At 43.7% G+C, this 144,179-nt stretch overlaps 1 protein-coding gene across 1 annotated transcript; it reads right to left on the reverse strand.

Moving 5' to 3' along the window:
• Positions 1-16,453: 16,453 nt before the first annotated feature.
• LOC126419695 (WAS/WASL-interacting protein family member 3-like) lies at positions 16,454-93,564 on the reverse strand. Its single transcript, XM_050086879.1, has 3 exons — positions 93,456-93,564; positions 34,939-35,286; positions 16,454-16,656 (listed from the first exon to the last, which is right to left on the reverse strand). The coding sequence occupies exons 1-3, from the start codon at positions 93,562-93,564 to the stop codon at positions 16,454-16,456; spliced, it is 660 nt and encodes a 219-aa protein (XP_049942836.1).
• Between the last annotated feature and the right edge of the window lie 50,615 nt (positions 93,565-144,179).

A 144,179-nucleotide genomic window follows, 5' to 3' on the forward strand; every position in this document is an offset into this window, starting at 1 on the left:
ATGTCGCGATACGATACGCAAACGTGATAGCCTATAATCCGACCTTTATCGAAGTCGGAAACGTGATGGTACGCATTTCTCCTCCTTACACGAGGCATCACAACAACGTTTCACCAGGCAACGCCTGTCGACTGCTGTTTGTGTATGAGAAATCGGTTGGAAACTTTCCGCATGTCAGCACGTTGTAGGTGTCGCCACCGGCGCCAACCTTGTGTGAATGCTCTGAAAAGCTAATCATTTGCATATCAGAGCATCTTCTTCCTGTCGGTTAAATTTAGCGTCTGTAGAACGTCATCTTCATGGTGTAGCAATTTTAATGGCCGGTAGTGTATGTCGTGTGACGACCGCATGCATCGTACCAGCGCGTTAACCAACACCGAACGCTCACCACTACGACTGGTGTCGGCGTCCATTGCACTAGACAGCTTGTGATGTGTGCTACAGTGTACAGTGCATGAACCGTAGTCAAAGATCGAACGATACTCTTCACGAAGGTCGGCAGTCATGCACTTAATCTGCGGTGCAGCGGGATACAGTGACCGTAAAGTAGCACCAATGTATAGAGAACATTTTCCCAACAGGCGTCATCCCAACTGGAAGAAGTTTATCTCCGTGGGTAGCAGCTTACGAGAGACGGGGTCGCTCACGCCACAGAGAGCCGGCTGAGGTTGCCACCAAAGACATGTCCAGACGTCAGGTTTTAAGGAAACGGTGTTGTATCGTGTGGCCGACCTCCCAGGAATAAACACCCGTCAAATCGCCCCTGAAACGCCCACTTCGAAGGATGCAGTGTGGAGAGTACTGATGGAACAGCTATTACATCCCTACTATAAGGAACGTGTTCAAAAACTGTGAGCATCGGATTTCGAGCCCTGCGTTCACTCCTTTCAATCGATTATCCACCGCAGTGCTTTGGTGCCGGACTACACACAGTTTGTATTGTTAACGAACGACGCCTAATTTACCTGTGATGGTGTTTTCAACAGCAGCAACAGCCACGTCTGGATTGAGGACTATCCCTGTGCCAAGCACACTGGGGGGCCGCCAGCAACGATTCTGTCAGCATATGGGCGGGTATTCTTCAAGACCACCTGACAGGACATCCCTGTTTGGCTGATCCACGTTACCTGGGGTTCCTACGCGACGTGCTCCCACAGCTCTTGGAGACTTTACCATTTGTTGTCCGTGAAATGATGTGGTTTCAGCACGGCGGTGTCCGTCCCCGGTACCTAAGTGGTCGGCGCGACAGAATGTAAATCCTAAGGCCCCGGGTTCGATTCCCGGCTGGGTCGGAGATTTTCTCCGCTGAGGGACGGGGTGTTGTGTTGTCGTAATCATCATCATTTCATCCCCATCGACGCACGTCGCCGAAGTGGCGTCAAATCGAAAGACTTGCACCCAGCGAACGGTCTACCTGACGGGAACCCCTAGTCATACGACATTTACATTTAGCACCATGGTGCACCAGGCCACTTCGATGTTTATGTCAGCGAGCACCTGAACAACACGTACCCCCCCCCCCCTCCCCCCCACCCCCCAGTTGGATTGGAAGAGCAATCCTGTTCCACGGCCAGCACTATCGACGTATCTCACACCTCTGGAGTCTTTCCTCTGGGGTTCCGTCGAGACGTTGCTGTATGAAATCCCCGTATGGGTACAACAGACACCAGGGATCTTTGAGAGAGTACGGCAGAACTTTATGCGCCGTCGTGATGCACGAATTGAGAGTCGCGGTCGCCACTTTGAACAGTTACTGTAAGCTACTAATTTGCTATGCAGTGTACGCCGTGTATGTCCAGAACACAATAAATATAAGTTTCCGACAATTGGTTCCCTGTCTCAGTATAATCGGTAGTGTCTCCACTATTACCTGTTTCAATCTGACCCACCAGGTTTGAGACACCTTGTATTTACCACGCGTAAAATTGCAACCTTGCTGTTTTGTCATCTGCGTTGAATATTACTTCGTCTGTCTCTCTGTCTCTGTCTCTCTCTCAATGTGTGTGTCTGTGTGTGTGTGTGTGTGTGTGTGTGTGTGTGTGTGTGTGTGTGCGTATATAAAATTTACCAACATTATTGTAGGAAAGATAACGCAGAGTTTGTGGCTGGCTTTGTTGGTGCAGTGCGTGGTAACAGTGTCGTTAATGACAGTAATTGCCGTTTGTAGCCGGCCGCTGTGGCCGAGCGGTTGTAGGAGCTTCAGTCCGGAACCGCACTGCTGCTACGGTTGCAGGTTCGAATCATGCCTCAGGTTAGTTAGGTTTAAGTAGTTCTAAGTCTAGGGGACTGATGACCTCAGATGTTAAACCCCATAGTGCTTAGAGCCATTTGAACTATTTTTTTTGTTGCAGTTTGTCAATAATAGTTTAGCACCTATCTATACAGAAAATTCATTCTTAAATCGTGGCTCTTGAAATCTGACATTAATTACAAGCAGTTGGTTATTTGTGCTACTGATGAAAATATGTTCATGAACTCACCAAATCAGTTAGGCCTACTCAGTTTCAGATTACTAAAAAAAAAAAAAAAAAATTGTAGCCAGAGTGATACGTATATTACTGTGACGCTCGATTCAATGATAGACTATATTTAATACGCTTGGAGTAATACATGTTAATTAATTTAGTAATACACAAACGGAATTTTAAACACTCTATTTTTTATTTATTACACGGTCGGTATTTACCATTTTTAAATAGAGAGCAATTAATAAAGTTGCGCATTTGAGAGTTTGTTTTCCAAAAGAGTCCGTCACGAAAGTCTCTGTGTACGTAGCGTTTTACTTGGTCGCTGGATTCCAATGTTGATAACGACAATGGGGTAACGACGATTTGGAATCTGAAGATGACTCTGGATTGTTTACCCGTCCATTGTATGTGATGTTGCGACTGTTGTTTTCTTTTTCTATCGCCTAAACCTTAATATCGTAGGATTTCAGTCTTCAACCGTGTACAGCGTGGGAACGCACCACGTAGCTAATTGCAGAGCAAAACTGCGCGACACTGATCCACTTCGTAACAGTCACGACACCGTCACTGTCTCTTTCATTATGTAACAGAGTTTACAAGTTTAATTGCAGTCCAAATGCTGCTCGTATTAATGCCGTTCACACGATGCTTTGACTGCCGGTGTGCGGCTGTTGTACATAGTTCTCACGAAACCGCGTTTGTGTATTCAACTGAACGTCACACTTCGGCAATTATTTATCGTTTCCCATTTTCCTCCTACAGTCCGTACTGACCCAGTTCACACCGGAGTCGAAGTGCACGAAGAAACACGAGCAGACACGCAGTACCGTCAGAAATTCCGCCAGAGACACCAATATCGATAATTCATTTTCGACTCACCTACAACCTCTCTGATCAAAGTTTACTTGTACATACACCCCAACTCGTTGGTTTGAGCCACACAATAGAAATATCTTTGGAGTTAGCACTCAGTTGCGCAGAACAGGATTTTTGTCGCCGAGAAACATTGTCTTCAAAAGTCACATGAGTATAGTGCGCAGAAGTATTTGCTCGTCAGGGATCAGCAGATTCCGAACGTAATTTCATCACTAGTACAGGCTGGTCGCTTTCAGAAGTATCGCGGTTTTTTTACTCATTTCTTAAAGCATTTCAAAAAATTTTCATTCTATACCTGGAATAAACTCGGTTTTTAGCTTGGAGGAGAGCTTTTCGCTTGTTTGCGACAAGTGTCATAGCTCAGATATGGCTTTGTTTTGTTATATAAAAATAAAAGTAGGTGCCTTCATTTTTTAGCTTCTGTGCTGCAGTTGACCGTATAGCCGATTCTCCGTTTTTGTAAATAATGCAGCAGTTGCACTTCGATACAGATTTGTAGTACGCGAAAGTGGAAGTCAACCGCGCGACCGCTACGGTCGCAGGTTGGAATCCTGCCTCGGGCATGGATGTGTGTGACGTCCTTAGGTTAGTTAGGTTTAAGCAGTTCTAAGTTATAGGCGACTGATGACCTCAGAAGTTACGTCCCACAGAGCTCAGAGCCACTTGGAAGTCAACCGAAGAGCTTAAATATTGAACTATGACGTATAGTAAATACAAGATTAAACGCTGGAATATTTTTGGGGATGAAATTGCTTTCTAGTACAATCTTTTAATTTATCTCTTATCCTTACGGAAAATTTTGAAATTTGTGGTAAGTTCTATGGAACCAAACTGCTGACGTCATCGGTCCCTAGGCTTACACGGTACTTAATCTAACTCAAACTAACTTACGCTATGGACAACACACATACTCATGCCCAAAGGAGGACTCGAACCTCCTACGGGGTGAGCCGCGCGAACCGTGGCAAGGCGCCCTAGCCCGCACGGCTACCCCGCGCGGCCATCCTTACGGAAACTAAAATATTAATCGTAAATAATGATTCACTACGTCACAGAAACTTCAAGACTAATTTAAAGAAACTACAATAGTTTAAAACACTGATTAATTCGAAGATAACGGCTCATAGTGTCATATATAAATCTTATCTGGAAATGGGAATTACTTGAAATATGTATACATATTCAACCGATTGGTCGACAGCACACTATTATGCTACGGAATTTATTCAGCGCCTGTCTCATAAACATATAATAATATAGTCACATAAATTAGCCCTTCGAGCTTATGTGTTCTGAACACTGTGTCTCAATATTAATCAACACATAAAGCGGAACTCACGAGCTGCCCTGCCCTCTCCTGTTTTCATCACAATAACAGAGTAACTTGAGTACGAAAGTAAGTTTCACTTGATATGTCACTGCCAAGTAACATATCTCGATGAACCTTTCACTATACGTAGAAAGAGCCGCTGCAGTATAGTGCACAACGTAACTGAAAGAAATGTGCAATGAGAAGAACAGAAATGATACTTTTATTCAAAGACAATAACTGCACTCAAGTCACTGCGATTTACGATGGTCCCTTGGACATTACAAACGGCAGGATGTGGATCTCAACAGGGTGTGTGATCACCGTGGACGGCAGGACGCCAATGCATGCTGGTATAACGTACCACCAGGCTGGCTGCAAGGTCGGTAATGAGTTCGTCTGATAGGCGTTCTATTCCTTCACCAGCACTGTTCTTTCTTTCTTTCACTGGTGCCATGTCCCGCGCTGTCGCAGGGTCGGCATTGCTAGGAACGGATTTGGCAAGGTTAGTGGAAATGGGGTGCCGGATGGCCATCCTGCCCACACTCCGTACCCCCGGGACGGAATTAGTGTACCCCTGCTGTCTGCGTCTAGTGAAATTCATGGAATAGTGCGAACGTGTTCAGATGTTTGCGAGTCGTGGAACTGAGGCGGAACGTGGGGACCAGCCCGTTATTCACCTAGCAGAAAGTGGAAAACCGCCTAAAAACCACATCCAGGCTGGCCGGCACATTGGCCCTCGTCGTTAATTCGCCGGGCGGATTCGATCTGTGGCCTGCGCGCCTACCCGAGTGCAGGAAGCAGCGCGTTAGCGCTCTCGGCTGCCCTGGCGGTAGAGAGCTGCTAAGTGGTCGGTGGTACATGTGGACGTGCTGCAGTACGTCTTCCCCAGTCATTCCACAAGTACTCGATGGGATTTAAGTCCTGCCAACTGCCAGGTCTCTTCGCTGTCCTCGTGTTCCAAGAGCTCTTCCACCTGCACTGTTCGAAGCGGCCGTGCATTGTCCCGTAATGAAGTGCCGATTAGATGCACATGTGGAAGGAATACAGTGTCACAGTAACGTTGACCAGTGTGTGCGTACCGTGTTCATAGATTTGGACGTCAGTACATGCATGAAGTTTATGCCTCCGCACACCATAACATATCGACCACCAAGAGAATCATGTTCGACAATGTTCTTAGCTGCATCACTTGTTCCCACCCCTCCTCATATGAGGACACGGCCAGAATCACTACTCAGACTGAAACTGCTCTCATTCGAGACGAGCATGCGAACCCACTCCTCATCGATACAACCCCTATGCACTGCGCACCATCACATAAGACGTCGCCGATGTGCGGTGTCACCGGAACTTAACGTACTGGACTTTGGGCAAAGAGAACACAGCCACACTGCGGCCGTGGCGCTGTGAAGCGTGAGTTCGCGTGCCTTGCAGTCCTATTAAGTGTGGCTACAATTGCTCCGACTGTTTGCGCGGGTCGCTTCTTACCTGTTGCACAATGCAACGGCCATCTGTCTTGTAGTTGACCGTTGTCTACCACCTCGTTTCCTTCACACAGCGCTGCCTGTGGTTCTGAACGCTCGCCACGCGCGTGAAACAATGCTGCAAGCAGTACCAAACTGCTAGACTACACTCGTCACACTTCGTCCTTTTAACGGTTGTGAGCCGTGGTAAAAATTGCAGTTTTGAAGAGCGCGACGCAGCGCGTAGTGTGAAGCAGTCGCCCTCCGTTTCTGGCGATGGCGCCGCTGTGGCAATCGCAGCTTTGATGTCTCCCTCTGGTGGGAAAGGGGAAAGGTCGCCTATTCACGTGCATTTACAGGGCGCTATGAACTCGCCAGTCGGCCAGTCTTGGTCAGTCTCTCGTCCCCAGCTTGCTAGTCTGTCTCTCATCCTCATTTGTTAGGCAGTTAGTGTCTGTCTGTAGTTCGGAGTGCTAGTATGTCTGTCGTTCGGATCAACCTTTAAAGCCGGCAAAATGGGAGTCTTTCCACTCCGCCAGTTAGAGAACTCAGCGAGTGGTCGCCCGGTCGGGGCTTAGTTCCTGCATCTGAGTCTGCGTGTGAGGCCGCCAGTCTGCTCGAGTTTGCTCAGGCAATGGTCACTGGCGGTTGGATAGATCGGTTGGACGGTCGCGCACTGAGACACAAGTTGACTTGTCCATCTTGAGCGTCGGCGCATGTGAGGTCGCCACGTGAGTCCAGTGGGCCGCGCCGTATAGCGAGGGGTAATGACTTCACGGTCGACACGAGAGCAATAGGAGTCAACCCACGACATCAGTCTGGCCGATGCGAGCTGCGACGCCGTGAGACGGGAGATCGGCGCGCCTTCCTGCGTCCGTTGAAGCTGCTGGCAGCGGACGGTTTAGGAGAGTGATTTGGGGGTGCTGCGCCACGTCTTCTCGAGAAATCGACGTTTATTAGAAGTTAAGTGATTGGTGATATGTTGTTTGATTTACTCTTGTTAAATTCTACTTGTTTTCTTGGTGAGGTCACCAGCAGTTTTGCTTTGGGGTCGTCCCACCATTCTTCTCTGTTTGCCCACCCGCGGGAAGGTGGTTGTTTATAAATTGGGTCGTCCGTTTTTCCCTTGTGGAGTCATGATGGCTGGGTGTTGTGTGATGTCCTTAGGTTAGTTATGTTTAAGTAGTTCTAAGTTCTAGGGGACTGATGACCATAGATGTTAAGTCCCATAGTGCTTAGAGCCATTTTTTTGAACCTTGTGGAGTAGGGGCGGGTTAGAGCAACCTGCGGTTCGGGTTGTTCGGTAATCTCCCACCGTACATTAGCAGCTGCCCCTGTCATGTTTGTCGGATTTGGTGTGTTAACGAATTTATTGCTTGGAGTGTAACGGCCTAGTACCTGAAATATGTTTTGATGTTTGGAAACTTTGATATTATTGCCTATTATATTGAGAGTCGGTATCTGTGTACTGTAGAGCATCTTAACTATTGTTTGGTCAACTTTGTAGAATTTTGAATAAGATTGCATTTCATGGGCTTTTATTTAAATGATCATTTTAGTATATAATGTTGCCACCCTTTCACTGAAAGACCTTTCTTAGAAGTTAAAATCAAGTTTCACCTTTGGTGGCAAGGTTACTATTTTAATTGTTAGTTTTGTACTATTACCATCCCTGCTACGGGGGGTGCATAGTTTGTGTGCTTGTGTAAATTGTTAAAAGTCTTAGTTTTAAGTTATCTGGTGTGTTGCAGATTTGCACCAGTGTAGTCTTTCAGAGGCTGTTGTGAGCGGTCGTAACTACGGCCGTGCCAAAAGGGAGCGCCAAGGTTCTCTGTCCGAAAGCTTATACAGCCAAACTTGTTTCTTTCTACCTCTGAATAAATTGTAACTTTGATATTTAGAGGGTGCTTTCTGATTATAATTTTAAATCCGTTTCTTTTAAAAAATGCTTTTAGGCACTATTAACGTGAATAAAATTCCCATTTGTTGAAAGGAATTTTGTTATGATTTCATCACTTACTCCCTGGCAACTACTTCCATGCTTACATAGTGTGTTTAAATGTGTTAATGTTCTTGATGAATCGCTAGTAAATAAAATAAATTCTTAGGAATATTCTTTTGAAAATAAATCACGGTTCAGGTTGCCGTATGATTGCTCTCCGTAGGTAGTCGTCCAGATCTTGTCTTCGAGCCATACTGTAATGAACGACACCCCCACAGTGTACAGTAACAGCCCGCTCACTGACACACACTCTTTTTCCCTTTCGTCCAGCTGCCTCGTGCTGCGGGGACAGCCCCATTTGGTGCTGTAGTCACGCTGTCTCACGTCGTATTACGTCCAACATCCTGAGCACGATTGGAGACCTCTGGCAACGTACCTCTGCACTTTCCTCTATTTCCTCGTCGTTTTCTGCATAGCAGTGTAGGTTTGAAGTTCGGCGTCCGGACATAGCTTACCTGCATCTGTACGCCGCAGTTCTCAAAAATAGCCAGAAAAATCGACTTTGAAGTGTAGGAAATTTCCGAGCGCTTTTACGTACATGACATCGCGATTATTAAGTAATCAGTAGGCAGCTCAGAAAATTTTTGCTACTAACGCGATTGCTATTAGCAAGTTTGTCACTATCAGACTTTCACCGTACGCGCTCAGCCACATACGATTATGTTTATGAATTTAATAGAAAGGAAAAGCGTAGGGTAGTCGGACTGTGATTATGAAGGCACTGGTTCGAATCTTGCTTCTAAAGTAGTTTTTTTTTTACTTTTGTTATTTCTTTATTTATTAACAAATGGAAATGTTAATTAAGAAATATTGAATCATAATTCGTCGTACGAAAATAAATTAAAATCTAATCCAGACATGCCAAATGTATGTTTTGGAATTAAAAAAATTATATGCGTCAATAGACTGTTCAATCTCTGAAAATAAGAAAGTATTGATTTTCTAATTTAATGTTTCATATTTTTGAGTCAAATTTTATGACGAATACTGGCGTTTAGAAGGGAATAGTAATTAAAAACTATAAAATTTCGATTGAAAAATATGGATCCATAGTTGTTAATTAACATTTCCAACTATTAACAAAATACGGTATTCATACAAGGTAGAATAGTACGCTATTCGTAAGTTTCGAACCTGCGACTTTATGAACATAATCCATTTACGCTACGTGACAATCTATGGAAGAATTCATTTACAGCCTGCAAATGTTTTCTGTGAATGGCACTCTTCTAATACTGAAAGTCGATTTTTCAATTCTTTTCAGTATTGTAGTGCTTTACGAAATTATTGCTCCGGCACTGTCTTTCAAATCCTGTTAATGTGAAAGAAACTGGAGAGAGCAGGGCCGTCCAAAGTGCAAGGTAGTGAGGTTCCTGAGATACATTAAACGCACTGGATAGTTTTAAAAATTATAATCTGCGGAACAGAGTATTTTTAAAGTGGAAGATCAACGATAATACAGAAAGATGTCACACCTCTACAGAACGCAAGAGGGAAAAATACCGAACAAGATTAACTGTATACGTGATGCTGATGGGCCAAAGAAACATTGGCAAAAACTTTTTTGTCCAGAATAGCTATACAGCCTACACCTGGAAAGAAGGGAAGAGCTCAGGCGTTGAATAGTCCATTAGTATGATCGGACGAAGGTTTGCGTGAAGTTGTGAATTTGAGTTTGAGCATTCTCTAGCAAAGATTCCCCCTTCTTACGTAACACTTTTACCAGTGGGCTTCTTTTTGTTGATGATTTTCAATTTTCAGTCATAATCTTCGTCCATTTTCTACAAGACATGCAGATATCGTTTGAGAACATAAAAGAAGTTATATTTTAAGGTTAACTGTTTTACTTTAGAAGCTATTTTATGAGATACAGGGAAGTGGAAATTAAATAGGATTTGTTTTGTTTTATTTTTAACCTGCCGAAAAAACAGACGTTGTACGCTGATGAGACCCGTGGTCCATGATAACCACACGAGCGCCACCTGGCCGTGAACAGTGGAAACTCATTATGCAGAGAAGGGAATCAGTGACAATTTAATTTTGCGGCATCGGAATGTTATGAAAATGTGTCATTTTATCTACATCGAAGAATATGCTGACTGCATTAATTGATCATTCCATTGATTTTTGGTAGAATATTTTATGCATTATGAATGATAAAACACACGACATTCGTGCAATATTCTACAATACTTATTATTTTACAAAACAGTTACGCCATCATCATGTACAAAGATAAATAAACGTGACAGTGAAATTTTTGTGGGATCAAGAATTCACTAGTTCAGAATCTCTGATCGCACAAAAATTTCATCGCCACACATATTTGTCTTTGTGCTCGACGATGGTGTAACAGCTGAAAATCTGTCTGCAAAGTAATAAGTATTGTAGAATATTGTACTAGCCTCGTGTGTTTCTTCATTCATTACATGGCCGTTGAATTTAAAATATACAATACTTCAGTAAAGGGGCTGTGAGAATTGATAAAACACTGTTTCCGTCGGAATTGCTAGAGGTAAAAACAAAGCGTAATTCACGTGCTCTGTAGTCAAATATCCATTACGTAATTTCAGAGCTTGCAAATTTATAATTTGTTCTGTACTCCAATATAGTGTACATTATTGAAAATGTCTATATTTATTTTGCAGAGTGCTGCCTGCTATTTTAAAATTTGCGGTTACAGCTTGTAATGATAATGTTTCCTGTAGTTGAGAAGTCAGTGTAGTATTTTATGTGTAGTGCAATTGGAACATATTCATTTGAGAACCAAAGGAAATTTTCTCGTAGAATAGTTCTGAAAATGCCGTTGTATGAGAGAAGTCTGTTTCATCGAGTGACTGTAAAATTGGATGCAATTAATTTCGAATCGGGGTGCAGCAATGACATTAATTGGGGCCATCTATGCTTTTACCAGATAGCAGCGTAGCTTGTCCTTATCTTTTCCGAACACAAGGAAAGAGATTCGATTCGAACTATAGTCCATGTTGTGGCATTGTTCTTCCTATAACCTGAATATTTCTAGAAGTAGGTGCCTCCTAGTGTGTGACGCTCGAGGTACAACCAGATTTAAACTTGAATGTTTTAGGAACCTTGCGAGCAGATTTCTTCTCTTTTCAGTCTGCAATTAGATGCTAAGGGAAAGAAATATTTCTCGTGAAACACGCATCAGTATATGTATTTACTTATGTTGAGTAAGTCGCAGCATCAACGATCATTTCAGGTTGGATGTTATACTTTCTAACACCAAACTCTGTTTATCTCGAACAAGTCTATCGGCCTTTGATATCTCGGCGGGCGAATATTTGATACAATATTCCGTTTATTTAAAACAGTAGATTGTTCACTTCACGTAGGAAGTCAGATTTACGCGGTTATAACTGACGTAGTAGCTTTACAGTGTGTTCTGGCAGATAAATTACCTCAGCATGCGAAATCTTCTTAGCGACAGTTCTCTCGTTCAGCTGTGACGGTTTGACCCACTACGCCGCATACCTCTATTTATCGGCTTGTAGTGGCTTTTCCATGAAGTAATCTACTTTACAGCGGTACAGGAACGATGTTAGGCAGCTGCATGGAGGCTTTGTGGCGCTGCCTGGTGTCCAGGGCGCGGATGTGTCAGTTCTGTGACGTCCTGTACTATGACATACAAATATCTAGAACACTCCTACCTCTTTGTAAATCATCGATCGGTATTATATAGGGTAGTAAGTGGGCGTGGAGTCACCCTTCTAAAACAGAAACAGAGTGATAAGCAGAAACTTAATGTCAAGTAGTATGAAATGAGGAGGGGGAAAATCTGTGAGGCTACGTTACCTATAAGGCGGCTATTTTGTATCTTGGACGCAAATCGTGATCTTCATATCAAAATGGGTTTCGATGGGAATTCCACTGTGAAATGCAGAGGAGAGAGCAGAGAGATGGAGAGAGTACACTGAGAGCCTGTTTGAGGCGGAAGACATGTCTAACTACGTGACAGGAGAAGAAGCAGGAGTCGATGTAGAAGAGACGGTGGATCCAGTGCCACAGTCATATTTTAGAAGAACTTAAGGCAGATGAGATGCATAAAATTTTATCAGAGTTTCTAAAATCATTGGGGTAAGTGGCAACAGAGCGACAATTCACGTTAGTGTGTAGAATGTATGAGTCTGACCACATATCATCTGACATCCACACAATTCCGAAGATTGCAAGCGACGACAAATGCGAGAATTGTTGCACAACCAGCTTAACGGGTCAAGTAGCTGACAAGAATAATATACAGAAGAATGGAAAAGAAAGTTGAGGATGGGTGAGGATCAGTTTGGCTTTGGGCAAGATAAAGGCACCAGAGAGGCAATTCTGACGTTGCGGTTAATAATGGAAGCGAGACTGAAGAAAAATCAAGGCACGTTATCGGATCTGCTGACCTGGAAAAGCGTTCGACAATCTAAAATGGTGTAAGACGTTCGAATTTCTGAGGAAAATAGTGGTAAGCTGCAGGGAATATACAACATGTACAACAAAGAATAATAAGAGTCGAAAACCGAGAACGAAATACTGGGATTAAATAGGCTGTAAGACAGGTATGAAGTTTTTCGGCCGTACTGCCCAGTCTAATAACCGAAGAAAAAATGATGAAAATAAAAGAAAGGTTCAACAGTGGAAATAAAATTCAAGGTGAAAGATATTAGTGATAAGATTGGACGATAACATTGCTATCCTCGTCGAAAGTGAAGGAGAATTACAGGATCTGCTGAATGGAATGAACGTTCTAATGAGTACAGAATATGGACTGATAGTGAATCTAAGAACGACGAAAGTAACGAGAAGTGGCGGAAATGGGAACAGCGAGAAACTTAACACCATAGTTTGATGATCACGAAGTAGATGAAGTTATGGAATACTGCTACTCAGGCAGCAAAATAACCCACGACGAACAAAGTAAGGAGGACAAGAAAAGCAGACTACCAAACTGGCAAAAAAGGCATTCCTGGTCAAGAGAAGTCTAATGGTTTCAAACATGGGCCTTAATTTGAAGAAATTTCTAAGAGTGTACATTTGGAACACAGAATTGTGTGGCTGCGTCACATGGACTGTGGCAAAACCGGAACAGAAGAGAATAGAAGCATTCGAGATGTGATTAGGTTAACTGATAAGGTAAGAAATGAGGAGGTTCTCTGCAGGATCAGCGAAGAATATATGAAAATCACTGACAAGAGGGGACAGGATAATAGCACATCTGTTAGGACATCAGGAAATAGCTTCCAAGGTATCAAAGGGAGCTCTAGAGGGTAAAAACAGTAGTAGAACAATGTGTTTAGGTTTAAGTTTTAGGAAGTCCTTTGTGAAAGTATTTTGATGGAGTGTAGCCATGTGTGATAGTGAAACGTGGACGACAATCAGTTTAGATCAGAAGAGAGGAGAAGCTTTTGAAGTGTGTTGCTGCAGAAGAATTCTCAAGATTAGATGGGAAGTTCATGTATCTTATGAGGAGGTACTGAAAAGAATTGGGAAGAACAGAAATTTATGGCACAACCTGACTAGAAGAACGGATCGGTTGGTAGGACACATTCTGAGACATCTGAGACACCAATACATCGAGCAAATAATTGAGGACGTGGTTGTAAAGTGCTATTCTGAGATGAAGAGGTTAGCACAGGTAAGGGATACGTGCATTAAACCTGTCAGAAGACTGGTGACTCAAAAAAAAAAAATAAATAAATAAATAAATAAATAAATAAAATAAGAAGACTCCAAACTCGACTGTTGGTGATGTGATTGTGAAGTGTATACACGGCAGAACAGACATGGCTAAAACAAGGGCAGGTGTAGCTCATGTAGAGATGGACAAGAGCCGTCCAACATTGTGGAAGGTGGTTGTAGCTAATCGCATGAAATCCGTGGGAGGAATCACTCTTAAGCTCCAGAGTGTTACCAGGAGTCCAGCTAGCACACTGACTGCTCGTAGGAAGTTAAAAATAATGGGGTAGAACCGTGTAAGGCACACATTTCTATAGTCAGTACTAAGCTATGTTCAGCTTATGTGAAGAGCGACGTCAGTGCACAGTGGATGACTGGAAACGACTGGTTTGGAGTGATGTATCAATCCGATGGAAAGGTCTGGCTTTGACAAATGCCTGGAGAACGTTACATTCCAGCACGTGTAGTGCAAACAGAGAAGTATGGATGAGGTATTTTTACGGTGGTTAAGGTACATTGAGCATAAAGAAAACCAAAGAAATATTGGAAGAAGGAATTAAAGTTGGTGGAGAAGAATTAAAAGCTTTTAAGGTTTGCCGATGACATCATAATTCTGACAGACAGCAAATGACTTGGAAGGTTAGTGCAAAGAAATGGACAATGTCTTGAAAGGCGTGTATTCGAATTAAATCAGCTGATACGGAGGAAGTTAGATTAGGAAACAAGACAGCGTAGTAGATCCATTTTGGTATTTGAGCAAGTAAAATAACTGATGATGGCCAAAGTGGAAAGGGTACAAAACGTAGATTGACAATGACAAGAGGAGCGCTCCTGAAGAAGTGAAATTTATTAATATCGTGTATAGGTATTAGTGTTAGGAAGTCCTTTCTGAAAGTATTTTGATGGAGTGTAGCCATGTATAAAAGTGAAACATGGACGACAAACAGTTTAGATCAGAAGAGAGTAGAAGCTTTTGAAAGGTGTTGCTGCAGAAGAATTCTCAAGATTAGATGGCTAGATCATGTAATAATGAGGAGGTACTGGAAAGAATTGGGTAGAAAAGAACACAACCTGACTAGAAGAACGGGTCGGTTGGTAGGACACATTCTGAGACATCAAGGGATCACCAATTTAGTATGCGAGGCAGTGTCGGTGTAAAAATCTTTGAAGGAGACCAAGAGATGTATACAGTAAGCAGATTCTGGAGGCCGGCCGCTGTGACCGAGTGGTTCTAGGCGCTTCAGTCCGGAACCGCGCTGCTGCTACGGACGCAGTTTTGAATCCTAACTCTGGCATGGATGTGTGTGATGGCCTTAGTTAGGTTTAAGTAGTTCTAAGTTCTAGGGGACTGATGACCTCAGATGTTAAGTCCCATAGTTCGTAGAGCCATTTGAACCATTGGCCGGCCGGGTGGTTCTAGGTTCTAGGCGCTACAGTCTGGAACCGCGCGACCACTACGGTCTCAGGTTCGAATCCTGCCTCGGGCAGGATGTGTGTGATGTCCTTAGGTTAGTTAGGTTTAAGTAGTTCTAAGTTCTAGGGGACTGATGACCTCAGATGTTAAGTCCCATAGTGCTCAGAGCCATTTTACCCAATTTTTGAACCATTGTTAGATTCTGGAGGCTGTAAGCTGCAGTAGGTACTCGGGGATGGAGAGACTTCCTCAGGATAATGTAGCATGGAGAGCTGCAAACCAGTCTTCAGACAGAAGACCACAACAACAAGAAGGTGTGGTACACTTATTAAGCTTATGCAAATGCTAAATACGGAAGGATATGAACACGGTTTACAGTTTTGTGTGTTGCGTGCAGTGGAGGAACAATTTATAGACGATGACTGTATTTATCAATATGACAATGCAGCCTGTCGTGATCCAGTATCTGAGAGGCAGTGGTTTGTGAACACTGAAGTTCGTGTAGTACAATGGTCTGCCCGTAATCGCGACCTTCGTCCAATGTCGCACCTTTGGGATTAGCAGGGATTTTCTTTGCCTCGTGATGACTGGGTGTTGTGTGATGTCCTTCGGTTAGTTAGGTTTAAGTAGTTCTAAGGTCTAGGGGACTGATGACCACAGATGTTAAGTCCCATAGTGCTCACAGCCATTTTTTTGAACATTCCCAGCACAGTGTTCATTGAGACTGTCTTCTCTGGTTTCCACTACTGATGCAGAATAGGCTGCCATTCCTTCTCAGACACCGAGACCGCTCACTGGAACATTCTCCAGTAGATGTGAAACGGTCATAAGGAGGAAGGGCGCACACGCCATACTAACGTCAACTAATAGGCGTGTGGATGCTTTACATCATATAGTATACTTCCGCTGATACCATCTTTTGCCGGTCTGTTGATTGTGACATCATTTTGAGTCATAACACTAAAAAAACAAAAATTGGCCACTTTCACGGAGAAAGTTCTTTCGTCTTTGGTGCGTGTAGTCATTCCGTCCGGCGTGTGGAATACGATTTTCGTAACGCAGATCCAGGGAAGTCCGTTCAGCTGGTCGCTGTCAGTTCGGCCTGTGGAGGCAGCTGCGGCGCGCCGGAAGACAGGCAGCAGTGTCGGCGGCTGCGAGACCGGAAATTTGGTGGCGAGCGGCCGCTTCCGGCGCCCGGGTGCCGCCCGCCGGCCACAAAGCGCGCACATCGACGGGCCGTCACGCGCCGCCGCTGCTACGAGGGGCGGCAGCAGTCGCCGCCTGGGAACGCTCAGGCTCACCTGCCGTGTCCGCCCGGCGGTCGAAGCAACCACATAGCATCTGCGTGTGATGTGCCTCAGTGCAGCCGTTTAACACTGGTGGCCCACGAAGGGCGACCGTGCTCCCAGGCAGCGGCTGCCGTACGGGCAACGTTCGCAGCGCTGTTACCAGTCAGACATCAAGCGTCAGTTAAGTCTCTGTCTCGGGTATCCATAATGATGGCTTACTGAGCCGTAGCGGGCTCTCTCTTTGAACTGCCGCCCCTCGCACCCGGCGTATGTCGCTCCTCGCGGCTCGGAGCTCGTGAGCCAGGGCGCGTGATGGAGAGAAGCGGCAGCAGGTGTACGGGCTGTCGGTGTTTCGGAGCCGGACCGCAGGACGGGTCGCGGAGGGCCCTTGGACAGTATGTACCGTTCGGGCGAACTTGACGCGCTATAGAGTGATTGGTAGCCTTGTAAACGTTAAGGCTATTTAATAGTTGTGCTGTCGGATGTCATCAAAAGACGGAACAGTGGTGTTTGTCACATATACATTTGTCTTCACCTACCGAGCCGAGCGCGGCTCGTGTTCATGCCGTTTATTGCTTGTCATCTTGTCTTTACGGTACTGTCGCCTCGTTTCTTATCTGACTGGATTTGAGATTTCCTGTCACAGAGGTCACAGTTCGTAGTAATTGACGGAAAGTCATCGAGTAAAACAGAAGTGATTTCAGGCGTTCCCCAAGGTAGTGTTATAGGCCCTTTGCTGTGCCTTATCTATATAAACGATTTGGGAGACTATCTGAGCAGCCGTCTTCGGTTGTTTGCAGATGACGCTGTCGTTTATCGATTAATAAAGTCATCAGAAGATCAAAACAAACTGCAAAACGACTTAGAAAAAAATATATGAATGGTGCAAAAGGTGAAAGTTGACCCTAAATAAAGAAAAGTGTGAGGTCATCCACATGAGTGCTAGAAGGAACTCGTTAAACTTCGGTTACACGATAAATAATTCTAATCTAAAAGCCGTAAATTCAACTAAATACCTAGGTATTACCATTACGAACAACTTAAATTGGAAAGAACACGCAGCAAATGTTGTGAGGAAGGCTAACCAAAGGCTGCGTTTTATTGGAAGGACACTTAGAAAATGTAACAGACCTACTAAAGAGACTGCCTACGCTACGCTTGTCCGTCCTCTTTTAGAGTACTGCTGCGCGGTGTGGCATCCTTGCCAGATAGGACTGACGGAGTACATCGAAAAAGTTCAAAGAAGGAGAGCACGTTTTGTATTATCACGAAATAAGGGAGAGTGTCACAGACATGATACAGAGTTTGGGCTGGACATTATTATAAGAAAGACATTTTTCGTTGCGACAGAATCTTCTCACGAAATTCCAGTCACCTACTTTCTCCTCCGAATGCGAAAATATTTTGTTGACACCGACCCACATAGGGAGAAACGATCACCACGATACAATAAGGGATATCAGAACTCGTACGGGAAGATATAGGTGTTCCTTCTTTCCGCGCGCTATACCAGTTTGGAATAATACAGAAATGTGAAGGTGGTTCGATGAACCCTCTGCCAGGCACTTAAATGTGATTTGCAGAGTATCCATGTAGATGTAGATGTAGCTGTAGATCTAGATGTAGATTTACTGGCGTCATTAAGTTGCTGGTTTGCTTGCCCGTGAGTGGCAGCAGCGGCGCTTGTCGATAATTGCACTGTCGTACTATCTCTGCAACGACCGCTAGTATTTCCGTGTGTCGGGGGTTCAGTCGGGACGCAGCGCCAGTGAGGTCCGGACAGCCACGACTCGCCGACCGCTGGCCACACACACATGGACTGTCCCACGGAAGGAGACTGGAGCGGGAAGGACCGTTGGTTGGTCGTTCGGTCGGTCGTCCCCGACCGCTTATGGAAACTCTGTGTGTGTGCCGACTTGTGATTTCTCCTTGTTGTTCAACAGTGATTGGTTTTAGGACGGTCGGAGTTCCTGTGTGTAGCTTCTGTGATTTTCTCTGAGCAGTTATGAATACTGTCTGCGTAGGCAGTCGGTCGGTTCGGACAGAGCAGCAAGTGTGTGTTTCCTCGTGGTGGTGACAATGTCCAGCACGGCGTGTGGTTCGACACCCTTTGGTGTTTGTTTATGTCTTTGAGTGGTTATTGTCCATTGGCTGTATGTAGACGCCAATTTTGAAGACGTGGTGCTGCTGGTATCTTCGACTTCTGCTGATATTTTCCGTTGTCGTGCCGTTGGTCGGCGAAAGGGAATTGATTTGGTTGTTGGTCCGTCCTTCAGCCGTCCGTCGGTCGGGTTGCTAACCGATTATTTAGTGTTACGCTTGGCTGCCTGTCTCACCTAAACGTATCTTAGAGTTACCTCCTCAGGCCGACCCTTGGAGCATCTTTCGTCACCACTGTTCTGTTGTTTTGGATTTGACTTTCTTTTAGTCTCAAGTACTCTGCGAGGCCTTTAGCCGTGTATTAATTTAGTTTGTGTTCATGTTCAGTAAGTGGCCTCCAGCCGAGTATTTATGTATTTTCTTTTAACTAAGGTCTTCAGCCGTGTGTATTCCTTAAAGCCATTTAACAACTTGTGTTCAGGCTTTCAGCCGTATTGTTTTTGAATCCTTTTAAGGGCATGTGTGATTAAATTTTTTAGGAAAATGAAGTTTGTGTGTTTTGTGCCACTGACAGTAACTGTCTTTGGCCCCTTTCCACAACCATAACCTCATTCGCTCTGTCCTGCGAAACCACCTATAATTTTGCTGTCTAAGAATCTTAATATGAATGTACTTTTTCAACCTTACTGTAACGTGCTGATTTGTTTGGCTGAGGCATACAATATGTCACCTTCATGTGAGCTGAGGGTCGACGAATCAAATGGTTCAAATGGCTCTGAGCGCTATGGGACTTAACATCTGAGTCCCCTAGAACTTAGAAATACTTAAACCTAACTAACCTAAGGACATCACACACATCCATGCTCGAGGAAGCATTCGAACCTGCGACCGTAGCGGTCGCGCGGTTTCAGACTGAAGCGCCTAGAACCGCTCGGTCACAACGGCCGGCGTCGACGAGTCTCTGGGGTCGTTGGAAAATAATCAGTTAGGCAAATTTGCGTTAACCTTGAATTGCTTTACAATGATAATTGGATATTGAGCGTGCATATAAGTGGACTGCGTTCTCTGTATCTGTATCAGCTCCTATTACGAAGGGTAATGGATTCACGTCGCGATAAAAGCGGTACAAAGTTTAAAAGGTATACTGCATGTGGAGAAGAAAAACAATCAGCGTGGGTAGCAATAAGAGAAATTAATAGAAAACGTAAGGAAGCTAGAGAATAACTAAAACGCAAGACAGATAGTTTAGACGAGAGTTTAAAACTATCTGCCGGTGAGCGAGAGTTTTTTTGACGCTTGGGAAGATCGTGATCTGAATGATTTATTTAACGAGAATCCATCAGACACGAAGTGTCCTCGTCAAGACAACGAACCTATACCAGATCCATCCTCAATATCCGACAACCAACCGAATTTAATAGGCAACGAATTACAAGATCAAGGATTACACATTCCCAGTACTCCTGCGTCTGCTGACATGAAAACTGAGGAACAACGATCTGTTCAACAAATACGTCAAGGTAGTAATAATGTTGTATCAGCAACTACTTTTACGCTTACTTGGGACAATGAAAGGTCCACAAAAACCATGTATAGGATTACCAAGTCATCGAATCCAGTGCCGAACGTAGGAAATTGAATTGCAATAACAAGTGTCTCCATTTGCAACACTTTACCCTAACCCCTTCCAATGCAACATCACAACATTATAACAAGTGGCGCAAAGCAGACCATTTATCGGATCAGAAAGCTCCTTGCATAACGTGACGTCCACCAAGAGCAACCAACAGTAAATTGAAATAGCCAAGACCACACCAATGTTTTAATCTCTGTTGGTCCATCATGGATAGGGGACATCGGCTGGTTAAGTAATTGTTAACGTCAATTAAATTCACCAACAGCCGTGTAACTGAAGATGTTATTTTATTTTATTTTCAATGCTACCAGTTTCACGAATTCACTCTGTCATCTTCATGCTCCTGCATAATAAAAAAGTACACATGTAGTGTATACAAGGCTGTACAAAGCAAACTCACAGAAAGTGACGGGTAATCATAACAGAACTTAAAGTTTAAAAATGAAAGTAATGACGTTAAACCAAATCCCTGTGTACATCCAGTACAATAGACTTGTGAGGTGTCAGGCAAATCCAACACCTTCCATGAAAACCCTGACATGATAAGCAAATCCAGTAGTATGTCACATAGCTCCGAATAAATAGTGACATTAAATTAACCAAAGTAATACGAGCAACGAGTGAGCAAATGAAATACCACAGACTAACACAAGAATGCCTAAATGCATGTCATACCTTCCCACCGTGAGACAGACGCAGTTCCGAGGGTAGAAACGAGAACAGAAGCCGAGAGCAGAACCGTGTTAAGCTAGAAGGCCCTACGATAAGGGACGGACACCTACGTCGCCAGCTAACCACCAGGACCACCCCCCAGCCCATGTTAAAAGCTAGAGCCCACCAGAAGAACAGTATAGATCTTACGATAACACTAAAAGGGCCACACCAGCCGCAAGTTTTATCGTGAGACTTTTTCGCGTCTCTGTTACGTTGCAAACGTTAAAAACATTGCCCCACCACGAAAAGTAACCGCCAGGACCACCCCCCAGCCCATGTTAAAAGATAGAGCCCTCCAGAAGAACAGTATAGATCTTACGATAACACTAAAAGGGCCACACCAGCTGCAAGTTTTAGTGTGAGACTTTTTCGCGTCTCTATTACGTTGCAAACTTTAAAAACATTGCCCCACCACGAAAAGTATAACGTTTCTCATTGGATGGACAGAATTTTTGTAGGCGGAGCTTAAGGTTAACATTGAGACCCTGATTTGTCAGATGAAAACACAGCCAGATAGTTTTTTTTAAACCAACTTCGGTCAATTGTAGTAAGGAGAAGTTAAGGAAGGAGTTGCTTCCGAGACGGCGAGCTGTATGGAGCTGCGTCGCCCGCCGCCCTCTGACGCTGCATAACCAACGACAAGGTAATGAACGCACGTGATGCCGAATCTTTGAGCGCATAAGGCTTCACTCAGAACTGCAGAAGTCTCATCTGTTACATCCCCGTTTTGCGTAATACTAGTGTCGATCGTCAATTAAAGCTCATGGTATTCACATTTGCTACGTAAGTTATAATCTGAAACGCAATGATTTTTCTGTTATATAATTATTTGAAAAGCCACATCAGCCACTGTAATTTGCGACAAGTTAGATAAGTAATTAAAGATAATTGAGGGTCACTGTAGACCATTTTGATAGTTTTCTCTTTTGTGAAACTTAATTTAAACCTAGATTATAGATGTGATATGGCATAGGTCATCCTTCGATCCATTGTAGAACTTGAAAACCCACGCAGGGAATATTCGTTCACATTTTTGTTGAATGCAGTTGGTTTTTATCATCCTGTATTAAAATATTTCCTTTTATCAATAGTGAAATTTACAAACAATGTTTTGTGAGTAGAATAAAATTTCCAATGGTAAACTTAACTGCTTTTTCGACGTTATTTTACCAACTAACTGAACATAGGGAAGCCTTGAACCCCTTCCACTAAATTTAGTTAGTATTAAGATTCTTTTACAGGGAGTGCAGTGGAGCTGACGCTGAAATCATTAAGTATTTGGTTCTATCATCGCTAGTCTCACTGAACTCTTCTGAACTCTACATGTCATGTGTGGTCTGGCGTCTCCTTCCCAGCAACAGGTCCCAGGGTCAAACTAGTCAATTCCCTAAAAAAACACGCTCAGTGCGTCGTTGCGCGGAAGTGGTAGGGAGACACGACATAGAACAACAGACACCACGCAGAATGTTAGAGACTAAAACATATGTACATATTTGTCCGTCATAAAACTGTTTAATACCACAGATTTACAAGAGAACATTTAAAAACCTTCAAAAGATGAGAACTAGAAGTTATACAATCACAAGCTCCGTTGAAACGGTGCTTATATATCGGCCTAGATACTATCACAACGGGTGATATTATTAGTTGTCATAGCATCAAAAAACAACTTCACGCAAAACCTAACGGCAGTCGAGATACTAAGAGAAAAACGGAATGCAAAGAGCACCCCAAGAATATTCACAAATACCTTAGCCTACGTTATACAGCAAATCTAAATTTAAAAAAAAATATGACTTGGTTTCCTTTAACCGCTTAACAGGTCGGCATTAGCATAGTGAAACAAATGTGTTGAATCCTGCCTACTCGTCGAACATGGGGTGTCTAGGAAACCTGCTTTCTCGGATTGCTAGGCAAACAATTCAAACAAGTGGTATTAATGGATTTTATTACGAAATGAACAATGACAATACTTAATTTTCACAATAACACAGAAGTGTTATTGTGAGAGGCAAAGAGCGACATGTAAATAAGAAATCTTTTCAGCATATACAATTCCTAAGTCTCTGGCCTTGAAGTGCGTAATCTTGATGCTGTTGTGGAAGTGGAGCCGGGAGCGGCGCTTATGTCCTCTTCGCGGAGTCGTCGCTGCCGTCGCGTTGTCGTCCTGGAGAGCGGCCGGTCAGCGTGCTATTGGCTGACGTCTCCTTGGAAGCCGTCTTTGCTCTCTCGTTTCCGACTGGCATGCCGGCGCTTGACCCTCCTTATCCGATGGGAGTCGTCCAATTTCTCAGCCGACAATGTCATACTATTTCCTAACGACCTATCCACAGATGACGAACCCGTCTAAATAATGAGACACAGCAAGCTGTGTCGCGATAGGCAACGTGGGTATGGAAAAAGATGAAATGTATGTGAGTGTGTGAAGACCGCCATATTATGAAAGTCGAAGCCCACAAAGTGAGTAACATCATCAAACTCCATGAACAGCAAAATACGTCTCTAGTAAGAACATCATACCATTTCCCTTTAAACTGTATAGAGAAGTAAGCACAGCACTGACACGCTGATAAACTATCCGGGTCCTAATCATAAGATGCACTCGCGATGTATCGAATTCCCACAAGTGACTGGAGAATGTGTCAGATTGGGTCTAGAACTGCAACTGTCTAAAAGGCGGTAGCTGACAATAGATAACACCAATTCCCACCATGGGGAAGCAGGATTTTAGCCTTACACCAAGTTTTTGAGGAGGATCATCTGAAGTGTTCGTTGATCTGCCCCCCGGGTTATATTAAGTAAGAATGGCAGTGGAACTGAGGCGCTGCCGTAGCCTGTTTCAGTTTTCTAATATTGTGGCACGCTTTGACAGTCTTGGAACTGGACTCAGTGCATGTTCATCGTATTGTGGCTGGCAGCGCCACCTCTGCGCATCGGCTCCACGGAATGCACCGCCGCCGGTTACGCTTTGGCTGCCTTGTTTGAAATTTGTGTTAAAATTGTGTGCATTTTGATGTCTGGGGCTCTGCTGGATCGAGTGCTATTATTGGACATATTGTCGAGCCGCGTTAGGATGGCCACACATTGGTGAGTTACTCTGTCTTCCGGTATACCTATTAAGTTTTAAACTTTTGTGATTTATGCTTCTATTTGCCTTAAAGAGTCATCGGCTTCCAAACATTAATTGTTTGTTCATTTGTTGAAGCATTTTCTGCGTTGTGATTCGTAAAGGTGGAAATTTTGAGTCTGAAATTTAAGAACTGTTGTCAGACACAACTTTTGTCTTTAACTATTGCCTTATTTAAATTGTCACTAAACTAAGGTGTGTAATTTCTTAAACTTGAAAGGTTCAGAGTGTTGTTTGTAATCATGTTAATCTATCTGATTTCACTTAAAGAAATTTGTTTTAATAAACAGTGATGAATGATGTGAACCCGAATCCGTCCTGTCCTTCTACTAAACTTCCTGTTTACCTGTTGGGGGTATTTATTTATGATACATTACTAGGCAAAGAAAACGATGAACAGTGAAGGATTGTTTTGTATGTGATGAACATCGGCAGACGTGACGGACATGTAAAAAAAAAAAAAAGGATTGCAATTTCAGAAAAGTGGATGATTTACTCGAGAGAAAGAGTTTCACAAACTGAGCAAGACGGTATGCGTTGGTCCACGTCTGGCCCGTATGCAAGTAGTTGTTCGGCTTAGCACTGACTGACACAGTTGTTGGATATCATCTTGAAAGGTATTGTGCCAAATTATATCCAATTGTCGCATTAGATCATCAAAATCCCGCGGTTTTTGGAAGGTGCTGCCCATAATGCTCCAAATGTTCTCCATTTGGGAGAAGGTTTCCAGGGACCTTCCGGCGAAGGTAGGGTTTAGCAAGCTCGAAGACAAGCACTGAAAACACTAGCCGTGTGCAGGCAGGCATCATCCTGCTGAAATGTATGCCCAGGATGGCATACCATGAAAAGAAACAAGATGGGGCATAGAATATCGTCGACGTACGGCTGGCTGTAAGGGTGGAGCGGATGACAACCAAAGGGGTCCTGCTGCGAAAAGAAATGGCACCCTGGACCATCACTTCTGGTCGTCAAGCTGTAAGGTGTGTCACAATCAGGTTGGTATTCCACTGATGTCTTCAACGTCTCCAAACGCATCATCGCTAGTCATTGGGTTTAATTCGAAGCGAGACTCATCACTGAAGGCAATTGCAGTCCAGTTAATGAGATCCCAGGCCAAAGAACTGCCTGGAGACGCCCTGCACAGCAGTGCGGTACCAACCTGACTGTCACCCTCCATACAGCCCGACAACCATGGGTAATTGTCTGGGGTGGCACTTTATTTCGTTGCCGGATCCCTTTGGTTGTCATCCGCGGAACCCCTACCTCACAATGGTACATCGACGATATTCCCCGCTTTGTTGCCTTTGGTGGCAAGCCGTTCTGGTTTTACATTTCAGCTGGATAATTCCCGCCCACACATGGCGACAGTTACTACTGCTTTCTTCATGCTTGTCAAGTGAGGTTAGCGGATCTCTCCCCGAGTGAGAACGTTTGGGGCATTATGGACAGGGTTCTCCAACCTGCCTGGTATTCTGACGATCTAACGAGCCAATTGGACAGAATTTGGCACGATATCCCTCAGGATGACATCCAACAATGCTACCAGTCAACGCCAAGTTCAATAACTGCTTTCAATTTGTAAAGCTCTTTCTCTTGAATAAATCATCCACTTTTTCCTGAAACTGTAATCATTTCTTTTTCTGTAGATGGACGTCACACGTACATATTTCCGTACCTTTTGAATAATTCCTCTTTTTCCTCTTACTGTGTTTTTGTGAGTGAATGTATAAACAGCAGTGAGCTGAGCAATCCTTCTTGAGTGAAATATCTGACACACTAAGTAAATTTTTGCTACTTAAATGTAAGACTACTCTTGAACCTTCAACTTTTTTGAATATTTTCGAAAAAGATGTCAGCAAGGAAATTGGACGATACCTTTCTTATAAACACGTTTAACAATTACGTATTTTAAACTGTGCAGAAAAAATCCATGTGCCGGTGATGCATATAAATATCAGTAAGAGCATTACTTATGAAGTTAGAACAACTTTTCAAACAGGATTGAGTTCTGCATAGGATTAATCAGGATAGAAGACTCCAAATTTTTGTTGTAAATATTGACGAAAATTTAAGCTGGAAGAAGCATATTACTGAGCTGCTCAAACAGTTAATTTCGGCTATTTTTACTCGTCATATAATTTTTATTCTTAGAAACAATGAATCAATTCCCTTGTTTATTTAGCATGTTTTCACTCAGTAACGTGATATGGAATAATTTTCTGGGGTAACTCATCACTTAGAAAGAAAGTATTTATGTAGAAAATCGAGCAGTAAGAGGTCAATGAGGTGTTCTCATGCGGTCATCATGTGGCACCTATTCAAGTATTTAGAAATATTAACTAAACCATCGAAATACATACATTCCGTAGTGAGATCCATCATAAATAATCCAGGAAAATTTGAGAATAACAGAGATACCCATACATGCAATATTAGAATAAAAATGACCTGTATCACCCATCATTAAGGCTATCGCTTCCTCAGGATGGAATTCAAATTCAGCAACAAAAATTTTTGATCATTTGCTTAGTAGTGAAAACTTGATTGAGCTGATTAGCATGCCCGTAACGTGCTACAAGTCTGGTCCCCAATGACCTCCAGGGAAGGGAAGCTTCCCATAGGATCGAAAAAAATATGAGAAACAATGTCGTACAATGGATAACGTCTTGTTCAATGACAATTACTAGGGGTGTCCAATTAAGCATGAAAACATGAGTACCACACTTCACAGTGATGTTTTAATGAACGGACACATCTAATAACAAAAGTAAAGAGGTGATCATTACAATAATTTGGTTTATTACCATAAAACATCTAACAAAATGGTTTTCTCACTGAATCACATATATAAACATTTAATAATAAATGGACAAAAGGTTGTAATTCTCAATTACAGCCTTGGTGTGGGTGAGTGTGACATATTGAAGGAAAAACACCAATACATTCACCAACGTGCATGATGGGTGGAACTGTCTGGGTATTAATGTTAAAAGTGCACAATTACATTCTGATGTAAATTAGCTAGCTTCACGTCCCTCTTGGACCATGCGTACCACCATTAATTGGTGCGAGTATGGAAGACAGCAGCAGAAGTTTCTGGAAAGTCTGAGCCTAGCTCGACCAATGTATTTTTTTCAAGTCAGAGACACCCGTCTCCGCAGTTCTCTGTAACGACCTGTACCAACCGTTCTCTTTGTCCGCTCTACCATCAGTATGTTCTGACTTAACTCTGTAAAACCTGGCTGGTTCTGGCGGTGTAGGAATCTTGCTGGCCAATTGCAGCACACCTGAGAGTTCCAAGCAATAATAATTTTATAAACAAGTTTAATAAATCCCTACTCTTGCCGATTTTGTCATGATTAGCCAACAGTGGTGTGATGTGGGAGGAAGGTGCAGAATCTCTCCCGCTACATGACAGATTTCCAACCCTGACCAACCAAAAGTCTTGCATGTAGACACGCACGGGAAAATACGTATTACACCGAAAAAATTACTGTAAACCATACACCGATTGTCTTACTCAGATATGTACAAACATTCGTGAATGGCACAGCTGCGACCGATAGCGAGTCCCACAGACTCAAGCTCTGTTTTCGCCTGCCTTTCAGATCTTATCCCACTAAAGATTCCTTCTAGTGTCTCACACAATGTAGGTTTTTATGGAATACAGGCTGCACTCCTACGCGCCTGCTGTGCAGACACAGGATGCTGTGATTTCATCATTCCACACCTGCTCGGTGGTGACTTTCAGTACCGAACAATTTTATGACACTCCGGTCCTTCTAAGTTAACTTCCCTGCTGTGAGCCAGCTAAAGAAGTCCCCCAAAAACGAAAGGAGAAGAAGAAATAATTAGCAGTGCAGTCATTGACAGTAGTGAATACTGTCTGCAGCTTTCACGAAGTATTAAAGGACTGTCTACATTGACTACTGGGATCAGCATATTGCAGTATAAAATAGGTTGCTTGACAGTTTGGGCATAAACTGCCAAGTAACAACAGGTTGCAAAGCAAGTATTAAATCTAACAAAAACTCATGTCTCCTGCACAACTCGTTCTATTCCATGGATGACCTCTTATTTAAAAAGTGGTAGCCTGAAAAAAATCATCTGTCTTAAGCATAGTTGCGTGAGTAGGACTGAAAAATAACGTAATACTTAATTTTAACACTAATTGCGTAATCATATCCTAAAAATTCACTCATTCCACGTTATTTTTGACAAAACATTCGTTCAAATGATCTATAGAACATACAGCTAAGTAACTAATTGTTTTAATTTTTCTCGTCAACAGTATGAAACGTCTTGATACCTATTAAGCCGTGCAACATTATTCCAACAATGGAGGTGGCTAAAGAAGTCATATGGATTTGCTTGCTACAGCTGCAACAGCCTGCACTCAGCTGGCGGAGGCTTTAGCTGAAGCAGTTTAGATTTTATCCACACAGAAAATGCCACACCTTGGAAACATACACACTGTCATTCGAAAAATCGTGCCACACAATAACTTATTTGTACGAGAAAACATGAGGAAGTAACTGAGTGCTGTGACAGGTGGATATGGGAGGTGGGGTAAACTGGGTGCTGTAACCTCATCGAGAGACGTCAGTACTGTACTACTGTTTGTGACAGTTTGTTCAGTTACGCGGACATTCTGTTAGCACCACATAATGACAGTCCCAAAAACAGTCGTCATCACCTAACCTAATGATGGTTCGAACTTCACCTTCCTCGGTTGTGGTGAAGGTACCCATTTTCACTGCTGCTTTTTCTCCTTTGACTCGAGATCATAGTGATACATCTAACACTAGTCTATAGTGATAGACAGCTGAAGAAGTAATGTGGATGGCCTGACACGGCTACAACATTCCCAGTGTTGCCTCAGTTTGGTGTGAGCAGTCATGTTCAGAATAAGGTACAAGACGTTGAAAACCGATTAATGGCTGATTTACAGTTTTTTCATTTTCAGCTCGACTGCCTTTTAACACCAGGGAACTCATTTCTTTTGCGATTCCTGGTTCCTCAGAGAGAGACGAGCTGTCACTTAATTGCACATAATTCAGGTTTGTTTGACTGCACTCAAAGCGTGGGCGCCGCAGAACAATCAATGCAGAGGAATTATCTACACCAAGCTGACTGGAGGAATACCACTTTCCTGCACGCATATACATGTATTTCGTGCGTAATATGTGCAAAGACAGCCCATCTTGGTTTAAGCGTACGACATAATTCTGTTAGTTTCAGAGAAATACTGGGGCTAACAACTGATCATGTAAGAGGCGCCAGTTCGCTGATGCAGCTATCGATGTGTTTCAAGAAATGTCTGACATTTTTGCAACTTCATAATAAAGTTTTTAACTTGGTGAAAGAAGTACACATAATACAAATACAGAAAAACATGTAGCTGCGCCGAAAATCGTGTCTTCGTGAGGTCCTCGTGATGATACTGGCAGATCACTTTTTTTCCTAGTTCGCAATAAAATATATTTTGTTTAAAATGACATTATTTAGATGTCACGACAGCTTTCATTTCCATGAAAAAAAGAAAGAATACATCACAACGAGCGATACGAACCCAAGGGCACAGGAAACTGTCGTTGATTTGAATGGAGCCCTTACATCACTTTTTCCGATCCTTATAGCCCAAACTTTTCTCTTTCTACAATATCCATACATATTATAAAAAGCGATGTCTGCATGTGTGTATGTTCCATATGTCCTCCTACAGCACTGGGTCGATTTCTACCAAACTTTATACCCACATCCCTTATTGTCAGGTAACGATTGCTTTAAGGTTGAGAATCACCTGCCTATCATAGTTCGGGAAACATGATGTCATAAAAACTGAGAAGCGTGAAAAAGTGGAGCATTATGAAACCTGGTTGGTAGGTACTCAGAGAGCGCACAGGATAAGGTTACGATTGTGGATGGGGACGTAAACAGTTACTGTGAGTTGCACAATCAAACACACAATTTTGTTTTTCTAAGAACCACTTATTTACACCTTGCTTTAAAAGATCACAATTAGACAACATGGCTGAAGCCCTAGTCAAAGAAAACTTGCTTTCTGGACTGAAGGTCCAAAACGACACCAGAAACAAGGACGGCTGAAGGCCTGGCTTAGTAATCAAAAGCAATTAAAAACAGAAGGCAAAATTTTTTTTAATAAAATACGCGGGGGCAAATAATTAGCGGCTGAAGAACTACACTACACGTCTGAAGGACAACTATAATTCAAACACATTAATAAACAATTTTTTCTAATCAAGAAATTTCCTTTTAGAATTATACCAGAACAGCCGAAAACAGCAAAAAGGCAGTCTCGACGCAGGTATCTGGTCATATCTAGAAATACTCAAATAACGACTCAGCATTGAACTTATAACTCTGCTTCTTTGAGCCCTTGAGTCCACTCACATCTCTTCCTCCTGAACTGGATTCTCCTACACGCAGAGGGGCCAGATAAGTGGCAGCTGTGCTTCAGTGGAACAGGAACGGGTACAGAACATTTGCGGTGGAACTGAAAGTGTCCGCCCAGGGGAGACCCTTCTCTCTGTGTCTGCAGGAAACGCATTTAAAACGTAGTGATGGCCATGTGTTCAGGGGATACAACCCTCATCGTAAATATGATCTCAATGGAGACAGGGCTGAAGGTGGAGCGGTTATCTTTGTGAATGACATGTACCACTCAACTTCTGTCTCCCTCAAAACAGCTACTCAGGCAGTTGCTGTCACGGTGCTGTTACCATCGGTAATGTGTATCTGCCGACGAACGAAACTTTGGATACAGCAGGCCTTTTTGACCTGTTTTCACAACTCCCTCCACCCTTCCCACTTGTAGGAGATTTTAATGCACGCAATGTGCTATGGGGGTCTCCACAAACGTGCCCCAGGTGTCTGGTTGTAGAATGTTTTATTGCGTCAGGGGGGTTATGCCTTCTTAACCGCTGGGGACAGCACTTACTTTAGCACTGCCATGGAGTCATCGTCAGCCATAGATCTTGCTTTTTGTTCTCCTGCCCTTGTGGGTGCTGCTCAGTGGGAAGTGATTCCTAACTTCCAGGCCAGTGATCACATCCGTATCTGGATTCACCTCTTAGATACGTCAGTCTCTGAACGAAAACCGCCGTGGTGGATGCTTAGCAGAGCGAACTTGCAACTGCACAGTAAATTAGCTGTTTTTGAACGTTCAGTGAAGTTTCTGTATCTCAGTTTCAATGACCGCCTCACTTGATTACCACGTCTGAAGGCTATTAAGGCTAAACATTTAAAGGCACTGAATGTTTTAAAATGCCACTGTCACAGATTTCAGGGAGCAGACCGAAAGCGTCTGCTTCAGTTTTACAAGGCGTTTGTGCGATGCCGCTTTGACTACGGTTAGATAGTTGATGCTGCTCATCATAAGGGGATTCCGTTGGCTACAGGAGTGTAAATGCGTCCAATTCCTGGCGTCTGTATTGAGGCTGGCGAACCACGTCACCTGTCGGCAGGTCCCCATGATGCACCATTTGTGCAGCCTGCACTCCATGCCACAGTCACGGGCATCAGATACTCTTGCACGTCCTCCACTGGACGGACTATTTAGAAATAGGCCACGAGCAGTGAAGCCATTCAGCGTTCGCGTGCAGCAGGACTTAGTGGCTCTTAATGCAGACGGTATTTCTGTGCTTCATTGCAGCTCGAGTTGTTCGCCGCCCCGGTTAATACGGAGACCCAAAATTGTCTTAGATCTATCAGTGTGCAAGAAGATTTTTACTCCGGTTTCTGCTTTTAAATCGATGTTTTAGAAACTTTTAGTCGAGCAATGTGACTGTGTGGTCGTTGACACTGCTGGGTCCAAGCAGGACGGTTCCGCTGGCCGTGCTGTGTTATTTCCAGACTGTGTCATCAAGATTCGCTTACCTGGTACATTATATGCTGTCTTGAGGGCACTAGTGAAGATGCAGTGCCTTCCTGCTAACAAATTCCTCATCTACACCGAATCCCTCAGTACCCTTCAGGCTATCGATCACATACATCCAGCCAAAAGTATCTTCAGTTGATTCATGACACCTTTTTCCATTTACAGAGGCTGGGACAGGATGTGTCATTCTGCTGGGTACCAGGGCACATGGGCATTCAGGGTAATGAAGCAGCAGATGTAGCAGCTACGGACGCCTGTTTGGAAATCACAATTTCTGCGTGCACTCCCCCTGTCCACGTAGTTACATTGCTATTGAGACTCAGCATCATGCATCTGTGGAAGGAGGGTTGTTTAGGGTTGGAGAACAACAAGCTGAGGCCCTTGAAACCAACGACACAACCGTGGTCAGTGCGACCGGAGCAAGTACTATTAAGGCGCACCCAGATAGGACACTGTCCTCTGGTGCATGGATTCCTCCTTCAGCAGCAATAGCCACTGGTATGTAGTGCTTGTGGTGTACAAGTTTCTGAACGACTCTATGACATACTTTAAATGGATGCGATTTATATACAGCCATGAGGGGTGCAATCCACTTACCAGTTCATCTGCCCTTCGTTTCACGTGATGATGAATCGAATGTTGTTTGTGTCTTAAGATTCTGTATGATGTCTGGTCTTCTCAATAGTGTCTTAGGTAGAAGGTTTCAATATGTTTCTAGGATGGCTGCTTCATCGTTTATTTTACAACCGTGCAAGCACAGTTCATCGTTCCACTATTTTAGATGTTGTGTGGTTATAATCTATGTGTTTTAGCCAGACACTGCTTTGAGGCATCCGTCTTTTGCTGAGAGAGTCCCAGGATGGCTGCGGATTCCATTTTTTTATTTACATTTTGTTACATGCTTCTAAGAACTCATAACCACACTTGTGCTCTTTTAGTTGAGCACAGGCACTGATGACCATGTTGCCGAGTGCCTTATACATGCCACCATCACGACCACCACCACCACCTTCTCACTGCTTTGATGCGGCTTGCCACGAATTCCTCTCCTGTGGCAACCTTTTCATCACTTGCAACCTACATCTCCAATTATTTGCTGGATGTATTGCAATCTCTGTTTTCCTCTACAGTTATTACCCTCTGCAGCTCCCTCTAGACCATGGAAGCTACTCCCTGATGCCTTAAGAGATGTCCTATCATCATGTCCCTCCTTCTTGTCCGTGTTTTCCATGTATTCCTTTCTTCTCCGATACTGTGGAGAACCTTCTAATTCACTTAACCTAATTTTCAACGTTCTTCTGTAACACCGCATCTCAAATGCTTCTATTCTCTTCTGTTACAGTTTTCCCACAATCCATGTCTCACTACCATACAATGCTGTGCTCCGAAGATACATTCTCACAAATTTCTTCTTCATTTTTAGGCCTTAGTTTCTTACTAGTAGAGAATTCCTCACCTTCGTTTACTTCATGATCCCCAATTTTGGAGTTGAATTTCTCGCTGTTCTCATTCCTGCTACTTCTCATTGCATTTGTCTTCCTTTGATTTACTCTTAATGCATATGCTGTACTCATTAGACTTTTTATACCATTCAACAAATTCTGCAATTCTTCTTCACTTTCTCTGAGGACGTAAATCTCCTCACCAAACCTCATTATTGATATCCTTTCTCCTTCAATTTTAATTCCACTCTTGAGCCTTTCTATTTATTTCCGTCATTGCTTCTTAGATATATTGCTTGAACAGTAGTGGCAGAAGATTGCACCGCTGCCTTACATCCTTCTTACTAAGAGCACCCCGTTCTTCGTATTTCAGTCTTATTGCTCCTTGTTGGTTCTTATACATATTGTATATTTCCCATGTTTCACTACAGCTAACCCCCATTTTTTCCTGAATTTCAAGCATTTTGCACCGTTTTACATTGAACTTTTTTCTTGTCGACAAATCCTATGAGCATGGCCTGATTTTTCTTCAGTCTCGTTTCCATTATCAACCGCAACATCAGAACTGCCCCTCTGGTGTTCTTACCTTTCATAAACCCAAACTGGTCGCCATGTGACAGATTCTCACTTTTCTTTTGCACTCTCCTGTATATTATTCTTGTCAGCACATTGGGTGCATGAGCTGTTAAGCTGATTGTGCCATAATTATTGCACCTGTTGGCTCTTTCTATCTTAGAAATTGTGTGGATGGTGATTTTCGGAAAGTCTGATGGTATATCGCCAGTCTCATACATTCTACACACCAAAGCGAGTAGTTTTGTTGCCACATGGCGCAGTGACTTCAGAAATTCTAATCGAATGTTACATACCCGTTGTGCATTATTTGATCTTCGAAAGCTCTTTTAAATTCTAAATTTAATGCTGGATTTTCTATTTCTGCCCTACGACTCGTATTTCTTCCTCTATCACGTCGTCAGACGAGTGCTCCTCCTCATACAGGCCTTCAGTGTACTGTTTCCACGTATCCACTCTCTTCTCTGCATTTATCTGTGCAATTCCCATTGCCTTCTTAATGTTAGCGCTCTTCCTTTTAATTTCACCGAAGATTGTTTTGACTTTTCTATATGCTGAGTCAGTCCTTCCAACAACCACATCTTTTTCGACTTCTTGATATTTTCCATGGATGCATTTCGCCTTAGCTTCCTTGCCCTTACTATTTATTTCATTCCTAAGTTACCCGAATTTCTGCATTCCTGAATTTCTCTAACTATTTTTGTACTTCCTTCTTTCGTTGACCAATTGAAATATTTCTTCTACTATATAGACATAAAACATTGGCAAAGATTGTAAAAGAGCTTTGAGAGTTAGTCTTTCACATACTGCCTCATGTGTTATCCATGGCCATTTACCTGTAGTGTTCTTCTGAAAAGTTTCGTAGAGTTTATAATTAGTTTGTATTGTGTCCGGTGAGCACGAGTCGCTGACAGGAGTGTGCCAAGGCGGGTCCGCAGCACACCTGCTTTGCTCTCCCAGCCCGAAATAGCGCGTGACGCGGCGGCCGGGCCGCTGAAATATTCCGCGGCGTCAGAGGAGGCAGGCAGGAGTTTATCGGGCGCGGCGTCACGGCCTGGTGGGTGGGGTGTCCGAGGCGCGTATGACGACAGAACACTGCACGGCGCGGCGCGGCGGTGGCCCGGCCGCGGTGCGTCACGGATGCGGCTCCTGCCGCAGCGCCGCCGCTGTGTGTGTGTGTCGGGGGGCGGCGGCGGGGGCGGCGGAGGCGGCGGGGGCGGCGCGTCGATAACAGGCGGCCGGGCGGACCGGGCCTTGGCAGGCGGCCAGGCGCAGCCGGGGGTCACGGGCACTGGAGGAGCGCGTCCCACATAGCAGCACACAGCGCCACTGTGCTGGCAGTTACCGAATCGAACTGCGTCGGGGAATAATATCTGTTTCAGGTCTCCAGCGCAGCTATGAATCAAACCAGAAATTGTAAAATAAATAAAGCTGTAAGCAATGTGCAAATACAACCTACGATTACGTAGCCCGCATACACTGACATGTTAGAAGTCATGGGTTGGCTCCTAATAACGCGTCGGACCTCCTTTTTCCTGGCGCAGTGCAGCAGCTCCACATGGTATGGGCTCAACAAGTCCACTGCAGAAATATTGAGCCACGCTGCCTCCATAGCCGTTCATAATTGCGAAAGCTTTGCCGGTGCAGCATTTTGTGCACGAACTGACCTCTCCATTATGTCGTATGAGTGTTCGAAGGGATTCATGTCGGACCATCTGGGTGGGCCAGTAAATAGCTCGAACTGTCTAGAATGCTCTTCTAACCAATCGCGAACGGTTGTGTCCCGGTGACTTCGCACATTGTCAACCTTAAGAATTCCATCATTACTTGGATACATGAAGTCCATTAATGGCTGAAAATGGTCTCCAGGTAGCCAAACAGAACTATTTCCAGCCAATGATCGGTCCGTTTGTACCAGTCCGTTCCATGTATTGTATTGTACAGGGTGATTCAAAAAGAATACCACAACTTTAAAAATGTGTATTTAATGAAAGAAACATAATATAACCTTCTGTTATACATCATTACAAAGAGTATTTAAAAAGTTTTTTTTTCACTCAAAAACAAGTTCAGAGATGTTCAATATGGCCCCCTCCAGACACACGAGCAATATCAACCCGATACTCCAACTCGTTCCACACTCTCTGTAGCATATCAGGCGTAACAGTTTGGATAGCTGCTGTTATTTCTCGTTTCAAATCATCAATGGTGGCTGGGAGAGGTGGTCGAAACACCATATCCTTAACATACCCCCATAAGAAAAAATCGCAGGGGGTAAGATCAGGGCTTCTTGGAGGCCAGTGATGAAGTGCTCTGTCACGGGCTGCCTGGCGGCCGATGCATCGCCTCGGGTAGTTGACGTTCAGGTTTCATAACTAACTTTTTTCGTAGGACTCTCCATACAGTTGATTGTGGAATTTGCAGCTCTCTGCTAGCTCTGCGAGTCGATTTTCCTGGGCTGCGAACAAATGCTTGCTGGATGCGTGCTACATTTTCATCACTCGTTCTCGGCCGTGCAGAACTTTTCCCTTTGCACAAACACCCATTCTCTGTAAACTGTTTATACCAACGTTTAATACACCGCCTATCAGGAGGTTTAACACCATACTTCGTTCGAAATTCACGCTGAACAACTGTCGTCGATTCACTTCTGCCGTACTCAATAACACAAAAAGCTTTCTGTTGAGCGGTCGCCATCTTAACATCAACTGACGCTGACGCCTAGTCAACAACACCTCAAGCGAACAAATGTACAACTAAATGAAACTTTATAGCTCCCTTAATTCGCTGACAGATAGTGCTTAGCTCTGCCTTTTGTCGTTGCAGAGTTTTAAATTCCTAAAGTTGTGGTATTCTTTTTGAATCACCCTGTATTATATGTTAACCGAGGACCTAGAAACGATGGAAGGGCTCCGTCCCCGCCGCAGCTGCAGTGCTCCACAACCCCACGACGTCTAACGCAATCCACATCACCGCCGCCCCACACCGATCCCAGGGTTATTGTGCGATTGGGCCCCAGGTGGACCCCCAGGGAACGCCTCACACCAGACGAGTGTAACCCCTATGTTTCCGTGGTACAGTAATGGTGGTGTACGCGTACGTGGAGAATTTGTTTGCGCAGCAATCACCGACATAGTGTAACTGAGGCGAAATAAGGGGAACCAGCCCGCATTCGCCGAGGAAGGTGGAAAACCGCCTAAAAACCATCCACAGACTGGCCGGTTCACCGGACCTCGACACAAATCTGCCGGGCGGATTCGTGCCGGGGACCAGGCGTTCCTTCCTGCCCGGAAAGACGTGCGTTAGACCACCCGTTCCATGTAAATACAGCTTACACCATTATGGAGCCGCCACCAGGTTGCACAGTGCCTTGATAACTTGGGTCGATGGCTTCGTGGTATCTGCCCCACATTTCAACACTATCATCATCCCTTACCAACTGAAACCGGGACTCATAAGATAAGGCCACCGTTTTCCAGTCTTCTTGGGTTCAACCAATATGGTGACGAGCCCAGGAGGGGCGCTGCAGGCGATGTCGTGATGTTAGCAACGACACTCGCGTCGGTCTTCTGCTGCCGGTCGTGAAACGAAGGCCGTCGGCCACTGCGTTGTCCGTAGTGAGTGGTTATGCCTGAAATTTGGTATTGTCGTCACACTCTTGATACTGTGGATCGCGGAATACTGAATTCCCTAACGATTTCCAAAATGGAATGTCCCATGCATCTAGCTCCAGCTACGATTCCCCGTTCAAAGTCTGCTAATTCCTGTTGTGCGGCTATAATCACTTCGGAAATCTTTTCACATGAAACACCTGAGTCAAATGACAGTTCCGCCCATGTACTGCCATTTCCCGGTCACCCTCGCCCAGCTGCGTGTGAAGCACGTAACTTTTCTGAATACAAATAAATAATACGTTCAATATTATTAACTGCAACAGCACTGGACTGAAGTGGTTTCCTGTTCTCAAACTTCTCGTGTGTGTCTGTGTTGTAATAGTGAACAACAGGTGTGAGGCGTGCGCGGCTCGAGTTCGTGCCGTTGATGGTTTGTTATCTTCTCTTACGGTGCCTGCCGTGAGTGGCAGCAGCAGCTCTTATCGATAAGTACACTCTCGTACCATCTTTGGAGCGATCAGCGTTTCCGGGTCGTCGTGGGTCGGGAGCTCAGTCGGGACGCAGCTGCAGACAAGTCGGGGATGGAGCGCCGGTGAGGCGCGGACAGCTAGTGGTCGCCGGAGGCGCTGGCGACACACTTGAACTGTCCAACGCAAGGAGAGTGGAGCGGGAACGACCGTTGGTTAGTCGTTCGGTCGCCCGTCTCATCGGCCGACGTGTATTTGGTTCTTTGACCGTTTCCGGGCCTAGGCAGTCGGTCGGTTGCGGCAGAGCAGCGAGGAAGTCTCCATGGCGCATAGTCAGGCCAGAGTCGCTCGCGGCGTGCACACGGGGGGGCGCTTATTGCGAGGGTTACGAAGTAGGTCCCCCACCGATCCTGGACACTAAAAGTAGAGTGCTAACCTACTATCAAGCCTCAACTGCCATCACATCTCTTCGTTTAATCCTGGTTGCCACTTTCTGGGAGATACCGCGAACAACGTGTCTGCATTAAAGTCGGCTAGAATTTCAGCCGTCTTCCTGTGTGGTGTTTAACTTAATCCAATTCATTCCTTCATTAATTATCTTCTGCCTTGTGGCCGTTGACGTTCCGGTGACCTGCCCTGGTCGTTGACGTAGTTTTTGGCAGTGTATTTTCCTCGTCGTGTTGATGCTGTCCAGCACGGCGTGTAGTTCGACAGCTGAGGTGTTGTTGGTAGTTTTGGGCGTTTATTCTGACTTCGCTGGATTGGGCACCAGTATCCAGAACGTTGTGCTAGTGACATCTTGTTGTCGTTTTGCTGGTCAGGCGTAGCAGAACTGATCTTGTTGGTTGGATCGTCGGCTGGCTTTCGGTTGGGTTGCCTTCCAATTAAGAGGTTGTCGGTCTGGCTGCCTGTCTCACCTAAACGTGCGTTAGTCTTACCTTCCCAGGCCGATCCTTGGAACCTTCTGAGTGCCGCTCCTTGTGTTTTACACAGTGATTTCCGTTTTAGTTTTAATTACTCTGTGTGGCCTTCAGTCGAGTTTTAGCTTATTAAAGTTGCAAGGCTTTTCTTCTTAGGCCTTAAATCGTAAAAAAAAAGAAAAAAAAATGTTTCATGTTTGGTATGTGGCTTTCTGCCGAGTTTCAGCCTTTCAAAATGAAAACTGAAAATTCCTTGTGCCTAGGCCTTAAACCGTAAATTGGTTTCAAGTTGGTATGTAGTCTTCAGCCGAGTTTTCAGCCTTTTCAAATCAAAAGTTGAAAAATTTTCTCTAGGCCTTAAGCCGTAAGAAATATTTTCTAGTTTTATGTGGCCTTCAGTCGAGTTTTCCAGCTTTAATTAAAAACTGGAAATTAATTTGTCTGGTCTTTAAGTAGTGAGATAGATTGGGTTTCGTATGTGGCCGTCAAGTGAGAGTTATGTGAAGCATTTTAGGATAAAGCCTTTAGCCTATTGTAGTTGAAATTTAGAAGCTCCTCCCTTTATGCCTTAAGCCAAAAATTGCTTTCTGCATTGCCTTCAGCCGGGTTTTAATCTCCCTTAAATTAAAAATTAAAAATCCTTGTCTTGCCCTTAAGTCATAAGACTGTCATTCTTTAGTATGAGGCCTTTAGCCTTGTTTTATACGAAACATTTTAAGATAAGGCCTTCGGCCTTTTCAAATTGAAAGCTCTTCTTCCTAGGCCTTAAGCCGTTAAATTGTTTTGTTGATATGCGGCCTTCAGCCGAGTTTCAGCCTATTTAGATTAAACTTTGAAAATCTTTGTCTCGGTCTTAGGCCGTAACGCTGTTCTTGATTAATGTGAGGCCTTCAGCCGAGTTCTATGTGAAAAATTTAAGCTAAGGCTTGCAGCCTATTTATATTGAAGATAAAAAATTTTTTTTATAAAGAAGTGAAACCTGCAGAAGAACTCCTGTACCTCAATTCCTTGTTTAGACCTTGTGCCTCGGATTTTTGATGTGGCCTTCAGCCGATCTGAATAAAAAAAAGGAGGTCTTTCCTTAAAACCTTGAGAGTTTTGATTCTTGTTTGTGTTATTATGTGTTTTAAGAAATAAAGTTTACATGTTGAGTGCAACTGACAGTAACTTATTTTGGCCCCCTTCCACAAATATAACCTCATCCGCTCTGTCCTGCTAGCTCAGGGATTTCAAGGTGTAATTTTGAAAATTAAATGCGTCGTTTAAACTATCTGAAACTGTATAGCTGTTACCATTAATTATAACCGAACTGATTAGGAAACGAAAACAGTGAATTAAAGAAAGGATCCTGTGGGATTCTTTGTCGTGCAATTCAGTGAACAATGCTATAGTGCGTGCCAGCGCAATACGTGAATTGCAGTCCCATGACACAAAACTAACAGAATAAAAACGCTACATAAAAGCACAAAACGGATTTGGAAAGAGTAAATAACCAAAATGTATACAGAAAAATGTGCTATGATTCTACGTAACCAAGTGGCTAAACAAAACTCGCAAACAGTGAATGATAGACACGCAAATGTGACGCTTTAGTGTGATAATGAGTGTGTCTGAGAGAGGAGGTGAATTTCTGCACTGTAACTTTACCTTAACCGACCGAATAGCAATCTTGAAATGCAAAGATAAGTGTATTATGTTGTTGTCTCCTAACTGTTGTTAAACTGGCCGTAAAATTCTTTTATAGCTTACCTGTGACAACGGAAACCCGGTACCGCTCGAGTGTGATGGACAGTAAAGCACTCCGCAGCAGCAACCCAGCTGAATAAAAGAAAGCCTCGTGCAGCGCAGTGTGTGAGCGGTGCAACTGTGCCAAGCAGGTGGTGCTTCGCTTTTAAACAACTATGTTCCACTCAGCAGAAATGAAATTCGTAAGGAGACGGTAAAAGATAGTGTATTTTCTGGATAATGTAAAAGAACTAGCATTCAAAAACTATATTGAAATACTGATTCGTTCCTGAACAATTACAACCCTCTTTACAAGACTTACTTCTTATACAAATATGACTCTGGCATGGAATTAATTACTGAAATATTAAAGGAGTGGTAAATCTGTAACTTTACTTATTTACTTCTGAACAATGAAGCTAGGCCACAGTCAGTTCCTTCCGAATACCTTTCTTTCCTGGAAGTCTCCGATCCTCTTAAAAATACAGCCCGTCTGACTGAATGACAAGAGCAGCTTTGGAGGCGAGCCGAGCATCTCTTTGGAGACTCCCGATACTAAAAGCCTCATGATAAAAAAATATAAGTCAGAAGTTTCATCATTTAGGCTCATGGATTTGTCTGCCGGGACACTCTTTAATCCAGAAAATGAACTTCCTTACGTTGCAAGAAGTGTTAGATGCATACTTAAATTAGGAAATTTTGGAAAATGTAAGGTTGAATAATTACGGATTCTTTGAATTTTCGCCATCAAAAATTCTTGTCGCTACTCTGTCGAACATAGATCTCTTTATTTCAAATCCCCAGACTCGTCTATTTATGATCATTACCTAAGCTCAAATCCAGACTGAAAGAAGAATGACCTAGGAGGGTGAACGGAAATTGGAGCATGAATGCTTCTTATTGGTTTGCAAAATACAGCAATCATGAGTAAGATGAAAACTACAAGATCACTATCGAATAAAATAGTTTACAGTTGTTTATGGAAATTTTAAGAGTAAGTGGAAGACATGAATCTTTCTAAGGTACTCTTTAACAAATTGGACCCCCCCCCCCCCCACCCACCACTTCGCGAAATCCTGACTACGTCCTCGAGGCATGGATACCTCCTAATATCGTGTCGGACCTCTTTTTGCTGCCGGCCACTGCGTTGTCCGTGGTGAGAGGTAATGCATGAAATCTGTTATTCTCGGCACACTCTTGACAATGTGGATCTCGGAATACTGAATTCCCTAAAGATTTGTGAAACTGAATGTCCCATGCGTCTAGCACCACCTACAATTGCGCGTTCAAAGTATGTGAATTCCTTCCACGCGGCCAATACTCCGCCAATGCACCGTCCTTTTATGCCTCGTGTACGCGGTACTATCGTCATCTTTAGTCACCTCAGTGTATATTGTGCCGCTTCCCTGCCCATTTTGACTGTGATTATGGATGGACGCTAGTTGAGGATTTTCGAGTTAGGAATTAAAAAGTCCCTGTAACTTTAAAAACATTTTAGGAGTACTACGGGTTTCCCGCCAGAGTTAACTTTGCTATCATTTCATTGAACTCAGATGAGGCAGCCGGCCGCGGTAGCCGAGCGGTTCTAGGCGCTTCGCAGGTTCGAATCCTGCCTCGGGCATGGATGTGTGGGGTGTCCTTACGTTAGTTAGGTTTAAGTAGTTCTAAGTCTAGGGGACTGATGACCTCAGATGTTAGGTCCTATAGTGTTTAGAGCCATTTGAATCAGATGAGGCAGGACTTATTGTTTACCCAGTAACGATTCACCTCACACATCATGATCCTGATAATGTTCGTGTTTCCTTTCAGCTGCAAGGTACAAACCACTTTCGACGACTCATCTTCGACTAGAAACGAAGAATATTATCTTTGGTAACACTGTCAATGTCTGAGGCTCTGCGTGTGAACGTATGAGAATCCATGTTGCTCTTCCGACCCAGACTAATCCCTGCTGAATAACTAAGAGTAAATACACTTTCAGCCGCATGCATCCTATAAGAAAAAATTACTGCAAATTAGTTAATAAAGTCCAATCTACGATCGACTAATCGACTGTTGGGAAGTCCCGTAATTAGAGTTCCGTTGCGAGTTTTTCTTTGTAGTAGTGATTCAGACTTAGCACCTACAGAATGGTATAGGACGCTAGCAGCTATGAAAAATCGCCTGTTGTAGGGCGTAAGATTGTCCCACTAGACATTCAGATGCCAATATTTGCATTTTTTGTAAAGTTAAGAAACAGCGGTCGTCTTTTAGGATAATTTAACGTTACACAATAAGTCAGCAAGCGTGTATGTGTCTTAAAGTAGAATAACTCACGGCCTCACACTTTATTCATCCAGTATTTGAGAATGAAGGCGATTAGTGACTTCCAGCGAACTTAAAATCTTTTTCTCGCTGACACCCCCCTCGTCCTCAGCCTGGAGTATCACTGACTGGCTTGAACTGTCTTCAGTCGTGAGCCCTGCTTCGTACTGAGCCCCAGGCAGTGGTGGGATACCAGCCTGACTGTCACCCACCAGATTGCCCGACAGCCACGAGTGATGGTCTGGAGAGCCATTTCACATCCTATCAGAATCTCTTTGCGCCCTTAAAGCACAACGGTAGGTCGATTAGATTCTGCGCCTCATTTTGTTGCACTTCATGACAACCTATCCTGAGCTTATATTTCAGCAAGATAGTGTCTGTCCAAAAACGGCGAGAGTTTCTACTGCTTCTCTTCGTGCTTACCAAACCGTCCTCGGTCAGCAAGATCGCCAGATCTCTCCGTAGTTGAGAACATTTGGACCATTACGGGGAAGATCCTCGAAACAGCTCTGGATTTTGACCTTCTAACACATGAACTGGACTTGATTTGGCACGATATTCCCCAGATTGGACACCCAACAAATCTATCAATCAATGTCAAACCGTATAACTGCTTGCGTAAAAGCCAGAGGTTGACCAACACTTTACTGACTTGCTCAATTTGTGAAGCTCTTTCCCTTGATTAAATCATCCAGTTTTTCTGATATCGTAATCATTTGTTTGTCTATACCTATACATCTACCACTTTCCGCCCCATTCGGATAATTCTTTCGAGCGTTTTTTTCCCTCAGAGTATACATGCGAGTTCGATTCTTGAAACAATCGGGCTTGAGGGCGGTTTTTGATAGCAATAATAATTCGTCTGTGGCCTCCTCTCTCTTGTCTCCCTCTTTCCGAAGACAAACACAACGAAAGATGATAGTTCTAGTCGGAGGTAGCCCAACGTCCAGGCGCGGAACCATATTTTCCATTTTTCTCCATTCTGGACGTCACTGTCGAGAAGGTCCGATCAGTTGGTGAGCGAATGTGTTGAAGCGAATGAGCTTCGCAATGTTGCTCATTGTTATCCTGTTCTACAGAATTTGTTCGTTTGGTTTGACATTAATAACGTCGAACCGAACGCTGGCTGTGGGAGAAAACTATAATCAGCAAATTTATCATAATTTTCCCAAAACTCCAGAATCATCTGATTAATATGTCCAACTGTGAAGAAGAAGTGATGCCATAGACATTAAAAATACTGCTGTCCGTAGGATAACTTTAAAGAGGACGCTTATTTACGAGATCTCCAGGCCGAATTATTGAAACTTCCACGAACGAAGATCTTAAAACCGACTGCAATGCCTACATTACGACTTATTAAAGCCACTTCTGTTGCTGTTCCATCCTGTAGCCAAAAGGTAGCACAAAGTAGTGATGGAAGAAAGCTTGTGAAACCTGTAAACGTGCACTTTACAAACCAGCTTCCTTGTCACCAAAGAAGAAAAAAGTTGAGCGAAGCACACGAACAGAAAAAAAGTAGAGTCGCGGACGATGTTAAGACTCTCGAGAAAGTATAGCCCTGCTGAGAGTAGAACACAAATTACTGAGTCATGCAGACAATGCCACAGCGTTCAGTTTCCACACAGTTCTTAGCTTATGACTGAAACACTCCGCATTCCACAAAACTCTCTACCCGCATACAACCATCTCATCAAATGCAAGAAAAGGACACATCGGAGTCGAAAAGATATAATCCAAACCTGGTTCTCAAGCTCTTTGTTCACGAAAACATACATTTATGTAAGCTACATAATGACAATACTATTACTGGTATTTTCAGCTTAAAAAGGTGTATTTCTAATTCTTTTCGGGCCCATGCCGACTATTTAACTGACGTGTGTCGATTAATCTCAAACTTCTGTATAATTATGCGAATATGGAGTAATTGGAGCTATGGCGTTTTCTTGTTACTTCATATCTGCATGAAAAAGAAGTTAAACACTATTGCTCATTGTCAGACACAAAACGATTTTATTGAAGTGAAAACTCTTACGAGTGTTGCATATGGAAAACTGAGCATGAGATGCGTAGGCAGAACAAATAGCAACATTCAGTTCCCGTGTACCTATGTTTCTATCGTATCCATAATCCGTTACATCGCCCTTCTTGTTTCGTAAATGAGTGTTATTACGAGAGCATTAGTACACGTCTCGTACTGTTACCTCTTCTCGGCAATGACGTCACGCAGAAACGCCCTGTCGCTACCGAGCGCATTGACCCAACCCTCCGTGTAGTAGCGTCGGTAGCAAGGCTACATTCCAACAGATAGGACGAAATTGTCTATTCGCCATCCATTAGCCCTAATCTAGCGATTGGAGGCTATAATCCGCCATTACGTGCAAGCGTAAAATTGTGGCGGTATATGTAATATTAATATTTAGGCGAAAATATTAATACCAGTCTCATACATGAGAGAAAAGATACATAAAGACTGAAGGTAGTCATTAAAATCTGTTGAGAGACTTCTGTACATTATTGATTCATATAGAGAATTGTGTTACCAGACTCATCTCTTCGATAATGTAAATTTACTTATAATATATTCACACCAAATCAGAGAAAGAAAAGCTATATGACCATAAAAAAATGTAAAAATGCGGCAAGGGACATAATTAAGGGACCATTTAATGAAACGTAAAGAAATAAAGAATCTGCTCAGTAGAGGAATCTGCGTTTGTATTACACACCAGAGTGTAATGATGGGTAAGAGGCAGAAGAAAATATTTCGCGTCTGATAAAAATTACTCTGTTTCCCAAGCAATGACAAAGTCACAATAGCTTTATTGACCAGATAACTTGAGTTGGAAACGAGAGCCATAACAAACTGGAAGCGATAACGCTGCCAAATCGAAGTGAATTGAAATGCTCCATATGAAAGCATTGTGTCTGAACTGACAAAAGCCGAATTTGGTTGTCCACTGAGTAGGCAAGTTCTTTGACTTAAACGTGACAAGGATGATCGCGCAGTATCACAGTTGACACTAACGTCATTAATTTAACAGGAGCTAGATTTGTGGTACTTTGGTGTGGCTCTTTTTAGATACGTTTGACTGTATGCAACATGTACTTGTTCTCAATGGAATAGTCGGATTCGACCGATTACCATCTCATCTCCTGATAATGGCTTCATTAGATGCTGTGTGGGGGCCATGTGCTTTATCACACGGCTCTCCCAGCCATTGTCGGATTTTGTTACCATGGAACCCCCGCTACTCAGTCAAGTAGATCCTTAGATGGTCTCATGAGGCCAAGCGTACTCCGTTCTGGTCCTCCCACCAAGGAAAAACCTCAATTCAACTACAATGAGCTGACTGCCATCGCAGTTTAATGTTGATGAATACTAAGCGTGAAACTATAAACACTGTGTTCTTTGATTGCTCATACGGTTTACGATAACTTAATGGATAATTATTATGTTTCACTGATTCGTTTATTTTTCTTTGAAGGGGTTAGTTGATACAATGAAGTATGTACACACAATCACTCTGTTGCTTCAAATGTGACGAACTTTTCTCTGTCTTACAAATAAAAATGTGGTACTTTGCGGGCTGTATATTAATTTACGATTAGCTAATTTCTACTCTGCGTCATTTTCAAGCACATGCATGACGCAAACTATCACGTGTTACATTGTGTAAATACCGGATTTATGTTACACATACATGGCTAAACGCCATAATCCACGAATACATGTCGACACAATCCAGATCATAAAGCTTACCCATCACATATTACATGTCACAATAAATTAATTAAATAAAGATCATTGATATACAGCCTAAAAAGGAACGTTTTTTTCATTTGTAAAATATTTAGGGATTGTGGACCCACACAGAACCAAAATGTCTCTATCACGACGCGTATGTATTCTGACAGATGTACACTAGCTCTCCGCAGGAATTATAATGATGTACTGACGAGAGGAGGTCTAAGTGCTTTATGTGATCCACGTCACGTGCTAACTGTGTGTATAAGTTCAGTCAACTGTGGTGGGACATGAGTAAGTTAAATTTGATAATTTTTGTAAATATATATATTCAGAGGAAAATATTTCTCATGGGTAATTTCACTATTTTCAGCTGCGTTTCTTGTTTATTCACTCAGTTTCGAAATAAGTCAGATACGAATAGGAGGTACAGTTTCTTAACTCATGACATTGGTGGAAGATTATATGATAACTAATGTATTATGCTGTTCGTTAATACAGCGCACAAGACTGCTTGGATCAATGGAGCAAGTAAGACGGGAAACTACATTTTGAGAAGTACAAAACTTTCGACAGCACTGACTAAGTTGCACGTGACACCTTAGACTACTGTGTGAAATCTACATCGGTGCGCTTATTCAAACAGAATACCCGTTTTTGCGGTGTCAAATAATCACTTGATCAAACAATTATCAAGGTTCACCGTCTGAACGACGGAATATATTAATCTGGCTCACATTATCGAGATTTGATTTAGGCGCACTGTTAGTGGCATATTGATCCTACGTAAACTTGTAGTGTTAAACATAAAAAATGGACAGTCTTGTCATGAAGTACGCGACGTACATCAAACTTTGGAGTGATGAAGACTGGGACAACTACGTGCAGGTTATCCTTCCTACATGGACCTTGCCTACGTGTCAGCTGACAGGTATGAACTAAGGATTAATTGCAGAAAGACGCCTTCAACGAACAGTATAAACCTTTCTTGGAATATCGTGAGAACTCAGTTGCACAAATCAGGATATATGTATGAAGTATATTATTATTATTATTATTATTGTACACATCTCTGGCCGCAGAAAACTATGATCACTATGTGCTAATGGTTAATTTCCTCTGCAACAAGAATACTATGTTTAATAAAAGTAATCTTGGTTGCACTATTTTGTCTGTTTCATGAATGGCGTACTGCTGAGCTACTGCGCTGAAGCTGAACTACAATCTTGCTACTCATCACTCAACTGACGATGCTCTCGTTTGACAAATTGTTTGCTTGGTTGACTTCCTCCCTCTGCAAACAACACAAAAACAATGCAGAACAAAACGAAATTCCGTGGTACAGCGTCCTGTCGACATATTTTGATGGTTTCCTGTAGACTACGGAAAGATGTCGGGACGTGAGCCAACCGAGCACCGAGACCTCAAATCCGATGTTTGGAAAATAACAAAATTTGAAAGTAATCCCAGTGTCATCTAAGTAAGTAGAAAGATTGTAAAAAGAGAAATAGATTCTTAACCCTGAATAGCATGACGGTAATTTGACACACATACTGCAGAAATTGAGTAACATTATTGTACCAAACAAGTATGTTGATCACATATTCCTAAAGATGGCACGAGAACAACTAGAACATACAATTTCAGATTGCCAATCAGGTTTTCGACCTAGTAAATCGTGCCCGCATCAGATCTTTAACTTTAAAACTATTTTAAAAATTAAAGCAATCAGGTCGAAACCAATAGTATGCACATCGTTGATTTAAAAAAAAAATGCATACTTTCTATATATAGACAATCTCTATGCAGTATTCTAGAAGAACGCAGACTAGACAAAATAGAATCGAACAAACACTGACAGAAACCAAATCAAAACTTAAATTTATAGATGAAATTTCGGAGCCGTTCTTAGTTGACACAAGAGTACGACAAGGAGATAGGATCTCGCCACTCTTATTCTACATAGTTTAGACAAAGGAATGAAAGGATGGGCAGTAGGACGGAGAAAAACTTTTGGAAGCCAATCGAACTAGGGACAGGTCAAGGAAAACTGAACGTTCCATACTTAGCGTTTGCAGGTGACTTAGTGACTATAACCGACAGTGAAGAAACAGCAGTAAAACAAAACGAGATTCTGAAAGAATGTGCAGAGAAGATTGGCCTGCAAATCTCCTTTGAGCAGACTGAATTCATGAGTTCCAAGGTGAATATTCCGAAACTTGAAACAAATTACGGTGGAGACAAACAGTTTAAGTATATCTGTGAAATTATTGACCCAACAAGACTTGAAAAAATATCACAAAAACAGATTGTAGAAAGTCAAGGAAACGACCAGACTTGTTTCAAATTTGTATAACAAAAATGCCTGTCAAAAGACACTAAAATCAGATATTACAACACAGTAATCAAAGCGACACTCACATATGCAAGTGAAACACTCTCATTGAATCGAAAACAAGGTTTACAAGAAATTAAGAGAGTAGAGAGAAAGATTATTAGAAACATTCTGGGACCACGATATACACCAGATACATACAGACTGCAAACCAAGAGACAACAGAAGAAGAATCAGATATCGAAATTGAGACGAATGAAGTTCTATGAACACCTAGACAGATTACCTGGAAACAGAGTAGCTAAACGTCTGTTGGGCTGTGTAACATCACTTAAACCGTCAATACCCTGGGTAACTGAAGTTAAGAACGATTTGACAAAAGCAAAAATTGACGTAACAGACACTTCAGACAGGAATACATTCAGAAGCAAAACTGATAAGTGGAAGTTCTCTTCGGAGACGCAACCTAAACAATAGCCAACAAAGTGGACCGAAGAAAGAAAGAAGGCCTTTGGAGAGAAAATGATGAAATACATGTCATGAAAATAAGAAGAACCTTAAGAAAGATCGAAAATCAGCTGCTTATCGTTCTCCAATGGGGAGATGAGTCAGCAACTATTGCCACCTAAAATAACTCCGAAAGTATGACACTAGCTGAAAAGCTTGTGGGAAAAATGTTGCATGGGACAACGGGGACCATCATATGACGGTTTTTTGTTGCTAGGTGGGGTCGTGTCAGAGATATGGTCAACATTGGTTTTTTAAATGTAATGCTAAAGTTTGGTACTTATTTTCTCATAGCGGCTATCGAGACGAATTCAATGTTGTGGAAGGTCTTTGAAAGTCAACGAAGATGAAAAAGGTGGCATGAACGTCCATTTACAGAAGGTATTCGAAGTGATGAACATTGGTATCAATGCAGTGCTGCAATCTTCATATCATGGATTGAGTGGTATTCCTTATCACTTCGGCGCTTGTCGAAGCACATGCTCTGACAACACTTTAGTATATCGTGCAAATAGCAAATATTCGCCGAACACGGCGTATCTATCTAACGTGCCATTGACATGTAAACACTATTCGACGGTTTCGCAATAAAGCATTAACAGGAACGGTAAGACTAGTATCGTCGAATCAAGCGAATGTGAATGACATATTTCTTCGAAGAACAAGTCGATGTGTTTCTCATTTATGGAGAATGCCAACGAAATTCAGTGAGATCTAGAGACTTACACGCTGGAAGATATCCTCAGCGTACTCACCCTACACGTCGAATATTTAAATATGTGTATGATAAACTGAAAACAACTGGATCTTTAAGGCATCGGAAAAATATCCGGCAAAGGAAAGTTACTAACGAGGAAACGGAAATTGGTACTCTTGCCACTGTGGTTCGAGATCCTTGTGTTAGTTCGCGTGAAATCGCAAGGGAATTTGGCATGAGCCAGAGCAGTGTTGTTCGTGTTCTGCATTGCCATAAATATCATCCTTAACATATCAGTCTCACCAAGAATTAACTGGTACTGATTGTTGCATCGCATTGAATTCTGCCGATGGGCTCAACTCCAGATTCAGAGGGATGACACATCCATTAATTTGATTTTATTTACTGTCGAGGCTTCATTCACGAACCATGGAAATGTTAATTTGCATAATACGCATTATTGGGCAACTGAAAATCCATGTTTGCTGCTGCAAGTTGCACACCAAAAACCGTGGTCGGTGAATGTATGGTGTGGGGTTCTGGAGGACAGAGTGATGGGCTCCTATTTCATCGAAGGAAATCTCAATGGTAGAAAGTACGTCACATTCCTGAAAGAAACATTAGGGCTGTTATTGGAAGAAATACCTTTAGGAACAAGAAACAGAATGTGGTATCAACACGATGGTCGATGGATGCCCGGCACAATTTTCACTGATGGCTAGAAATGAGTTGCAGAGATAATTTGCAGATCGTTGGATTGGACGCGGAGGTGATGTGTCGTGGCTGGCTCGTTCGCCAGACTTGACGCCTCTGGATTTCTTCTTGTAGAGATTCGTAGAAGACATTGTTTATAAAGACATTCCAATTACACCTGAAGGTATGCGAGAGAGAATTGTCAGAGCATGTGCTTCGATAAGTGCCGACATGATAAGGAATACCACTCAGTCCATGATAAGAAAATTGCAGCATTTCATTGATACCAATGGTCATCACTTCGAACATGTTCTGTAAATGGTCGTTCATGCCACTTTGGTGACGTTCGTTGACCTTCAAAGACCTTACTGCTACATATTATTTGATTCGTCTCGATAGTCGCTATCAGAAAATAAGTTCCAAACTATGGCATCCCATTTATATAAAGTAAGTTGGCCTTCATATCACTGACGCGACCCCACCTAGCAACAAAAAACCAACGTCATATTATGGCCCCATATATATATATATATTTGCTCCATAATAAAGTGTAATCATGATCCATATTCAGACTCTGGAATATACAAGGTAACATCCCAGGAATGCTCCAAGTTCTACGTAATACAAACAGGCCGAAATATCAACACCAGGTACACAGAGCACATTAGAGCATACACACACAACAAACACACTACATCAGCAATAGCAACACACATACGTAATACAGGACACCTATTTGGAAAAATAGAGCAAAATGTCAAAGTACTCCACCGACTAAATAAAGGACATAAAATGGATTTGCTTGAAGAACTGGAGATATATTCACATTACAGAAAATATGAAGATAAAATATTAAATGAAAAGCTTGAAAGTGAATCAGTGAATTTCTTCAGATGTTTCGATAATATACTTAAATAAAAGTAGTAAAACATAGAAATAAGCACAATTGTAAAATCAATATAAGTAATTCATGAGCCAAATTGTTAAGATAAATAACCTCTGTACAAAAGCATATCATAATCTGTGGAAGACCTATAATGTTATCTCTGTGAACTACCTGTAAGAAGATCTCTGTAACTGTTTTGTTTATATAAGATATTTTCGATGTGTAAAGTGTACAAGTTGTGTGTGATGTTAAGTGTGTGTGAGACTCTACACAAATGGACCATTAGAAAACTGTAAGTACAAATTGTTCTCAAACTTTAGCCACTAACCTCACAGAAAGAATTGATACCCATCTAAAAAATCGCGATTCTTATGTATTACAGTAACAATCAACAAAATGAAGCAGACTCTCACACACTGACAACATCAAAAGAAATGGCTTAACACACATCAAAAAAACGCACTTGAAAATGGGAATTATTTCTCGAAAAGCGTCGTGCGAATAGTAAAATAAAGAAAAATCGTGACTGGTAGCAGAAGATTTATTTATTTATAAACAAACCTAATGCTTGTTATATGTACCAGTATACAATAATTGTGTCATGTAATGATGCCAGGTAGGTTGCTATATCACAGCTTTTTGTTATTCTCTTTTTCGGTAGGAAACAAAGATCGCAAACCTCGCATGGTTAAATTACTCTATGATTGTACTGATGATTTTGTGACGTTATTATTCCGTATATGTAGTCCTGGAGTTCTTGTTAGTTGGCCTGTGTACGCCAGGATGTCCGACTTCTGTGATTTTCGAATATATTTCAAATGAACACATCACATTAACTCTTTACTGTGTGTGTGTTTGCTGTATATGGCGTTGGCAACTGTCGTTGTGTGTCTTCGTATTTGTTTGTGTTGTGATGTCTGTGTATAGTTCGTTATTTTATGTTTGTTATATGTGTATATGTATTACTGTGTGTGGTGGGTGATGCTCTGGAAAAAAATTTAATTTGAAGTGGAGGTAATCGTAAGAATTTTTTAAGTGTTTGTGGTCGGAGACTAACTTGTTATTTAGTCTATGTTGAATGTCTCTGTTATTGTTTGAGTAAATGACATGATCAGTGAGTTGTTGCTTATGTAGAATGGATCATTAATTACTTTCTTCTTAGTTGCATAGGTGCTTTGTGTGGGAAAATTTACTTGGAGTGTTGGAAATTTTATGTTGCAATTGTTCATTTTAATAATTTTCATGTCCTGTTCCGTGTTAAATGGTTCATGCCCTTGTTTCATCTGGTGTTCACCATAGACAGAAAGAATATTTCTATACTTCCAATTTCTTATGTGTTCTTTGCATAATGTTTTGAAACTTTTGCCTGTCATCCTCAGATACGCTGATTTACAATGCATTGTAACTGGTACATAACAACTTCCTGGTCTCTATCTGACTTTCTTTGCTGTTTGCAAATGTTACTGGTGTGTGTTTCTTCTTCTGTATGCTATGTGTAATACTTCTTTCTTCAGCATATTTGATATTCTGTAAGTCAGTTTGTGTTTGTACGGTAAAGTGTACCGTTAATTTTTGTTAGCCACGTAATACGTGTTCCTGTTTGTGTGTTTTTGTTAGTGACGCAGTCTCCGTGTTCTTCGTGTAGATTTTTTTTCTGCTTGTGTACTTTTTCTATTTTCATTTTTCTTTAGTTTGGTTTTCATGTTTTACTTCGTCTTTTTGTTACATGAGTGTTAATGCCCAGTGTATTTCTCTATGAGCTGTATTGTTTCTAACGCTTTTTCATAAATTTTCTTTTCCAGTGGGCTTCCAGCTTAAAATGAACGGGGTCTTTCCTTTTAATTGTTTTTCTCCAGAGAGGGATTTTATTCAGCCCGGGTATCATGTGTTGGAAAGGTACTAGTTTGGTGTTTTATGCGCAGAATTTTTAATATTTCTTTCGTGTTGCTGGCGAAAGTCAGATAAGTAAAAGTGCCGAAAAAAAGATATACTTTATGACACTTGATTACGACGTAGATGATATTATGCCTTGGTGCCGAGGCAAAATTTAAACTCTCAACGTCTGGTGCCGCAAGACTGTCAAAAGATATTAACAATACAAATCTGGTCGCTACACAGAAAGAAATGAAAGATTTAGTGAATTATTGCATAGCCTCGTCGAAATAGACAGAAAAATAAATTAATATATAAGAAACTATGAGCCTCGATTGCGGTAACGAAACAAAGCTTTACCTAGGTTCAGCCCAAGTGATTGAGCCTTCTTCAAAAGATAAACCTGATTCTATAATATGTCTATGAGGTCGTGGTCTAGAAATAAAACTAAAACAGGCTGTTCCAGTTTTATATATTAGGTTATATATTATATTTATATTAGATTATTAGATATATTAGATTATTATAGATTATCACGATTGCTGACTGGGCTGCAATGTTGAAAGTGCTAGAAAAATAAATTTATTAGCATGATCAATATTTTTTTGATCTTATTTCGGTTTTGACTGTCACTGGGCGTGATGTATGGAGGCCAATCTTTGTTCAAATACGGCTCTGCTCGCAGTACAAGAGAGCACGTCTACTTTGGGAAATATGACACTGGGGATAATGCTTGTGTTAATATATGCTGCCAGAAAAAAAGATCAGTGCACCTGCAAAGACGACGTCGATTTTGATCCGATGACGGCACAGGTCACTGGAGGATAGTAGATGTTATGACAATGGTTTGAACGTCATCCGCCAAGAGATAGCGTAGCGGCATGGCTACCAGAGCGCCCTCTATGTCTACCCTTCAGTAAGGGAATGCTCACAACAAGGAGGCGTGCTGTGATGTAAATGTGTGAAGCAAGTAGGCAATCATGCCACGGAGACGCACTTCCTACTGTGAACTGAGCGAGTTTAAAATTGTGGCCTTCCGAGTGGTGGGATGGTCCTTCGGAGCATTGCTACAAAAGTTGGACGCGATGCGTCAGTTGTGCAACGATGCCGGTATTAGTGCTCACGTAAACATCCTCATACCAGTAGATGAGGTTCTGGAAGTCCCCGGTGCACAGAACCCCGACAGCGCACCAGTGGCAGACCGTGCAGCTACCACAGCGCAGATGAGAAGGCCTCTGAGCCCAGATGTGTCAACACGAACTGCTGCGAACAGGTTATTAGCAGCAATTGATGGTCACTTGCGTGTGCAATGCAGACCTGGTGAGGGCTGTAGCGGCATTCTTCCAAGATACACTGGCCCCACCCCAGGCCTTGTGGTCTGCGGTATGGTAAGCTACAACTCTCCTTGAACTTCGGTGTTCCTGGGGGGAACGCTGATCAGCGCTCAGTACATGCAGAATGCTGACAGACCCGTTCGTTTGTAATCTTCCAACAGGATAATGGTCGCCCACACACTGCCCATGAAATTCAACGTGCTCTCCAAGACATGCAGCAACTTCCCTAGCCACCACTATCTCCGAAATTGCCTCCAATCGAGCGCGTGTGGGATGTGATGAGACGAAAAGCGAATCGTACGACTCTTCGACCCTCTTACAGAATTACGTGAATGGTCGAGCAGGTCTGGCATACCGTGTCCGAGGACAGTGCTCGCCATTTGTGTGATCGACTGGATGTCAGAGTTGCACCTGCAGTCCCCGCGGCCGTGGACGCTACACCACACACCAATATGGGTGTTTCATCATGGATCGAAAGTCAGGGCGGTTAGGATCCAGTACTTTCACACCGTAAAAAGATACTGGCTTGAATTTACCAAATGTACTTTGTTCCAAAGATATAAATATGGCTGGAAGAGAATCCCCTGTCACCGACAGTAGTTGATTTTATAATGTGACGTACTTGCAGACAGCAGCTATACAGATTCATCACAGAACCAAATAGGAGTAGGCCGCAGCTACGCCAGAAATATACGGCAACAATGATTAGCAACATTTCACAATGATTTATTGATACAAATTTCTACAATATTTGACTGAAGTACGAAAACTGTGTATCATTTGCACGATATGTCTTTAAACCTTCGTATATACCTAGATCCAGAGAACGATGACCAACATGACTCGCATCATGTCCAGTTCGGTTCTTCTTGGCGGTGACTGACGTTTAGCCATTAGGCACTCTCTGAGACACCAGCCCGTGTAGAGGTACTGTCCTTGAAATGTCCATTCCCTAAGTGGAGCCGTGCATCTGCTTACATCCACGTTTAGCGGATGGATCTCCAATTAAGAAGTATTTGTGTAGCCTAGGGCAGAGGAGTAATATAGTCCTCGTCGTGCGCCCTCTTTTATTTTGGGTAAGTCGTAGGCAGCTCGGGAGTGTTGTATGTAGGCTGTGTCCCGTATCTTCTGGAGCACACAGCATACTCAATACTGTAACGCATCACTGTTGTAAGGAGTATGCGACGCCCTATACTGATGATGTAATGAATTGCAGCTCGTTCAGTTTAAGGCTGAAGGAAGCTAGCTGGGGCACTTGAACATACACAACCAGAGACATAACGCAGAGAGCAGGCAAATGTGTACCGGAGGTACATGGTAACGCTACAATCCTGCGAACTGCAGACGTTCTGGGCAGTTGTCTCAGGGGTGAAGTTTCACTTCAGAGAATTAACAGGTAGCTCCATCCACCGTCTAGACGCTATTAAAGGCGTCCCAGTAGAAGGTAAATTCAAAATGGCACTTCCTACCAGAGGCAGCAAGCTTGATACTTGCTTCTCAGAACAGCAACATCAGTGGACTTACACTGATCATGGTGCTACGACAGTCCCCAGGCCTCACGGCTAGGCCAAGTGCCGTAAAACACTGTTTTTGCTGGCCATAGTAGGAAGGGCGGTGACGATTAGCTTTTGTTGCTGCCAAACTTAGAGTTGGTTAACGCAAAGTCCAGAAACAACCCTACCGCGTAGGAGAAGGGCAGGAATCTGAGTGTGGTTGGCCACAGGCGACCTGGTGGTGCAGAGTCACTCGTCAGAATGGTTGAAGCCTGTAACCTGCGGGTGGATCGGCGGGCCGACGACAGGAAGGGACAAACAGGGCGCCGCCACGATCCTTTAAAAAAACAGAGTTCCTCATCAGATCAGTGGGGCGCCAACTCCGTGTTGGCCGTTGCAAGCTTCGGGTAAGCTCCGACAAGTCTTCTTTCTTAATTAGAGACCTACTCTCAAAGTTCGTACCTCAAATCGTGCTAGCGTTTGTGAGCCGTGTGTCGACTCGTGCTACACCTTGTGTTTCGATTGCATTGGTTTTCCTTTTCTTCCCCTGACATGTTTGTTTGATATGTTGTCTGTCATTAAGTGGCTGCTTGGTTGTTTTTCCCCTCTGCTGTCGATATCTGGGTTTTTGCTTCCGGGAAACTGCTATGGAGGAAGTGAGATCTTCGACCAGTTGTAACCTCGTGTGGCGGCGCTGCAGTAGGGCGTTGCGCTCAGAGAGTGTGGTGGACACGGGAGGGAGTGTGGCTCTCCAGCGCGAAGCAGGCGTGGTCGGTTGTACCGAGTCGCCACGTGATGTATGTCGGTTGTGTGTAACGAGCGGGTCCAGTTGCTGGAAGAGCTCCCAGCGCGTTGGTTGTATACAGAACGCCCCACGAGTAGTTGCTGCTCATTTCGCCTTGGTGGGACGTTAACAAACTTCTTTAAATCCTCCGTTTCAACACTGGAGTTTAAAAGGAGACACCTAACATGAAGGAGCGGTCACCACCCTTCAACGTTGCAGAGAAGACGTGAACTCGGGTGACAGATCGTGTTGTCGCGTGACCGTGGCGTGTTGGGTACGCTGGCGACGCGTGCGCGGTCGGATGTGTGGATCCTTGCCATCGGAGGTCCTGTACTGCCTGTTCGAGCATAATTGCAAATTAATTTCGTGGAAGGTTTAATCATTAAGTAATAATTTTGTGTAACCAGCGTCTCTTCCGCTTTGTGGCCTCCGGCGACCGGGTTTCCTTTCCCTGGCACAGGAGTAATTGAAGACAGTGATCTTTCCTCCTCCTCTCCGATGGGAGGTGTAATTTTGGCAGTTTAGCTATTTCGCTATCGTGTCGTGGGTTATGAGTAAATTCATGCCTCCTGTTGGTTGATCATGTGGTCGCTCATTCAGGATTGTGTGGTGTAATGTTTCCTTTCACGAGGTTAGCTCTAATTCTGTCAGCAAATTAAGGCATCTTATAATAAGTTTTCGCTGGCTAAAGGTCGGTGCAGTGACCAGCCTGAAAGTGGCAATTGTGTTTACGGGCGTATTTAAATTGGTCAGTATTCTGCCTAGCCTGAGCATCCCTGAGTGGGTGATTTGTGGCCGCCTTACACGGGTCCGTCATATCTGTTATGTTCTAATGATGTTCCAGGACACTTTTGTTTAAAAATTGTTTAAATTCCTCCAAGTTTGTAAATTCCTTTTATTGCCATTAATCGTGTGTTTGCTGAGACCTGTTTAATTTTTTAATGGCAGTGTTGGTAGCTTCACTACCTCACGGTACTTTATTAACAAAGTTCTGTATTTATTTTAGTAGCCTGTTTACTAATGTTCTTTAATTTTTTTTAAATTGTTGTATTGCTATAAATTACTTGATTGCCGTTAGCGGCGTGTTTTAAAAGGTTGTTTATTGCCGTACTGCTAGCTTCTGTTTTTTTTTTTTTTAATTTTTAAATTGTTGTATTGCTATAAATTACTTGATTGCCGTTAGCGGCGTGTTTAAAAGGCGGTTTATTGCCGTACTGCAAGTTCTGTAAGATATGAATAAAACATTTGTGAAAATCTCAACTCGACAGTAAACTACTAGAAATTTGGCCCCGTTTCCCAGCTTGTGTAGTGGCTTGTAGTAACCGTAACCACTGTGTGTGTCAGTTTGCTACTGCCGTTAGCGCTCACCCCACAGATTCAAACACCGTCTTCCGTTGTTCAACCAGTTGCCTCCTCGATTTATCTAATGTTTAGTATCAGACCTCAGTGTAGTACACTCATTGCTAGTGAACAGTGTTAATCAGACCCCTGCGAGCTCCCTATTGAGTCTCAAAACCCGCGACTCTCGTAGGTGCCTTTTGACAGTGTTTGGTAGTGATCTTCGCTGGAAGGTTGTCTTTCTACATCTTCTCCCAACCACTCGGAAATTGCCGTCTTACCTGTACCCCCGTTTTACCTTTATCCTGTGATAGGTTGTGACAGCAATATTTCAGTTTAAATAAATGAGAAGTTTGTTTTGAGGCAAGCCAGTGAGCTGGTCTTGCCTATGTTAGTGGCTATCCCTGTAGTGTTGGACGGTTACAGAGCAACAAGTAAAACTGCCGCTAATTTAGTTAAGAAATAGCACTATCATAGGTAGAGAATAAAATAGTGTTGAATAAAAAATTCCTTACTATCTGTTACGGCGTGAAGTCAAGCGCAGGCACGCCAGTCGGGAGCGACAAAGCAGAGAAAGCTGTGAGAAGAAGTCAGCCTAACGCAAGCTGACCGACCTTCTTTCCAGGACGACAACGCGACAGCAGCGCCCCCTATATGAAGACGACATAAGCGACGCGCCCGACTGGTGGCGACCCACTTGGATAGCAGCGTCAACGTTAGGGACTTCGATAGCAGTTCAGGAAAGACTTTTGTCAGATATCAGCAGTCACTGCAAAGACTGATTATTTCGTATGTCGCCCTTTGCCTGCGACACACATGTTTTAGTAATATATCTCATTAATACGAGTTGTTTGTTTGTCTAGTGAACTATTTAGGATTCCTAGGCACAACACTATTAAGCAATCTTTCGTTGGGCGAGCGACATGGGGTGTTGCCCCACCTTGCTTGAAAACATTGGTTTCCACACAGTTGTGCTCTTCCAAAGCACGAATCACATGCTGTACAAGGAGGTTCTGATAACGTGCAAGCGTCACTATACAGCTGACAGGCACTATGGGTGTATTCCCTTCAAAGAAGACTGGGCGGTGAGTAAATGTGCTTGTGAATCTACATCACACTGTGACATACGGCGAGTGCAATGGCTCTTCGTGTACAACACGCGGTTTAACTGTACTCCAAATTCGGCAATTCTATGTATTCACTGCACCCTTTAGCGTAAAAGATGCCTTGTCATTCAACAAAATATTATCTAGGCACACGTCATCGGAAATAATGACGGAAGGTGAAGAAATAAATCAAAATTTGTGCAACGGTCATGGACTCGAACCCAGGACTTTTTACTGGTTACTCAGAAATGATAACCATTATACTGCCACAGCACTGTCGTCGATGTTGCTGCACGAACTGCTGAAATGGAGTGCCCTCCCCTACATAAACTTCAGTTCATATCTTCAACTTATTTTCCTCCTAAATTGTCACTATTGCCAGGGCTCTCCGACATTGGAATAGCACCCCAGCGTTGGATGTAATGGCGAAGTCCTGTACCACCAGTCATATTATAGATCTTATACTTAAATTTTCCGCAAGTCATTTAAGTCTCATCTTTATCTAGTATAATGATGGAAGCTATGGAAATGAATTAAAAACTGTGCCACAGCCAGGACTGAAACCTATGTCCTCTTGCTCACTAGGCATTAATGCTGATCACTATTACACCACCGCAACACTGTGGTCACTTTTTCTGCGTGAACAACTCAAGTCGGATGCCCTCCCCAATGCAAACTTCAATCATATCTTCGGCTTATTTTCCTCCTAAACTGTCTCTATTGAGAGGGCTCTCCAGCATTGGAACAGCACTCCACCGTTGGACGTAATTGTGAATGGTAACAATTTAGGGGGAAAATAGCTGAAGATATGAACTGAAGTTTGTGCTGGGGAAGGCATGCGACTTGTGTAGTTGGTGCAGCAATATTGACCATAGTACTGCAGTCAGTCTGCTTTCGGTCGGCCGGTGAGCGGCGAGGACGTATAGCTTACGTCCCGTCCGCAGAGTCGCGAGCGCGCGTAGTTTGTTTACTTCCTCGTCGCAGCTAGTATTCGCGTCCGCTGACATTCAGTCGCTATGGCTCGTTCCTACAGGAAAGCTACCATCAAGATCACCTTCCAGCCTGGCTACGCATGACCACGAGCCTTTCAAATCGAACGATTCATCCGTGACGAAGTTCAAATACCACCAAAGCACATCGTCCGTATCCATCTACCCACCACAAGTAGTGTCGTTTACGTCAAGATGGTCGATGGCGAGTGATGTCACGCAGTTGTGAACAGATGTGCGAACACTCTCAAGTTCAAAGACTCTGATGGTGACATCGGGGACGTTACCGTTGACCATGCAGGACTAGGGTCACACACACTAAGAGTCTTCGAACTCCCATTTGAAGTGCCACCGGACGTAGTCACCTCAGCTTTCCCCCCGTATGGGACGGTAATTAGCAACGTGGCGGAAAAATGGAACACCTTCGAGACATACCAGGTCCTGAACGGCGTCCGACAAGTCAAAATCGAATTACAGAAACACGTGGCATCCTACTTAGTCATAGGTCGCGGTCGAGCAATCGCAATGTATAATGGGCAGCCTCGTACTTGTTCCGGTTGCGGCCAGGAGGATCATGTACGCCGGGTTACAAAAATTCCATTACATGACACGGCACCACCTCCTACGCTACTCAAGACCACTTGGAAGACAGGAAGTGTTATAATGCACACCTGTCGTCAGTCCTGGATTGACCAACAACGAGTCCACAGAGATTGAAGAATGCCGCCCGTCGACTCCACAAGAAGATTCGGACGAGAGAATGGAACTCGACGCTACGGTTGTACCGACGTCTGCTTTTCTCCCTAAGGGAGATGCGATGCGGGAACTCTTTCGGACACAGAAACCCACGTCCGCAAAGAAAGATTACCGAGGGAAAATAAACAGCGACGTCGCATACCCTCAGACGATTGCCTCCAGCCGACGTCTTCTCCAGTTGACGAACGGACGGCCGACGAGGCGAGGAAAATGGATGCCACAGGATCGCCATTGCCTGTCACTTTGTCTGATTTCCCATTTCCGCTCTCTCGGGGAAACAGATCACAGCCACAGGGCCCGCCAATGTTACACAACCAGAAACAACTGCGGATTCACCCTTAGTCACTCAGCTCACAAGTGTTCTACCGCAGCCACTGTTAACTTACGGACCTTGGGCGGACGACACTGAAGACGATTCTACGCCCGCTGTCGTGGATGAGGAGAGGGGTCTCTCCTCCCACACCTCGGCCCCTCTCGAGTAGTAACCGATGACGGCGCGGACACGACGTGCAGATTGCAGGCCTCAACATTTACGGCGACGCTGACGGCGGCCCCCACTTCAGGAGACGATCTATAGACCTTTCGCTTAACGACCATCAACATTAGCACCGTTCAGACACGCTGCTCCAAGACATGCTCAACGCAGCAGACGTTGACGCTGTATTTCTCCAAGAAGTTTTCGTCGCCGATTTACTGGGTATGTATGGTTATACCGGTCATGTGTCCACGCCCCGCCAACTAACAGGGGACTCGCAGTTCTCCTCAGAGAGGGCCTCGAGGCGGACAGAGTCCGATATCTTCCCGACGCTAGAGGAATGGCCGTAACGGTGCTAGGCGTCCACTTTATCAACGTGTACGGCCTATCCGGAACGAATCGCCGTCGCGACCGATCGCTCTTCTTCGCAGAAGGAACAGCACCGCTTTTTCAGGGTAGGTATGATGATTTGGTATTAGGGGGCGATTTCAATAGCACCCAAGCACCTGTAGATCAGCTGTCACGCCATTCACCGTGCCTCGGGACCCTCATCAGCGATCTCCATTTGGTAGATGTATGGGAACATGTCCGAGGAAATCGACCAGGATACACCCATTTCACAAGTCACTCGTCTAGTCGCATCGATAGGATTTACGTCTTCCGTTCTCTCGCGGCAACAGTGAGCGACGTGGAGGTGTGGCCAGCAGCCTTTCCTGATCACCAAGCCTATGTATGTGGCGCCACCCTGCGTCACCAACGGGTGTGTGGCCGAGCGGTTTTAGGCGCTTCGCTACGGTCGCAGGTTCGAATCCTGCCTCGGGCATGGATGTGTGTGATGTCCCTAGGTTAGTTAGGTTTCAGTAGTTCAGTAGTTCTAGGGGACTGATAACCTCAGATGTTGTCTCATAGTTCTCAGAGCCATTTGAACCATTTTGAACCAACGGGTGTGGCGCAACCAACATCCCTAGAAGTAATATGTTGCTCACCTCGCTTCTCCAGATTGTCGACACGCCATCGAAGACACGTGGATTTCGTGGGTGCGCCACCTCCCAACGTAGCCTACATCGATCAGTTGATAGTTTAACTACGCCATGCTGGCACTACTGAGAACCTTTATTACGTGTGGTCGTGAGACTGCTGCTTGGAGGCGGCAGACCCTCGATTTTTATTTCACCGGCCTTCGCGAATGTGCCTCCTTGCCACCCACACTGGAACGACAGATGATAGTACAGCGTCACAGATCGTAGCCCACATGCGCCGACACCTCGAAGGGACGATCGTCCGAGCGCGAACACAAGACAGACTCGCAACGGAACAACCCACAATGTACCACGTCATTCGAGAACGTAAATTGCGAAGACGGGCGCTGATACAGGCCATCACTACTGAGGACGGCCGTCTCCACATCACACAACGCGATATTGGTGCAGCCCGTTTCGACCATTACGCACGGCTTTATTCTGCTCAGTGTTCCGACCCGACGATGATGACAGGAGTCTCACAACTGGTTTACGGCATTGTCCCACAGGATTTACAAACTAAATTATTGAACGACATTACGGAAGACGAAGTTATCGACGCCATAGGTAAAGGAGCGTGAATAAATCTCCTGGCCCCCGGCGGGCTCCCTGTGGAGTTTTATAGAACTTTCCAGTATTTACTGGCTCCCTAGTTGACAGACATCTGTCGGGAGCTTATGTTCCCCGCGGTGTCGCTCCCCTCGCCCTTCGTAGAAGAAATAATTATGCCGGTTCACAAACCTAAAAGTGGGGCTCGAATACGAGATTACCGCCCGCTAAGACTCGTCAACTGCGACATGAAGATATTCACCAGACTACTAGCAAACCGTATACGACCCTCACGTCATCTCACCAGCTCAGACTTCCCTAGGGGGTATCAATATCCACACAGTCGATATCGTGACATACTAGCCCTAGCGAGGGCACGCCGCATCCCGGGAGCGCTGGCATCACTAGCCAAGCTTTCGATCGAATAGAGCAATTCACAGACGTCGTGATGCGCCTCCTTCGAGGGGTAACTTCCAAGGTGCTCGTTAACGGGCGTCTCACGCAGTCCCTCCCGATTTTACGATCGGTGCGTCAAGGCTGCCCCTTGTTGATGTTACTATGTGCTCTGGCACTGGAACCGCTCCTCTGTGGCTTCCGTCAGCGCCTCACCGGACTCACGTGACGTCACATTTCGATGTACCGAATATGCAGACGGCCTGGTTCTCGTGTTCCGCAATCGCAACGATGTAACCAGCGCACTAGAATGGATTACCACGTACGGTGTGGCTTCCGGCAACATCACCTAATCGGTCGCCAAGGCCGTAGGAGACGTGTTGATCCCAGAGTGTGTCGACCACCTACAACTTAGTGGCACTGTCAGATGTCTCGGAATAGAGTTTCATGACGACATACGGTGCACTGTGACCCTTAACTACCGCCGCTTATTACAACAAATTCGGGTCTAGATCTCTAACCTTCGTCTGCGGACCCTCGACATTCTTCAAAGGACACACTTCGTCAATGTTTACCTCGCATCGCGCCTTCCACACATAGCGCTTGTCCTTCCAATACCGTTACTGATGGCTCGACGTCTGTCAGCGGCATTAGGAGCCTAAGTCAGTACAGGCATGCTCTTCAAAATCAGTTATGAGTCGCTGACCCTTACCCCAGAAAGGGGAGGTCTTTGCCTAGTCCATGTTTACGACAGAGCTGTGGCCACCACTCGGGAAGTTTGACAGGTTTGCTGCTGGAGTCCTTAACTCCGTCCCCCCCCCCCTCCCCCCCGCCCCCCATGCCCGCACAGACGACGCAAGACATACCCCCACCCTTCTACTACTTCAGCCACTTTTACATCGAACACAGTTATGTCCGTTTCGCAGTACCAGCGACGAAACAGGCGTCGGTGCGGGACATATATGTCCTACGGTAAGGCGCCCACCAAACATCGTGGAGGCCAAAAACCCTCAGGTTAATTGGAAGGTGGCGTGGCGGACGATACACGTAGTTGCACGGGATGCAGATGTCCGATCCACATGGTACATCACAGTCAACGGTAAACAGATCACCCGATCGCGCCTCCACAAGATAAGTATGGCGGAATCTCCTCTATGTGTACACTGTGGAATACCGGACACGGACGAGCACCGTCTCACATGTGGCGCGGCAAAAGACGTATGGCGCTTGGTGCGACAAATTTTGTCGTATTTTCTACGACTGACTCCGGAACACATCACACCTAGGCTTCTACTATTTCCGGATGAACAGTATTTTCCACGCACCAAAACCAACGCAGTCACGTGGTTCTGTGGGAATGTGGTACAATACTTATTTCACGATGGATCTAAAGATGTATTAGACTTTTGGAACTACCTACAAGAACGTCATTGCAAGATAGTACGGAACCCAAAATACGGAGAATATTTTTCTAATTAACTAAGGAGTGCCCTATATGACCCTCCACGCAGCTGGATCATCAACAGGCAGAAGATTGACTGAGCTGACGAGGCTACGTCCGATTCTCGGTGGAGTAACATACGACATACGTGAAGACGTACGTGGATGATGAAGTGTAAGGAGAGTAGCGACACACCCTTCTGCATCGAGTACGAGGCACTTTGTTTTTTGTTTTCCCCATGTACTTTACCTCGGTGTAGGAAAGTACCGAGATATTGCTTTGCTTACTCAGAGCACGATGCGGTGCTAGGTATATTTATTTTTGTTGTGGTATAAAGTAAATACAAATTACGAATATATTAAAATAAGTAAATAAAGGTAAATAAATAGAAATTCCCACAAAAGATTTCCCCTTACCATCCCTGATCCTGATACCTTGACGGGTGAGGGGGACCCTGTGGCCAGGCCTCGGGTTACTATCCCTGCCCACTCTGCCCTCCCCTCCTTCCCTTCCACACCTTAAAAAAAGGGGGGGGGGGGAAGCGTCTTTAAGAAAAAACAACTAATTAAAAAAGAAGTGGTGTAATGGTTTGCTTTTCTGCCAAGTAAGCAATGAGTCCCGGGCGTGGCACAAATTTTAATTCATTTCTTCAGCTTCCATCATTATGTAGATAAAGATGAGACTTAAATGTCTCGAGGAAAATTTAATTATAAGAACTACATGTCATCAAGTTCGGTCCTTGCCAAAACCCAAAGAGAACACTGCTGCGAATAGTGAGGTTCCAGTTGCCGCAGACCGCAAAACTCTCCCTACTGTCGATCATGGACTAGACAGTTCTGGTGCCAGTGGACAAGCATTAGCACTACACAGGCGCCCAACAGCAACCTCGTCAAAAGCTTCCACCGGGATAGAACGCCTTCCTCTTCTACGTGCTACATCAAGCTCACTGTCCTTCCCAATTGCATAATCGTCTCATTTTAACCATCTAATTACATAGAGCCTTTCCTTAGACCTCTCAGTCGACGATACTCTCTCAATGCAGCCCTCTAATTACTGCTGCTCACACAAAACAGTTTCACAAACAGCGCACGGTCTGTCTGCTCGAGCCGGCCGCTGTGGCCGAGCGGTTCTAGGCGCTTCAGTCCGGAACCGCGCTGCTGCTACGGTCGCAGGTTCTAATCCTGTCTCAGGCATGGATGTGTGTGATATCCTTAGTTAGGTTTAAGTAGTTCTAAGTCTAGGGGCCTGATGACCTCAGATTATGTTAGATTAGATTAGTACTTGTTCCATAGATCATGAATACGACACTTCGTAATGATGTGGAACGTGTCAGGTTAATAGAAAGTGTCTAAACAAGATATAACACTACACAAAATACTACATGACACTTAACTTTTTTTTGGGTTAGGGGTGAGGAAATTACCCAGTTACTATATCCAAAAATTCATCTAATGAGTAGAAGAAGTTGCCATTCAGAAATTCTTTTAATTTTCTTTTAAATGCTATATGGCTATATGTCAGACTTTTGATGCTATTAGGTAAATGGCAGCATAATTTACCCCCTTCTGAGCCAAAGTTAGATTTAGCCTTGAGTAGTGAAGATCATCCTTTCTCCTAGTGTTGTAGCCATGTACACTGCTATTACTTTTGGACATAATTTTTTTTTGTGAGGCTACAGTGAGGATCCATAGCTCTTTAAATGAGTGTCTGCAGGATGATCTTGGATGAGCTCCAGCAATTATTCTGATTACACGCTTTTGTGCAATGAACGCTCTTTTACTCAACGATGAGTTACCCCAGAATATGATGCCATACGAAAGCACAGAATGGAAATATGCGTGGTAAGCTAATTTACTGAGCTGTATATCGCCAAAATTTGCAGTGACCCTAATAGCATAACTAGCTGAACTCAAAACGTTTCAGCAGATCTTCAGTGTGTTTTTTCCAGTTCAACCCCTCATCAATGCATACACCCAGAAATTTTGAATATTCTACCTTAGCTACCGATTTCTGATCTAAGTCTATATTTATTAATGGTGTCATTCCATTCACTGTATAGAACTGTATATACTGTGTTTTGTCAAAATTTAATGAGAGGCCATTTGCAGAGAACCACTTAACTATTTTCTGAAAAACATCGTTTACAATTTCATCAGTTAATTATTGTGTGTTTGGTGTGATAGCTATACTTGTATCATCGGCAAAAAGTACCAGCTTTGCATCTTCGTGAATATAGAATGGCAAGTCATTAATATATATTAAGAACAGCAGAGGACCCAAGACCGAACCTTGCAGCACCCCATTCTTGATTGTTCCCCAGTTTATGAAATGACCAGTTTTTTGGGTATTATATGAACTGCTTATTTCAACTTTCTGCACTATTCCAGTTAGGTAGGATTTAAACCATCTGAGCGCTGTCCCATTCATACCACAGTACTTGAGCTTATCTAGAAGTATTCCATGATTTACACAATCAAAAGCCTTTGAGAGATCAGAAAAAATCCCAACCGGTGACTTCCAGTTACTCAGAGCATTTAACATTTCATTAGTGAAAGTATATATAGCATTTTCCGTTGAAAAATCTTTCTGGAAACCAAACTGACATCTTGTTAAAACTTTATTTTTACAATGGTGTGAAGCTACTCTACAATACATTACTTTTTCAAGAATTTTGGATAAGGCAATCAGAAGAGAGATTAGGCGGTAGTTGTTGACATCAGACTTATCCCCTTTTTTATGCAGTGGTTTAACAATGGCATACTTCAGTCTATCTGGGAAAATACCCTGCTTCAGAGAGCTATTACATATGTGGCTACGAATCCCACTTATCTCTTGGGAACAAGCTTTTATTATCCCGCTGGAAATGCCATCAGTTCCATGTGAGCTTTTATTCTTGAGAGAGTTCTTTATCTTCCTAATTTCAGAAGGAGAGGTGGGTGAAATTTCAATTGTATCAAATTGTGTGGGTAAGGCCTCTTACATTAACTGCCACGCTTCTTCTAATGAACATTTAGATCCTATTTTCTCTCCAACATTTAAAAAATGATTATTCAAAATGTTTTCGACTTCTGGCTTGTTGTTTGTCAAGTTTCCATTCGCTTTGATGGTAATGCCGTCACCCTGTACTCTTGGTTGCCCTGTCTCCCTTGTAATAATATTCGAAGTTGTTTTGATTTTGTCATCTGAGGTATTAATCTCAGACATGATGGACATGCTTCTGGACTTTTTAATAATCTTTCTTAACGTAGCACAGTAGTTTTTACAATATTTGGCTGTTTCTGGGTCATTACTCTTTCTTGTTGTTGGATACAATTCCCTCTTGTGGTTACGAGATATTTATATTCCTTTAGTAAGCAAAGGTTTTTTGCATGGTTTCTTATAATAAGATTTAACTATTTTCTTGGGGAAACAGTTTTCAAATTCTCTTACAAGTGTATCATGAAATAAGTTATATTTTAAATTAGCACCAGGTTCCTTGTAGTTCTCATCCCAGTCTAACTGCTGAGGATTTTCCCTGAAATTTCTAGTTGTTGAGTCATTAATTGAACGCATAACTTCGGAGGGTAGTTTTGAATTACTGAATGGAGCTATGTCATATACTGTAACTAGCCGACCACCATGATCAGAAAGGCCATTCTCAACAGGACAAGATTTTATGTTTTTAAACGTATCTCTGTCTATAAAAGTGTTATCTATCAATGTGCTGCTGTCCTTTACTGCCTGAGTAGGAAAGTCAATGACAGATGTCAAATTGAAAGAACCGAGCAAGACTTCCAGGTCATTCTTCCTATTGCACTCTTTCAGTGAATCAACATTGAAGTCCCCACAAATAATAATTTGACTTCCTCTATCTGACAGATAGCACAACAAGGCATCCAAGCTTTCCAGGAATAAATGAAAGTTTCCTGAAGGGGACCTATATACTGTTACAATGATAAAAGCGCCCTCCTTCAGTTTAAGTTGACAGGCACATGCTTCTATATGTTGCTCTAGACAAAACTTTTTTGTATCTAAGCTTTCTACACAGTGATAACTTTTGGCATATATGGCAACTCCTCCTCTCACCTTATTTTCTCTACTCAAATGTGCAGCTAGTTTATAACCGATGGTATTAACCTTTTCCCTATCAGACACAATGTGATGCTCAGACAGGCATAGTATATCTATTACATTATCAGATTCAGTGTCATCCAGACAAACCAGGAACTCATCTATTTTATTCTTCAGTCCCGGAATATTTTGGTGAAAAATGGTTTCTTTAATCCACCAATAGTTTGGTTAAATATGGTAACATTATTATTTACTTTACTGTTGTGAGAACCTTGTGAGTTTTGGACCTCTTTAGCACCTGCCTGCCTGAACTTCTCACTGGACACTGATATTAGTCTAAAAAAGAGTTACATCCATGAGAACTAGTGTCCCCCATTATGGGTTTCGCTAACAACCCTGCCAATTTATTCTTCCTTTTCCTATTGAGGTGTAGGCCATGTCTTGTGAAATCCCCTCTATCAATATCCTCAGCAGGAACCACTCCAATGTTTGACAGAGTGGCCGCCCTACGCAACTGATCCAACTCCATATTTACCCTCCTGAAAGAGTGGTTTAACAAGCAGGCACCAGCCCAACATTGGTATGGGTTGTTGCAGAGGCGACTTTCACCAGGTCACACTCAATACTGTCGCCCTGACCCCTATCAATACCGTTTCCCACTCCATCCACTATCACCACATGATCCTGCTTTGAGAAACCTTTGCACAAGAAACCTATATCCTCTACCACCTGGCTAAGACATGCACTTGGCTTGAAAAAGTTTGTGACCTGGTACCTGTAACCTAATTTTTCCTGCAAAATCTGGCCCACACCTCTTTCATGGCTGCTAACTAGCAACAGAACTTTGCTCTTACTTTCTACTTTTTTTGAATCAGTTGGTTTCCTAGTGAGATTATGTTGCATCTTAAATACGTATACTTCTCCTGGACCCTCTTCCTTACTTAATTGTGATAGCAAGGCAAATCTATTTGTTGTGCCAATTGGGAAACTGTCAGACACTATCCTCTTTCTGTGGCCCCTGTTCCCAGCTACCACTTCCCACCGCTGTTTGTCCTCCTCCCCCCTTAACCTCTTCAGTTCCTCCCTCGCTCTGTCCAAATCAGCCTGAAGGGCTCTAATTTTCTCCTCCTGTTCTGCTATAATCCTATCTCTTTGGCAAACCCTGCAAAAGAATGGAAGAGTCTAGTTTGGTTCCTCAATTCCCACGCCGCTACAATTTCCCCAATGAAACCACCTGTCACAACAGCTGCACAGAACCCCTGAACTAACTTTCCTACTGCAGCTCACACAGTTAGTATCCATCGTAGTTCGGCAAATAGTTAAGAGATTTACTAAGTTATAACGATAATATATTAAATAAAAATGTAAAAGGACACTAAATATGTTTTGGAAACTAATATGTACATGAACTATTAGCAAAAGCACTTAAATTTATGGTATAACGCTAAATGTGCACGTTAAAAAATGAGGGCTAAACAGCCGAATGTAACCAAAACGAACTTTTTACGATTACTGGAAGTATACGCAAATAAAAGAAAAACCTTTACTGGCCAGCTTGAAGAGCACACTATGGAACACATTTAATCAGTTAATCTATAGCAAATGCACTTAAGATTGCGGTATAACGCTAACAAGGGAACCTCCCCATCGGACCCCCCTCAAATTTAGTTATAAGTTGGTACAGTGGATAGGCCTTGAAAAGCGGAACACAGATCAATCGAGAAAACAGGAAGAAATTGTGTGGAACTATGAAAAAAATAAGCAAAATATACAAACTGAGTAGTCCATGCACAAGATAGGCAACATCAAGGAGAGTTTGGGCTTAGTAGCGCCGTGGTCCCGTGGTTAGCGTGAGGAATTACGGAATGAAAAGTCCTTGGTTCAAGTTTTCCGTAGAGTGAAAATTTTACTTTCTTTATTTTCGCAAAGTTGTTATCTGTCCGTTCGATTATTGATGTATCTGTTCACTGTAATAAGTTAAATGTCTGTGTTTTGCGACCGCACCGCAAAACCGTGCGATTAGTAGACGAAAGGACGTGCCTTTCCAATGGGAATCGAAAACATTTGATCACAAGGTCATAGGTCAACCGATTCCTCCACACGAAAACACGTCTGATACATCCTATACGACAATGGTGACGGCATGTGCGTCACATGACAGGAATATGTTGTCGACCCACCTAACTTGTACACTTGGCGAATGGGCATAAAGATTCTTCTACCTCGCCCGATCTAGGTTTTCTTGTGGATGTGATAATCACTCCCAAAAAGGTGATGAAAACATAACGGACGTACAGATAATAATTGTCTGAAAATAAAAAGTTAAACTTTTAACTCGAGGGAAGACTGGAGCCAAGAACCTCTCGCTCCGCAGCTGCTCTCGCTAACTATGGGACCAGGGCACTCCTGAGCTCCAACTATCCTTGATGTTGCTTATCTTGCGCATGGACTACTGAGTTTGTATATTTTGCTTATTTTTTTCATAGTTCGACACAACTTCTTCCTGTTTTCTCGATTGATCTATGTTCAGTTTTCAAGGCCTATCCACTGTTCCAACTTATAACTAAATCTGAGGGGGGTGCGATGGGGAGGTTCCCTTGTAAGTATGCACACTCGGAAAGTAAGGCAAAGCCGCGAAATGTAAACAAAACGAACTTTTCACGATTACTGGAACAATACGCAAATAAAAGAAAAACCTTTAATGGTGAGCTTGAAGAGTATACTAAAAAACGTATTTAATTAGTTAAAAGTGTTCAACTACAATTAATTATAACCTAAATTACTTATCTTTCACTAGAGCTCTGTCTCCGTACGTGCGGCCTTGTGCAGGGCTACCAACACAAATTGCAACTCAGATGTTAAGTCCCATAGTGCTTGGAGCCGTCTCGGTCTGTCTGCTCGGCAGCCACACTTTTCACTCACGCTACAGCTTGTAAAATTACAGCGTGACGTCATACCGTCATACCAACAGTGTACAGCGCCAGATTTGCACCTGGTGGACAAAATTGGAACTAATTTTTTCCATCGTAAGTCGGTTCTACATTAACGCACTAGAATGTCTCCCAAGTTTCACTGATATACGAAAATTTGTAGCCCTCACTGGACCTCCGTCAGTAGCTACACTCTAATTATAACTACCTGGTATTTCGTTCGGTAATAATTATAAGTTTATATACTTAACATGTGGGGTCTGACTGGTCACAATAAAACAGCTTTTTTAAGCAAGATTACTACTGCTTTCCTGCACAGACACGAAATGGAAATGCAACCACTCTCCATCCTTCTTTCTGACTGTAACATCTTTGTGCAAAAAGTATGGGTTCGAGACTGCCCGCCAGAGGCCGCCTTTAATATAAGTCACTTTCCTGATGAAAATATCCAGCCGTCATAATAAACGGTGGTGTGTCCTACATGTTGGCGCCAGCTTGCCTAACTCTCTCATTTAACTGACGCCTTTCTGCGCCTTTACGTACTAGTCTGAAATAGACTGCGCCCGCCGTATGTGTTGATTACAGGGGATGACAGACACGCCTGGAGCCCCCTGCTCACCCTTCTCGTGCCAGCGGCTTCTGCGGGCTCCCCGCGACCAGGCCGAGTGTGCGCCAGCGGGAAGGGCCGCTCCAAAGACGAGGCTACTCATCTACTCCAGGAAAATCAAAAGTTAACACAGTGCTGGTCGTTAAAATTAACGTACCATGAGGGTGACATGTACGCACGACAAACTGACATAAAAATTGGATATGTGAACACTTAGCACTTCACTCAACTGCACATGATAGCTTGGACTAAAGTCATCTACGTTACGCTTTCGAGGAAGAATTAGGTAACTAGCCTCTCACTCAGAAATGGTATTCGAATGTTATTTACTGCAGAGATCTTGAATACGTTCTGAGTGTAGTAAATTTGCTTGAGATAGAAAAGGTTCTGTCCACAAATTAGTACAGATTGAGCAAGCATCGCTCGTGCGAAACTCAGCTTGCTTTTCTCTCATGATACCGTGCAAACAAGGGATGGAGGGCAACAGGCAGATTCCATATTCCCAGATTTCGGAAAATCATTTGACACGGTGCCCCACAGCAGATTGCTGACGAAGGACTGAGTACATGGTTTAGATTCCCATATATGGGAGTGCCTCGAAGAATTTTTAAGTAATAGAAACAAGTACGGGGTCCTCGACGGCGAGTGTTCTTAAGAGTATCGTCAGGAGCGACCATGGGAAGTGCGATAGGACTGCTGTATTTGTCTATACAGGGTGAGTCACCTAACATTACCGCTGGATATATTTCGTAAACCACATCAAATACCGACGAATCGATTCCACAGACCGAACATGAGGAGAGGGGCTAGTGAAACTGGTTAATACAAACCATAAAAAAATGCACGGAAGTATGTTTTTTAACACAAACCTAGATTTTTTTAAATGGAACCCCGTTAGTTTTGTTAGCACATCTGAACATATAAACAAATACGTAAGAAGTACCGTTTGTTGCATTGTAAAATGTTAATTACATCCGGAGATATTGTAACCTAAAGTTGACGCTTGAATACCACTCCTCCTCTGTTCGATCGTGTGTATCGGAGAGCACCGAATTACGTAGGGATCCAAAGGGAACGGTGATGGATCTTAGGTACAGAAGAGACTGGAACAGCGCATTACGTCCACATGCTAACACCTTTTTATTGGTCTTTTTCACTGACGCACATGTACATTACCATGAGGGGTGAGGTACACGTTCGACGGGCGTTTCATAGGACGTGGAGGACGCATAAATTGGCCACCCCTTTCTCCCGATCTTACACCTCTGGACTTGTTTCTGTGGGGTACGTTAAAGGAGAATGTGTATCGTGATGTGCCTACAACTCCAGAGGATATGAAACAACATATTGTGGCAGCCTGCGGCGACATTACACCAGATGTACTGCGGCGTGTACGACATTCATTACGCCAGAGATTGCAATTGTTTGCAGAAAATGATGGCCACCACATTGAACATCTATTGGCCTGACATGTCGGGACCCACTCTATTCCACCCCGTAATTGAAAACGGAAATCACGTGTGTACGTGTACCTCACCCCTCATGGTAATGTACATGTGCGTCAGTGAAAAAGACCAATAAAAATGTGTTAGCATGTGTACGTAATGTGCTGTTCGAGTCTCTCCTGTACCTAAGGTCCATCACCGTTCCCTTTGGATCCCTACGTAATTCGGTGCTCTCCGATACACACGATCGAACAGCGGAGGAGTGGTACTCAAGCGTCAACTTTAGGTTACAATATCTCCGGATGTAATTAACATTTTACAATGCAACAAACGGTACTTCTTACGTATTTGTTTATATGTTCAGATGTGCTAACAAAACTAACGGGGTTCCATTTAAAAAAACCTAGGTTTGTGTTAAAAAACATACTTCCGTGCATTTTTTTATGGTTTGTATTAACCAATTACACTATCCCCTCTCCTCACGTTCGGTCTGTGGAAGCGATTCGTCACTATTTGATGTGGTTTACGAAATATATCCAGCGGTAACGTTAGGTGACTCACCTTGTATACAGGGGAACAATTATTGAACTATATGAGAAAAACGTAAATTGGTTACAAACTACAGCGTGCACAAACTTTATTCATTCGGATTCGGATTTAGGTTGTGGCATCTTCGATATGCCTTCCATCATCGGCGATGATGGCGCAGACGAATAGTCTGCATGACCCGATGAAGTGTCGGAACATCTATGCTGTCAATGACCTCCTGAATGGCTGCTTCCAGCTCAGCAGTGCTTTTGGGGTTATTGCTGTACACCTTCTTTTTAGTGTAGTCTCACAAAAACGAGTAGTATGCGTTCAGATCCGGAGAATATGACGGCCAATCGAGGTCAATGCCAGCAGCCTCTGGGTACACCAGAGCCAGAATGCGGTCTCCAAAGTGCTCCTCCAGGACATCAAACACTCTCCTCTTTCGACGGAGTCGAGCTACGTCTTGCATGAACCACATCTCGTCGAAATCAGGGTCACTTTGGATAATGGGGATGAAATCATCTTCCAAAATCTTCACGTGCCGTACAGTAGTCACTGTGCCATCAAGGAATATCGCACCGATTATTCCGTGGCTGGACATTGCACAACACACAGTCACCCATTGAGGGTGCAGAGACTAATCGATCGCGAAATGGGGATTCTCAGGCTCCCAAACGCGCCAATTTTGCTTATTGAAGAACCCATCCAAATGAAAGTGGGCTTCGTCGCTAAACCAAACCATGCATGCGCATGCTAATTTCTACCATGCCCCGCGGCCAACAGTGCAGTTTAAACATCCTAACGCAAACCTTTCAGAAGTTATGACGATTTTATTTCATGTATTTCCGTAAGTGTCACCCTGTACATACGTGACCTGACGGACAGGGTGAGGAGCAATTTACGGCTTTTTGGTGATGACGGTGGGGCGTACGGCAAGGTGTTGTCGTTAACTGACTGTAGGAATATACAAGAAGACTTGGACAAAACTTCTGGTTGGTGTGATGAATGGCGACTTGCTTTAAATGTAGAGAAATGTAGTAACTTTCGAATACCACACGAGTAGCGTGCAGTTTGACATAGTCACTTCGATTAAATATCCCCGCATAGCTTTGGAAAGCGATATGAGCGCGTCATGTCAGTTGGGAAGGCGTGTGCTGGACTTCATCTTATTGAGAGAATTTTGGGAAAGCGCAGTCCATCCATAAGAGAGAGACGACACACAGAACACTCGGGCACTTTTCGAGTATTTAGGATCCCCACCAGATCGGATTAAAGCAAGACACTGAAAAAATTCAGAGACGAGTTGCTAGAGTTCTTTCCGGTAATTTCGATCAGCACGCAAGTATTACGGACATGCTTTAACTCAGTGGAAGCTTAGGAAGGATGAAGACGCTGTTTTTGCGAGGCACTGTTGCACAAAATCAGACGACTGCAGAGCGATTCTACTTCTGAAATGTAAATTTCGCGTAACGAACACCAAGCTAGGAAGCGAAAGATTAGGGCTCGAATGGAGGCTTTTAGACACTCGTTTTTTCTTGGTGTATTTGCGAGTCTAACAGGAGAGGAAGTGATTGTAATCCTATTAAAATTGCGAGTTGCATTCAAGTTCTAAGGCCTCCGATTTTTTTTCTCCAGACTGGAAAGAGATAGAAACATGCGCATTGTTTTAAAATGAGGCCGCGTTCACTGTCAATACATCCCAGAGATGGCAGCACCGTACGGCAGATGGAATTTTACCGCCAGCGGCGAGAATGAGAACTGTTTTGAATACTTAAAATGGTGACGTTTTCCTTATTTGAACAGCGTGCAATCATTCGTTTTCTGAATTTGCATGGTGTGAAACCAATTGAAATTCATAGACAATTGAAGGAGACATGTGGTGATGGAGTTATGGATGCGTCGAAAGTGCGTTCATGGGTGCAACGGTTTAATGAAAGCAGAACATTGTGTGACAACAAACCGAAACAACCTCGGGCTCGCACAAGCCGGTCTGACGACATGATCGAGAAAGTGGAGAGAATTGTTTTGGGGGATCGCCGAATGACTGTTGAACAGATCGCCTCCAGAGTTGGCATTTCTGTGGGTTCTGTGCACATAATCCTGCATGACGACCTGAAAATGCGAAAAGTGTCATCCAGGTGGGTGCCACGAATGCTGGCGGACGACCACATGGCTGCCCGTGTGGTATGTTGCCAAGCAATGTTGACGTGCAACGACAGCATGAATGGAACTTTCTTTTCGTCGGTTGTGACAATGGATGAGACGTGGATGCCATTTTTCAATCCAGAAACAAAGCGTCAGTCAGCTCAATGGAAGCACACAGATTCACCGCCACTAAAAAAATTTCGGGGACAGCGAGGGCGTAATCCTTACCCATTGCGTTCCAAAGGGCACTGCGGTAACAGGTGCATCCTACGAAAATGTTTTAAAGAACAAATTCCTTCCTGCACTGCAACAAAAACGTCCGGGAAGGGCTGCGCGTGTGCTGTTTCACCAAGACAATGCACCCGCACATCAAGCTAACGTTACACAACAGCTTCTTCGTGATAACTTTGAAGTGATTCCTCATGCTCCCTACTCACCCGACCTGGCTGCTAGTGACTTCTGGCTTTTTCCAACAATTAAAGACACTCTCCGTGGCCGCACATTCACCAGCCGTGCTGCTATTGCCTCAGCGATTTTCCAGTGGTCAAAACAGACTCCTAAAGAAGCCTTCGCCGCTGCCATGGAATCATGGCGTCAGCGTTGTGAAAAATGTGTACGTCTGCAGGGCGATTACGTCGAGAAGTAACGCCAGTTTCATCGATTTCGGGTGAGTAGTTAATTAGAAAAAAAATCGGAGGCCTTAGAACTTGAATGCACCTCGAACTTGATAGTTGACGTCTGTCACCCGCCGCTGCAGTGTTGCCACATCGGCCGCCGACTGCTGCTCGGTTCGGTCATAGGTGACAGGCAGACACACAGGGTCGCTTCACAAGTGCTGTTAATGTGCAAGGCGGATCAATGTTGGAAGCGGCTACTGCGATGTATGGCAGAAGTGCGCGATACTCTGTCGACTGCTCTTCTTAAGTAACCAATGGCTGAACTGCAGCAGATGACGCGTTTTTTAGCCCTGAATTTAAACTAATGTCCTGCGCTAAGTACAACCTCGTGATGTGCTGTATATCAGAGAAAGCGGCTGTCAACAATCTGGGGCAGAACTGAAATCACGATCGCTTTGTTCACGGCGACTAAAGCTAACTTTGAAAGGTCTCTGTTGGATTCCTTTCATGTTTGATTTCTTAAATCTGTTGTCATTTATGGAATAAATTCCTCTTCTAAATTTACTGTGACGTTTCTGACTATCTGGGAGGAGACTGAGTAGTGGAACGTGTTACTTTTACACGCAAACAAGAACGATCTGTCACACTACTACACTTTAAAACACAGTTTATATGTAATTCATGTCACACAGTCTCATACGGAACCTACATCCGCTTTCTTTTATATACTGTATATGATAAGATACTGTCATCCCCCTTCCCTTCTGTGTGAGAGTATGAATGAGCAAATGTATTTGTAGTTGCATTCTTGAGGGTAGCAGACAAGCCTGTCGGCTAGAGAACAGTAGGACCAACGTCGGAACAGGTAGCTACGCTTCCTAAAAGCAAAGAGGTTTCTATCCTTAGTATGGTCCTGTCCGTCCGTTGTCATGTTGGTATAGGAAGCTGCCCCTATGGCCACTTCCGTTGGTCTTTGTGAGCCACCCTCAGGAAGCACACTCGGCAGTAGGGCAGTTGCAGGGTGGCCGTGGCGAGCGTCTGAAGTGGTAAGATCTCCGGCTAAGCGCGTGTCTGCTAAGTCCATAGGACAATGGATTTGTTAAGTTCAGCCTAACTGAAAATTTAATCATCTTTATTTCGGTTTTAACTCTAAAATATCTAAGGTTATCTTAAATTGCAGCGTAGTGTAATTCTCGTGTGAAGTTCATATTATTTTCCGGTTGTTGCTTTGTTACTACTTTGTGAGTAAAGTGGAACCACGTGTTGATCAGTAACTCTAACTAAGTTCATCAATCTTAAATGCGAATGCTTGTGTGATTATAACGTCTCGTCTTGACTATATTTTCAATATAGCAACTTTTCTTTATGTTCAGCCCACGTGGGGTGTACTTTGCGAGACCACTACCACGTGCTTATATAACTGTTTGACCCATCAGGTTAATAGTAAGACGTTAGTAACCAGTTCAAGGTTTTGCTTTTGTCAATTGCTTTTCGATCTAATGTATTTTAATTATCAAAATTATTGTGGAGTTGTACGCTTTGTGTAAACCAAGTTGACCACGTGGAGCATGTGGTGTAATCATCAAAGTAGCCCTCAGCTATTCTTTTTGCGAAGACTTCACAAAGAGATAATATGAATTTAGTATACCAGTGTGTGGTAATTACATGACGGACAGGATTGTGGTATGAACGTAATTTCTTTGGGTAAAAACTGAATCTGTTGGTTGTGGTTAATTTCTTCTTGCTTATGTTTCAATGTTCTTCGTGAGTTATTTTATGAATGCAGTGTCGTATGCAGTCTCCCAATCTTGGCTCCATATTTTATGTGTTCCGTAAGATTACAATCTCACATTTTTCAATCGTAAATAAGGCACCAGCTGAGTTATAACTCACGTATAATATGCTGAGATTTCAATGAACAATCTTAAAATAAATTTCCAAATATAAACTGATTTCTTTCTTTTTATTTAAATTCTCTTTTTATATATATATATTACCGGTTTTGTATGACTATTAAAAGATTATCATTAATGTTAGTCTGCTTGGTAAACCTAGACTAAATATCTGATGAAACAGTTGCCCAGTAATCCACGGTTAACGTCCCCAGACAGATCACGGCTTTTAACCCACTTTCATTGTCAATTAGCACCGATATCAGCATACCAAAATAGAGTTACAACATTACAACTTTTACGAGCAAGTTCAAGATCGAAATAATTCAGGTTACGCAGTAAAATCAAACTTTAATTTGTAGCTATTATTGGTTATATGAAACTATCCTCACATAGGTTCCGAGCCGCCGCGTTACCAGCCGAAGAGCAATCCTTGGTGCCACTTGGTTGCAGATTATAGGCGATAGGGGCAAAATCCAAAGGAAAATAGAACAAGAAATAGAACAATAAGAGCAAATAAAAGTCAATAAGACGATGAAAATGGTGTGGCAAGTAATTAGAAATAAAAAAATTGCATTTAAACTAATTGATCGAATGAAAATAGTAATCGAACCCTCTTTTGTTAGATTTAGAAGTGGATTTAGAAGTGGAGAGACACGACAGTCAGTGCGTCGGTCTCTGTAGCGGCTCCCGTCTGCGTGGCAGCAGGTCTGCTGAGCGACAAATACGTTCTGCCTGCAGCGTTGCCATTGCCATACACCTGTTTGAATACTCTGAGGGAACGAACGTTATCAAAGCTCAGTACTCATCCTCGTACGTCCTCCACACCTGGCGTGAGGGGTCAGGGATTTTCTCTGCCTCGTGATGACTGGGTGTTGTGTGATGTCCTTAGGTTAGTTAGGTTTAAGTAGTTCCAAGTTGTAGGGGACTGATGACCATAGATGTTAAGTCCCATAGTGCTCAGAGCCACTTGAACCACCTGGTGTGAGGGATGTGGGGTAGCACTGGGTATACGGACGATAGCCCCTGGGTCGGACAGCTGTTGATTTGGATGGCAGCCCTAAAATTTCTGGTGTGTTAACACCGGCAGCTGTGCCCTGTCTTCGCGGTCTCCGTGACTTTATCTTTCAGAGCCATAACACAAGGTCACATTTTACTCGTGCTATCCTGGCATACAATACTGTATCTGTAAAATAAGGAGATTTTAATTACTTGCTATCTTTATTGGTTTTGTAATTTCTGCAAAGTTCTCATATGATTTCTGCTATTGTAAATAATTCATCTTTTCTGCACTGGGACAAAGATGAGTGAGTGCAGTGCGTGAGTAGTGAAAAAGATTCGTGACTCTGTGTTTATTTTTATCTTTGGTTGGCTTGCTAGTCAGTCTGTTGTGCAGCGCTGGGACATTCTTATTTGAGGCATAGTAGCGAGCAGTTGAGCGTTTTTTTTTTTTTTTTTGTCTTCTTCAGAGAATGAGATCTGTTTTCTATTAACCTGGGAGAAGCAGTCAGGAATACTTTATTTTCGAGATGAAAACGCATTCATAATAATTTCTGTTCTTTCTATTGTTGGAGAAGATTTAAGAGGAATTTTAATGGAAATGTTTGTAGTTTCTTTGTAGTGTGAGAGTTTTGTAATTATTAGTCTTTTTCCGTTGTGCAATCCTTTCGTCAGTAATCAGACTTTGATTTCTCAAAAACGATTTTATTTAAATTAAAACCCATCTCCATGATTCCAGTATTCAATGATTCACAGTAAAGTTTAAATATTCTGTAGAGTGTGCTTTGAACCTCATGTCACACGGAGCAACAGACTATTTCTGAGAAAAAAATTAGAGCCCATTATTTACCTTTAGCTGCTGCATCTGCTGATTTGTATTTATTTTCGCCAACGTCTGTGCTCCAGATACAAACACTGCATGCTGAGCAAGAGGTAAGTCACTTATGTTTCAGGGCAGATCTCACCTCGGATTCTTCAGCAAACAGTGTGTAGTCAGGATCGTCAGGTGTCGTGCAGGCAAATACTTTATTTTCAGTGAACACTACTGGTGATTCGCGCGACTGCTATGGTCGCAGGTTCGAATCCTGCCTCGGGCATGGATGTGTGTGATGTCCTTAGGTTAGTTAGGTTTAAGTAGTTCTAATTTCTAGGGGACTGATGACCACAGATGTTAAGTCCCATAGTGCTCAGAGCCATTTGAACTACTGGTGATTTCAGACAGTTTTTTTTCTTCCGAGTAGAGTCCTATTTTGTTTTTGGGGGTACACCAAGTCGAACACTGGACTTCATATCACGCAGCGATCATGATGAATTTCGGTGCTGACTTTTAGTTATACAGTTTTCATTCATCACGCAATTGGTTTCTTTTCGTATTTAATTAGGTTCGTTTTCCTTATTTGAAATGTTTTATTTCATCAAGTTTAACGTTTTATTTCACAACACTGTTTAGATGCTCAACATAGAGTCAGCCAACAGCTAGTTCTGTTCAGCATTTGAATACGATATCTAAAGAACATGTTACTTGAGAAGAAAGTTTTTCAAATCAATATATTCAGTTTTCTCTCAAACAGGAAATATTTCGAAGAAAGAAGCTTAGATTCTAATGGGTTGTCGTGGGCAATATTTTAGAGTTTGCCTTGTTTCGCTGGTCGCGGTGGCCGAGTGGTTCTAGGCACTTCAGTCCGGAACCGCGCGACTGCTACGGTCGCAGGTTCGAATCCTGTCTCCGGCATGGATGTGTGTGATGTCCTTAGGTTAGTTACGTTTAAGTAGTTCTAAGTTGTAGGAGACTGATGACCTCATATGTTAAGTCCCACCCATTTTAACCATTTCTGCCTTGTTTCCCTCTTTGCAGAACAAATGTTAAGGCGGAGGTGTCATGGGACCCCACGGACTAACCATTCAACAGAAAGCCCACAAACAGAGGAAAACTGCAAAACTTCCCACGGGCCAAACATGGTGGATTGCATCCCTCGTCCATTCGCCAAACCTACAAAGTCATGATCTGGCCCATCTTCTCCTATTCCAGTGTCTTCTTGATATCCGTCCCACACATTTAGTATCTATTCCTACAAATCCTCGACTGTCAAGTACTACACGTGGGTCATCACACACGCTTACCGTTACATACTCGAACCCTTTACCAGGTCATCAAAGTCACCTCCTTCCTCATTCACAATGAACATCTCCCTATATCATACACATTCCATAAACTCGATCTCAACAACCCTGTCTTTTCTCACCTAGTTACCAAATCTCATATTCTTCCCAGCCAGTATCACCCACACCGACCCTACTGCTACGCATCCTCCTCACGCACTTCCAACCCAACTTCGGCAATTCCTTTCCCCAAACAGGGAAATTCGCTCTTACGTTTATCCTTTTCTCCATATGTAACCCATTCCTGCATATCCTTTCTCTGCTGCGATGTGAACCTCTGATTAGTTGTTCCAATTAACTGCACCACTCGTTCACGAGTCTGCCAAATCAAATGGTTCTGAGCACTGTGGGACTTAACATCTGAGGTCATCAGTCCCCTAGAACTTAGAACTACTTAAACCTAACTAACCTAAGGACATGACGCACATCCATGCCCGAGGCGGGATTCTAACCTGCAACAGCAGCGGTCGCGTGGTTCCAGACTGAAGCGCCTAGAACCACTCTGCCACACTCTGTCAAATCCACATCTCTGGATGTACTTACCTCTTTTGCAGTCCTTCTGTACAGGGCTGCACCTCCACGGCTTCATAAGAGGAAAAAAGTAAAAACTAAATGCTGCTCTGGAGGCATTATCGCCCAACACCGAAGGCAGGGTGCTGGGAAAGTTAAAACTCTGCCGCAGAGCGGCTGAAAGTGAGCAGTCCAGCAAGGGGTGGAGCCACAGAGACACTGAAGTGGATCCTCGCGACGAGGTTAGCCACGTTTGCCCAATGCGGAGCCGGCAGAGAACAACTGATTCCCTGCGAGAATCCTGCATGGAAGACTTACCACACATTCATAGTGTCCTTAATGACATGCAGTTTGTTGTGCATGCTGTTACGCCATTCCGTCTCCCAAAGCCGGAAAACGCTGCAGTGTAAGACAGAACGCAGGTCAGCTTCGGAGATGCCCGTCTCGCCTGTTTGGCCAGCCTGTCGGAAAGTTCGTTGCCGGGGATTCCGACGTGTTCTGAGCTCCACACAAACACCACGCAACAGCGAGACTGTTCCAGGGCATGGATGGACTCCTGAATGGAAGCTACCAGAGGGTGGCGAGGGTAGCACTGGTCAATAGCTTGTAGGCTGCTCAATGAGTCAGTACACAGGAGAAATGACTCGCCAGGGTACGTGCAGTTGTACTCAAGAGCACGAGATATGGCCGCCAGCTCTGCTGTGAAAACACTGCAGCCAACTGGCAAGGAGTGCTGCTCAATAGGTCCTCCATGAAGATATGCGAAGCCTACGTGATCATCGGCCATTGAGCCGTCGGTGCAAATCGCTTGAGAGCCCCGAAACAGGTCCAGACGAAGCTGCGGTCGAGGCGTATACCATGGAGGCGTTCGTAGAGGTGGTAAAGGGAAGGACTCCAGTTCGGAGAGAAGGGACCGCACGCGAACCGCAATCGTTAGCCGCGATCTGGGCCGCCGATGCGGGAGATGGACTGCCGTGGGCGAGAAAAGACGATAATTCGGATGCTCAGGGGAACTATGAATGTGTGCTGCGTAACTGGCGAGCAGTTGCTCACGTCTGATCTGCAGTGGACGGACACCAGCCTCCACCAGTACGCTCTTCCTAAAAGCTCCTGTAGCTTATCGAACCCCACAGTGGTGCACAGGGTCGAGTAAATGCAATGCTGAAGGCGCTGCCGAACCATAAACCACACTCCCATAGTGAATTCGGGATTTGACAAGGGCTCTGTAGAGCTGCATCCCATTTGGTGTTGCTCAGGCAACGGAGGGCATTGCGATGCTGCCAGCACTTTTGCTCAAGCTGACTAAGATGAGGGAGCCAAGTCAATCGAGCGTCGAAACGTCTTGGAGAGGGGTCGGTCAGTGTGCAATTGGATGACGTCGTCTCACAGTCCCCTCTGCTTTGACGTTCCCTCTTGGCGTGCCGCCGCCTGCCTTTACGCCCGAACAAACGTAAGATGATCAGCCTAAATGGACACATCCGGGTTTTATGGCTTCGACACTACGCTGCCCTGTTGCGAGCATTTGCATCACTGATGAGTGATTCTGAAATTCCAGCTGGCCCTGATTTTCCCTGATTACGGAGCTTCCTTTGTGTTGTTTTGGCGCTGACTGGGTTCGCGAGAGTGACATTCAGTTCTGCAGTGAGTTTTGAGGCGGCGATGCTCTTACTTTTGGTCAAAATCTTCTTTAATGACCGTCTGTCACGATCACCAACACAACGTTTCGTCCTCGTCTTGACTTGGCGCGTGATGTTCTTCCGTATGCAGCATAAATCATCGATACGGTGCCGCTTGAAACACGAAACACTTCGGCTACCTTAGTTGCGGAAGCACCCACAGAACGAACAGCAATAATTTTTCCATGTTCGAATTCAGTTAGCTCCAACATAATGCACTCACAACCACACAGAACACTAAAGGCGGAGATAAGGTCACAACCTAACGGTGCTCCGAAAGGACAGGCTACAGGCAGTTGGCGGTGGCGTGTTTGTTGCTGTTTGAACTAGTTTATCTTGTCGCGAAATTGAAGTAGATAGTTCCTGTGAGTTAGTACGGGCAGAGGTCATTGTTGGCAACCGGAATAAAATAATAATTGGATCCTTTTACCGTCCGCTCAATTCACATGATACAATTTCTGACAGGTTCAAAGAAAACTTGAGTTTAATATCAAACACGTACCCGACTCATACCATTACAGTTGGTGGTGACCTTAATTTATTCTAGATATGTTAGCGAAAATACACGTTTAATTCCGAAGGTACGCATAAAAGATCATCCGAAATTGTGCTAAACTCATTCTTTGAAAATTATTTCGAGCAGTTTGTTCAGGAGCCCACGGGAATAGTAAACGCTGGTGGAAACATACTTCACATCTTAGCAACAATAACCCTGAGTTAATAACCAGCATCAAAACGGATACAAGAATAAGGGAACGAAGGGTTGTGGTAGCAATATTGAATACTGTAACCTCCAAACCCTCCAAAAATAAATGAAAATTATACCTATTCAAAAAAGCAGATAAAAATTCACTGCCGGCCGCGGTGGTCTAGCGGTTCTAGGCGCTCAGTCCGGAACCGCGGGACTGCTACGGTCGCAGGTTCGAATCCTGCCTCGAGCATGGATGTGTGTGATGTCCTTAGGTTAGTTAGGTTTAAGTAGTTCTAAGTTCTAGGGGACTGATGACCACAGATGTTAAGTCCCATAGTGCTCAGAGCCATTTGAACCATTTTAAAAATTCACTTGACACCTTCCTGAGAGACAATCTCAACTCTTTCCAAATTAACAATGTAAGTGCAGACCAGATGTGGCTTGAATTCAAAGATATAGTATCGGCAGCAATTGAGAAATGAAATGAAATGATCGTATGGCACTGGTGGCCGGGAAGCCCCGTCGGGGGAAGTTCGGCCGCCGTGTTGCAAGTCATTGCATGTGAAGCCACATTGGGCGACTTGCGCGTCGATGATGATGAGACGATGATGACGAGAACATAACACCCAGTCCACGGGCGGAGAAAATCTTCAACCCGGTCAGGAATCGAAACCGGACCCGCTGTATGGCAGACAAGCACATAACCACGCAGCTAAGCAGGCGGCCAGTAACAGAGATTTGCACCAAATATTTTATCAAACGACGGAGCTGATCCTCCTTGGTACACAAAACGGGTCAGAACACTGTTGCAGAAACATCGAAAAAACATGCCAAATTGAAACAGACGAAAAATGTCCAAGACTGGCGATATTTTACAGAAGATCGAAAATTAGCGCGGACTTCAGTGCAAGATGCTTATAATACTGCGAGATGCTTATAATAGTTTCTGCGGAGAAAATTTCTCTCTAAACCTGGCAGAAAATCCAAAGAGATTCTAGTCGTATGTGAAGTATGCTAGCGGCAAGACACAATCAATTCCTTCTCTGCGCCATAACAATGGAGACAATATCGAAGACAATGCTGCCAAAGCAGAGTTACGAAGCACAACCTTCACAAGAAGAAGTAAATATTTCAGAATTCGAATCAAGAACAGCTGCCAATATTAGTAACGTAGAAGTAGATGCAGTCGGAATAGTGACGCAACTTAAATCACTTAATAAAAGCAAATCTTCTGGTCGATATTGCATACCGATTAGATTATTTTCAGAGTATGCTGATGTAATGGCTCCATACTTAACAATCATATACAACGGTTCGCTCGACGAAAGATGAGTACCCAAAGACTGGAAAGTTACACAGGTCACACCAATATTCAAGAACTGTATTAGGAGTAATCCACTAAATTACAGGCCCATATCATTAACGTCGATATATAGCATGATTTTGGAACATATATTGTGCTCGAATATTATGAATTACCTCGAAGAAAACGGTCTACTGATACACAGTCAACATGGCTTTAGAAAATATCGTTCTTGTGAAACATAACTAGCTCTTTACTCGCAAGAAGTGTTGAGTGCTATCGACAAGAGATTTCAAATTGATTCCGTATTTCTGGATTTCCGGAAGACTTTTGACGTGGAACCACACGCGGCTTGTAGTGAAATTGCGGGTCTTCTCAGTTATGTGGCTGGATTCGTGATTTCCTGCCAGAGAGGTCACAGTTCGTAATAATTGACGGAAAGCCAGCCTGCATCTACAGCCGTACTCTGCAGAATATAGTGATATGCATGGCGAGGGAGACTGCCCGTAGTACCAGTTATCAGGACCTGTGTCCATTCCGTTCACGTATGGAGCGTGGGATGAATGATCGTTTACACGTCTGTGAGTAAGCTGTAATTGGTCTAATCATGTCCTACTGATCCCATACGTAAGGGATTGCAGTATGTCCGTAGGTTCAACATTTAAAGCTGGTTCTTGAAACTTTGTAAGTAGGCTTTCACTGGGCAGTACCAGTTATCAGGACCTGTGTCCATTCCGTTCACGTATGGAGCGTGGGATGAATGATCGTTTACACGTCTGTGAGTAAGCTGTAATTCGTCTAATCGTGTCCTACTGATCCCATACGTAAGGGATTGCAGTATGTCCGTAGGTTCAACATTTAAAGCTGGTTCTTGAAACTTTGTAAGTAGGCTTTCACTGGGCAGTACCAGTTATCAGGACCTGTGTCCATTCCGTTCACGTATGGAGCGTGGGATGAATGATCGTTTACACGTCTGTGAGTAAGCTGTAATTCGTCTAATCGTGTCCTACTGATCCCATACGTAAGGGATTGCAGTATGTCCGTAGGTTCAACATTTAAATCTGGTTCTTGAAACTTTGTAAGTAGGCTTCCACTGGGCAGCTTGCATCTATCTTCTAGAACCTGTTCCGTTTCCCTAGTATCTCCGTGACACTCGCCCACGAATCAGCTAAAGCTCTGACCATGCGAGCTGCCCTTCGTTGTATACGTAAAATACCTCCTGTTAGTCCTATTTGCTACAGATCCACACATTTGAGTAATACTTTAGAATGGATCGCACGACTGTTTGGGAAGCAGTCTCATTTGTATGCTGACAACATTTTCCTAGTGTCCTACACTTTCTATTGGCGATTTATCTGATAATAAATATGTAACCAGTCGCTTTCTTACGACTTATTCAACTATGAACATGTTTTCGAGCCACTGCAGGCTCATCATCAGATGGAGGTGTAAAACCAAGTGTAGCTAAATACTGTGTATATTCGTCCACATAGCTTAATAATGTGCGTTATAGGAAGAGCTCTGATACGGATACCACAACGCAGTGCTCTCAGCTCCAGCACTACATCTAACTACACTTGGTTCACAACATAACGTTCCTGTAACACCTCCATCTGATGATGAGCTCGTAGTGGCTCGGAAACATGTTCATGGTATAGTATATCGTAAGAAAGCGACTGGTTGCATATTTATTATCAGATGGCCAATTAAAATCACGGTCGCTGTTAGTCATCCACAGTGAATATACTGAAAAAGGAACCTTTTCTATACCCTTAGGTGGAGTTTGCCTAGCTTCAGGCACTAGAGAAGTCGTGAGACTGAAGTGGTGTCAAAGCTGCTGACAAGTACATTTTCAACGTGCTCAACAAGGGTGCAAATGTAGCACCGAGGGTGTTGTCGAGCTGGGTGGTCAATGTCAAAACCACTCGTCATCGCGTCGTAGGAGGAGGTGAAAGAGGTGGGATGACGAAGCGTAAAAACTCTCTACTACGGATCAAGTTAAAAATTCGTCGAGTGGTTTTCTACGGCCCATAGTGAATTGACCCTGTGTCACATCGGAAGCTGCTGACACGCTACGCTCCAAAGTGGTGAGATCACATTTAAAGCGGATGCAGCCCCACGATGTCGGTATAGAAGGGCTGAAACGTCCAAGGATGTTAGCAGTGTCAAACGCTGTCAAAAACGTCTTCTTGCTACTTATCGCAGTTCGAACTACCGTTTTAGATGACAAAATGTGTGGGAATCAACGTTTCACGGAAATTTCTGCTTTCATTCACGGCCTGCTTTCCGTGCCAATTCTGAGCGTCAGTGAGTCTGGAATTTTTTCTTGGGATCTCTTAAGAAAACCGCGTAATTTCAGTGCTGGGCTTCGCGATTCTATCTTCCACCGCACAGGCGTCGAAAGGGACGAAATGTGGTAAGAAGGGCTGTGACGAACTTCCCATAGTGTGACGCATCAAAGGTGGCGTTGAGCAGAATTATGGTGAATTTTGATGCCAATGTGATATTGTTAGGCTCACATGAACTTCTAAGAAGTGACCTTTTTTCACGTGTGTCAACACCTTGCTGTTTGAAACGTAGGAGTGTGAAGTCGCAGGGAGGCAAGCTTTTGCACCATCACAGGAGAGGGTTGCAGGCACCTTTGAGCCGAATTTCAAACTTATGTGCCGCAGTGAGGAACAGTTTCGGGGCTCGTAAAAGTGGTCTTTTACTTTTGTTGTGCAATGTACTTAGGACATTCCTGTTTTTGTCAGCTGGCCGCGGTGGTCTCGCGGTTCTAGGCGCGCAGTCCGGAACCGTGCGACTGCTACGGTCGCAGGTTCGAATCCTGCCTCGGGCATGGATGTGTGTGATGTCCTTAGGTTAGTTAGGTTTAAGTTGTTCTAAGTTCTAGGGGACTGATGACCACAGCAGTTGAGTCCCATAGTGCTCAGAGCCATTTGAACCATTTTGTTTTTGTCAGCGAGTGTTGCGGGCTGTTGAGGACGGACTTGTTCGTAAGGTAGGAGACCTCACAGCTGACCGTTGCGCCATTAGCTCGTTGGAAGCGGTGTGGGATAATACTGACGGACTTGCCTACAGTTAATTCATGTCAGTAAATTTTATTTCTTGCAGCACGTAAATCTGAGGGTGACGTTTTTGTATGAGTTTCTCCGTATTGGTTGTGGACTTTGTTCTGTCTTATCGTTCTGGTGATCAAGGGCGAGGGCTGCTAGTGGAAAGTAGGAGGCGACGCATGAACTGTTAGGAGTTTACCTGGTACAGTCCAGTGGTCAGATCTCGGAAATTTTCTGAATATAGTTGGGTTGCCGCGCGGGATAGCCGTGCGCCCTGGGGTGCATTGCCACGGTTCGCGCAGCTGCCTCCGTCGGAGCTTCGAGTCCTCCCTTGGGCATGGGTGTGTGTGTTAAGTAATGTGTACGCCTGGGGACAATGGACCTCAGCAGTTTGGTCCCGTAGAACTTACTACAAATTTCCAAATTTCGTAGCTATGCAGGCAACGATCCGGGTCCGCTCATTAACGTTCCCAATGAAATATGCGGGGCAGTACGTCGGATGGTTAATCTCGCTCACCGCACGCTGTCAACAGTGAGAGCTCTCTGGCTGCTGCCGGAAGTGTGACTCCGCGCAGCACCTTGGAAGCTCCGAACAACAAATAATTATTACAATGCCTTACTGAAATTGAATTGCTGTTAAACGTCGTATTTAGATGTAGTTCATGCTCAGGCCCCTCTAAGAAAAAATTGTTGATCTTACCATCAAAAGAAGATATGGGGTAGTTATTAAGTTACACTTACGTTCAGAAAAAACAGAACGCCTCGAACAACTAGAGATAGGCCATTTATGTTCACAGGACGTCTGTTCTGCAGAAATGATTGGAATTTCAGTCACCTCGGTTCAGCATGTGTCCTTTGCCTCGTGGCATAGGATCCGTCATGAGCCATGACAACTTGTTCCACGTGTGATGGCATCGATGAGTACAAGGCGCGAGTGACGTTCTGTGGTACAGCCATCCACGCTGCATTCACCTGGTGGCTGGCATTCGGCCACAGCGCTGCACCGGTCGTTACACCATATCACATGCATTTTTGATTGGCGACAAGTCTGCTGATCTGGCGAATCAGGTACAAGGGCTGACACCCTGTGACACGAAGAAGGCACGCGTTCGTGCAGAAATAGGCAGTCGTGCATTGTTGAAAAATGGCATCTGGGTTTTGTGCAGAAAGGGTATGCCTATGGGTCGCAGGACGTCATTCACGTAGGTCGCAATAGTCACAGTGCCCTGGCCACGCAGCAACTGTGATTTGTGATTGTACGTGATAGCATCCCACACCACAGGGCCTTAAGTTGGCGCTGTATGTCTCGTGCGAATGCAGCCACAGTGATCCCTCTCCGTCTATCTGCGGCGAACCAAAATGCGGCCATCATTTTCAAACAAACACAAACTGTCTTCGTCCGAAGACACTACCTGATGCCATTCCTGTCCCCAGTGACGTCGTTCCATACACCATTGCTGTCTAGCATGTTTCTGCATATTCGTCAAAGGTTGGCTGGCAAGTAGACCACGCGCACGTAACCCATTCCGTAATAAAAGGCGACGAACTGTCACCCTGATAGTATACAATGTGCTACAGTGTTCCACTATTGCGCCAGAGTCGAGGAGGACGCAGATCTGTCCTGGAATGCCATTCGGATAAGATATCGATCTTTCCGGGGGGGGGGGGGGGGGGCAGGGTGGGGGGGGGGGGGCGATGGTCTGGGTGGTGCGACCTGAACCATCTCGTCGTTTTCTGCTGCCTTCCGTGAACCATTCTGCACACACCCGTTACGCTGACGAAACACTTCGTCCTACGGGAGTAGCAATTTCCCGGATGGATGCATCACATTCTCTAATGCAAATAATGCGCCCTCTTTCAAAGTCACTGATTTGACGCTACGGTTCGCGCATACGTGTGCGAGCCATCATACACGTGTGATCAAGTCACACAGATCCGGCACCTTCGGTTTATAGCGACAACGAGAGCCGCAGGCACATTTTACCGGTAGGTGGCGTTGCGCTGCGATATCATTATTCCGAGCGGTTCTAGGCGCTTCGGTCCGGAACCGCGCTGCTGCTACAGTCGCACGTTGGAACCTTACCTCGGGCATGGATGTGTGTGCGAGCGGTTCTAGGCGCTTCAGTCCGGAGCCGCGCTGCTGCTACGGTCGCACGTTGGAACCCTACCTCGGGCATGGATGTGCGTGATGTCCTTAGTTAGGTTTGAGTAGTTCTAAGTATAGGGGACTGACGACCTTCGATGTTAAGTCCCATAGTGGTCAGAGCCATTTGAACCAATGTAGGGTCCACTTTTAAAAGTGCCCTCAATGCGAACAAGAGGTGACCGAGACGTGTAACCAATGGCACACCATACCATCACACCGGGTGACACGCCAGTATGGCAATGACGAATACACGCTTCCAATGTGCGTTCACCGCGATATCCGAAAAAATGACGCTTTGCCATTCGTGCACCTAGGTTCGATGTTGAGCACACCATCGCAGGCGCTCCTGTCTGTGATGCAGCGTGAAGGGTAACCGCAGCCATGGTCTCCGAGCTGATAGTCAATGCTGCTGCAAACGTACCCGGACTGTTTGTGCAAATGGTTGTTGCCTTGAAAACGTCCCCATCTGTTGACTCAGGGATCGAGACGTGGCTGCACGATCCGTTACAGCCATGCGGATAAGATGCCTGTCATCTCGACTGCTAGTGATACGAGGCTGTTGGGATCCAGCACGGCGCTCCGTATTACCCTCCTGAACCCACCGATTCCATATTCTGCTAACAGTCATTGAATCTCGACCAACGCGAGCAGCAATGTCGCGATACGATAAACAGCAATCGCGATAGGCTTCATTCCGACGTGATGGTACGCATTTCTCCTCCTTACACGAGGCATCACAACAACGTTTCACCAGGCAACGCCGGTCAACTGCTGTTTGTGTATGCGAAAGCGGTTGGAAACTTTCCTGATATCAGCACGTTGTAGGTGTCGCCACCGGCTCCAACCTTGTGTGAATGCTCTGAAAAGCTAATCATTTGCATATCACTTCATCTTCTTCCAGTCGGTTAAATTTTGCGTCTGTAGTACGTCATCTTCGTGCTGTAGCAATTGTAATGGCCAGTAGTGTATATCACTGGAACCCAGGAATTCATAAATGCGCTGAAGCAGATGGTGCAGCAATGATCAACTGCATAGTACGAATGACTGCGGACTTATCCAGAAATACGTTAGACGAAAAACTTTTTATTATAACAGCCAGTTAACTGGAAAAGTTGTTTATTACTACAGGACGAAAGAAACATTTGACCCCTTTGGCATAAACATAAATGAAGAAAAACGATTACTAATGTAAATTTCACCTGTAATTGTTTATTGCTGTAACCGAGATACTGGTCAAGAGTGAATACGTAAACAAACAGTAGGCGCTTTTCAGATCGAGGTGAGCTCCCTCAGCGACGGCGTCCCGGACCGGGGAGTCTCCAGCGGCGTGGAGACCGGCGCGGCTGGAGGCTGGCTGGTATCGCATCGCGCCCCGGCGGACGGAAGCACTCCGATAGCGGCGCGCTCCCAGACACACCGGAAAGCCAGCTCACGTCCCTGCATAACAAGAAAGCTCAAGCATTTCGTGAAATGATTTAACTAATGGTAAGAAATACGTACATTAGAGAAACACTTGACACGTCTCATTTGCTGGACATGATTTCAATCATCGTTTAATTATGCGTCGAATGTTTCTCTGTGCTGTTTTACTTCTTACTTTTACACATACGCACAACATTTGATCGACTTTTTTTGATTTACTTTATTTTCAAGTCTTTTTTCAGAATACGCGATCTTTTGACACCTCAATTGCTTTCCCAGCGTCTCCTTTTCTGGAAACGTCCTAAATTTAGTATTTAATTCGAAGGAAGTCATTTTAAAAATCAAGTATCACCCCAATGCAACTTTTTCTACGCGAAATATCAATGCCTTGAAATCGTGAACTTTTTGACACTTCATTTACATAGCTAGCAGCAATTATCGTTAGTGGAATATTTCAACTTTTCCTCAGAGCACTACAGTTTTCTCTTAACAACCCTGATTACTTTTCACCAAACAACATTTTTTTTCCAAAACTTCACTCCACGCTGGCTACTTTCATACTCCATTTTCCATTTTGCGCTCTTCGGACAATAATTTTCTCTCAAATCACTAACTAATGTCTTCGTAATTGTCCTTCTTACTTTCAAAGAAGTAGACCCTTTTTTTTTTTTTTTTTGCAAAACTAGATCTCACGCTGGTTTGTTTCATGTACTATTTGTCCATTACCCAATCTGTGTTTGAGTATGAAAATTCAGACAAAAGCCCCTCGTGTAATTTATAGGATGTCTTGCTTTCGCTCCGCTCAAATATTTCATCAAGAACTCCCTCCTTATTAACACACTGGTAGTCGTCAATCCAGTAGTAGTGCAGATCTAAGATTGACGTCTTTGATCAGTAATCAAAACAATCTACGTCGTAGGTTTCATCCAAACGAGTGCTTAAATCTTTGTATATAAAAATTCATCCTCCGTACGTTTGTGCTTGCAAAAGTCGAAAAGTAGTCGCCCGAATGACATGAAGTTTTGAAAGAACGTTGCAAAAAAAAGGTTCAAATGGCTCTGAGCACTATGGGACTTAACATCTATGGTCATCAGTCCACTAGAACTTAGAACTGCTTAAACCTAACTAACCTAAGGACATCACACAACACCCAGTCATCACGAAGCAGAGAAAATCCCTGACCCCGCCGGGCATCGAACCCGGGAACCCGGCCTGGGCCGCGAGAACGCTACCGCACGACCACGAGCTCCGGACAAAGAACATTGCATTCGAATAAATATGTAACATACAAGTATAAATGGGAAACGCTATTACCCAAAACCTCGAAAACGTCTTGATCGATATTCTTTACACAGTTTTATAGTGTTGGACAATGAAATTCAGTGTTTGTTCACAAGCACCCTGCAGGTTGTTGAATGTTATTTCATTGCTTGTTGCTAAGCCCGTTTCGTTGTCATCTTAATAATTCGGTGTCTGATATGAATTGGCTTAAAGTTTTAAAAACATAAAAATAAGGGCATATCGCTTATTTTATATGGGTCACAGCTCAAGAACAACTATATATATATATATATATATATATATATATATATATATATATATATATACTACTGGCCATTAAAATTGCTACACCACGAAGGTGACGTGCAACAGACGCGAAATTTAACCGACAGCAAGAAGATGCAGTGATATGCAAATGATTAGTTTTTCAGAGCATTCACACAAGGTTGGCGCCGGTGGCGACACCACCTACAACGTGCTGAAAGTTTGCAACCGATTTCGCATACACAAACAGCAGTTGACCGGCGTTACCTGGTGAAACGTTGTTGTGATGCCTCGTGTAAGGAGAAGAAATGCGTACCTTCACGTTTCCGACTTTGATAAAGGTCGGATTGTAGCCTATCGCGATTGCGGTTTATCGTATCGCTACATTACTGCTCGCGTTGGTCGATATCCAATGACTGTTGGCAGAATATGGAATCGGTGGGTTCAGGAGGGTAATAGGGACCGCCGTGCTGGATCCCAACGGCATCGTATCACTAGCAGTCGAGATGATAGACATCTTATCTGTATGGCTGTAACGGATCTTGCAGCCACGTCTCGATCCCTGAGTCAACAGATGGGGACGTTTGCAAGACAACAACCATCTGCAAAAACAGTTCGACGACGTTTGCAGCAGCATTGACTATCAGCTCGGAGACCATGGCTGCGGTTACCCTTGACGCTGCATCACAGACAGGAGCGCCTGCCATGGTGTACTCAACGACGAACCTGGGTGCACGGATGGCAAAACGTCATCTTTTCGGATGAATCCATGTTCTGTTTACAGCATCATGATGGTCGCATCTGTTTGGCGACATCGAGGTGAACGCACATTGAAAGCGTGTGTTCGTCATCGCCATACTAGCGTATCACCCTGCATGATGGTATGGGATGCCATTAGTAACCCGTCTCGGTTACCTCTTGTTCGAATTGACGGCACTTTGAACAGTGGACGTTACATTTCAGGTGTGTTAGGACCCGTGGCTCTACCCTTCATTCGACCCCTGCGAGACCCTACATTTCAGCAGGATAATGCACGACCGCATGTTTTAGGTCCTGTACGGGCCTTTCTGTATACAGAAAATGTTCGACTGCTGCCCTGGCCAGCACATTCTCCAGATCTCTCACCAACTGAAAACGTCGGTTCAATGGTGGCCGAGCAATTGGCTCGTATCAATACGCCAGTCACTACTCTTGATGAACAGTGGTATCCTTCTGAAGCTGCATGGGCAGCTGTTCATGCCATCCAAGTTCTGTTTGACTCAATGCCCAGGTGTATCAAGGCCATTATTGCGGCCAGAGGTGGTTGTTCTGGGTACTGATTTCTCAGGATTCATGCACTCACATTGCGTGAAAATATAATCACATGTCAGTTCTAGTAAAATATATTTGTCCAATGAATACCCGTTTATCATCTGCATTACTTCTTGGTGTAGCAATTTTAATGGCCAGCAATATATGTATAGTAGTTCTTGAGCTGTGACCCATATGAATTATTAAGATGCCAACGAAACGGGCGTACCAACAAGCAATGGAATAACATTTACAACCTGCAGGGCGCTTATGAACAAACAATGCACTTCAGTTTTGAAGTAGAGGTACACGTATTGACATCAAAGTTTACATTTCGCCCGTCGAATGTCCGCGATAAGTGACCTTTGTGCTACCTGTACGCAGGAATCTGACCTCTGGGCAAAGAACTGCAACGTATCTGCAAATTAATGCCGTCTGAATCGACGCCATGTTGCAGTTACATAAAAAGTTTTCGTGGCTGTGTAAACGATTAACAATTACTTGCTTATTTCTGTTTATGTATCTATTGTCATTTACTGTAATGATGTCTGAAGCAGGACACTATTCGGTCAACAAAATGTTGCAATACTTCATTAGAAGACGCCCCTGCAAGCAGAAAAATTCCTTTCTTGACAAAAGGTACGAATTTTGCAGTCTGTCATTTAGTTTTGATATCCAGATATTGATATGACAAGAACGGCCAAACGAAGCAAATAGTCTCGTATAGATAGGCTCTTAAACTGTATCCCTCAAGAGCTGTGCTAGTTACGCTGGGCTCTAAAATGCATACGTTAAGAGCTATGGGCATTTGGTCAGTGGAAGAGATGTGTTTCACTGTGGCAGACAAGATCAAGTACCAATAGCTCTTAAGGTATGCATCTTAGAACCCATGTGTTCGGGACTTTTTTTTCCTTATTTTGGTCCACACTAACGCCCTTAAAAGTATGGAAATCAAAACATTTGTAGTAGAAGAGTTATGTTTCACAGCGTCAAGGATAAAGAACTTCCATAGCTCTTAAGGTACGCATTTTAGTGCCTATGTTTACTAGAAGTTTGTGCTTCGAATGATCGTTCCCATCATGTTCCCAAATGTTAGCCATTCCTTCAGTGACACCGATACAAAGTTCATAAGAGCAGCATTAATATTTTTTTACTAATCTGCTGCATTATGGAAGGCATGGTCTCAGCAGCTGTATGGTTTACCAACTTAGGCAACGAATTGCACAGAACCGTCGTAGCTGGAATATTAATTTTCTTCATTAATTGATGACAAGCAGCTTAAGGTGTTACATGATTCTATTTCTACAATACTTAATGTCCTTTAGAGAGAAACACATTGACACACCTCCAATACATGTCTCTATGACACTGACATGGTCACATTCACAAGTGTCAATAAACAATCTTGATGAAACTTGGACGTGTAGAGGGGACAAAATAATGCAATAAATATTTTTTGTGTGTGCCCAATCTCACTTTTAAGCTGTAAAACACACTCTGAAAGGTAATTTAGCATTTTAGGTTTAGAGGGAATATCTTCGAAAAGATGATATATAAAAAATGTTTTTATATAAAGTTGATGTGTAATTAACGTTCTGAAAACTGTATAATCAGCTTTTGTAATAATTTTCAATTTTGTAAAATACGTCACCACTGTTAATTAATTTTGAAAAATGAGAACTTTAGTTACAACATAAATTAAAGAAGTTTTCAAGCAGCTTACATTCATGTATAATAAACATGGCTTCTGAAATATCATTTTCGGATAATAAGCTGTATACAATGTACTGTAGGAGTATTTTCAACATAACTAATTAACATATCCAAATGTTCGTTATTATTCTATGTAGTTATTTATTTTACCTGTATATATTTATTTATTTTTATGTTTCAAATTTTTTTAGGTATTAAATTCTTATTTTTTTGTTTTTTAGTTTACCATTTCACACATATGTATTTTGTTAATTGACAATAATAAGTAACTCATTATTATGATACATAATCATTACAATGACCACAATGTGTCAAGAAATGCTTAAAACTAAAGTTTTTGTACACATTGCATACAAAATAAACGACGGCTCTTCACATATGACGGAGTACACAATATAAAACTATGTTTAGCAGGATTTGAAATTGTCGCAGGTGATCCTCTAAATATCCTGATTTGTATGAGGCATATTTCAGCACACTGGTAAGCCTTGGTGCAGAGAATTCGTTATGCACTAGTGACCACAGCTTGATTATATTGTTTGTCAAGTGGAGACTGACATCATAGTTATTCAGCAGAAGTAGATCTGAAAATATTTTCACAAAATTCTTCCAACATCGAAAGCCATACACGTTCCACGGCCGTAACTGTGCCGTCGAGTTGTTTGGGATCACCATATGAACAAATTCCTTGTCCTCCTGAATGTTTTCTTGTGAGTGGAAACATTAGTGTGCTAACAGGCGATGCGTCATTTCCGATACCGAATAGGAAAAAATTGTATTTCGGTTTAGACGGGCAGGAAGATGCCGCAATCGGCTGAGACATTTAGTTGTGGTTGCTCTTTAAGCATGCTACTTCAGTGATGCAAGATCCTAGATCATGTTCAAAAATTACGACGTTGCTGGAGTAAAACATCTTAGGAAGAGGCGTTATATAAGTTGATTAATATCGAAACACTTTGTAAAGAGGGCATGTATACGGCACCCTAGGACAAATTTTTACTGAATGGCTATATCTTCAGAAGGCAAGAGCTAGATAAATTCGGTAGTAAGATAATGTGTTGACAGTAAATCCGTCGAATGTACACACTTTTCGAGCAATTTTCACCTGCAGATGAGATTTGTATTTGGCAGTGAGAGTGATTCCCTCCGGTATATACATACTTCAAAAATGTCGCTGTTATTTTAAGATAGTCAAAATAGATAACCGTACTACTGGTACGTCCGTAATGTGGAAAATGAATATGTGTGATTAAAATTTTAGTTGCACTAAGGACAAACAGAGATTAAACATATCAAAACACAAATTCTGTAGAATATAGAGCTTGAAAATATTTCATTGTGTGATAAACTGCTGATTTGCTGCATGCTGTACCTGAAAATTCAATGTGTTTTTTTGGAACACTTTCGCTTTGGCGCACTAGGAAACCGTATCACAATGGCACTGTACCATACTTTCTTTCTTTCTTTTTTTTAAAAAAAAGAACAGATACTCTGAAATAATATTATGTGCAGGACAAAACCCAAAAGCATCGGTGGCTTTTCCTTTCTTTTTCCTAAAAAAGCAAAAGAAGCGGTTCGTTAGCTGTAACCCCTTGTCCAAAAAATGTGATATGACCTTGCATTTATGTCTTCATAGCCTTAAGCCAAATTTATTCCTGATACCGAATTATTAACCTGCCTACGAAATACGTGTGCCTGATTCACTGTATTAGCGATAAAATGACATTTAAAACCTTCAGGGCGCTTGTGAACAATCTTTACACTTTACTTCTGGAGTAGCGGTACATGTGTTGGAGGCAAAATTTACATTTCGCGCATCTGAATGCTTGCTCCAAGGATATTTCTTGTGGTTTTACGTATCGATACCACCCCACGGGCGTCACGGCAGTTGAATAGCAGGTTTCCGTGACACACCGATAGCTGTGGTGCGGGACACGGCGCACGCGACACAGCACGCCCGCTGCACCAGCCTGTAGCGGCTCGGGACTGCGAGCAACCAACACCGACTCGAAGGAAGGCCTCGGCGCTTGTTCGTGACGTCACGTCATCTAGGCACGGCGAATGCCAGGTCTGTTGCAGGCATACTCATAATGGTGGTATCTCCCTCCCTGACACAGGAAAATGTGAAACTATTGGCGGTAGTTGACCAACACACATTGTTCTGAGAGATTTCTGCAATCAATTAATTGAGCAATTCATTACAGTTCTTAACAAATAGTGTACCCCTGAACTTAAATTTCCACCTGTTTTAAGGATTGACATACAAAAACAACTTCATGATCCAGCAGCAACAAAATTCGTGCTTCTTTACCTTATTTGTAAATCTGAGGAAGTTACGTTTGTACTGGATTGCTTTTACGAGAAACTGTGAACATAATGGTGTTCTTCTTTACGTATCTTGGTTGGCTATGGGGTGAGGAGCACTGAATTTTAATGAAATATATTTAGATTGAACACGTTGGGGGAGTGTTGGGGGACAGAAGAAGAGGCAAAAGAGAGATACTTGTTTTATCAAATTAAGTTTTTTAATCTTATAAAGTTTCTCCTTTCAGTTGCAAGAGGGGAATATTTATCTTTTCTAATGTGCATGTTTAAAAAAGTTTAAGCTCAGCAGTATTTTCGATGTATGAAGCTATTTTGTTTCCTGTTTAGAATTCCTTTCGTTGAAAACGACTGTAATCTAATGACTGGCAACAGTTGGACATTTACACATGTAAATTAGTTCACATTTCCAGTGACGATGTCAAACGAAAACAAATAAATAAATAAAAGAAACGAGTTAATTGTAAGGGGGTTGGGGTAAGTTTCGATAACAAAATGGATCAAGTAAATACAGTTTCCTGAATGTAAAATTTCCGAAGCTTGCAATGGGACAAAGCATCTTCTCATATTGATCTACGTTTGTTTCGACAGGATTCAGTAATACAGAACTATGATCTTTATTTGTAGCTTTACAATAGTAAGAAAATCTTTCATCTAAATAAAACTGCAGAATCCAAAACAATACCAAACATTTTGTCCAAAAATTGATAAGCACGCCCAGGCGTTTCTGCCTGCAACAGACCTGCTGTTCACCGTGCCTAGCTGACGTGACGTCACCAAGAAGCGCCGAGGCCTTCCTTTGAGTCGGTGTTGGAGCAACTGCCAGCCGGTATGGCCGGTGACAGCGATTCTGTCCACTTGCGCTTGGAGGCACTACGCTACAGCACCCAAGGACGTGCTTCTTCCTTGTGACATCGATAGGTGAAATTTCTCGTTGCAACATCTGTAATGAGTCTTCTTCATACTTGCGGAGGAATAGGAGTTAATTAAACGTTCTTTTGCTTTGTTACTTCTTAGGTAATCATTTCTGCTCTTGTCCAGTTTTCTCACGATGAGGGTTGCTACAACCCTCTGTAGCCCACCTCTCCTCACTGTTGCGAACAACGTCGCACACAACATTCTTGATGTCCGCGATAAGCGACGTTTATGCTAACTGTATGCAGAGCTCTGGTCTCTGAGCAAAAAGATGCAGTGTGCCTGCAGATTCGTGCCGTGTGAATCGCCTACCACATTGCAGTTCCATAAAAAGTTTCTATCGGTGTGTATACGATTAAGCATTACTTGCTTATTTTCTGTTTATCTAGCTATTATCATTTACTGTAATGATATCTGAAACAGCTAGTACAGAATTGTAACACTTCATTAGCAGACGCCCACACAAGCACGATAAGGCCTTTCTTCACATAGGGTACGAACTTTGCAGTCTGCCGCGTAGTTTTGAGCTCCACATAATGATATGACAGGAATTCCCATTCAAAGCAAAAAGTCTAGTAAACAACATACATACCACAAGGGCTATGCTAATAAATATGAACTCTAAAATACATACGTTAAGAGCTGTGAGCACTTGTTCAGCGGAAGAGATGTGTTTCACATGAGCAAATGGTCATAGCTCTTAACGCATGCATTTGAGGTATGCATCCTAGAGCTCATGCGCACTCTTCTTTTGTTTCAGAACACCACATATAAAAGTACGGAAAGCAGAGCGCTTACAGCAGAATAGATATATTTCGCAGCACCGGAGATGAATTGCTCATAGTTCTTAAGGTGTGCATTTTGAAACCCATATTTACTAGACTTTTTACTTCGGCTGATCGTTCGTTTTCACGTCCTCATATGTTGGCCATTCCTCCTGAGAATAATAATTCTAAGTGCAGCAAATTCGACATTTAATTTTTGTTTGCTTGTTGTGTTCCATCTTGCTGTTGAATTACAGGAAAGTTTCAGATGAAAAGAATGTTTGAAAACTGAGCACGAATACTTGTTAACAGTAAGAGTTACATACGTACATCAAAAAGCACAATATTAAAAATATGTTTATAATATTTTTACGTGTACATGCAAGCCTCTGAAAGTATTACTTGTATCTTCACTACAGTTTTCAAACATTCTTTTCACCTGAAATTTTCTTGTATTTGTGAAGTGTGTACAACAGGTGCTGAATAAAGGTCTTCGAACGAAACCAGCCGTTCAATAGACAATAAATTAAACAGCAGCTAATGGCATTACATGGTGCCATTTCTACAATATTTAATGCCATACTGAGAGAAACGCATTGCCGCATTTCCAATAGACGTCTCTATGACACTGAGTAGAAACCTAAATGCTAGTCTGGTTGAGCGGTTCTAGGCGCTACAGTCAAGAACCGCGCGACCGCTACGGTCGCTGGTTCGAATGCTGCCTCGGGCATGGATGTGTGTGATGTCCTTAGGTTAGTTAGGTTTAAGTAGTTCTAAGTTCTAGGAGACTGATGACCTCAGATGTTAAGTCCCATAGTGCTCAGAGCCCTTTGAACCTTAATGCTAGTCGATGATGCATCAGTTCGGATACCAAGTATGAAAAAAAATGTATTTCCGTTTGGACTGACATGAAGGTAGCGCAATCCACTTTATGGATCGGCTACGATCTTTGGTTTGATCTGCTCTTGCGGCGAGATGCACTAGTGATGCTAGAGCATCATCACAAATTGCGACGGTCCTGGAGCAAAAGAACCATCTGTGAAAGAAACAGCACGGACTAAGGAGAAATCACTCGTCTGAAATACGGCTCGGTTTATCCATTCGAACCACAGTACCAACAACAGACGCATGTGGACAGGTAGATTCCATCTTCCTGGATTTCCGAAGGGCGTTCCACTCGCCACCACATCGTCCACTGCTGACCTCACATGGAGTGTCCTGGCAAACATGTGACTGATTGGAAGAAATTTGACTAGTGATACCCAGTACGTCATACCGCACGATGAATGAACAACACAAATGTAAGTACGACCAGGTGGGTTCCAAGGAAGCGTCATAGGATGTCTAACGTTTTCATTATAAATAAGTTCATCAGATGCGATTTGCTACACAGTAAGATTGTTCGCTGACGATGTGCAGGGAAGTATCATCGTAGGGCGATTGTAAGCAGCTGCAGAAAGATTGACACAAAACTTCCACTTTATATAATCAGTGGGACCTGTTAGTAAATGTATATTCCTTTAAGATAATTCCCATAGCAAATGGAAAGACCAGTGATAAACATCTCGATCAAGTCACGCCGTCTAAATATTTAGGGATAATACTAAGCAGCATTGTAAAGTGGGTTGACCCGGCAAAGTCATTGTTACACAGGATGAGTGGAAGACTTTGTTTTGTTGGAAGAGTTCTGGAAACTGTAATGCATCTGTATAGGAAATCACACACACGTCGTCAATCAATTCTAGAGTATTATTCCTGTGGTTGGAATCATTATCAGAAAGGATGACAATAGACATGGATAAAAGCGCTGACAGATTGGTAACCAAAGTGCAACAAAAATTTTCGGAGAAATTAAATGGCAATCTCTTGGAGAATGGCGTCTTTCAGAAATCGTGTTGGAGAAACATAGAGAAGCCGTATTCGTCGTAGAATGTTCAGTCACCGTAGTGTACACACTGAGGTAACAAAGTCATGGGATAGCTCCTAATATCGCGTCGGACCTCCTTTTGCCCGGCTCAGTGCAGCAACTGGACGTGGCATGGACTCAACAAATCGTAAATCCCCTGCAGAAATAATGAGCCATGCTGTCTTTGTAGCGTTCCATAACTATGAAAGTGTTGCGGCGGAGAATTTTGTGCGCGAACCCACCTCTCGATTATGTCCCATAAACGTCCGATGGGATTCATGTTGCGAAATCTGGCTGGCCTAATTATTCGCTCCAATTGTCCAGAACGCTCTTCAAACGAATCGCCAACAACTGTGGCCTGGAAACAAGGCGCATTTTCATCCATTACAATTCCGTCGTTCTTTAGGAACATGCTCTCCAAGTAGCTGAACATAATAATTTCCAGTCAATGATCGGTTTAGTTGGTCCAAGGGTCACAGTGTGTTTCATGTATATTGTTATGGAGCTGCCACGAGCTTGCACAGTACTTGTTCCATGCGTCTAGTTCCATCTACCACTCCGCGTTGAAAGCCTGTTAATTCCCGTCTTGGGGCCAAATCACGTCGAAATCTTTCCACGTGGATCAGCTGAGTAGAAAAGTCAGCTGAGCCAATGGATTCCCCTTTTATACCTTGTGGACGCCACACGAGCGCCATCTGCATATGTGCTTATCGCCTTCCCATGCTTTTGTCACCTCAGCGTATGTCGCATACGGATTGTTAGAGAGAGATGAGAAGGATCATGACACGCACAGAGGTATGTAGACTTTCGTTTTTGCATCTCTCAATACAAGAATGAAACAGGAATAAAAATTATAATAATGATATGATGGTCCCTCCTCCATGTAACTTATAATGGCTTACGTAGTAATTTAATAAGCCGAAATATGATGACCGTTTGGTTAACAGCATGTTAGTCCACCTTTGGATTATATGTGGCATGGATTCAACAACTCATTGGTCGGTTTCGGAAGGTACGTTGCATCAAATGTCTGCACAATTGTCGTAAATTAGTGTCCAGTGGTTTGCGGGCAAGGATCTGCCGACGATAGCGCCCTAGATGTATCCAGTCAGCTTCAGATCAGGCGAATTTGGTGATGAAGACATCAGTGTGAGTTCATTATCATGCTGATGAAACTACTGTAGCACAATTTTGGTCTTGTGACCTAGACAATAGTCCCAATGGAAGATATCGTCTCGGAAGACATCGAGTAGGCAGGGATGCAGGTGATCTGCAACAATGTTCACGTAGTCTAAGATTGACATGTTGTTTTCTGTTACTACCACAAATCCCGTGGTGCATGTACCCAAAGCCTAATACTGCATCCTCCGGTCTTCGTCGGTGGTGTGGTACATGAGTCAAGGAGCCGTTGGCGTGCTACCAACCCCCTGATATAACAAGATACGTGATTTAGCCGACCACGTGACACGTTTCCATTGGTCCACGGCGCAGTATTGACGATTTTGTGCCCGCTGCAACCTTAGTTGCCGATGACGTTGTGTCAACTGAAGACGCATAGGTTCGTCTGCTGCAGAGCTCCATGTGCACCGAAACACTTGTGCGTGCATCAGCACTGTACTCTGCCACAGGTCCTAACTGCTTCAGGCCTCCTACATCCAAGATCCTTGGTGAGGCGTGGACGCTCGACGCCTTGTCGCCTGCTCGTAATTTCACCGTGCTTAAATCGGCTCCCATACATGCTGACGACGGTAGCACGTGAACGGTCCATCAGATTCGTGGTTTCGGAGATATGCTCGTTTTCAGGCGCCAGGCGTTAACTAGATGTTCAGTGTCAAAGCTGCCTGTGTCTGTGGACGTCCTTATTTGCGGTTCGTATCGCCGCTAGACTGCTTACTCATTCATCTTCCCTCTGCATTTACACGGTGTTTGTCTTAACTTGAAACATCTCAGTATCCCAAAAGATACGCATCCTACGAAAAAATGTTATAAACTAAAAGTAAATACACTGCCGCTTGTGAAAAGTGTAACACCGAGAAGGAATTACCCGAATAGTGCCACACTTGGTATAAGTGGCGAAGGGTGTGCAAGCCATACGTGATACGTTTTGCAGCTAGGTGGGGTACACGTAGACCGAACAGAGCCCTTTCGTGTCGGTCCGACAGGGTCGGTGTTGCGCCTAGTGTAGTCGGTCAGAGCTGTCACACAGGGTGGAAACGATTGTCGACGTCAAAGGCAGCCATATCGGCATGTGGGCGAGTTCGAACGGGGAAGAATGATCGGTCTCCGGGAAACGGGGTTGTCATACTGTGACATTTCGGCTCGCACAGAGCATGCTGCTACGATAGTGATGCGTGTGTGGAAGCAGTGGATAGAGGAAGGTCGTACGCAGCGACGAGCGGCGACTGGACCACGGAACATGACCACAGCGCAGGATGACCGTCATCTTGTCCGCATGGCCATTACGGACCGCGTCTTCCAAAGTGTCGGCTCTTCCCTGGAGCACTGCAACAGGTATGAACTGGTTTGCATCGACGGTTCGTCGCCGTTGCTGCAGCTTGGACTGGTTGTACGCATGGCGTTACGTCGGCTTCCGTTGTGCAGAAACCACAAGCTACTCCGACCGCAATGGGCACGTGAACACCGTCAGTAGGGTGCCGAGCGGCAACAGGTTATCTATCTATCGGATGAGGCCCGCTTCAACGTGACCTATATCGACGGCCGCATACGTGTCGGGCGGCACCGTGGTGTGCGCAACCTGAAGGGCTGCGTTGTGGAGCGGCATAGCGGACAAAAACCAGATGTGATGGTTTGGGGCGCCATTGCTTACAACTGATCTCGCCTCGCACTTATTGCGGGTACTTTGAACAGCAATCGGTACCTAACGGAGGTTGTGGAACCTGAGGTACTCCCGTGCTTCAGGCATCTCCACAGGCCACGTTTCAACAGGAGAATGGCCGGCCAAATATTGCAAGGAATGTACAGGCCTTCTTCGAAGAGAGATGGGTACCATTGTTTCCCTGGTCTACACGTTTGCCAAACATGTTGCCCATGGAACATGTCTGGATATGGTTGGTCGGCACCTGGTACGTCACGGTCCTCCAGTAACTGGTGTCACGGATCTGTGGGCTCGGATACAAACTGCGTGGAGGGAAATCCCTCAGGAGCGTATTCAGAACCTTATTGATTCAATGCCACGGCGTGTAGCAGCGCATGGTGGCCACACAATATACTGAATAATAGGGCTCAAAGGATGTGTACAGATCTGAAAAGGTAATCATTTGTTACTTGTTATGTACCTAACCTGTGGTATTAAATAAATTGAATTCATGCCTCTCCTTCTTGGTTTTGCAGTTACCACAAACGGTAGTGCATTTTGAATGGGGACTGCTGACCTTCGCTGTTTAGTCCCCCTTAAACATCCAACAACCACAACAACATTTTGAATGGCGATATATGTCCGCGCTAGATTTGACCACCCTCTAACCCTCCCCCCTTTCCCATGTGCGCGTCAGACTTTTACTTTTAATTGGGAACCTTCCATTTTTATTGCAGATTCGGATTCTACGCTAAAAAATACCTAGGATTTACGAAAAACATTTTTTCTCCGTTCGTGCTCGTCTTCTTCGGCTGCATTTCGATTCCGAGTATGAACAACTTCTTCCTGCATAGAATGAGCATTTCAGCTCAACTTATGGATGTGTTTCCGGTGAATAAACTGATCATTTCTAGGCAATACATGCGGTCATACAAATCGCACTGAATGTTTCGAACAGGGCGGGGTTGTAATTGACGGAGCTTCCTCTCGCTTGTCGCTGAAATGTGTGCTGCGTTCTCCTTAAAATAGGTTGACAGCGGTGGTTATAGTGTTCCTCCACGGTAAGCGGTCCACAGCAATGAAAAATGATCAGCCTACTCTAGTGCTGTGCCTAGGATGGAGACACTGCACTCAGGGAGTGTTAATCACGGAGCAGACTGTGCGAGTATTTTGGTTCTCTCCGTTTCCGCGAACCAAAGCGATCACATGCGGTTTTGAAGTATCGACACACTATAGCTCTGTTACCCAGATAACCTGGGTACGTCTTTGCAAACGAAGTCCTGCCGGACTGAAGAGACCTCCCGATCAAAACGAATCCCAATCTCCAAGCTTCGGTTGTTAGCAAATGGTTCATCCAGCATGGCAGCCCTACACAGTGCAAAGAATGTTGGAGCAAGCACATAGCCTTGTTTCAAACCCTGACAGGAGTGAGTGGTCACAAGTTCTTTAGTAAGGCTCATTTGAAAGCGTTGTGTCAACAATTATGACAGAAAAACTGTTAGCTGCTAATGACACACCATGTGCGTCAGGAGAGTGACAAATTGTGTGCCCGAGAGTTGCAGAGATCAACCTTCTATGGTATGTATGTATTACACTTCACAAAATGAATATCGTCGACATTCAAGAAATGTTCGAAACAAAACATTAACTGGCTCCATGAACACTGAGCGAAAAGTGGCGCGCATCGTTGATCACAAAGGTTCGCATCATCAAGATCAAAGGAGAACTCCTTGTGAGCTACAAACCGCGCAAGACTTTCAGCTAGGTATCCACCTTTAAAGAATGCATTTAGAATCACATTGCTATAACGGGGTGATGAAAATTGATCGAATGTAATAGGAAGCCGCCAAATGCGAAACAGTCTGTCATGGAGCTTATCGTGGAACTGGCTATCCTTTAAGGCATAGCTGCAGACAATGCCATAATATGTTTTATAGACACAAGAAAAACAAACATCCAAAGGCTGAAATTGTCCAGTGGTTCTAAGTGGTATGAATTGCAATGACACACACTTTCCAGGAGGAATTTTGGAGTACAATTTTATATGAAAACCAGCAAAAAACAAGTTATTTCGACCAGCTACTGGCCAAAAGCAGTGCTCATACCATACTTGTAGTTCTCTTACACTCATTTCCCGCACTTGCTTTCCGCGACGTAATAAATATTCCCTACTGCCCTTGCAACATCACGCGCACGAGAAAGAACAGTAGAGGACAGAGCACCTCCAACTTCTCGCAGCACAATAAATAATTTTCCAGCCAATTTACCACCGAGATTAACAGTCGGGGTAATTGTCTACGAATCCGTTAAGGCAGTAGTGTTTGTCGATATTGTGACACATGTGTTACCTCTTTAAATCGAGACTGGTCGGAGTGGAACTTTATTTCCTGTCTCATCTACAAATTTTCAGTCCGATTTCACAGTTTCCCGTGCATCGTCTAGTTGACACTTTGTTTGAAATCTCGTAGTCTTATGTCTTCCAATCCTGCACCGCTGTTTGAAGCTGTGCAACCATCCACTGCTTTCCTTGAAACCGCTGTAATCTATTTCGCGCTCAGTGTGATGTACGTAATTATGTTTAGTACCCGCTCCTTGGAAAACGGTTGTGCATCACTACGTTTCACTGGAGACGGGATTTGTGGCTCCCTGTTCGACAAGTATAATGAACTAAATGGCTCGATACCTGTTTGAAAAACATATTCACATGTTAAGCACGTTTCATCATCGTTGTACTTCTCGTGTACATTGCCAGCACAGTGGAGCGTATACGACACCACACATTCCACTGACTCATCTTGCAGACACTCTAATATTTCGGCTGCCACTTCTTTCTCACTCTGCGAAATTCCTTGTCTTCTTTTCTGATGAAATGTCAACTTCAGCTTCTGCTGTTGTAGATATAATGGAATGTTTGCTTTGTTTATAGTTGCCGTCGCTCTGTTCTGTATCAACTCCAATAACACTGAGTTAATCGTCGACTAAGCAATTCAACTACCCTCTGTAGCCTCATGCTGTATTCGCTCTGGATACCTCGAGTCCCGCCCCTGTTGCCATCAGCAGCCAATATTGTGATTGTATGGCAGACAACATTGGGGCGTCAAATGCCGTAAACATTACTGGACTTCTGGCACCTCCCACTCAGGGGGCCGCTTGTGAGTCATTGAGAAAAAATCAGATGCAGAATTACCATGAAGAATTTGTCCAGACATGCTATCATGAAGAGCTTGAACCAGTTCCAAATCGCGTTCATAACATCCAAAGTGTCTTAAGTACCTTCCACACGGCAGATCAAGGTACTCAATGAAAGGCTTTTTCCAACTCATAGAAAACTAAATATAGAGCCTTCTGTTGCTTTCTGCATTTTCCTGGAGTTGTCTAGCACAGAACATCATGTCTGTTGTGCCTCTGGAGGCATGGAAACAAAATTGAGATTCAGAAAAAGTATTCCATTCGTGGTAGATGGCGCTTTAATTGACAAAATTCAGTTTTTCTGGTTTTTGAGAGTAAGAACCGACTCGTTTTCTTGTAGCTCACATTTTTATAAGAACGTAAATTTACTGTTCCACATATATTATTGTTAATAATTAACTTAGTTTTGCGAATTTGAATTTACAGTAAAATTTTTAAGTTTAGATACCTAAAATTCTGGCAGATTAGCTACATGTAACGGAATGTACACTACTGGCCATTAAAATTGCTACACCAAGAAGAAGAACAGATCACAAACGGGAATTCATTGGACAAATATATTATACTAGAACTGACATGTGATTACATTTTCACGCAATGTGAGTGCATGGATCCTGAGAAATCAGTACCCAGAACAACCACCTCTGGCCGCAATAATGGCCTTGATACACCTGGGCCATGAGTCAAACAGAGCTTGGATGGCGCGTACAGGTACAGCTGCCCATGCAGCTTCAACACGATACTACAGTTCATTAAGAGTAGTGACTGGCGTATTGTGACGAGCCAGTTGCTCGGCCACCATTGACCAGACGTTTTCAATTGATGAGAGATCTGGAGAATGTGCTGGTCAGGGCAGCAGTCGAAAATTTTCTGTATCCAGAAAGGCCCGTATAGCACCTGCAACATGCGGTCGTGCATTATCCTGCTGAAATGTAGGGTTTCGCAGGGATCGAATGAAGGGTAGAGCCACGGGTCGTAACACATCTGAAATGTAACGTACACTGTTCAAAGTGCCGTCAATGCGAACAAGAGGTGACCGATGGCACCCCATACCATCATGCAGGGTGATACGCCAGTATGGCGATGACGAATACACGCGTCCAATGTGTGTTCACCGCGATGTCGCCAAACACGGATGCGACCATCATGACGCTGTAAACAGAACCTGGATTCATCCGAAAAAAATTGCGTTTAGCCATTTGTGCACCCAGGTTCGTCGTTGAGTACACCATCGCAGGCGCTCCTGTCTGTGATGCAGCGTCAAGGGTAACTGCAGCCATGGTCTCCGAGCTGATAGTCCATGCTGCTGCAAACGATCGTCGAACTGTTCGTGCAGTTGGTTGTTGTCTTGCAAACGTCCTCATCTGTTGACTCAGGGATCGAGACGTGGATGCACGATCCGTTACAGCCATACAGGTAAGATGCCTATCATCTCGACTGCTAGTGATACGATGCCGTTGGGATCCAGCACGGCGGTCCCTATTACCCTCCTGAACCCGTCGATTCTGCCAACAGTCATTGGATCTCGACCAACGCGAGCAGAAATGTCGCGATACGATAAACCGCAATCGCGATAGGCTACAATCCGAGCTTTATCAAAGTCGGAAACGTGACGGTACGGATTTCCCCTCCTTACACGAGGCATCACAACAACGTTTCACCAGGCAACGCCGGTCAACTGTTGTTTGTGTATGCGAAATCGGTTGGAAACTTTCCTCATGTCAGCACGTTGTAGGTGTCACCACCGGCGTCAACCCTGTGTGAATGCTCTGAAAAGCTAATAATGTGCATATCACAGCATCTTCTTCCTGTCGGTTAAATTTCGCGTCTGTAGCACGCCATCTTCGTGGTGTAACAATTTTAATGGCCAGTAGTGTATATCACTGGAACCCAGGAATTCATAAATGCGGTGAAGCGGATGGTGCAGCAATGATCAGTTGCATAGTACGAATGACTGCGGACATATTCAGAAATACGTTAGACGAAAAACTTTTTATTATAACAGCCAGTTAACTGGAAAAGTTGTTTATTATTACAGGACGAAAGAAACATTTGACCCCTTTGGCATAAACATAAATGAAGAAAAAAGATTACTAATGTAAATTTCACCTGTAATTGTTTATTGCTGTAACCGAGATACTGGTCAAGAGTGAATACGTAAACAAACAGTAGGCGCTTTGCAGATCGAGGCGAGTTCCCTCAGCGTGGCGTCCCGGACCGGGGAGTCTCCAGCGGCGTGGCGGCTGTGTTCATCCATCCAACTTCCGTAACTCTGTCGTCGATTACAGCGCCATCTACCATGAATGGAAGAAAACATTTCAGGCAAACTCCACGTATTTTTCGGCGTAGAATACGAATATCCAAGATTGCTTCATGTTGTGTAATTTTTTTGCCTTAGAGTGTACAACAAAGACAATGAGGTGATTTCGTTTTGTGAGATGATAAAGGTTTGTTACTAGGATGTGTTTCTCGTTGTGATGTGAGGGATCGCGTGGTTGGGCCTGTGGCGGTGTTGCCAGACCCCTCGTGTTGCGGGTCCGCTGCTCACAGCCGGCGTCTTTCCCTCTTCCTCCTCCTTCGCTATCCTCCAGCCCTCAGCTCCGCACGTGACCAGCATAGGGACTCTCGTCACTCAGCGGCGGCAGCCCCTGAGGTCTGCACGAGCCCCGTGGCACCGAGTGGGCTGCAAATGAGGTAAGGCGCTCACGGGTCCGGAATTAATTTTGAAGGCGCTAATGTAACTCGCTTCAGCAGCTGTTCAGCATGCGGGGCATCACTGCGGCCAATGCCCTGATCTTCAGCACAGGGCGTACAGCGAGTTCGGACAGTAGTCGTGTTTTAATTATCACATCGGAAACATCAGCCTGCAACCGAGATACTGCGTGGCGGTACTGGTACCTCGGTACGTATACACCCTTCAAAGCGACACATTTTTTGCGATGATTGATACTTGACGGACACCGCGGTTGTAGAAATCTTGCACTCTGGATGTTCCGAAAACATTCCACCCCTAAAAATCACTTCGACTTCATTGTAGGAATGCCTACCAGCCTACCACGTGATGGTTGCTTCATCCGAGGAAAGAGGAAGAAATCACCTGAATACGAGGGGAATACAGGGTCGAGGCAAAACGTGACGGACCACAAAAGAAGCATGTCTGACTGCGTCCTGTGCAGAAAGAGTTGGACCCTCGTTATGGGGCCCTCACACAGTCAGTACTTCTTGTGCAATAATACTGTCGTAATATACTGCGTGAAAGTGCGAGGCCAACAGCGGCACAATTTACTGCGCAATATTTATGACCGGTACATGTCAGTGAGCTGGTGCGCTGCTGGCGCCAGCCGCCATCGATTGTCATCCCGATCGTGGTGAGTAGATTTTCGATGCCTGCTTGTCTTCTTCCCACCTTTGGCGGATGGCTGTTTAATTGCGGCGCGCGCCCTCTGCAGGGGCTTGCGTTCGAATATCAGCTGTGTGAGCGACAGAGATGTGTGGCGCTGGCGAGTGACCGAGTCTGCACGACGGTGGAGCGTGGGCAGCTGCTGCGGCGTGTTGAGCCGTTTGGATGCAGATCCGCTGCCGATGGTGACTGGGATTTCCTGGAGATGTGAAGGACAGATTTCCTTCGCGTCTGTTACATGTTACTCAAAGTGAACGAACTGGAGTCAAATGGTTCAAATAACTCTAAGCACTATGGGACTTAACATCTGAGGTCATCAGTCCCCTAGAACTTAGAACTACTTAAACCTAACTAACCTAAAGACATCACTAAAATCCATGCCCGGGGCAGGATTCGAACCTGCGACCATAGCAGCGGCGCGGTTCCAGACTGAAGCGCCTAGAACTGGAGTCGTCGAATCGTTTCTTGGTGAGGTCTGTTCAAATTAATTGAATACCGAAAACTATCTAGGTTGTTTCAGTTATTTGTCACTGTACTTGGTCTGGGCGCCTGGTATGTTGATGGTATTTAAGGGAGTACTAGCTACGCACAACAAATAAACATGAAACCGTGCTTAATGCGTATCTAGAGGCCATGCCAAATAGTACGTAAGTCTGTGCCTGACGTTCAAGAGCGGGTGAAATAATTTTCCTATTGCCTGTTTCTATGTTATTATTTTATTTCTTTGTTATAGAGAATTAGCTAATCAAATTTTAATAGCCGTAACTGGGCAAGTGCTCATTTCTTTGTTATAGAGAATTGGCTAATCAAATTTTAATAGCCGTTACTGGGCAAGTGCTCATCTATGTTAGTCAGACTTAGGTTCATTGGTGCCGTGTATAATTAAAGGTTTATTTACAACCGGTTGGGCAGATATGTTTGTCTATCTGATGCATCAGAATGTTGTCTGCCGCTGATGTGTTTATGTTTCAGTGGTCCACGTGAGCAAACTCCGATAGGGGTATCACGGTGGAAGAGGGATATTTAAGGACCTGGATCGGTGCCTGTGGTTACGTTGTTAGTGTCCGGCAGTTCCATCTTTCCGGTGGAGCGTTGTGGTTTTCTGGAAGCTTAATTGTAGCTCAAAGTTGAGTATAGCTCTGTTTTACCATCTCGTCCGTGAATCTCCTCTATCTGGTAGCATCTTTCGATCTGCTCGCGTCCATCGCCAATTTTCAACGTAAAGATTGTAGCGGCTCCATGTTAAGACTATTTAATATCCTATTATTATATTCTCGCCATGAAATGTATGTGAACCTAGTACCTATGAGTAATAATAAAGAGGGGCTTAGTCGATTGTATTAATCTGATAATACCTTTAATTTGTAATTATTGCTTAAAATCAGACAATGAAAGCAGTTTTAGAATTTGATATGGGTTGTGTGGAAGCCACTTCCTATGTAAGACATGAAGTATTCAGTTATATCAGTTAAATTTTATTACTGGGGTTTTATGAACATCGTTAGTGAAAATTCCTTGAGTAGATTTTGAAAAAGTTGAAACGGCTCCATGTTAAGACTATTTAAGATGCTATTATTATATACTGGCCATTAAATGTATGTGAACCTCGTACCTGTGAGTAATACTAAAGAGAAGGATAGTGGACTGCATTAACCTGATAATACTTCAAATTGTTACAACTGATAAAAATCAGTGTATGGAAGCACTTTTAGAATTTGATATGGAACCCAGTTTCTATGTAAGTCATGAAGCAGTTTATTAATGGGGTTTTATGAAATTAATTGGGTAAATTTTGAAAGATCTGTGTCTGTGTTTGTAATAAAGAAGTGTATGACAACTACAAACTGGTCATGTGTTTAATTTCGACGTGTCGAAAGGGACGAAGCATCAGTCAGTTAGAGGACTGTCTTCGTGACGAACATGTCGGTTTGGAGCTCCTACACAGGATGTTAAAAAAAAGTGTCGAACATTTTGAGAGTTGGTAGTAACCACCAAAACACGAAAAAAATTCCAATAATAAGGCCTGTAAAGTGCGTCCCTTAAGAGCGATGAACACTTGCTTATCTTCAATACTGTAAACACATCCCTTTCAATGAACAAATGCCCGTAGCCCATAAGCTATGCTTTTTAGAGCGCAAATTTACTGGGCATTTCTTTTCTTGTTTTTATCGGCACTACCTCCTCCAAAAAACATGGAAAGCAAAGAGCTTTCAGTACACAATATGTATGTCACAGTATTGAATATGAAGAAGTGCTCACAGCTCTTGTTATGCATATTAGAGCACATGTTTACTCAACTTTTTTCGTCTGTCTGATGGTTATTTCCTCTCAGAAGATTCGATACTTTTTTAACACCCTGTATTTTGGGGTTGAGCTGCTTACCATGCAAAACTCAGACGGAAATTATGCAGAACGGAAGAAAATGTCTGACAAGCTCCCAATTAACATTTCGCTGGACGAGGGCTTCATTAGCTGCAGGACAGATTCCTAAAACCGCAACAACAACTAATTACAAATTAAACAAGTGAGCTGTGTAATTTATCGTGTACATGTGCTGTGTTCTACGTATTTCTCTACTGTAGTAACTGTTTCGAACCAAATAAAACAATTATTTAGTAATTGCCGATCGAAAGCTTAATTGGTCTTACGTCTGTGGTGTGATAACTGTTGCAAGAAAAAAAAAAATGATCTGGATTTTCACTGGACATCATCTTGTTTGCCAATTCAGAAAAATTCTACACGCAAACATTTCTGCTTACAGTCATGATACTACGAGTATAATTTTCTGTTTCCTCTGCTATTGTGGAGAACCAGACATCTGGAATGTCCTAAACAGTCACTACTTTCATTTCCCAAGGTACCGCACGGTTCTTTTATATACATGCTCCAGAACATCCTTGATATTTTGCCTTTTACTTTCTTCTGTACTTTGCGGAAATTCATTCGGAGAGAATACAACTTCTTTCGATCTCGGCAGGGACTACAGTTTGTTGCTCGAAGCTACCCTCACACTGTACAATATATTGAGCGAACCTCAATATTTTTAAAACTTCCCAGTCTCTTTCAGTATATAACGGAAACACTTAAAGCTAATGTCAGACAGTCAATATTACTGCGCAATACCCAATATTGAACAATAAATTGTCAGGACAAATCTGTAGTTCCGGTGCTCTGTCTCGTGGCTGTTTTCCCGGTCCCGACTCCTTTTCCTTGAGAAATCTCGATGTGTATGGGCGTTGAGTTTTCAGAGGTTCAAGAGCTGGATCCCAGGCCGTGCAGAGCTGGTATCCAGTGCCACGACTGATGAGATTCTCCGTGATCTTGGTCTCCATGGACTCTTTTATGACACTGTTCCAATATCTAGGGATCTGTGTGACAATCTTGGTCTCATTGTAGTTCATAGAGCGGCTGAATGTGGGGTAGAAAGGCAGAGAAACAGATTTTTCAAGGTCTATCGAACACAGAGATTCGTCACTCGTAGGGAGCTGAATGATACAGCATCTTATTTTATTATTTGTCTTGTTTTCTCGGCTTTTCAGTACTGTGTATCAGAATCGGTTTTTGCTGATATATCATCAGGTTTTGCAGACTTCTCTGGTGACAGTAAGACCTATTTGGAGCAACTGTCAGTGCATGGTCAATATCATGAAATTTGCAGACAAATTTTTAAAGTTCCATAGTAAAACTTGTACGTAGTCTTGGAGTCTGGGTGTCTCTAATTAAGGGCACAGAGCAGCCACCTGATATTTTTATTCTTGGCTCAAATACTCATTGTTACTTCTTCTTATACCATAATTAGTCTGGTGTGCCTCTGGTGTTCTTTAAACCTGATGTCCACAGTCCTGATGGACTGGCCGATGTATGACACGCCACACTCGCATGTTACGTTGTAAATGCCTGGCTTCCGTAACCCCAGGTCATCCTTTACTGTCCCAATCTTAGTAGGTGGGCAGAATACGCTCCTGATGTCATGTTTCATGAGAATTCTGCTGATCTTTTCTGGAACATCTGAATTTATGCTGCTAATATCGTCCCACATAGCCAGTTGTTTGCTGACAGTCCAGCAACTTAAGTAATGTGAGCTGCGATCACAGAAAGCATACACATTGATGAATAAAGTAAGGTACTGCCCAGAATGGAGCAAACTGTCCTTTTGGTATTGAAGAATAGTTTGTAATGTTAGCTACTGCTAAACTTCGAACAGGCCTCGGCTGGTCCACATGCACTGATCGCCCGCGGTGTCTTCATCAACCGAAGGCGTCACTGGATGCTGGATGGCTACGTGGTCAGTGCACCGCTCTCCCAGCCGTTGCCAGTTCTCGCGACCGAAGGCGCTATTTTTCAGTCAAGCAACTCCTCAATTGGTCTCAGAAGCGCTGAGTGCACCTCGCTTTCTCCAACAGCGTTCGTCATCAGATCTCAACGGTGACCCATCCAAGTGCTAGCCAAGCCCGACAGCGCTTAACGTCGGTGATCTGACGGGAACCGGTGTTGGCACTGCGGCAAGGCCATTGTCAAAATGTAGCTACCAGAAACAGATAAAACAGTACTTAAGGCACCGATTGCATACGGATCGATTTAAAATGGAACGCCGGCGTGAAATTATTCCTGGGAATGGCAGATGCCACATTGAGATTCGTTGGAAGAAAGAAAATGTGGTCCAACAGTCAAGGAGGTAGCTTACAAAGCTATCGTTCGATCGATCCTCGGAGACTGCTCGTCAGTCTGACACGCGAGCCACAAATTGTTGACAGAGCTAATAGAGAGGTTCTAAAGAAGACCAGCGCCTTTCATCACAGGTTCAGTTACATTAGACTCACTGTCCATCGTGATATAGTTTACTGTCGAACTTACAAGAGCACAGTTTCCTACAAAAATGAAAATATATATTGCTTTCTCCTACATACATCTCGTGAAACGACAACGAGGCTAAAATTAGGGAGATTCGAGCTCACCTACAATTGTTCTTCTCGTGGACCATACTCGAGTGGACCAGGAAAGGTGGAAAGCCACAGTGGTACACCAATTACCTTCTGCCACACACCATGAAGAGGCTTACGGAGTACAGTAGGCTCTATAAGGTCTCTGCTGTAGAGGGCTGTATCCAGGGTTCGAACAGGCAGAAGGAGGAGGCCCGAAGGCCGGTAGGGAATGGGGAGGGGTGTAGGAAGGGGGGAGAGGGAGCAAATTAATTTAGTTTCGCGGTGAAATATTTTCGAAAAAAATTCTTCCGGCTGTCCTTCCTAACATACATTACATGTTCCGTCTTCCCTCAAACTGTTAATGAATTGAAACGTAATGGTGACGAAGAGGGTTTCCTGGGGCGGGGACAGTGGTACAGGGCTACAGCAGCCCTCCCCCACCCCCTCCCCCTCCCGCGCCACCCGTCCTACCTAGCCACCACTGGGTACGCACAAGATTACTACGCTGTAACATTGTAACATTCTGACTGTTTTATAGTCATCCTGAACAATAGCATAATAACCACTTCTCTGCCCTTCTAAATAATTTATTTAACGAGCGGCTTCTTACCTTAGAAGCCACATCATAAGGTTGGATGTGTTAACCATGACTGGACGGTATATTATCTACCTGTAGTATTGTGTATACCAAAATAATCTTATAAATACTAATTAGCATCAAACAATACGCTGCTTATTCAGAACTGTTTATAAATATATTTTTCCTTTATACTTTTCTGTGATACTGAATTTCAGAACTTCATTGTGAAACGTTTCGAAATGTTTACAGTGTTTTCTGTAAGCGCTCAGATGAAAAGAACTTTTATACCTGTGCTGAAGAATGCTCCAATATCATCGTTATTCACATAGCTACAACTTTTTTTTAGGGGAACTTTGGCTAAGAAAACAGTCACAAGCACAGCGTTAGAAAAATCCCCAGGAGTGTGTGCACACGTGAAGTAAAGATTATATGTGCAGGGGTCACCGGGACTGCCCTAAGATATAGCCGTCGGCGGTTATTTTTTGAGAGAGGTAGACAAGGGCACCATCAGAACTACGCTAAATTTCCTTCTCTCTTTCTGTAGAACTTTTCTTACTTACGCATTTATCGTAGACGTCAGTTTCAAAGACTCGAAAATTAGTATCTCGCTGTGCTTTTAGTTCAGATTTAACATTTTACGAATCTTATTTGTGAGTGATGTATGTGACATAGGAGTGTGCATGTAGTCTTAAACATATAGTACTTAAGCAATTTTCTGTGTTTTATTTGTGACTCATACTATTAACGTTACGAAAGCTACCTCAGTGTACACTGCATTACGTCGATATCAAAAAGCTCTCGCGTGTTCTGTTGTCTCTGGTTTGACGCTAGCCTACACACTGCGTTACAATCCGGGAGCTACGTTATTCCATTCTCTGATTCAGTGTTGTAAGAAAAGCCCAATCGATGCACGCTGTGGGGCTTTCCAAAATTGTTGATGAAAGACTGGAGACTTCATGCCAGTGCTGGATGAATAAACTTCAACACCCTGAGGGAATGTCCACTATAATATGGCATTTGTGAAGTCTGTGCCACGTGCGCCAAAAGCATGACATTTTTGAGGTCTGTGCCACGTGCGACAATGAATGAGACTTGTACAGATCAGACTGGCTTCATGTAATGAAAGGTATGAACACATTGAAACAGATACAGACATTAGTGACACAACTTGTAGTATGAAACTTCCTGGCAGATAGAAACCCCGTGTCGACCGGCGCTCGAATCACCGTCAGCCCTCACAGCTTCACTGTCGCCAGTATCTCATTTCCTACCCTCCAAACTCCATAGGAGTTCTGCAATGTACCTTGCTGGACTAGCAAGTTTGGAAACTAGGAGGCAGATACAAGCGACGTTAGAGCTGTAAGGGCCTGCTGTGACTCGTGTGTGTGAAAGGCAAAGGTTCCGGGTTCGAGTCGCAGTCCGACACACAGTTTTAATCTAAAAGGAAGTTTCAAAGCACCAAACACTCCACTGCAGAATTGTAGGTCATGCTGGCAACGTGTAGTATTATTCGCAGCGGGATTCGAGGCCTTCCTCCAGGCGAACTCCAGTGGGTTTTTACACGATTGCTGACGTGTTTGTGTAGGTTTCTACTGAAAGAAAAGTAAAAGAATGAACGGAGTTAGGTAGTACAGCCGTTCTGTCAGTATACTGACTAAGCGGCCGTTTATGCCTACATGACAATTGCTAATATTTTTTAGGTTCAGATGGTTCAAATGGCTCTGAGCACTACGGGACTTATAGCCGGCCGAAGTGGCCGTGCGGTTAAAGGCGCTGCAGTCTGGAACCGCAAGACCGCTACGGTCGCAGGTTCGAATCCTGCCTCGGGCATGGATGTTTGTGATGTCCTTAGGTTAGTTAGGTTTAACTAGTTCTAAGTTCTGAGGGACTAATGACCTCAGCAGTTGAGTCCCATAGTGCTCAGAGCCATTTTTGAACTACGGGACTTAACATCTGAGGTCATCAGTTCCCTAGAACTTAGAACTACTTAAACCTAACTAACCTAAGGACATCACACACATCCATGCCCGAGGCAGGATTCGAAACTAGTACCGTAGCAGTCGAGCGGTTCCGGACTGAAGCACCTAGAACCGCTCGGCCACAGTGGCCGGCTTTTTTAGGCAGTTATTGAACATCGTCGATCTATATAATCACACCACCTTCTTCTTCCTCTCTCACTTTTCCCTTCATTCTTTCCTTTGATGAATCCTCTTCGCTAGTAATTTCTTCAGGACGTACACTGCCCGACAAAAAAATGTGAAGCACATAGAGGGGGCGTGGGAAACGAAACGGAACTTAACGGGTGAGAGGGCATCTGATGTTCATTTAGTGATTGCAAAATCGAGTCAGATTTGCAAAGTACCTGGCAGTGTGGGCTCAGTTGTGAGTATGACGTTCTAACACCTCTGGCCTGGATGCATCCGATGATACGCAGACAGTTCACAAAGACATATGTCACACATAGGCGAGCGATGTCCGCTGAATAACAGCACCACGAAACTATCTTTGAGAGGTAACACACTCATCACCAACCGTGATCTGATATCATACCCTATGGCTTCCCACACCATAACGCCAGGTTTGAATGGAAATATTTATGTTAGGCTGCATGGAACCATCTTCAGCCATTCAAGGACTTCGTATTCCCATACAATGATTCAATTTTTACGGATGACAAAGCGTCACGTCACCGGGCCACAACTGCGCGTATTCAAAACATTGGGAGAATTGCAACTCTCCTTCAGTCACCACCGTAACTTCTGACGTTGGCCATCCGAGGTACTGCAGAGCCGTGATTCATCGTTGAACGCAACGTGACGCCAAATTAAGCAGTTTATGCTTCCCAATCACGACACCGATATGAATGCAAGCGTTGGTTGGTTGGTTGTTTCGGGGAAGGAGACCAGACGGCGAAGTCATCGGTCTCATCGGATTAGGGAAGGACGGGGAAGGAAGTCGGCCGTGCCCTTTGAAAGGAACCATCCCGGCATTTGCCTGGAGCGATTTAGGGAAATCACGGAAAACCTAAATCAGGATGGCCGGACGCGGGATTGAACCGTCGTCTTCCCGAATGCGAGTCCAGTGTCTAACCACTGCGCCACCTCGCTCGGTAATGCAAGCGTCTGTGGTGTCATGGGGAGCAGTACTACTCTGCAGAGTTAACGCGGCTTCGGTGTGCGAAACAGAGGCCGACTGGTCTCTTTATAACTGGGAGGATGTTGCTGAAGGTGACCAACGTTACATAGCCTAATGACACAGCCGCAAGTGCAGCTAACATAGCCACGAAAAACTTTTGGTAAAAAACCACAATCAAATTTTTTAACTTATTATACACGGGAAGATTCGTATTTCTATTGGACATTTTTCTGTTTCCTTACTCTTATGAATGAAAGGTAATATTTCATACTAAAGAAAGCAGAACGTTTTAAAGGCTATACTCTTTCGAAAAAAAAAAAACAATTAAGTGGCAATGAAAGAAACTTCAGACTCTTCAGGTATTTTTTAAAACACAACATTGCACAAAAACATTATCATATGATTGTTTTGTGTTTTTGCTCTTAGGGAACACAATGCAATTTTAGTTGCGTACTTCTTCGAAGAATCTTCTATTATCTTCCTTTAAATATGACAACATATTTCGCAGAACCATATTTTTCTTAGCTGACAAGCTGTTTTTACATGGCTGATATGATAAAACCTCTATAATACCAGGCGCAGGCCGTTTCTTGAGAACCTTACTTCAGGTTCATTAAACATTGTTCCTGTCTTGCCGACACCAGGTGCAGCTTTTCCAGCTCTAATCCAACTATATTTTAATACGTATATCTAGTTTATTCATGTTGCTATATGAATCGGCTGCTTGTTTGAAATCAGAGAAGTCCTCAGGTAAATGCATGGTAACCGAAGCTGTTGCATCCTTTTACATTGCTCTATCTGGGCACAATCTGTATCGCACGACAAAAATGATCGCCGGGTGGCTAAAACTTTATTGTTTATCTCTTCATGATTACCTGTAATTGTCAAATAAATCCAAAGAAATACGGTAATTTTATTCTTATTCTGTAAACTGCAGTTATTAGACCAGATGGCAAGTTTTCTTTTCCTCATACTTTTAGGAGAGCTTTAAAGAGGCACGCAGCTGTTTCATTGCCACCTCTGCCGCTCACACGCTCGTGCGTGCCACAAAAAACGTGACCTGTTTGTTGTTGCCACCAACACGCACATGCAGATTGTAACAGGAAACCTGACACGAAAAAAAACAAAGAACTGAGTATGGGTTGGAAAGGGCAGAGAAACAAATTTTTCAAGCAGTATCCAATATATAGATTCGTCACTAGTAGGGAGCTGAATGATACAGCATCTTGTTTCATTACTTGTCTTGTTTTCTCGGATTTTCAGTAGCGTGTACCAGTTTTTGCTGATATATCATCAGGTTTTGCCGACTTCCCTGGTGGCAATAAGACGTATTTGGAGCAACTGTCAGTGCGTGGTCAATGTCATGAAATTTGCAGGAAAATTTTTAAAGGTTCCATAGTAAAACTTGTACGTAGTCTTGGAGTCTGGGTGTCTTCATTAAGGGCATAGTGCAACCACCTGATATTTAATTCTTGGCTCAAATACTCGTTGTTACTTCCTCTGATCCCATAATGACTCCCGTCCACTCCAGAAGGGATAACTTCCTCAGATGTAAGGTACACGTCTGTTACTCTGAACGTGCTGTTTTGGGCATTATTACCCAGCTTTACTCTGAAAGTAACTTCACTTTTTTCTTTAGATGCCACAAGAATTTAGATTTCGCTTTTGGTTATTAAAAGAAAATATATAATAATAGTTGTGGCGTAGTCGATAGGGGTAACGCTGGCACCTGCTATTGACAAAGATGCTCCTTGCTATTGGGCCATCGTTGGCCACACCAATGAAACGGAAGTAGCAAGACACTCCCACAGAAGTTCTCCGCTACATCGTCGGTGCTCTATGTTGAAACTGACCGACACACGGACACGAGATCAGTTCATCGCCAGTCTACATTCCACTCAACGCCTAGTCCACAACAAGTAGCGAGAAGGGTCCCACGTCCCGCCACAACAGTGTTACAGAAGACCAGTTAAGCTCTCCAAGTTAATCTGCACGTTCATGAATATGTTTGCGAACTTCCTCTGTTAAATAGTGCTTCTAGTTGTATTGCCAGCGACGTTTTAGACTGGTTCAATCAACAGATATAAATGTAGGTACGCTCTGACCCACTGTTACAGCATAGAGTATGTTGTATGAAAAAGACAAGCGTTTATTTCGATTGTAACTATATTTAAATTCTTACATTTTACACGTGCAGTATTCATGTCGTGTATCAGCCATTTAGAACCCAATTCATGTGTGACTCTGGCCGGCCCGTGTGGCCGAGCTGCTCTAGGCGCTTCAGTCTGGAACAGCGAGACCGCTACAGTCACAGGTTCGAATCTTGCCTCGGGCATGGATGTGTGTAATGTTCTTAGGTTAGTTAGGTTTAAGTAGTTCTAAAGTTCTATGGGACTGATGACCTCAGAAGTTAAGTCCCATAGCGCTCAGAGCCATTTGAACCATCATCTGTGACAACCTGTTACAGCAAAAATATTCCTACAGAACAAGATATAGATCTGTCATCATGTACTAACTAAGAAACGAATTGATAAGTCATTATTTTGTAAAAATAAAAAAAAAGAATGTCAAATTTTAGGCGATAGCATTGAATATTAGAAATAAATACTTTGCACGTTTTTATGGTTCACTTTAACCTTTACCTTCTGTTCTACGATGTTTTTTCATCCCGTATTTATTCTCCATTTTGCCTTTTCTTTGCTCATATCGCTGTTTAATTCCACTGTTCTTACAACATACTACCAAAAAGGTAGGAAAAACGAACACAATGCACCGTGAAATCATCATGTTTTAATCAAAAAAAATAAGATGTAGCAACGGTGACTTCTGCAAGCAATCGTTGCAGTAATCAGATGGCGCTGCATTTTAGCATCGCTTCTGCCCTTGGTACCTCTCTATGACCACTTCGTTGGCAGCCATATGTATTACATTCATTCAAGATAGTCCCGCAGCGTTGCGACATGGGAGTTTTGCTGGAACATCTACATGTCTAGATGTCTGTCCGTGGCACGTATAAATACCGGCTCTAAGCGCTATGGTTCAAATGGATCTAAGCACTATGGGACTTGACATCTGAGGCCATCAGACCCTAGACTTAGGACATCACACACATCCATGCCCGAGGCAGGATTGGAACCTACGACCGTAGCAGCATCGCAGTTCTGGACTGAAGCGCCTAGAACAGCTCGGCCACAGCGGCCATCCAGCCAGTAACAGGCATCGAATCGTCAGCCGCTGTGCAGTGTACCATCACCACGTGGCCCGTAGAAGCGTCATCACTCTACGCTGTGCACTGGTGCAGCCGTCGCGGTCCATCGTCCTACTGGAGCACCTGCCTTACAGACCAACGTCAGCTCGATCGAACTAGAATCCTTCTAGCCACTACACTGCTTTGTGTCTACCAAGAGCCGCCAGCCGGACGTTGAGGGCAGGGGTTCTCTCGTCGGATGCCATTACTTCTGTCAGCTGCCGCAGCTGGGGCAGGCTAACGTCGCGCACAGTTCACAACATAGCTTTGTCAGTCGGCAGCGCCAGCAAGTAACGCAACTTTATATATACATTGACGGAAAAAAATCACAAGACCAAGAAGGAGTTGTGGCAATATAAATGGTGGTTGGTAGCTGTGTTTCTGCATCTTAAAGATGAAGTCTGTTCAAATTTCTCACCAGTCGCTTGAGGCCTATGCCAATAGCGCCACTATGAGAATGCAAATCAGGTTTGCTTTAAATACATGCTGCAACGGTCGTCAGCGTTAATTATCTTTGAAATTGAATGTAGTGAATTTATGTTATTCATGAACGCCTTTAAGGCGACGAAGACGCCGTTATCGACACCTCACTAAGTTTGAGCGAGGTCGTGTAACAGGGCTACTAGAAGCTTCTTCTCCGGTATTGCAGAAAGCCTTAGTAGGAATGTGGTCACTTCGCATCATGCTGACAGCGACAGTCACGAAAATCTACGGCTCTGGACGGCCACGTGGCACTACTGAGAGGAAAGACCATCGTGTTCGGCGTATGACTCTGGCGAACCGTACTGTCAGCAATTTGAGCAGCTGTTGCCACCGCACTGACACAACTGTTACAAGTCGGCTGCTTCAAGGACAGCTCTGAGCCGGACGCCCTGTAGCTTCACAGTCCACTGTTCCTAGGCCACCGCCACTTGTGCCTTCAGTGGTGTCAAGGGAGGGCTCATTGAAGGGCCGGATAGAGATTTGTTGCGTTTTCTGATGACAGCTGGTTCTCCCTCGATTCCTTTGATGGCCGTGTGTTCCTTAGAAGGACGCCAGCTGAGAGTGTGCAGCCAACCTGTCTGCGGGCTAGACACACTGGACCTACACCTGCAGTTATTATGGTCAGGGGTGCGATTTTGTACGGCAGCAGGAGTACTCTCGTGGTTATCCCTTGCACCATGATTGGAAAACTGGTGATTCTACCTGTTGTGCTCTCATAAATGAACAGCAACCCAGGGCGTGTTTTCCAACAGGATGCTGGTCGCCCACATACCGCTGCTGTAACCCAAAATGCTCTGCAGAGTGTCCAAATGTTGCGCTGGCCCGCTCGACTACCAGGTCTGTCTCCAATCGAGCAAATATAGGACATCATCGCATGACGACTCCAGCATCATCCACAAGCAGCATTAACCGCCACTGTATTTGATGGCTCTGGATCTTCCACTATAACCGAGTCCATCAACATGAGGTACCAAATATGAGTAACCAAGGAGGTGGAAACGTGGGTTCCACTATGCAAAACTGCTTGCCAGCTACAACAGGAAAACACAGTTAATTATCAGGAGTACAAAATAAGAAAGTATTTATTACTTAACTTTGTTGCAGTCCATGGTCTGTTGGTTCACATAGAAAACGCGACAGGGCGGAGCGTCTGTAGAATGATATAATCTACAAGTTGCAGTGACGAATTAATCTCTCGTAATCTTGAGTGTCGAATCCGGTGAATTTGAAGACTAACTTGGCTGGTGACATGACAGAACGTAGAACTGTCTATGACTGCCAAGTAGCCTAGTACTTTACTGTAGTACTATTATGGAACCTTACAACTGGACTACAAAGACCTGATGGCAGCAATGACTCAGCTACAGTTGATGACTGACTAAAATCGGCGCTGGCTGACCACTGAGCGCGGCTACGAACTGTAGACTGGCACAACTGCTCCACACTCCTGCTACACATGAAGTGGCCTAGCGGCGCCTCGCGGCGAGCCTAACAAGGGAACCTCCCCATCGCACCCCCCTCAGATTTAGTTATAAGTTGGCACAGTGGATAGGCCTTGATAAACTGAACACAGATCAATTGAGAAAACAGGAAGAAGTTGTGTGGAACTGTGAAAAAATAAGCAAAATATACAAACTGAGTAGTCCATGTGCCATATAGGCAATATCAAGGAGAACGCGAGCTCAGGAGCGCTGTGGTCCCGTGGCAGCGTGAGCAGCTACAGAAGGAGAGGTTCTTGGTTCAAGTCTCCCCACGAGTGAAAATTTTACTTTCTTTATTTTTGCATAGTTATTATCTGTCCGTTCGTTCATTGACGTCTCTGTTCACTGTAATAAGTTTAGTGTCTGTGTTTTGCGACCGCATCGCAAAACCGTGCGATTAGTAGACGAAAGGACGTGCCTCTCCAATCGGAACCGAAAACATTTGATCGCAAGGTCATAGGTCAACCGATTCCTCCACAGGAAAACACATCTGATATATTCTATACGACACTGCTGACGGCATGTGCGTCACATGACAGGAATATGTTGTCGACCCACCTAACTTGTACACTTTGCGAATGGGTAAAAAGATTCTTCTACCTTGCCCGATTTAGGTTTTCTTGTGGATGTGATAATCACTCCCAAAAAAGTGATGAAAACGTAAGAGTTTGTCACATAAACTAAAAATAAAAAATTAAAGTTTTCACTCGATGGAAAATTTGAACCAAGGACTTTTCGCTCCGCAGCTGCTCACGTTACCACGAGACCACGGCGCTCCTGCGGTCCCAGTGTCCTTGATGTTGCCTATCTTCCCATGAACTACTCAGTTTGTATATTTTGCTTATTTTTTCACAGTTCCACACAACTTCTTCCTGTTTTCTCAATTGACCTGTGTTCAGTTTTTCAAAGCCTATCCACTGTGCCAACTTATAACTAAATCTGAGGGGGGTGCGATGAGGAGGTTCCCTTGTAAGTACTGCGACTGGCTGTGCACTCATTGGCTGGCACAGCCGTTGTTCTGTTCCGTTTATCGAGAGAATCGCAACCAGCGGATCGATCTCTCACGCGGCGGTGTGGTCGTATGACTGACGACATCACAGTATTGCCCAACCAAGTGCAATAGGCATGGAACTTAACTGCACGAAATGACATTCATCATCTGTACAACACAATGCATGCTTGTTGGCACCCTTGCATTTAACATTCTGGCGGGTACACTGGTTATTCGCATTTGTAATGGCCTATCTCGCACTTCCGAAAGTTTCATCACTCTACGTTAATTATTCTTTGATGTTGCGATTTTTGTTTCGTCAGTCTATGTTTGAGTAGTGTCTTTTCCATCGGGCTTGTGCCACAGAACAGATCCAATCGTGAATGACGCTGCTGGTGTACAGAATGTATATGAAATGGAGGAATGCGAAGGAAAGGGAAAGGGTGGGTGGGAAGCCAATGACTTACCGCCGCACAGGACATTGTGGAAATGCAACGGCAAAAGGTGAAAACTTGTGCCCGACATGGACTTTAATCCGAATTTACCGCCTCTCATGCGCGGCTGCCTTACGCGCTTCCGCCATCCCGTCTAATTTTCAACTTATCGCTCGCTGCAATGGAGCGTCCCTCGTCCATTAATCCCCTACTCGTAAACTATTCATTCGTCCGACAGAACAAACACTACTAACATATACAGGGTGATTCACGAAGATATGCAAATATTTTCATATGTTATTCTATTGATAAAACTAAAGAAAAAAGTTCATACAAACATAGGTCCGCAAATGTTTAGTTACGGAGTTACAGCTAACAAAAGATTTTGCCTGAAATTTAGCAACTTCACTAATATGAAGCCATCGGAAAACTGTACGAGGTTAAAGTAAAGCACGATTTCCATTTATTTTGTTGTTATTGGTATGGTAAATCTAACAAAACGTGTATCTGCAGTAGTTTTCCAGACCGTTCATTTTGCTGGGAGGTCTAATTGGCGAGACGTACAATTCCTGCAAGAAGAAATGCCCCGCTTGCTCGAAAATGTTCTACTTGTTACGCGATTTCAAATGTACTTTCATGACGGCGCTCCTACACATTTTTCCCTAGAAATGGATTGGCCGTGGTGCTATACGCCTGTGGCCACCCAGGTTTCCTGATTTAACACCAATGGATTTTTGTGTATGGGGATGGATGAAGGCCATAATTTACGAGGACAAAGTCAGTACACGTGAGGCATTACTTGCTCGCATTATGTATGCAATAGACGAAATTAAGAACAAACCTGTTAAACTGAAACGAGCAACAAAATCTGGTCATACACGTGCAGCTAAATGCTTTGAACTCGGTGGAGACATTTTTGAACATTTATTGTGAAGTTGTATGTACACTGTACAAGTTCCTTAACACTCAGCTTTGTTTTTTCCAGTTTAACATGAATTCCCGTGCGCTTTGGTACTGATAAAGCCAACGGCCTTGCCGCAGTGATAACACCGGTTCCCGTCAGACCACCGGAGTAAAGCGCTATCGAGCTGGGGCAGCACTTGGATGGGTGACCATCCGCTCTGCCTAGCGCTATTGGCAAGCGGGCTGCAGTCAGCCTTTGTGAGGCAAACGGAGGAGCTACTTGATTGAGAAGTAGCGGCTCCGATCTCGGAAACTGAGATACGGCCGGGAGAGCGGTGCGCTGAACACATGCCCCTCCATATCCGCATCCAGTGACGACTATGGGCTGGGGATGACACGGCGGCCGGTCGGTACCGTTGGGCCTTCATGGCCTGTTCGGGAGGAGTTTCAGTTTTTATGATGTTGATAAAAGCAGATTATCTGACACACTCATAAAGTTTTAGTTAACGTTATTACCATTTTTTTCCTTCCCACTCCACTATTTCATATACAATGACGCTGATCTGCCGCTGGACGGGAATGTTTAGCACTGGCCCACGCTGCGCTGAGCTGTGGCGGCCGCAGGCTGTAAGACGACAGTGCATTGGTGCTTGGCACTGTGGTTCCCACGCCTGCCTCTTGCCGGATGGACGTTGGCGCCAGACCTCTATTCTACACTGACGGCCATTAAAATTGCTGCACCATGAAGTGACGTGTTACCGACGCGAAATTTAACCGACAAGAAGAAGATGCTGTGATATGCAAATGATTAGCTTTTCAGGGCATTCACACAAGGTTGGCACCGGTGGCGACACCTACAACGTGCTGACATGAAGAAAGTTTCCAACCGATTTCTCATACACAAACAGCAGTAGACCGGCGTTGACTGGTGCAACGTTGTTGTGATGCTTCGTGTAAGGAGGAGAAATGCGTACCATCACGTTTCCGACTTTCATAAACGTCGTATTGTACCCTATAGCGATTGCGGTTTATCGTATCGCGACATTGCTGCTCTCGTTGGTCGAGATTCAATGATTGTTAGCGGAATATGGAATCGGTGGGTTAAGGAGGGTAATACAGAACGCCGTGCTGGATCCCAACGGCATCGTATCACTAGCAGTCGAGATGATAGGCATCTTATCCGCATGGCTGTAACGGATCGTGCATCCACGTCTCGATCCCTGAGTCAACAGATCGGGACGTTTCCAAGACAACGACCATCTGCACGAACAGTTCGATGACGTTTCCAGCAACATAGACTATCAGTTGGGAGACCATGGCTACTGTTACCCTTGATGCTGCATCACAAACAGGAGCGCCTGCGATGGTGTACTCAACGACGAACCTGGGTGGATGAATGGCAAAACGTTATTTTTTCAGATGAATCCAGGTTCTGTTTACTGCATTATGATGGTCGCATCCGTGTTTGGCGACATCGCGGTAAACGCACATTGGAAGCGTGTATTCGGCATCGCCATACTGGTGTATCACCCGGCGTGATGGTATGGGGTGCCATTGGTTACATGTCTCGATCACCTCTTGTTCGCATTGACGGCACTTTGAACAGTGGACGTTACATTTCAGATGTGTTACAACCCGTGGTTCTACCCTGAATTCGATACCTGATCATCAGGATAATGCACGACCGCATGTTGCAGCTCCAGTACGGGCCTTTCTGGATACAGAAAATGTTCGACTGCTGCCCTGGCCAGCACATTCTCCAGATCTCTCACCAACTGAAAACGACTGGTCAATGGTGGCCGAACAACTGGCTCGTCAGAATACGCCAGTCGCTACTCTTGATGAACTGTTGTATCATGTTGAAACTTCATGAGCAGCTGTATCTGTACACGCCATCCAAGCTGTGTTTGGCTCAATGCCCAGGCGTATCAAGACCGTTATTACGGCCAGAGGTGGTTGTTTTGGGTCCTGATTTCTCAGGATCCATGCACTCACATTGCGTGAAAATGTAATCACATGTCAGTTCTAGTATAATATATTTGTCCAATGAATACCCGTTTATCATCTGCATTTCTTGTTGGAGTAGCAATTTTAATGGCCAGTGGTGTAGGCTGAAGCTAAGAAACAAACCGTCTCCTTACAACCTGAATTGAGCATGACAAGGTTTGCTCCTTCCTTACCCATTAGAGAACCAGGCACTTCACACTGGTTAGAATTCACGACGTTATCAATGTCTTACACAAAGCCCGCACTGAACGGTGAAATTTCGGAGGCACTTGCCCCACCTTATACTCAACTGGCCGGCAGGTACCTCACACGTCATCTGCTGACTCCTATGTGCCTCACTAACAATGATAGTGGCATTTTGTCCGTTTTTGAGGCTGTCGGCGGTGTACTTATGTTCTGTGTTTGATCTAACATTTTTTTCGCGCAGTGGAAGAGCAGTCGAAATAAGCAAACACATGTCTCGGCTTATCCGTAGATACTCACTCGTTCCTGAGAAAACGACGATCAAAGTTTTCGAGGTACTTTATATGCCTTTTAGCGAGAAAATATTTCAGCCGAAGCTTTGGCACAGTGGCTAGCGTCGCAGCTTCACACTCCGGCGCCTCGAGTTCAAAACTGGTCTTTCTTTATTCGTGTCAGAGGTACATTAAAATGAACGCATATACAACACATACAAGGAAAACTACACAGTATTCACCCAGAACTGGGAAACTTTGACAGCATTGGATGCTGCAGACGTTCAAATGGTTCAAATGGCTCTTAGCACTATGGGACATAACTACTGAGGTCATCAGTCCCCTAGAACTTACAACTACTTAAACCTAACTAACCTAAGTACATCACACACATCCATGCCCGAGGCAGGATTCGAACCTGCGACCGTAGCGGTCGTGAAGTTCCAGACTGTAGTGCCTAGAACCGCTCGGCCACCCCGGCCGGCGCTGCTGACGTTAAGTCCTTCATGCTACAGCTGGTTGGGCATGAGTTACATTTGAAGAAACGCAGGGTTGTATGCAATTCACCGCATTCGCACAGTGTTGTGTTGGCAGTTGGCAAGTGGAAGTTTCATTTAAGGAGATTGTCCCGCCGGGCCGTTGTGGCCGAGCGGTTCTAGGTGCTTCAGTCCAGAACCGCGCAAGTTCGAATATAGCCTCGGGCATGGATGTGTGTGATGTCCTTAGGTTAGTTAGGTTTAAGTAGTTCTAAATTCTAGGGGACTGATGACCTGAGAAGTCCCATAGTGCTCAGACCCATTTGAACCATTTTTGAGTCTGTCCCTCGATCTTGCGACTTCGGTCCATAGTCTGTTCAAGGACTCCCAGATGACACACTGCTCCATGCGTCCAGGTGGCACGGTTCTTGTGGTGTCATTTACCTCCCCCTTTCAGTAGGAGATTACTATACCAATTCCTGTGTAAACTCAAATAACGTTATGCTTATTTGCCCACTAATTTGATCTCTGGTGAATGAACTGAGAAAAAAAAACAATAAATGAAGGAGAAAATTACTTGAAAACTTTTTCGATGAATTTCCTGTAGTGTATCTTGATTCGCAATGAATTGCAAGCGCCGATTGGAAAAGTGATCCGTTATGCGCTCTTTGCCGCGAAATTATTGGCAACGTTTGAAATCTTCACCAAAATTAACGACGTTTCTTTTCCGAGTAGGATTCAGACGAAGAAATGTCGCTACTGCGTACCAACCCCAGCGCAAGGCTCCACCTGGTCGGGATTTCTGTTTACAATGTTTCTACGATCGGTACTATCCAATGATATGCACCAGACCTTACTGATGAATAAACATAAGAATAAAATATAAGAATTAAAATAACAGTTGATATAACAATGAAATATAAGGATATGAGAATTTAAAAACAGTATAACCCCTGAAACCATCATATCCACATGAGCCATGTTGTGGCTCACGTTGGTACCGTTGGTAGATTGGCATCGTGTAATAGGGATAGTGGCGTCTCGTTTTCTTCTTGTGTTTATTGGCGCTACTACGTTTGCTAGCGTTGTCTGTCTGCAAGTGGCAGCAGCAGTGGTTATCGATATCTAGTATGGTGGTACTATCTTTGGAGGGATGTCAAGTGTTTTCGGGGTCGGAGTGTGTCGGGGAGTTCGTTTGGGACGGAGCAGGAGTGAGGTCTGGCAGGATTTAGACATGCCGGGACCGCTGGCAGTGAGCTGGCACTGCCAGGTCGAGGGACTGCAGTTGCGAGGGCCACAACCTCGTTGTCCACCGGACCCAGGACGTTTGAGTTGAGGGAACATTAACCCAGTAGTGAAACCTCCACTATTTTGAGATCACGCCATTTGTTCGTGCGTTGCCGCTCGCAGGGTCGCTGGGACAAAGAGCAACGAGTGAAGTGTTTGGAGTTGGCGAAATTAATTAGCTGTCCTCCACTTGTTATTAATCATTGAATTCCTTGTGTCTATCGGTGAAGTTCAACCAGAGTATTTTTCTGCCTAGTGGCAGCTAACACGCCAGTTACCTGCCCTGGAGGTTAGCGTATTTTCACGGCAGTGTACTTTTCCTTGCCTTGCGCTGCTGTCCGGTAAGGTGAGTAGTTCGAGAGCCTCATTGATTGTGGTTTCTTTTGTTTCTTTTGGACTACTTTGGTTGTAGTGGTTCCTTCTGCTTCTGGATGTTCTAAACACCAGACTCTGAAGATGCAGTACTGTCCGTCGGTTCCGCCTTGCCTGGGTTATTACATCATTGTATTGGTTATCAGACGTTAGGTTGGTTTTGAAAGAGTGTTGGTCTGCGTTTAAACCGTCAGTAGTTTGTGTTGCCACGCGGTTAAATGAATACAACTCTTGGCTGCCTGTCTCGTCGTTTACCAAGTTGAGCAACTTTCCCAGGTCGATCCTTGGAACACTTTCTAAGGCCCACTTCTCTCTTGATTTACTCTGATTGTGATGATTTTTTTTTAAATTTAATTTCGAATTATTACTGTTTGGGCCTTCAGCCGACAAAGAGTTTGAATTTCTTGTTAATAAGGCCTTCAGCCGTGAGTGTAACTCGTCTTCAGAAATTTTAATTAGACAAAATATCTTAACACTGAAATGTTGATGATTGTTCTTTAAATATCCCTCGAAGAAGTCTAATTGCTTCTCAAAAATTTGCTATCCAAGCCTTGAGTCGTCAAATGGTTTTTTGAGTTCATTCAGTTGGGGCCTTCAGCCGACAAATAATTTGAATTTCTTGTCAATAAGGCCTTCAGCCGCGACTGCAATTGGTCTTAAGAATTTTTGATTACATACTGTCTCTAAATAATTTTTTAAAAATATTTTAGTATCTCTTGGAGAATAACTGGTGCTTAAGAATTTGCCATCGAGGCCTTCAGCCGTGAAATTGTTTTTTGAGTTATTACTATTGGGGCCTTCATCCGACAAATAATTTGAATTTCTGGTCAGTAAGGCGTTCAGCTGCGAGTGCAACTTGCTTAAGAGTTATTTTAATCACACATTGTGTCTCGAAAGTCAAATTTGATAATTATTCCTTATTGTCAACTTTATTTGCAGTGGTTTCCAAACAAAGTGTACGTGATTAAAAAAAAAAAAAAAAAAAAAAAAAAGCCCTGAGCAGCCAACGGTAACTGATTACGGCCCCGTCCACACCGAATCCTGCCTTTCCGTAAGTATCAGCTCTCAGCACATGCGTTATGTAATACATGTATGGAACATATCGTGGAATAGAGTTGCAAATTTTGCATTTAATGTAACGCCCTTGTATCACTTAACTTAACCTTCGTACTGTAACCTTCTACAGATATGAGTAGATAAATTAAAAAAAAAAATAATAATAATATAAAGAAAAAGAAAAATCAGGTATCGATCACGGGCTGCAGAAGTGAGAAATCGCGACGCTAGCCATTGTGCGACGGTATCGGCCGAGCTTATGACGCACTAAGGGACACACAAAGTGCCTCGAAAAGTTTGACCGTTGTATTCTCAGCAACGATTGAGTGTCTACGGATAAGCCGGGACACGAGTTTGCTTATTTCGGTTCCTCTTCCACAGAGCGGCATTTCTAGGAAATCGCGTTATGCTACTTGCCGTGTTCGCTTTGCTATTTTCGTTCTCTTATGTCGTATGGTACTATATTTTGGGGTAATTCTTCCCATTCTAAAAGGATATTTTTGGCTCAGAAACGGGCGGATTGGGCAATAAGTGGTGTAAGTTCACGAACCTCTTGTCGACCCCTGTTCACGAGTCTGGATATTTTGACACTGGCTTCTCAATATACACTGGCTTCTCAATATACATATTCCTTACTGTCGTTTCTTGTTAACAGTATTAGCTTATTCCCAAGAATAAGGCAGCTTTCATCTACATTTGGTTCGGACTTCCTTAATTTTTGTGCAGAATGGTGTGCAGTATTCTGCTGCATCCATTTTCAATAAGCTACCACGTGAATTCAAAAATCTTATCAGTAATCCACGTGCTTTTAAATTGAAACTGAAGAGTTTCCTCATGGGTCACTCCTACTATTCTGTCGAGGAGTACGTTTAAAAATTAAGCTGATTCTTATTGTATTGTTGATTGCGTTTACGTAAACTTATGGTCTGTTATCAGTTATTACTTTTATGTTGTAATTTCATGCACTGACACGTTCTATTACCTTGGAGATTTGCTCCTCAATTTGGTCCTACGGAACTTGACGTGTAAATAAATAAATAAATAAATAAAAAGAAAGGATTTAAAATAAGAAAATCAATATGCTTGTATATTATAAATGTAGGCGTGGCGTTCGTCCTTGCCGCTAGAGCCGGCAACCTACAGCCGCAGCCTCATGGGGCTTATAGGGCGTGGTAGCCCTGCATCCCCCATCCATGAAGCTTTGTTTTCGAACTGCAACAGCTCGCTTGGAAGATTGGGTTAATAGAGGAAAACGCAATAATGTACTTCTTACGGGAAGTCGAAGAATCAGCTGGAAATCGAGTGCCAAAACAACCAATACTGGCCAGAATGTTCCTTCTATAACGTCAGAGAACGTTGCAGAATGCTGTCTAATATTGCTCAACATTATAAGGAGAAGGAAGTTCTCGATTGTTCCCTAGTGCTGTTGTGGTGGAGGCACGTTGCAGGTCAAAAGAGTATATATTGCCGATGTGGAGACATGTGATTCAGTGTATTTTTGGAAATCGATTAGAGCGCGTCAGGCGAAAGCAAAAGTGATAGATAGTGTCGTAAATGACAGAGAAAGAGAATTGCTTTAGGTAGTGAGTAGGGTATTAAGACAAATTTAGTGTGTTAAGTAATGTAACATTGAACAGAATGCTTTAACATAAATGATGAGATCTTGCCAGTGGTGATGTGAAAGAAAGCAAACGGAAAGAACAGTGAAGTAGTGAAACAGATGAGGAGCGACAAGAGAATGAGTAGCTAGAGAGACAACTTAACAGCTGGAAAAACGGAATGAAATTAGAGAAGAGGATCGAGTAAGACTCTCAGAAAATACACACAGAGAAACTGTTGAACAAACAAGATTACAGAATGAACTGAGTAGGTTCAGAGTGAGTGATATTCACAAACAAACCAATCACAAGCATATCAACAAAACATTACTGTTCAAGAAATGCAAAGCAGGGGACGCAGAGATTACATTTTGACAGATGAAGCACTCCGGTATGATCCCACTAAACATCTGCATCTACGTCTACATCTACATCTACATAGATACTCCGCAAACCACCGTACTGTGTTTCCAGAACATCCCCCAGGCTGTGGCTGAGCCATGTCTCCGCAATATCCTTTGTTTCAGGAGTGCTAGTTCTGCAAGGTTCGCAGGAGAGCTTCTGTAAAGTTTGGAAGGTAGGAGACGAGGTACTGGCAGAAGTAAAGCTGTGAGTACCGAGCGTGAGTCGTGCTTCGGTAGCTCAGTTGGTAGAGCACTTTCCCGCGAAAGGCAAAGGTCCCGAGTTCGAGTCTCGGTCGGGCACACAGTTTTAATCTGCCAGGAAGTTTCACCGTACTGTGTGTTGCGGAGGGTACCCAATACCACTGCTTGTCATTTCCTTTCATGTTCCACTCGCAAATAGAGAGAGAGGAAAGCGACTACATGTCTGTCTCCGTGTGAGCCCTAATTTCTCGTATCTTATCTTCTTGGTCCTTACGCGCGATGTATGTTGGCGGCAGTAGAATCGTTAGGCAGTCAGCATGAAATGTCGGTTCTTTAAATTTTCTCAATAGCGTTTCCCGAAAAGAACGTCACCTGGCCTCCAGGAATTCCCATCTGACTTCCCGAAGCATCTCCGTAACACTTACATGTTTTTCGAACCTACTGGTAACAAATCTAGCAGCCCGCCTCTGAATTGCTTCGATGTCTCCCTTCAATCCGATCTGTTACGGATCCCAAACACTCAAGCTGTATTCAAGGATAGGTCCCGCCAGCGTCCTATACGCGAGTTTCATTCACAGGTGAACCTCTGTTTCCCAAAATTCTGCCAACAAACCGAAGTCGACCATTCGCCTTTCCTTTCACTGTTGTCACATGCTCGTTCCAACTCATACCGCTTTGCAACGTTACGCCAAGATATTTAAACGACTCGACTGAGTCAAGCAGGACACTGGTATTACTGTATCCGAACATTACAGGTTATTTCTTCCTCCTCATCCGCTTAACTCACATTTTTCCACCTTTAGACTAGCTGCCAATCATCACACCAAATGGAAATTTGTCGTCTTACATCTTCCTACAGTCACTCAATTTCGGCACCTTGCCGTATACAACGGCATCATCGTTAAACAACCGCAGATTGCTGTCCACCCTGTCCGCCAAATCATTTATGTACATAGAGAACAGTAGCGGTCCTATCACACTTCCTTGGGACTCTCCCGACGATACTCTTGACTCTGATGAACACTTGCCAAGAGTAAAACAACACAAACGCGCTGTCACTGGGAAAATGGATCAAGTGTGTCAGTTCTGCGCTGCCAAGAAATTCAAAAGAGAAACGCAAGGAAGGTGTTACGTGGTTAGAAAAAAGCCGATTAGCTTTATTGCTAGGATCTCCGAGAAAATTATTTTATTTATTGAGGAAGACGTTTTGTATAAAATATGAGGGCGTACAACGTTTGCCTTAAAACGACCCGTTTAGTTTTACTTCTAGGATCTCTTCTAAGGTTTTGAGACTGAAATACAAAAAACATTTGTACCACTTTTTCGAATTTTCAGTTTTACGATATTCTCCTATGTTCTCGAGTGTTCCTAGAAAACAAAGGAAAATAAAGACCAAGAGAAGCTAATCTTCTGCAGCTGGTTCTAACAGCAAAAGTCGGCAGAGTTGAGGGGATGGTTGTCTTCCCATTGGTTAGCAATTCTTATGACGTGCTGACCTAGGAGAAGATGCCACCTGCCTGTGATTCTCTCTCATTTCCTAGGGAGACGACGAAAAATCCGCTTCTAGCGGAGACTTGATCGATTTTACTTCTGATGTGGGCTGACAGACTGAAGAAGGGTGTGTGGCAGGTCGTTTTGGTAGTTGGTAGCCGTGCTGAAACTCATTTCTGCCTTTAAAACGTAAGACAGCTTTATATAATAAAAGCACTCCGTCTTCAGGCCATGAGTGGCCCACCAGGACCATCCGACCGCCATGTCATCCTCAGTGGAGGGGTGGGCACACCGCTCTCCCGGTCGTTATGATGGTATTCTTGACCGAAGCCGCTACTATTCGGTCGCGTAGCTCCTCAATTGGCATCACGAGGCTGAGTGCACCCAGAAAAATGGCAACAGCGCATGGCGGCCTGGATGGTCACCCATCCAAGTGCCGACCACGCCCGACAGCGATGAACTTCGGTGATCTCACGGGAACCGGTGTATCCACTGCGGCAAGGCCGTTGCCACACCTTTATATAAAGGGTGATCAAAAAGTTTCCGTCTGAGGGCGTTACTGCGGCGCATATACGAGAAAGTAGCGCTACTGCGATCGGCAAATAAGCACCGACATGTAGCCATGGACTAGTCGGGCATTCGTGTCTTTCCGACGTGAATATGGTAACTGTGCAAACGTGATCTATGGCGATGTTGTTACCAAATGCATCTAAACAGGACTAGCGTCTGTTATTCTTTTCTTGGCTGCCAAGGGACAAACACCGGTAGACATCCATCGGAGACTGTGTATGGGGCAGCAAGTCTGTCAGAAAGCATCGTTGTGGAATGGTGCGCCAAGTTTCGTGCTGCTTGCGATTCGACACAGGACGCCGGGCCATCTGGGATGAAACTTTTATTAAAGTTCACCAAGCAGAAGATACATCGTTGTCCACCCCATGCAACTGACTTCGTAGTCAGAACCCTTTACTGAGTACTGAACTTCAGGCGCATTCAGTTGTAAGTAGGCTGTTTAGGTTTTTACGTTGGTAACGCCACGTAGTGCTCTGTATGAAAATCACTGACTGTGCTATGTGCAGTCTGTGGCTGTTTTGCGTTTTTGGAATATTTCCTATTGTAGTGTTGGGCAGTTGGATGTGAAGAGCGCGTAGCGTTGCGCAGTTGTAGGTGAGCCGCCAGCAGTGGTGGAAGTGGGGAGAGAGATGGCAGAATTTTGAGAGCGGACGATCTGGACGTGTGTCCATCACAAAGAGTAAATTTCTAAGACTGGATGTCGTGAACTGATTATATATATATATATAAAGATGATGATGACTTTTAACATTATTAAGGTGAATACATTGTTTGTTCTCCATCAAAATCTTTCATTTGCTAACTATGCCCATCAGTAGCTAGTGCCTTCAGTAGTTAGAATCATTTATTTAGCTGGCAGTATTGGCCCTCGCTGTATTGCAGTAGTTCGAGTAACAAATATTTTTGTGAGGTAAGTGGTTCATGAATGGTATAGGTTATTGTTAGTCAGAGCCATTCGTTTGTAGGGATTTTTGGAAGTCAGATTGCGTTGCGCTAAAAAGTATTGTGTGTCAATTTAGTGTTGATCAGAATAAGTAAAGAGAGAAATGTCTGAGTACGTTCAGTTCTGCTCAGCTGTTTGAAAATCAAATAACGTAAGGGGTTTATCAGCACAGTCATTTATAAATTTTCCTAAGCGGATGTTTGTACTCGAAGCATCGGGGCTGCAGCGTTGCTTCGAATGAATGAAAATGGAGATTATTGTAATGTTAAAGTAATAGTTGTTTCGACTTAGTATTTATCTCTTGTTGTAAGATAATTAGCTCATGGCGATTTTACCGGATTGGCATACCGATTCCAGACTGTAAGGCCTTCGAATTGAAACTTTTTTATGGCCCCTTATACTTCCATACGTGAAAGGTATTCGTAGTTGCAAATACGGACAGCTATTAGCTGTTTAATGGAATTACGACAATGAAAAGTTGTGCCACACCCGGGCTCGAGCCAGTATTTCCCGCTTTAGCGAGCAGTGACTTTAACATTCATGGGCCATACCCATGGATGTATATCCGAAGGAACATCGTATCTTTCAGCTCAGCGACACAGGCACTGCTATATCGTATTTATCCGCCGGTACCAGGCAGCGACGATGAAGTGCATGCATGCATGTGAGAAGGAAGATTGCATCGTAGTTCTTAACGAGACAGGTACTGTAATATCGTATTTACCTGTCGATACCAGGCAGCGGCTTTCAATTAAAACGTCCTCGCCCGTACGGCAATTAGGTAATGTGTGTACGAGTGCAGGTTGTGACGCGGGAAGTTTGGGTCTGCCGGTGAGTCGCGCACGGATAGCCGAAGCGGTTAAGGTGACCGCTCGCGAAAGGCAAGAAATTCAGGTTCGAATCCTGGTATGACACAAATGTTCACTGTCGTCATTCCGTTAACGACCTGATGGTTTTTCATATTCGCAGTTGCGAATGCGTTTCAAGTATTTCATAGTTGTCGCAGTTCCTGTTCCTTCTGACATGCATGCATATCGGAAGGTGCAATGCATTGTTCTTCTTACCAACACACGCACTGCAATATCGTGTTTCTGTTACAGTTGTGAGATGTTTGTGCACAGAATTTCTGTGAGGCATAAGTGTTGTGGCCAGAAATGTAATAGATGTGATGACGTTTGTAATACTTTGCTAATGCTTTTCTGAAGGCTTTTGTAAATCGGATGTAATAAACGTTGTTACAATCCTTTCACCATAAGAATAAACCAGATGTAAACAAACACAAACGCCATGATTGGTCAGAAGCCGTAGCACACGTACACTGGTGTTGTTACGCTCTTAGAAATAGGTCCAACTTATGTATTAGATATCTTTTTACTAGGTTACGTTAAATGAAACTTTGAGATATTCAAGTGTATTAACAGCCATCAACGTTTTTCTTAATCACGCTTTAGCTACGTAGTTTTTATTTCAAAAATCGTGTACAGTCACAGCCTCTGCACTGTTTGTGCTCTGATTGTCGCACTGTCAATGCGCAGTATGAAAATGGCTGAGGCTGCTTTCTGTTTCGTAGTGAAACACGCGCGTGGAACACGGTTAGAAAGTGCCGAGATATAGGCGGTGATTGATGTTTTTCGTAAATTTACGGAGATAAGCTTGTCCAGCGTTGTATATACTGCAGTTGAAAAATACACCGACACTGACCAGGTAGTGCAGTAGGTAGCGTTATAGACTGTGAACCAAATCCCGTTAGTCGTGCTTGGTGCAAATCTCTTCAGTATCATTTTTTCTCTCGTTCAAATTGAAATACCAACATCTCGTAATCATAAAACTCATCATCATTTTTTATGAATAATGCACGTCTTCTTGTTTCTAATTGCATTTGGACGCGAAATTCCTGTTTCCATTTCAAATACAAATTCTTAATTATCGATGTTTCATGAAAGACTGTTCATAAAAGTTGTTTAAATAAAGAAAATTGAACAGTTTAATTTTTAAGGCAAAAATGAAAAAGCAAATCCTCTTTATTTGGACTATGTCCATCGTTTTATACCACAGAGGTAGATTAGTATCGTAGAAACATGAAAAACAATCATTTTCACAGCATCGAGCACATCATACAAATGCTGCACTTTTACATTTCCTACTGTACTATTAAAATATGAACCCAACAGAACTGATCTGGAGCCAATCAGCGGGATTTGTCCTGAGAAGAAACAAAACTGTTAAGCTGCCAGACGTACTGGAACTAACACACACAGCTTTTTCATACGTCACTGCCGAACGCTGGCGGGATATAGAACGGCTGGTCATAAGAGAAAATGATGCGCCTGGTTGGCTTCGTGGATTCTGTTATTGATTGGTTCGTTGTCAACGTAGCACGTGAGATTTCTAGAACTGAATTTCTCGGATTTGGATAAGGAAGGAGCAAAGAGAATACAGGATGACTGACTGTAAGTAATACCTTCAGTTTGCTACATTTAACTAAACGATGAAATCCTTCAGTACTCTCTTATGTTGCACACAGCTTATGCAGAAAAATTACCCTGTGGTTAAGTCAGGAATTTCCATTATTCTTATTTTTAATTACGGTAGTACTTTAGCTAAAAACGATAACGTGTTGTGGTTTCCGTCTAGTCGTCTAAGGAGCGTATTGTGGGAGATTTGCAGTGTATTATTTCATTCTGCTCAAAAATTAAGTGAGATTCGAAGCTGTATTGCTCCTCTGCCCGTCTCTTTTTGCGTGTGAACTGCAGCTTACAACGTCACTGCAGTCTAGCTGTACCAGCTGACCGGCCAGTACTGTCCAAGTTAAATAAGCCGGTAAAGCTGTTGTCCCGTATTATCGCTAAGTCGATGTGCGCGTAACGCACAGCACAAAACGTACCCTTGTTATGTTACTTCACAGTACTCGAAACAGCCTGGCTGCAGTCCCACGTGAAACGGAAATCCAATGAGATGCCAGCAAACGCGGAAGAATACATAGTGCAATGTTTACATCAGGTTTATTCTTATGATGAACGGATTACAGTGTTTATACTCCTGGCCTCCCTACCATAATACGACTATTAACATGGTTTTATATTTCGAAACAACTTTCTTTAGTTGCGAGCCGGCTATTCTGTACAGAACCAACCCAAATATAAGAATAAGTATTAAACGACATGATCTTTATAATCAGTGCCATGTGCATTTATGAGATTGACTTCTCAGTACCTATCCTGATCCCCCAACATAACCCCGTAAATAGTGAGCACGAAACGTATATATCGTACGCTGAGATACTTCCATCTCTCTGTCATTAGTAACCGGTGTAGACAACCGACTTACGGCCCCTCCCAGGTAAGCTGTCACCACTGGGCATTGGCTCGTTAATCACGTCGCCTGACATTCGAATAAAGGGTGTCCTCTCTCTGCTGTTATAACTGTCAGCCCACGCAAAAGTCATTATCGGCTCTGTGTAGTCACTTACCTAATTCGATTAACATTTCATCTCGTTTGAAGCGTCCGATTCTCGTTCATTACTCTGCTCACTGACTTTGACCCAGAACATAGTTTGTGTGCCGAATCGGCTACACATCTGCGCACTCAATTTCACCTGCTGTGTGTCATCCACTTGATGCTCGTCTTACTCTCAGGCGCACTTGCATACAGTACGAATAAATAT

Source organism: Schistocerca serialis, chromosome 9, assembly GCF_023864345.2.
Source record: "Schistocerca serialis cubense isolate TAMUIC-IGC-003099 chromosome 9, iqSchSeri2.2, whole genome shotgun sequence".
NCBI lineage: Eukaryota > Metazoa > Arthropoda > Insecta > Orthoptera > Acrididae > Schistocerca > Schistocerca serialis.

Excerpts from the sequence above, each read along its gene's own strand:
- LOC126419695 (XM_050086879.1), bottom strand. The coding sequence starts at position 93,564 with ATGCGATACCAGCCAGCCTCCAGCCGCGCCGGTCTCCACGCCGCTGGA. Across the intron at positions 35,287-93,455 it reads CGATCTGAAAAGCGCCTACT|TGCCCGTGACCCCCGGCTGC; the intron begins GTTTGTTTACGT and ends GCGCTCCTCCAG. Across the intron at positions 16,657-34,938 it reads GGGCTGGGAGAGCAAAGCAG|CGCTGCGAACGTTGCCCGTA; the intron begins GTGTGCTGCGGA and ends GACTGGTAACAG.